The sequence below is a fragment of the Aedes albopictus genome, chromosome 3 (assembly GCF_035046485.1).
Source record: "Aedes albopictus strain Foshan chromosome 3, AalbF5, whole genome shotgun sequence".
Taxonomy (NCBI): Eukaryota; Metazoa; Arthropoda; class Insecta; order Diptera; family Culicidae; genus Aedes; species Aedes albopictus.
In genome coordinates, this window is record NC_085138.1 from 318508008 (window position 1) to 318652186 (window position 144179).

The following is a 144179-nucleotide window of genomic DNA, read 5'->3' on the forward strand; positions in this document are numbered from 1 at the left end:
GATGTGCGACTCAAGACTGCGCCAGTGCCCACCATGTCCAATAACTTTAACCTTCTTCATGCATGAGCTTGCGCTCACCTCGCTGACCTAGTACACGTTTAGGGGTCGTAATGACCCCAATGCACGGCTAGGGCTAAAGAGATTTGCTGACAGACAAAGTAATGATGGCAGCCGAAGGGAAGGAACACTTCGAAGATGTGTTGAATGGTAACAATGAAGGTATACGCATATGTCCGATCTACTTGAAAGGGTACACACTCACTAGAGTGCTTTTTACTTTATTGGTCGTACAAGATACTGCCACGAGTACTGTTCAGCAGGCTGACATCTCTTGAGGTGTCCTTTGTTGATCAAATGCTCATAAGGACGTAAAGAAATGAGCTTTGGAAGATGATGTCATAAGTTATGACATCATAACAATTTGCGGTTCTACATTCCACTCGAAGGAACCGGGAAGCTCCTCTGAGTCTGGATTTGATCAACATCGATCGTACAGCAGTAGAGGAAGCATTTACTTCTCTAGAGTGGGAGACAGTGAGAATAAGCTTGACTATAAATTCTACCAATATGATTGTGGGTAGAGATAGAGGCAGGCCTAGTCGTGCTAGTGCGGAAGTAGTCATTGAATTGATGTGGAAGGATGTGAGTTGAAGATTTTGTGTAGCTAGGAATACTTGTGATATGTGACAATGACGTTGAGAGATTAATGTAGAAGTTAGAATCTGTACAATTTCTAAAAATGTGGACAGGCCCATACACATCGTATGAGATTGTATGCATACAGTCAAAATTAGTTAGTTTTTAGTCGAACCCAATTAGAAAAAAGCGCTGCAAGCAGAACAAAGGTTTGCAGTGTTGCAGACAGTCCACAGGTTTGCATAACTGAAAAAAATCTAAATTTTGCAGTGACTCATTTTATAACAAAAAAAACTTGGTTGAAAATAGTTTATTTCTTTATGCTAATTATCAATCGATAACAAATTTACAAGGATACTACAGCTGGTTATCCTAGGTTGCTTTTTATGCAATATATTTTTTGTTTGATCTCCATTAACTCGTTATCTCATATGTTCATAGTTCTCTTTCACATCTTATCTGGGTTGTCTATTTAGCAAAATGCTAATAAGTACAATTTTATGCCAATTAATTGAGGCTGATGGGACGTGGATTGAAAGAATAAAATCTGTCTGCGCCTCAATTAACTAGCACAAAATTATATTTACAATTTAGTACAGGCTTTCTACTAACTTTACTTTTATACACTATATTTTCTATAAGATTCCACACATCCTTTCGATCATTCATAAAAATAGAAAAAAAAAAAACGCGCACACAGTTTCCACTGTTTAAGTCTATTGTTCGTTCCCTCCCTCGGAAAAAAACTGAAAAAAATCCTAAAATAAACAACAACAAGGAAGAAGAAGCCGGTACTTGAACCCTTCGAAACGGAAGGAAGAACCAGCTTCCCCGCCGAGCTTCACTGCTTCGTCGCGGTCACAATTATACCACCATCATACACAGTTAGGCATGGGGCGTCACCATCAACCTTACCATTTCCACTCCAACAGGGTTGTCCACATCCGCCAGCGGCGCTTTATTGTCTCTCTCTCTCTTACTCTTTAAGTTTTCACTATCAGCGCTTAACAAGACCCTACGCCAGCCAGTTGATTCGATTAATACACACACCTTTTCCGCACGATTTCGTGTTTCTCTTTTGCCTTAACCTAACTCGGCACCGCCACCGGCCACAGGTGCTCGAATGGCACCACCCGAGCCGGTGGGGACAGCGGTGGCGGAGGCCGCTTTGATCATGGTTGGCTTACCGGGAGGAAGATTAGCAGCGGATTCCTGTTGCTCTCGGAGCTGCCTTCGCCGTTTCTTGCTCCAAAGCTCGTGGCAGTCCTGCCACGTGGGCAACTGTGGTGGTGGTAGCCTGGATAAGGGGGAAAGAAAAGAAATGCAAATTAGAAACGTGATTGATAACGTCTAAGGCCTGATGTACACAGGATCAAATATTTGACAAGGAAAGAACTCAAGAAACAGCATCTGTTTGACACTGATGACAATTCAATCGAGTCAAACAAGACGTTTGAACATTGGTTTCTTTTTGCACAAATGTTTGACCCTGCGTATTTACTAAGATCTTAAGAATGCTTGCTGTTTGACTAGTTGATTCACATGATCTTTAGCAAGAGTCTACTCTGCGCGTTTACGTGTTTAAAAAAAATGGCAAGCGTAGGTATAGAGGCTCCACGAATGCCGTTTGCCCATATGATGCTTTCTCGTATCTTCCTTCTTTATTTTATAGGAGGTTCTTTCAAGTTAGGGTTTGGGTACTAGTAGTGGACCCCCTAAGCCATCAAAATTTACTTCTGCGGCTTTTAAGCTATTTTAAGGCAGTGGATTGTTCCAAAGTGGATTTTTTTAACAAGTTTCACGTCCCCTCTTTATGTTAAGACCGTCAAACATACCACATTTATAAATTATTCCAGTGAAATACGCATTTGAACATACGTATCGATGTTGCCTATAATGGACACCACCGGGGTCCATTATAGGATTATTTACAAATATCTTGGCGCCTATAGTGGACCCCCCATTTGATTTCCATGTTAGCTGTCACGCCGCCGACGGTGCCTATAGTGGACCCTCCCTAAGTGTGCGTATAGTGGACCCTTTTGAGTGTTTACATTCATTAAATACCCGCATAGACAAATACAGTTTGTCTAACATTCCAAACAGTAAATTTCTCCTTTCCGTTATTGTTAGCTTATCACAGATAGTTGTTTTTATGTTGAACAATGTGAAACCCAACGCTTTACACTATAAATAATATTTTGAGCAATGCATGCCAATTAGTAACAGTATGTTATGGTGTCTTTCCTTTGTCGAACAATACGAGTTGAAAACTAGTAAGAAATGGTAGTAACATGTGATCGCCGTATATCAAATGGTATGTGCTTCTATTAGCGCAGCACACGAACACATGTACATTTCAACATAAAATACAAGTGCTCGACAATTTGTCAAATAGTTGAGCTCATTTATATTGGTGAATAATATACACCATGCCTTCGCCCTGCGCTCGCTGTCAAAGTAAATTAAAAAAATACAACTCGGTTCCAAACGCTCGGGCCGCAGTTATTAAAAGTTGTAAGTAGAAGAACATCCACTACTTTTGCTACGCCCTGAACTCCAGCGTCCGCAAAAGGTAAGTCATCCATATCCTCAATTATCCAGAGTGTTCTTCCCGTAGAAACTTCCCAACATCTTTGCCTAACGAACCGTTCTGCTTCCATTCATTCTAGACAAAAATCACAACCCACTCCCAGGTGCTCATCATGGATTCGTTAGCGCTATTATCTCCGGATTCGTCCAAAAGATCCGGCGACTATTTCCGTCTTCTCCTTGGGTGTTACAGAAGGACTGGAGACTCTCAGCGCAATTATTGCATCACGCAAGCATTGGATGGCAGGATCCAAGGCAGGATCATAATACCATCGGAAAAAGGCACCAATCGGAAGACGAAGGAACATTGTGGGGGATGTGGTACCATTGACCACTTTGAACCATGAATGGATCATCTCGTCGTAGTCGCAACGGTATCGCCAAGATTTATTCCAAACCAGATGTCTCCGGCAGGGTTCCGCTATTACAGTGATTTTCAATTTAAAATCGTATTTTTTGCGATGTAGGTACTTATTGATTTTAGATACTACAAACTGCAAGAACAAAAACAAAAAGCTGAGTCAAATTTATTATTTAACAAGTGATTTAACTACTGACAAACATCGTTGTAAATCTCATTCTAAGTGCCACAGTATTTGTTTTATAAATATACGCATTTAATTAATCTTTTCCTTATTTTTTGAAGCCATTTACTGTTATCAAGTAACCATGCGCGTAACTAGAGCGCATTTGCTCCCCAGCTGCAAAGTCGTACACGCTGGCTGTAATGCATAAAAAGCGTGTACGACATTGAAGCTAAGGGGCAAAATGCGCTGTAGTTACGTGCATTCAAGTAACTGTTTTCGCAGGAACAAAAAAATAATGCCTCTACTATGAGTAACTATAAATCACTAGTGTGGCATACAGTCTTAGTTTTCTTCCAAATTTATGATTAAACTGTTTTCTAATCATTTGCTATGCAGTGAATTGTTTGAAAAACTGGATAGTATATTGACCATATCCTTTACTGTATTGCGAAAAAATTGTTCGAGAAAACGAGCGATTTTTTATGGTAACCAATCTTAACCGCCTATTCCACATACTGTAAATTGGCAGATTACCATTTGTCAAACTAGCAAATCTGTACATGGTATGGTTATCTTACTGTTATTTTGCACAGTCTGAGAAATAGTTCACTGACAATTGCTAATGGTTATCTACAGTATAAGAAACGTTGCGTTTACAGTTAGTGATTATGCGGGTAGTTAAAATAACCGATTGTTGCGGCCACTGAGTCATTTGTTTGCCAGGAACTAAAGTGTAGCAATGTAATTGATGTTCCCCCGGTGGAAGTTGCCTGGAAAGAGTTGATTTGGGCATTTATATTTGAGTTTTTATGAAGGGGGTCCACTATAGGCGCAGGGTCCACTACTAACACACAACCCCTATATCGATAGAGACGAGCCAGCCAAGGGCTGAAAGTCTCTTAAATAAAGACAAATCAATCAATCAATTCAAGTTATATTGATCCCAAGCACTAGTGTGCGCAGCTTTTTCTTTTTTCTTGTTCATTCTCTTTGATAAGCACAACAAAGAGCGAGATAAAAGAGGGGGCACATGCCCTTCTCTTTCTCGTGTTTGTTTACGATAGTGAGTGAGTGCGGCTTCGGAGTCAGGTTGGCTTTCTATTCCGCAGAATCATTTCTTATTCTGTGGCTTAGTTGGTTAAAGCGCCGGTCTAGCGAATACGGAGTCGTGGGTTTGAACCCCACCAGAACGTGATTTTTTTCACAAATTTCATCCCTCAATTTGGCAATTAGCAACATTTCGTGCCTTCAAATTACAAATTTTTCCAGTATGTTTCGGACATACCAGCAAATCTGGTAAAATGCCATTAAATGGGCAATATGTATCATTGTAAACGGGTTAGACCTCTATTAGACCGTATCACTGTAGCTGTGGAGATTCATTTGCAGGCGTAACCAACGTGAGCTTATCGTATTCGATTTGATTATCAAGTATTTGACGGAGCGACTTCCGGTTCTTCACAATCACAACAACCACCATAGTTATGTGGTTATGTGGTGGTTCAATTCCAGTTTTCTGGTGCTCATCTTGGGCTGCAAAACGGTGTGAGTCGATAAGGAGAGCGTCCAACATAGCTCTGGTCCTCACAAGTTCCTACCTCATGTTTCCACGGGTCAAGTGATGACAATGACCGCCAGCTAAGAGTTGTGTGCTTAGTTGGTAGTGCAGCCTGGGCACTGTTGTCCTTCTGACTTAAGCTAGATTGAGGAGGTACGACCCGTGCGTCTGTTCATCAAGGAGGTGCCCCTCAAACAGCGTCTGTTCTGGTATCCAGCGGCTGAGTAAGAAACGCTGCACCACGCCCAGCTAGATCCACTTGGTTTCGCAAGATGTGACAGGATAATCTACCACGAATTACATCCCCGCAACTTAGACATCCTGACCTTGCAGGAACTTTATTGGAATGGACAGAAAGTGTGGATAATCGGGCATCGAGCGGCTACCTTCAACCAAAGCTGGGGGAACAGGATTTATAGTGTTGGGCAAGATGCGAAAACGTGTGATCAGGTGGGAGCCGATCAACGCAAGGATGTGCATGTTGAGAGTTAAGGGTCGTTTCTTCAACTACAGCAGCATCAACGTGCACTGCCCCAACCCAGGGAGACCTGATGACGAGAAAGAAGCGTTCTACGCGCAGTTAGAGCAAACATACGATGGTTGCTCGCCGCGTGACATGAAAATCGTTGTCGGCGACATGAACGCGCAGGTAGAAAGGGACCGGTAATCTGGCGAAACAGTCTGCACGCCATATCGAATGATAACGGCTAGCGTTGCGTAAACTTTGCAGCCTCCCGTGGTATGATAGTCCGAAGCACCTTCTTCCCCCGCAAAGATATCCACAAAGCTATCTGGAGATCACCCGACCATCAAACAGAAAACCAAATCTACCACGTTCTAATCGACGGTAATTTCTTCTCGGATATAACCAATGTCCGCGCATACCGCAGTGCGAATACATATTCGGATCACTACGCTGTATGCATGCGCTCAAAACTTTCGAAGTTATTACAGTTATTATTACAGTTATTAAGTCGAACGCCGCGGCTCAACATCGAGTATACGTTACACAACTACGTAGAAGTGGCTCAGGACTAAGTGCAGCAGCTACCAGTGGCCGTACCAACGGAAGAGCAGCTTCGCGCAGCTACACTTTAAGATGGCTGGAGGGACATCCGATACGCCAAAGGTATTACCTCGGCTGCAACACTAGGCATCGCGACTCCGAATCACAGAAACGACTGGTAACGACGGCGAATGTGAACAGTTGAAAAACGAGAAGAATGCAGCATGGGCGAGAATGCTGCAACACCGTACGAGAGCGAACGAGGCACGTTACAGACCGGTGCGGAACAGGCAGAACTCAGTCTTCCGGAATAAGAAGCGCCAGCAGGAAGAACGAGATCGCGAAGCGATGGAACAGCTGTACCGCACTAAGAACACACGGAAGTTCAACGAGAAGCTGAACCGCTCGCACAGAGGCTTCGTGCCACAAGCCGACAAGTGCCGAGACAATCACGGGAATCTTCTCACGAGCGAGCGTGAGGTGGTCCGAGAGGTGGCGACAGCATTACGATGAATGCCTCAATGGCGACGTTGCAAGCACCGAAGGTGGCGCGGGAAACACTGTTGAGAGCACAACACTGGGTCATTACCAAGATTTGGGAGGAGGAAGTATTGCCGGAGGAATGGATGGAAGGTATCGTGTCTCCCATCTACAAAAAGGGCGACAAGTTGGATTGCGGAAACTATTGCGCGATCACACTACTGAGCGCTGCCTACAAAGTACTCCCTCAAACTTTATGCCGCCGTCTATCACCGATTGCAAGAGAGTTCGTGGGGCAATATCAGGCTGGATTCATGGGTGAACGCGCTACAACGGACCAGATGTAGAGCCTGCTCAGATAATAGAAAAGCTAGCACAAGTATTCCCGAAATCAGCAGCAGAAATGACAAAAAAACAACAGCCGAAGCTATTGCATCTACCGCATCAACGACGCAGAGTTCAACAGAAACGTACAGCATCGAGAGAAACGGAATGCTCGCCAGCTGAGCCCCTCGGAAACGAAGCCACCGCCGCCCAAAAGAACTAACGCTACAACGGAATACGAAAGTGATGAGAACGGAACTGAAACGATGAGCAGCATGGTTAAAAGGTCTCTAAACCAAAAAAAAGACACGCATTGTGGCAGTAAATCGAGCTTACTTTGGACTCCGCAGAACTCTACGATCGAACAAAGTTCGCCGTCATACGAAATTAACTATCTACAAAACGCTGATTAGACCGATAGTCCTCTAAGAGCACGAAGCATGGACTCTACGTGCAGAGGACCTACGCGCACTTGGAGTTTTCGAACGTAAGGTGCTGTGTACCATCCACGGTGGAATGCAGATGGAAGACGGAACTTGGAGAAGGCGAATGAACCACGAGTTGCATCAGCTGCAGCAGAAAGAATCAATAATCGTCCACACCTCGAATATCGGGAGGCTACGGTGGGCGGGTCACGTCATCAGGATGTCGGATAGCAATCCCATTAAAATGGTTCTCCAAAGTCATGCGACCGGTACAAGAAGACGTGGTGCGCAGCGAGCTAAATGGGTCGATCAAGTGGAGGACGATCTGCGGACTCTTCGCAGAGTGCGGAACTGGAGACACACAGCCGGACTGAGTAGAGTAGAGACGGCTACTACAGTACTACATATGTACAGCAGAGGCCACTCAGGCCTTAGTCTGACCGGCAAGGTAAGGTGTTTGTATCCTAATGTAGTGCAAAGAAATATAAGCCATAATATTACGCAAGTGGGAGAAGATTGGTTATCCAAGTTTTTTTTTCAGTATCACTCAATTTGCTTCAGTCAATATTGCGGAACGTCTAATATAAGGCAACGTAATAAATAGAATAGAAATATACTCACTGATCGGGCACGACGTTCTTGAGCCACGCCGAGTTGAGCGCCGCTTCGGCCGTTATCCGCTTGTCCGGATCCAACTCCAGCATTTTGTCCAAAAGTTCCAAGCAGGACGCGGGCAAGAAGACAAAATCCTCGCGGATCTTCCGTCGGTACTGCTTTTTCGCCTTCAACGTGTGGAACAGCGGCAGCTTGATTACGTTTGGCCATACGGCCGGCGTCGGTGTGCCGCATAACCGGGAAATCATTTCCAGCTGTGCGGGTTCCTGGTTGGCTTGGAAGAGTGGCTTCTTGAGGAACAGTTCCCCTAGGATGCACCCACAGCTCCACACGTCGATCGCCGGACCGTACCGTTCCTCGCCCAGGAGCAACTCCGGCGGTCGGTACCAAAGTGTGATCACTTTGTTCGTGTACGGCCGCTCCCGGTTGTCAGCATTGTATAATCGAGCTAATCCAAAATCCGCCAGTTTAACTTCACCCCTGGGAAAGAAAATTGGTTGTGCTTAGTTGATGGTTCAACAGAAAACTTCGGCACTCGCGATACTCACTTGTTGTTCATCAAAATGTTGGAACATTTGATATCCCGATGCAGGAAGTTTTTCTTGTGGCAGTAGTTCAGTCCATCGAGCAGCTGCCGCATGATGCCGGCATTGTTCTGCTCGTTAAAATCCACCATGCCCGACTCGAGCAGTCCCATCAGATCGTGATCCATATACTCGAACACCAGATAGAACGAGCCCTTGTCCTTGCGGAACTCGAGCGCGTCCTGCTTGTCGGTGACGATTTCCCGCAGGTTGACAATGTTCTTGTGGTTCAACTGTCGGAGGATTTTGATTTCGCGTACTGCCGTAATCGGGAAGCCTTCTTTTTCATGCTCCAGGCGAACCTTCTTCAGGGCCACCAGTTCGTTGGTTTCCTGATCACGAGCTTTGTACACCTGGTGAAAAGTAAAATTTGTTATTTATCATGCACTGCTACCTAGGAAATATCACAGTTCTTTACCTGACCGTACGTTCCCTCGCCGATTTGTTCGATCATATCGAACACATCGACGCACCGTTCACCCCAGTCTTTTCCGCCGGACGCCGACATGGGCCCGAGCATATTGCGTGAGTGCCTTCGGTTCAGTATCCGAGGACGGCCTTTTGGTTTCTTACTGGAACTACTGGATTTACTGCCGTATTTACCACTGCTAGAAGACTTCTTCGTCGGGGTCCCCGACAGGGACGGTGGCGAACCGATGTCATCGTCGCCACTCAGATCCTCCGACCCAGGTACCATAGGTGGCAGCGGTAAGCTGAGTAGACCCTTCTTGACCGATGACGATGGCGCCGAGGATGGTTGTTTGTGTTCGTTACTACTACGCTTACTGCTACTACTGCTGCTTCCACTCTTGTGGCGGTGTGAATGATGCGAATGATGATGATGGTGACTATTGTTGTTGCTGTTGTTGACACTTGATGATGATGTTGTGATTGCTCCCGTTGTGGTGAGGGTGGGAATGGGCATCACTTTCATTTGAGCACCGGCCACTGGGCTGATTTGTCGCGGGGGACTTGGAGTTTGAGCACTTTCCAGTTCGGCCACGTTCACCCCCGGTGGCATCGGTAGATTCGTAAGACTTTTTGGTTTACTCATTACAGCTGTGGTGGTTGGTTTTGATTCTGTTGCTACTCCTCCGGGCAGGGTCGTCGTCAACCCCGACGACAGAAACTCACTCGACTGACTGGCACTTGGATTGAGACTTTCGCTGCTTTTACTATTCAATATCACAGGTATTCGTGAGTCTGCGCTCATGCCGTCGCCCATCGAGTCCACAGTATCCGTCATTAGCGTACCCGGTGCTCGAGTTGTTGCACTGTCAGACTGATCCGGCATGGGAATGTCAGTCACAGTGACATCCTTGAGTCCGTTCGAATTCGTTACGGCAAAACCACTGCCATCGGAACTCGCTATCACACAATCATTGGACATGCTATTTTCGTTGATCAGCGTTGCGCTTCCCGCTCCTTGCTCATCCTTCTTGTCCTGCAGAATCTCCTGCAGCTTCTTCATCCGTTTGTGCTTGTCCTTGATCAATTCGGCGAAGAAGCTGGTGTCGGTAATTTTTTCCTTGATGTCGATCTTTTTCGAAGTAATATCGCGGGGAGAACGCGATCGACTGGGGCTTCTCGAATACCGTCGATTGCTCGTCGATGGTCGCCGGGGACTTCGAGAGCGATGCCTGGAACGAGCACGACTCCTACTTCGATCCGGTGAAGGGCTGTAGTAATTCTTGCGAGATCGTGACTTTGAAGGTGTTGGCGAACGCCTTCGCCGATGGCTAGATACTGGACTGGGACTCCTGGAAAAAAGGTTGCTCGAGGTTAATGGCGATTGCCGAATCATTGTATTTTGCAAAAAGATGTTTAGCATAATGGACGTTTTACATTACACGTTAATGAATAATCATCATTCCATTGGGGTTATTTTTTGGACAATCGACCCACCAATAGGACGAAATCAGTAAAGTACTAGATTTGTATTTTTAATGAGCTAAATTGTTGTATGATGAGAAAGCAAATTCTCCGTTTCTGCAATGAAATGGTGCAAACTGTGTGGGTAATATGATTTCTTGACTAATTTGATGCTGTTTGAGCAAAAATTTAGGTAATTGTGTTGGGTTTTTTTATTTCTTGCCACTTCAACAACACAGTTTCCCATAGTTTTGCCCATTGTTTCCCATCAGATTAGTCAAGAAATCGTAATACCCACGCTGTTTCATTGCAGAAATAGATAATAATTATTGTTCATCTCACCATACAAAAATCCAGCTCACTACTTTCAATCTACTACATCTTCACTGATTGCGTCCTATTATGCTACTATTTCATGATGGAATAAGATACAGCTTTGAATTTTCCTGCCTTTTCCTACCCGGGTAGAGGTGAATGGCAAACCAAAAACAAAGGAATAACAAATTTTATTGTCATAACTTATTTTGTCATTCATGAGTTCTTCATGAAGAGCTTAAAACAACATGTGAATTGCATAATATGATATCATAAAAAAATATGCCATTCGCTTGTCATTTATCAAATTTGGAAGAATAACTACTGAATGTCTTATTTTGCTATCATAACAAATTTTGCAATTGGTGAGATATTGTTGACCTCTTACGAGTTTGATGACCCATCGCAGTTTCGCACTTGTCAAGAACAACATAATGACAAAATTTGAATTTTAGTTATTCTAATGGTAACTTTTAATAGTTGCCAGGCGAATAACTAATTTTGATATTGTTCTGTTTTCAATAACTCAATAATGGTATATTTTGCAATTCTCAATCTTAATTTTTTTTGTTCTTGGTTTGCCATTGTAATGTCAAAATTTGACATTCTTCGGTTATTTCGTAGAACAATGTCAGTTATTATTTTTGCCCTTTTGTCACTTATTTCAAACAAACCAATGGCAAATTTTACCATTCAGTAATTCTTTTTGAATGGTAAAATTTGCAATTGTTTTGTAATTCTTTTCTGCCCGGGTAGTTTTCATCAGTGTTGGTATAAACTCAAATTCTCAAATCTCATGGTTGAGTTGTTTCACGCGCGATTCTTGACTCGCCAAACTCACCGCCGAAAAAATCATGCATGAGTTGACTCATGATTTCACTCATTCCTTTATTTCTTGGTGTTCTTAATGTTTACATCGAAGTTTTTAGGATTGTATGATAGAACAAAAGCAAATCTAGCGTACAACAACATTTAATGTCGTTCAAATTGATTTCGATTCGCTTTACAAGCGAACGAGATTTCGGCGCTTGACTCGTGAGTGCGAGATTTTGCATGAAATTCTCGCGCGTGAGAAAACGATTCAGAATCGCGTGCGAGTTTGCTCACGCAAGAGCGGTTCATGAGTGTGCTTTGAGTATGAGTTTACCAACACTGGTTTTCATTAATAAAAATGTGCTAAAATCGATTTTCAGCGTCCTCAGCGAAGAAGTCTTTTATTGGTAGGTTTAGTCAAGTGTATGGATGCCAAACCCCCATTATTGCCAAACATCTCTTTCCCAGTTAGTAGTTCGAATATACTGCTACAAACCTTGAAAACCTCCTCGGAGGTGGAGGATCACCCCTTCGGTCATGCAGGTCCCATTCCGGTTCCCGAGGCCTGTACCGCTTATCCTTCCGGTAGTAGTCCTTCTCCGGGGGTGATCGATCCCTCCGTCGTTTCGATGGCGGCGGAGTATAAGGCTTGTGTCGACCATCTGTGTTCAAAGGATAAGACGTTTACACCGAACGCTCCAACAAGCAACTTCCATCTTCAACTTACTTGGACTTGGACTGTTCCGCAGGTCTCGGCTGGAACCCTTCCTGGAGCTGGGCGAGGGAGTACGTCGATACCGGTTACCACGCGGCGTAGGGCTGTCATTGATCATGACCGGACTGGCATGCTGCAGCTGCTGAGATGGCGCCGTTTGTAGTTGCTGTGGCCTTTTTGAACCGACCGGAGGTGTGTGAGGTGACGATGTGGACTGGTACAGCTTCCGAGACGATGGTGGCCCTCGGGGACTCCGACCACGGGAAGAGTCTGGGTACGGGCTGTTGAGTGACCGGCTGGATGGCCGAATTGGGGGTGTAGCTGATGATGAAAAAAGACACGGATTACGATTTAACAGGTATACAATATAGTGAATAATTTAACTAATTATTAGGAAAAAGTAGATCAAATATCGAGCAGAAAAAAAAATATTCGTAAAAAAAAACGTCCATAAATTATATAATGTAAAACTTTGCCATTTAGAAGCCGCCCATCCCCCCATGTCACACTTTTTGGACGAAATTTCTAAAATGATTGTATGGATAGGCAAATCTCACTTTGCTGAAACTCTCCTTCTCTCTCAATGCGTGATGTAAATAGTGGACGTTCTCTAATGTACATTATTATATGGACTTATCTGTGCATATGAATATAACATGAATATCATCATCCCACCCAACCTATTTCTCATAAAATAATCATTTTAATTCTAACTTAAATTATCCTACAATGGTTCCCCCGGGGTCAACTATTGGGTAGATCGTATTCTTTAACCATGTTACATTCGAACCATACAAATGCACACACCCCACGTTGGGCGCCAATGTAACGAATAAAATTGTGCGGAACACTACAAATGCATTGTGCTCACGATGAGTACCACAATTTGGACAACTTCTAACAGAACCCTACAAATGCGCATTTATGTTTTTCCGTATCGGGCCCCACGTCTGGGAACTTAGACACGAAAAACAAAATGGAACATTACAAATGCACTAACCACAAACATGCAACACATAACATAAATTGTGCCCAGTCATCCATATGGATAACGAAGTCCGAATCCAGGATGACGAGGTTTCATTATTGTTCTTGGTCCATCAGTCAATCCTGTGATCGTATTTCTTCTGACGGATTGCCTTTTTGTTTGCAACTTCATTTGCTTACATAGCTTGTGTTTGGTCTAGGAATTTCTAATCCTAAGGGGGGCATTCCGATTTGGGCAACAACACAAGACCGTCTACAATTCGATGTCCGTGTTAGGGGACGGCTTGCGTGTTTTGTACTGGATCGCTCCTGAAATGTTTGAAGTGCTACAAATGCACATTAACATTCAGGGACAGATGTACAAACCTTAGTATAACATACAAAATAAACTGACAAAATGTTCACAACAATTTACAAAAGTAACACATGTTAAATCGATGGTAATAGTGAACCCTCTTAGATTTAACCAATAGTGTTCCCCCAGAGTCTGGGCCCAGACTTGTTTACATTTACAAATTTGTTCAATACATTGTAGGGTGGGCGGGGCAAGATGGGTCACCTAAGGATGAATCATCATAACTTTGTAAATACAAATAATTTTATGTAGTTTGTATTCATCTTCTACTCTTCAATACATTAGTAACCTATGCTAAAAGTCGATAAAAAAATAATAAAATACAAAACAAGATTTTTAAATTACAAACAAGATAAAAAGATAATAAAATACAAACAAGAGAAAATAACGAGCAGTTTTTGAAAAAGACCGATTTTGGGCTTTGAAAAAAGTGCGGGGCAAGATGGGTCACTATTTAAGTAGTTTACATTTTCTCAACGAAAAAACGGAAATATGTACCATTTTTTTCTGTGTTCATATATGCTCCTTACCCACACTGAATAAACAAAAGCTACTAGTAAGCGTTCAATTATTTTTTTTGGAAAATAAAAAAGTTAACCGCTTTAGTGTTTTTTAGTTGATTTTAAAATCGATGTTTTCACAAACAAATTGTCATAAATTTATGTTACAATTTTAAACGCTCATTCCGTTTGGTTGGAGTGAGTTATGAGATAGTCTTGTAATAAAGAATAAATCACTTTAGAATGCTCTAAAAATACACTCAAAAGTGACCCATCTTATCCCGCGGACGTTTATATGGAGATTATATGGAATGTATCGCATAAGAGCACCGCCACGGGAGTCCTCATCGCTATCCCTATTATACCACTCCTTTTCGGGTGCTATTTTAGGATAGCACCCCACCTTCCCACCAGTGGTTTCTATTTTGGGATTAGGGACTTCAAAAACATATTGATTTTCCACCGTGCGTTGCTAAAAGCGGTCCTTACTTTTTATTGGACGTAGTACAAATTAAAACAAATTAAATATGTCCAAACTTTTGATGAATCCTGCATAAAGTGACAAAAGGGTCACAGACAAGCACACGTAACACTTCTAACATTTCGTCACAAACAAGCAGACGTCTCCGGTCTCCCTCTAGTCATCTCTTATCGTTTTATTTTTTAAAGAATATTTAAACCAAATATTCTGTAGTTTGCAAATTGTTCGCAGACGGCGCTCACATAATTTTTGCTGCCGCTTGACGTTCGCTCACTACCGGCACCTACTGAGCGTTTTGTGAAATAGCGTGTTTGGCATTGGGGATTATGTTCACATGACGATGATTTTAATAGCAATTTCTTTCAAGTGTTACGTTTGCTATTCAAAATCATAGTCGCCGAAACATGTTCACCCAATCTAGAAGGATTGAGTTTGGCCAATAGAGTGGCCAATCATAAACTAGGTGACAATTGTGAGCGCATGTAAAATTTGAACAAAAACGCTGCGAACGCCACAGATGGGCAATTGGCCAACTATTAAATTTTTAAATAAACGTGAATCGGTGTACGTGGGAATTATTAGTGCTGCGTCTGTTTGTTTGTGATAGGGTTCTGGAAAACATCTAGTCACGTAAGACAAAGTACATCAATATTCACCTCTTGCTCTATTTATCCACTGCTGTTCATTTTCCACACCACTACTCAGCTCACTTCACCGCAAAATGTAAATAAAGAAAGTGACGTCACACAAACCATCGGAATAGCAACTCAGTGCAAGATTTGAGTGGGTCCCCAAATGTGGAAACCCATCGCTAATCCCATGTCGCGTCCTTATTTTTCATTCCCGTTTAGATACCACCGGTGTGAACATGGGTCCCTATTCAGGGCCCGGAAATAGGGATAGGGACCCAGATAGGGACGCCCGTGGCGATGCTCTAAGAAAAATGGCTAAAAACCATTTTATTTTTAATTTCCAATAATAGTGAATAATTTGTCAATAAATACCCTTAACTTCTGTATATTCATTGTGGTCACCCAACAAAATTATTAGCATAATCAAAACATAAGTAATGCGCTCGAAAATGTCACTGACCCATCTTGCTCCGCCCCACCTTATTATCGCTTATTCCAGCTTAATCCCACCATTTGGAATGACATACTGTCTAGGAACATAAACCATCGTTTCCCGGTGACTGGTAGAAACAGATTTGAGCAGGAAGTTTAGGGAAAATTTAAAGGGGTCCACTATTGGCTAAAATACCCAATTTTGATTATCAGTTGAAACATCATCAAACTAAGACTTCGTCAGGAACTCGTTGGAGTTTTCGTAGACAAACTACACCAAATGGTATAAACTAGTGATCCCGTTTATAAATCGTGCGAATAGAATCATGCTTGAACAGCCACATGCAACTATGTGATGTCAAGTGATGAGTTCAATGTTTGTTTGAGATTCTCCAAGAACTCCCTTGAATAAAGGTAATGGTATCTACAAGCGTAATAAGTCTGGAACGTCCTGGATGCCTTCTGAAAGCGTCCCAAACACGTTATGACGTCTCTGGAATCCTCCTGAAGATAAGCAGTGATCCAAAATGTATTGTCAAAAAAAGTAAACTTCTCAAAACCCCCTGAAACTCCAACGGATACCCTGTAACGCACTTGAGACCATCCAAAACCCCCGAAAACTCATTAATTTCAGTGGGTTGGCTTTTTTCGGTGACGTAATAAAAGCAGCGTAATGTGCGTTACGCATTTTTGCCTACTTTTCTTCAGCCCTCTTCAAACGCCTAAAACATTATGCAATTCAGTGTCATAATTTCAATTTTATACAACTCATTTGAGTATCATGATGGCCAACTTTTTTGCACTGGTTCATCATGCAACTGAAATTAGCTTATATAGAAAAATAGTTGTATGATGTTCATTATGCAACTCATTTGAATTGCATTATGAACATTATGCAACTCAAATTAGTTGTGTAATGAAAAAAAAATATTGCATACAATTTTATATGGAACTCGTTGCGAAACTCGATTGTTTCAGCACTCTTCGTATTTATCCAACGAGGCTTGCAGACTCATGCTGAAAAAAAAAACAACTTTTTGCAACTCGTTACATAAATAACTATTATTGAAACAATTGAAATTTTCTTAGTCAAATGAATGTGACCATCAGATTGATCTGTCACAAATATACTTAACTAATTTTCCCAGACCTCCCAATTAACCTTACACCCAAAGGGAATGACATATGATCAGCAGTTAGACGCGGTTAACGACGGTTAGCAACGGATAAATGCCGATTTTACCAAAGGAAGTATCCTTCCCTCTGATTACACCATAGTCCAGTATCTCTCTGAATCTTCCGAAAACCCGCCGAAATCCACTTGGATCTTCTGTAACGCACCTGCGACTTGCGAAAGCGCTGATGTAACGCCTCTTAAATCCGCTGAAATTCCTCTGAATCTTTCTGAAATCCCACGTACCTCCGTAACGCACCTAAGACCCTGCAAACCCGGAAAACTCTTACTTCCTGTAAAGCACCTGAGATCCTTCGATACCATAAAAAACGCCTCTGAAATCAGGTGCGAAAATTCAAACGCAGTGAATCAAAATTCAACCATCGCGCAACAATAATGACAATGTCGCAACCTGTATTTGTTGCGACAAACAAACCCATGCGACATAAGTTTGTCCCAACTTGAAAATAATGAGATTAACATCGTACACCACGAGTTTAGAGATTTTTAAGCCTTGCATTGCGATTTTCGAACGGTAACTTCGAGTCGGTAAACACTGCAACTCTGGTGAAGCTCTATCATCAAACAGATTCGACTTTGGGTTAGCAATAATTGATGATTCACGAGTTGAAAAATACGCAACAAATTCAGCTTCCGTTTTGTCTGCAACAACAAATTTCGAGATCATGTCATTATCTGTTACCAGTAGGGATAAAGAGTAATCGTCGCACCTTCTTTGTTGCTTGTTTTGTGCCTCTTTTGTCTGACAATTCTCTTCACTGTTCAAACGCGATTATCTCGAAATGGCGTTTTTATAAAGTGCTGCTACGGTGATCACGATATCTTTAAAAAAAAGTAGTTGAACGATTTCCATTTGTTTTAAATCTCGAGGTACTGAGCATAGTTGATTGAAGAAAAGACTTTGTTTAAACTTTTTACACTAAAAACATCGACTTTTTTGTTCAACATGGATTATAAACGTGGAAAATTTTTCATTCAGTTCAGTATCTTAAGATTTAAAATACACACAATTAAAAAAAAAGTTTGCAAATCGGTCAACTATATATTTGAATTATTTGGAGGCGTGTGCTGAGCAACCTCTGGGTAACATTGTAGCTGCCAATATGATCATCAGATATATTTCCTTCTTTTAATCGTAGGCTATTCTTCTAGTTTTACCATTAAGGGGTTAGTTGGCGTTGAAACCGAGAATATTTTTGCAAGAGATTTTTCCTTCTTTGAATCATAGGTTGTTCTTCTGAGTTATACTGTTATAGGAAACAGTGGCATGATCACTTAAGTTCACTACATCTTTTTCGACCAAACGGCGTTCAGCCAAACAGCGTTCGGCCAAATGATCCGGAATCCATTTCAAGATATCGTGATCACCGTAACTACACATTTTATAAACACTATTCCGAGAAAATCGCGTTTAAAATTTCGCGCTTTTCCTTGTCCCTATGGAGGGTGCGCGCTACAATGAGCTGTAACTTTGGTACTAGTGCTCCAATCTTTAATGAATTTGGAATGTGTATTGCCTACCTAGCATACCTTCAGATGATGCAATGAAAAAAAAGTTCGATTGTTTTATCCCGCAAGGTATATAACCCCAAGTTCTACCAATAATCAACATACAACAGCTAGGATCATTTGAAACTTGCGCACAAATTTTACTTGCAGACCTTCATTAACGATCAGAGATAAAGAAAAAGAATACATGTAAATTGTTTGAATTCATTGATATAATTACATTCTATTTCTTGGTACTTCGCATTCAGTTCACTCTGGCAGAACAAAAACATTAGAATATGGTTTACAGGGGTCTTCAGTTAGCCTAGTGGTTAAGGCTATGGTTCGCCAATCCGGAGACGGCGGGTTCGATTCCCGTTCCGGTCAGGAAAATTTTCTCGACTCCCTGGGCATAGTGTATCATTGCGCTTGCCACACAATGTACAAATTCATGCAATGGCAGGCAAAGAAAAGCCCTTCAATTAGTAACTGTGGAAGTGCTCTTTGAACACTAAGTTGAAGAGAGGCAAGCCAAGTGCCAATGCGAACGTCGAGCCATAAAGAAGAAGAAGATGGTTTACAGTTCAGTGTGACTTAATGTGTTCTTTGTTTCAGCTGAATCTAGTTTGATTGAGAAAATGGATCTCGATCTTTCGTCGTCTATCAAGTTGAAATCGATGGGATAGCGAACCACTTGTGCAGTGCCGATATTTTGGGCACTCTTCGCTATAACTCAGTCAATTCTAAACCAATTGACTTGAAATTTTGTACACGGCTAGATATTATACGTACCGTGGGATGCCCCAATTTCGCGCGGGTCCAAATTTCGCTCACTGATCATATTTAGACATCATAATCATAAAAACAATGGTGCAATTGTCCCAATTTCACTTTAACTATACTATCTACAGTAAAATATGGACAATGCAACGATTAGTTCTATGATTATGTTCTCTAAATATTATCAGTGAGCGAAATTTGGACCCGCGCGAAATTAGGGCACCCCACGGTATCTCATCGCGTTCCAAAAATTGTGTCAATTGATTCAGAATTGGCTAAGTTATAGCAGTTATATGCCAAAATAGGACCCCTGCCGAGATGGTTCCACTTCCCTATCACTCACAATCCTTTATATGAATCAGAGAGGATGCGTATAGTATGGTATTTAGCACGGAGGTCTCAAAATGAACTGTGAAAGGGGAAAGCCCTCCAAGCTCTGCCTTTCCCACTTCCACACAAGATTTTTTTCCATAAACTGTACATGTGCAGGCACATAGCAAGAGTGATCATGCCAAATGAAGTCCTTGCCTGTCTTGAGATGCGAAAGTGGTGTAATTTATGTACTATAGACTGTTTCAGAAATTATAAATACACTAACGTTTGACTGCCATTTTAATTTGAGCCCAATATCCAAAAAAGTTTCTTCTAGCTCTTTTAGTAAACATTCTAAATTCGTGTTACAACAAGAGAGCTCTATGTACATACACTGGCCTAGTAACTGGACACTGCCCGAGCGGGTATCACTTGAAAAATATTGGCCATATTCAGATATCACAGATATCACTGTCGTTTCTGTAATACGGAACGTGAAACCTCGGAACATCTGCTTTGCAGTTGTGGTGCTTTATACACGCGCAGGCAAAGATTTCTAAATAGTGGTTGCTTGCAACCCAGTGAGATCTGGTCTGCAGAACCTGGGAAGGTCTTGGAGTTTATTAATTCCATTGCACCTGACTGGGAGACGACACGTCGTGGCAGTAGCTGATTACTTGACACATGGTAATTAGCTGGCTAGATGCGAATATCAAAACGGGACATGCCACAAAAGTTCAGCCTATTGGACGCAGTGGCTTAATTTAACCAACAGGAAGGAAAAAATAACATTCTAACGTAGCAAATAATACCAACTTTGTTGATGTTTCTTATAAAATTTAAAAAATCGGGCTCTGTAAACTAGATGATTGAAATTTGAAGTTGCACAAAGTGATACAAAATCTAGCATAATAGAAAAGAAAAACATGCACAATGAAAGAAACTACATCGATAAGAAAAGATATTTCTCGATTGGTTAAAGTAATCTTCATTGGTATATTTGTTCAAGAACCACCATTACGGGCCTTAACACCGCTAGCCATGATGGTCTTCTATAGCGGAAGGTCCGAAAGAGCTTGAAACTATTGAAAAATCATCATGTCTACAGGTCGTAAGCCCTGATAAAGAGTGGAACGTTTTGATGGCTGTGATCCCTGACCATCATGTCAAAAACCCAGGGATACTCAAGTGACCATACTGTTAGGGTGCAGGGGTTGCATGTGTGAGGCGCATATATTGACAGGCATTGCTATGGACCGTTAGGGCTGAATAGGGTCGGGGAATGGATCTACTATTGCTGAATTATATTGAAAAAGTCGTGATTCAGCAGTGGTGGCACCGCTTTCCGCTTTTGTTCGGCCTTGGTGGTTTGTGTGGGGTGGTGCGTGTCGGTGTGTGTGTGCTTTGTGCGTGCGGTGCATACGGCTTCAGCAGGGTGGTTACTTGGGTAGTGTGGGATAATTGGGTTTGGGACTGGAGGGGGTCGTCGTTGATAAGGCCGACACCATTGAGTGCTCATTGTTGGCGGTTGTGTTGGTGACGATTTCTTCAGCTTTATAATCTCATTTATACCACGCACTACCACGCACAAACTTTGGGAAGAGGGACTGCTTTGTAATGCAAGAGAGGGATTTAAACTCTGCGTTACGGGTTGGGTGAGGTCATGCAGATAGAAGCAACCCAGGTGACCGTGCGGCTCAAGTCGTAATGGATGCAAGAGTGCAGTGTGTGTGTGTGTGTGGGGTGCGCTATCCTGTGGGTGCAGTTGAGTCCGGGTTGGAGTGGAAAGAGGCCCTTCTCTACCCTAGATCGGTTTCGGTTATACGGGCGGGGTAGTGTTTGTCTTATTTGTGACGTGTTGTGCGTGATTTGCGGCCCGAGCTGCGTGGTTACTTGGGAAGTATTGTGCTCTGCAATCTAGATTTTGGTTTTAAGGTGAAGCTTTGGCTGGGCGGTGCCTCGGATTTGTTGGGCGCTGGTCGTGAGAGCCGGAGGCAGTTTGTGCTGGAGGGTTTGCTCGATTGGTTATTCACTGGTGGTGGCCAGTCGATCGACTGTTCGCGCAGCCTGTCATTTGGTTCTTGGGGTTTGTGCTCTCGAGATTCGGGGCGTTGCTTCATTGTATCTTCGCTTTAATACTAATATTCCTTGTTTGATTAACTGACTATTATGTACAGGCGATTAAGTCATTCTATTTCATAGATTGCCAGATTTAAGAGTAATGGTTCAATAGGGTGTTAGCAATCAGAGTGGATTAGAACGAGTTGGCGCCTACAATACACCAACACTAACACACATACACCAATACTTACACGCACACATGCACCTTCAACTAGCTGTAAAAGACCAGTGGGCGGGACAATGGTGCCTACCCAACAGTTGTAGGTGGGGTGTTTGGCTTAGCTACATGACTTGGTCCGGCAAGCCCATAAACATCAATTGGTAGACGTATTGCCTAGTGAAAAGACAACGCAGATGGGCGAAAGCCAGGGGATGCGTTGATAATAGCAGAATAGCAGAATAGCAGAAGAACCACCATTACGGGCCTTCCCAATGCAAAAAAAATGTTTCAAATTTCTCAACAGCACAGGTAACAACAAACGTTAGATTAGAAGCTTTGTGCAATTGCAAATTTGGAGAATGAAGAAAATTGTTACATAACCCAACTGTTCTTCAAAATATCATGACAATTTGAAGAAAATACAAAAATGTGGATCACAATATGAATGTTGTATCCTGAATGAAGTTAGTAGCAATCATCAGAACAGTTCATTTTCATTTGAGACAATTATGCGTAGAATGGCGTATTGCATAAGTATACAAGGTGTTAGGTTCCTGAGTGCAAACTTTTTAAAGGGTGATACAGGACCATAAGTGGTGAAAAAATCGTTCTACGCATATGGTCAAATCTCAACCGTTACGTAGTTTTTGAGCTCCCCATGTTTTTGACTCTCATTGCCTTAACTGGCTATAACTTTAAAATGGTCAAACTTATCGCAGTTTTTTTTACCCTTATTCGAAAGATTATTGAATTTTCTATCAAATTTGATCAAATCTTTGAACCGATTGGTTTAGTTAAATAACTCAGTTTTCTCTAGAGCAAATAGCTTAAAAGTTTTGTGTTTTAATTTGTTTTTGTCAATTGTCTTTGAAAAATGCGTGATAATTTAAAATTCTTTCTTTGGCAAAGTTGTGGCCCCTGTTTCACTCTACAATTCGTTCTTTGACATCAAACTTCTATCTCTTATCGTTTTCTTGCAATTTCGATTTAAACATCCACAGTAAAACCGCTCAGCACTAAAATGTGTAAGCCCTACTCATAAGTGCATAATTTCCAGACCACACAAAAATGTGTTGCAGTTACACATTTTCAAAAACAGCTCGTATACTCGTCTAGATGCGAAATGTCGATATTTTTTTTGTTTTCCAAGGTCACTAGTAAACCTAGCTAGATTTCTGTACAAAATTTTTTGCGAATTTAACGATTTTGCGGACACATGAGCTGATTTTGTGAATGTGCAAGGGTTACACATTTTTGGTGTAGTCTGGAAATTATGCACTTTTGTGCTGAGCGGTGTTAGCGTGTCGCATTTCAGATCAGAAATTTGCAATCTTCATGGTAAGCACTTTTTTGCGCACTGTGCCACACATTTAAATCAAAATTTCAAGAAAACGATAAGAGTTAGAAGTTTGGCGTCAAAGAACGAATTGTAAAGTGGAACAGGGGCCACAACTTTGCCAAAGAAAGAATTTTAATTTATTACGCATGTTTCAAAGATAATAGACATAAACAAATAAAAACACACTATTTTTAGCTATTTTGTTCTAGAAAACTTAGTGATTTAACTAAACCAATCGATTCAAAGATGCCATTTGATAGAAAATTTAATAATCTTTCGAATAAGAGTGAAAAAACTGCGATAAGTTTGACCATTTTAAAGTTATAGCCAGTTAAGGCAATAAGAGTCAAAAACATGGGGAGTTCAATAACTACGTAACGGTTGAGATTTGACCATATGCGTAGAACTTTTTTTTTACCATTCATGGTCCTCTATCACCCTTTAAAAAGTTTGCACTCATGAACCTAACACCCTGTATACACAATACACATATATTGACATGCATCACTCTATATAAATCATTGATGTTGAATTTTTAAGTGGGAAGTAGCACGTTTTCTCCTTTTTCTTGGCGTAACATTCCTACTGGGGAAAGCCTATTTTTCAGCTTAGTGTTCTATGAGCACTTCCACAATGCTGCATGCCCACGCCTTTACAGCTATGTCTATTGGAGTGGGGAAGTTACGCTACTGTTATTGAATTACGATTATTCCGGTTATCCCAATTCAACAATAGAGGCGCCACCATTTCAATTCTATTCTAACAGCTTATATCTTGGCTGATATAGCGTAAAATATGTCAACATATGGATTTTATATATGAAATATGTGCATCTTCAACAACGTCGTGACTTGAGGTGTAAGAACAGAAAGTTAAACCAGATAAAGTTTTAATGAAAACAACGATAAAAACCTTTTACCCACCCCTGTATTCCAACTAAAGTTTAAAATAGAAATTACAACGCAAACCATCATAACTCACCTGGCGAGAGTGGCGTTAGGCTTTCCTCATTCCGAACCGGTGTGTAGGTTTTCTCGTAGTCGGGGGTGCCCTGAAGAGGTGGCGTAAGCGATTCCATATATTCGAGCAACGAATTCTCACTTTCCGATATGGTCTCTATGCTTGATATCGACTTGGCGCGTTTCTTCTTCCGTTTCTTCGACTTCTTGTTCTTCTTATGTTTCTTGTCTTTTTTGCTCTTCTTTCGCTTGCGACCTACGGTTTCTTCCTCTTCTTCTTCCTCTTCTTCCACGATTTCATATTCTTCTTCCTCTTCGACGAACTCTTCGTCCATCATCATACCGCCCTCCGGTTCCGGTTCTTCCGTTGGCGAAGCCGGAGTTTCAAGATGAAGCTGGAGCTTGGAGGCCTGTTTCATAGAGGAAGTATCGGATGATATTGAGTTTTTACGTTTCGATCGGCAAGAATGCGAATGTGGCGATTGGCTAACAGGCGACGTGGCAGTGATGCTGACCCTTCGCCCACCCTCGTCCGTCACAGTAACGGAACCGGTAGGAGTGCCTCCTTGCGATATGAGTTCGGCCAAAGAAGGAATCGGCACGATCATCGTCGTGCTGGATACTTCGACGCGGTTTTCATTTGTTACGTTCGCCGGCGGAGGCGCTGCGGATGTTGCTGCCGCTGCCGGTGCCGACGAGGACGAAGATGAACTAGGAAATGGCAACGAAGCCGCACCTATCGTCATCAGGCGGTCGTGCTGAATTTGAGTAGAATTTTTACTGTACAATTGAACTGTCGTCGCAGCGTTTTTTTCGTTGCTACTGATCGTCCTACTAAAATTGCTGCTAGACTCATTTCCGGCCACGCCGGCGAAGGGTGAGACACTGCCGTCGGTTTCAATCTCACCCGCTTCCGGTGCAGAGAAATCATCCGAACTTACATCCGAATACTCGACCACGCCTCCCTCCTTGGAGCGGCCGTCGCCGCCTCCGTTCCCGGTGGCACTGCTCCGGCCACTTTCTTCGCCACTTTTACGATGAACTTTGCTGTGCCGTTCGTCTGATGAGGACTGGTCTTCGTCGCTGGACGCGTGTCGCCTCTTTTTAGATTTTTTGCTCTTTTTTGAACGTTTCTTCGCATGTTTCGATCGCTTTGGACTGCGCTCACGATCTCGATCGCGTTCCCGTTCCCGATCACGATCCATGCTGGTTTGCCACTTCTTCTCTCTTCCCTGATCAACTCAATTCAATAATGAAAAAAAAAAAACAAAGACTAGTTCCGTTGATTGTGAGCCGTTTCCTCCTAAATCGGAGACCGAACTTGCTCAATGCGACTTGTTACAAGAAAATGCAATGCGTCTTCTACTACAATCTTCTCTTGTTCGGTAATGTTGCACTAAACTACTTTGGTAATTAGATTACACTTCGTTGAAATTCATTCAAGCTACTGCACTCTGAGTGATTAGTTACTGAATATTTAATATCAGTAAACTTTTCGTCGGTACTATGCTACGCATAGGTCGAGGCTGTGTGGCGGTGTGTGTGTGTATATTTAAGCCTCCCTCTTCTATTGGTTATCACTTGTCACTAGTGGTGGATATTTGTGAACTTCCTAGTTGGCGTAGTGATGTGCAATTTGTACTAGGTATTTGGTGTTTGCTTTTACATCACTGACTGGGTTAGCCACATACGATACGGATTCCGCTAGTATATCCACTTTCTGCAATTAAGCCAAAAGAAGGAAAAACACTGTAGTACGGTTTTACGGATGAAAATGATGTATTGAATATTACTGATAGTGTTTCATGATGTGCTGATGATAGATGTTTTCGGAAGCTAAATGCTAATGTGTAAAAGTAAAATGTATTATACATTGGTTATATACATTGGTATAGTATGTATATTCAGTAGTGTGTGACCTTCTCCTGAAAAAGATGTCTTAAAATATTAGTTTCACAGTTCACCATATATTAGAAATACTTTCTAAAAGTTTACATGCAAAATTTTATCTATTTTTTGTCAGCATGCCATTACAATATACACAATGGTAATATACACTACCCATAAAAAAGTAGTAGTATTGGGACACTCGTACTGTATATTGCAGTACCTCAAAAGTTTGGCACCTAAAATGTAACTACTGTGACATCACCTAATTCCAATCACTTCTTCCGTTCGCTCATTTTTTTTTGTATGGTGTAAACATAATTAGGAACAGAAACAAAGGGAATGGAATTAGGTAATATAACGGTATCTCAAATACAAAACAGATATGACCTATTCAGGGGTTTTCAGATCTTGCACCGCGGTGCATTTGGTGCACCGCGAAGCCTTGCCAAGTGCACCACCAAACTTTTGAGAAAACTGTATTATCTTTGTTTGTGAAATTTAAAACTAATTCTTTAAAAATTCGAAAGAAGACCAGTTATCTCTCCAGTTTGATCTAAGGGATCGTCCATAAATGACATAGCTTTTTGGGGGGTGTTTGTGATTTTGTGACAAAGTGTGACACGTGATACGTGATATGCTACGTAGCATTCTACTAAGCTTATTGAAAAAAAAAATAAATAAAATAATAAAATTTTTACTTACATTAAGTATCATTATCTAGTAAATCGAAAAAAAAATATTGCTTGATCTATTTTTTTCCATCACATTAATGTAAATACAAATAACGGACATGAATACCGGCTTCCTTTCATAAGACATACAGCTATCGGGCGCAACAACTGTATCTGAACAAATGGTTTTTAAATCCTGCGTAAAGAATAATGAATAATGAAAGAATAATGTCTATGAAAATCAATTTCGCTCAAATGCTTCTCACGACCAATAGTTGGCTGCTTGCTATAGGGCACTGCACGCCGCTTAGGTTGCAAAGGAAAAATTTTCAGTTTTTGGCATTACGGCATTATTCCAGGGGTTCCTTATATGGTTTCTGCAGGACTTCCTCGAAGACTTCCTCCAACAATTTCTCAAGGAGCTCCTCTAGCAGCTTTGTAAGGAATTTCTCATGGTGTTCTTTATAAGTTTCCCCATTTTCATAGGAATTACTACTGGGAATCCCAGGCTTCTGAAAACATCCCAAAAGGATTTGGAGGAATCTCAAAAGGTATCCCTCAAAGAACTTCCAGAAGAATTTCAGAAGAAACGCCTGGAGGAATCTTGAAAGGAAATTCCAAAAGAAATACCGTAAGGAGTTCCTGTAGCATTTCTAGATGACACTTTTAGAGAAATCTTGAATAAACTCCTCTCAGAAGGGTCTATTTGTAAAGTCTCAGAAAGAAACTTCTGGATAAATCCTGGTTCAATTTCTGAAGAAAACACGGAAGAAATTATTGAAGGAGGCCCGGAACAAATTTCTGAAGGAATCCCGAAAATAACTTATGTGGAATCCCGGAATATATCCAGATAATATTCCTAGTGAAATCTAAGAAAGAAAATCCTGGAGGAATTCCAGAAAGAGTGAATGGAGGAATGCCGTAAAAAGTTCCTGGAGGAGTCCTGGAAAAAAACCTGGATAAATCCTAGAAGCAAGGCCTCGAGGAATCCCAGAAGATGCTCCCACAAGAATCCAGGAAGGAATTCCTGAAGGAATCCGAAACAGAACTGGAGGAATCCCAGAAGCAACTCCTGGGGGAGGGGGAGTGGATTTGAAAGAATGCCGAAGGGGTTTCCTGCAGAGATCTCGGAACGAATATTTGAATTCCTGGAGGAAACCATGAAGGAATTCCTGGAGAAATCCCGAAAGAGACTTCTTTAGGAAACCCAGAAAGATGTTCTGATGGAATCCTCAAATAAATTCCGTTTAAAATCCCCGAAAAGATGTCCGATGAAACTGCTGGTGGAACAGAGGAGAAGAAAACCTTGAAAAAACTTTCGAAGGAAACCGTAGAAAAAGTTTTAGAAAAACCTTAGAAAAAAAAACTAGCGAAGAAATCTCAGAAGAAACTTTTAGTGGGAACTAAGAAGGAACTCCGGACGGAGTTCTTGGAGAGATCTCTGAAGGTACCCATGAAGGTAAACAAATAGAAAGGAATTCTCAAAAATGGGAATCCCAAAAGAAACTCCTTGAAAATTTCCAGAATGAACTGCTGAGAAAATTTTAGGTGAAACACCTTCAGGGTCCTTCAAATGTCGTGGTGAGTTTTATTCAAATGAAGCCAAATCGTTATTCTTAGCAAATTTATAAGTGAGCAAACTAATATCTTCGAAAGAGCTCCTAGGCTAATATGGTATTGAACTGTATTGGGAGCATTAACTTCCTGTTCTTCGGCAGAACGATGGGTGGTTTTTTGAGTCAGTAGCTTTAATGATAAACTCCTCTGGTTGCGCATATGGTTTTGAGTTGGCGATCTGAACCTGGCAGTCGGCAATGTATTTTTGCCTTTCTCGTACACCAAGGTGTACCGAAAGGCTATATGTTCACTCCAAAAACGAAAATTTGATAGAGCCCCCGGAGGGGTCAAGTGTTATATACCAATCGACTCAGCTCGACGAGTTGAGATGATGTCTGTGTGTATGTATGTGTGTGTGTATGTGTGTATGTATGTGTGTATGTGTGTGTGTATGTGTACAAAAAGGTCACCTCATTTTTAGATAGTAAATATGAACCGATTTTAACGACCGATGGTTTATTCGATGGGGTAAATTGCCCCATTGTTTCCTATTGAAAATGGTTCAGATCGGTCCAGCCGTTCCGGAGTTATGGCCATTTAGGTGTTCCGGACCGGTACCCCAGGAAGGGGCCAGATATGAAAATGCAACAAACCCATGCATGCGACCCATCAAACCACGGCATTTTCGATTATCTGATGAACGGGAAGTAGGAAAATAGTTTCTGACTATATCTGAACCGGTAGTGTTCCAGAACCGGTTCCGGGTGTCCCGCCGGAAGTGGCCAAATAAGAAAGTGAACATAACCAATGCATGCGACACGTCAAATAGCGGCTTTTTCGATAACCAGTTGAATGGTAAGCAGGAAAATAGTTTCAGACCATGTTTAAACCGGTAGTGTTCCGGAACCGGTTCCGAATGTCCTGCTGGAAGTGGCCAATTAAAAAAGTGTACCAAACCTAGGCATGCGACACATCAAAAAGCGGCTTTTTCGATAACAAGACGAACCGTAAGCAGGAAAATAGTTTCAGACTATATCTGAACCGGTTGTGTTCCGGAACCGGTTCCGGATGGCCTGCTGGAAGTGGCCAATTAAAAAAGTGTACCAAACCCAGGCATGCGACATATCAAAGAGCGGCTTTTTCGATAACCAGATGAACGGTAAGCAGGAAAAAAGTTTCAGACCATGTTTGAATCGGTAGTGTTTCGGAACCGGTTCCGGATGTCCTGCTGCAAGTGGCTAATTAAAAAAGTGTACCAAACCCAGGCATGCGACACAAAAAAGAGCGGCTTTTTCGATAACCAGATGAACGGTAAGCAGGAAAATAGTTTCAGACTATATCTGAACCGGCTGTGTTCCGGAACCAGTTCCAGCTGTCCCGCTGGAAGTGGTCAATTAAAAAAGTGAACCAAAAACATGCATGCGACACATCAACATCACGGTTTATTTAGATAACCAGATGAACGGTAAGCAAGAAAATAGTTGTAGACCATATCTGAACTAATAGTATTCCGGAACCGGTTCCGGATGTACTGCCGGAAGTGGCCAATTAAAAAAGTGAACCAAACCCAGGCATGTGAAACATCGAAGAGCGGTTTTTTCGATAACCAGATGAACGGTAAGCAGGAAAATAGTTTCATACCGTATCTAAACCGGTTGTGTCCCGGAACCGGTTCCAGGTGTCCCGTCGGAAGTGACCAAAAACTAAACCAAACCCATGCATGCGAAACATCAAATCATCAAAAATGTTTGTTAACCAGGTAAACGGGCAGCAAGAAAATAATCTGTGACCACACTTAAGATTACCGGAAGTGTTGCAGAATCAGGATTGGATCCATTGCTGGAATTACGCAGGTGAACAAAATCGATGCAAGCGATTAATATGTGTAAAAGAACAAAAATTTAAGCGATCTTGTCAAATTACACCATTTTAGATTCCTGAGGATCAACGTTGTATGGAAAAATTTAAATATTATAGCACCAATCCCCTTTTGCGTCTAAAATTACTGCGAACAATTTTGATGCAACTGGTTGAGCCCACGCGCTCTGTAACACGGTTGAAATTTGAATGGGCTTTAATATGGGAAATTTCGCTTGCTTGCACTTTTTTTTGTCAAATTTTACATGAATAGTTATAAGATTCATGTAAATGATAATAAAATATAGGCTAAAGTGCGCAGAAAAAAAAAATGCCGAAACGTCTTGATAATGATCGGCATCCAGTGCTAGTGAAGGTGGTCAAGCAGTCAACTGAGAGATTTGATATTTTTCAGCTCGGCCTATACGTTTAACATAGCGTCGGAATATGAGCCATCAATAAGTTTCCAAATTCAATTATGACTTTGATAAAATTCTGCTTTTCTGAATAAGGCTGACACAAATTTCGATTTTCTCTTAAGTCCAGAGGGGTCCCCTTGGAAATTTTGGTCGGAATTCAACGTTTTGAAGAAGGGCACAAATAAATAAACCAATATTTTTTTCAATTTTAAAGCGAAATTAGAGTCTTCCAGAAGTTTTTTTTTATCAAAACCGATGAGTTAAGCGGTTTTGCTAATTTTTCAAGAGTTTTATTAAATAAATACATTTATTATTAATCAACTCCGCCCCCCATTGACGAGTCAACGAGCACTGTGACAAAAGAAGAAAATTAGATTTATTCCGTTATAGAGTAGGATGCAGGAACACTTCGGCTTATGGCCGGAAAAAATGTTGAGTTCATATTCGACGAGAAAGGCACTATCACCACTAGGTGGATTAATCTGGGTTTTTCTTTCTATATTAACGCGATTTTTAGTCCTAGGTTATTTAGTTCATCTCGGGACCCACGCTTTACTTCTCCTCCGAAGGAAGAACTCACATTTTGCGAGTTTGTCAGGAGTGGGAATCGATCCCAGGTACTCGGCGTGATAGTCACGTGCTTTAATCATCACACCAGACCAGCTCCACAGTCGATAATATTTTCCAGCTGTTGTTTTTTTTTTCATTTAATATTCGTCAAACATACAAGTTAAAATTGAAATCAAAACTAAGTTTCGAGTGTTTTCGTTACTTGCTTTTTGGAATGACAATTTTGTTTTAGCTTGATAAACAACCATCAAGCTACGTCATTTATAGAGGGGGTATCCAAATTTGTGACGAAATGCTACGAGGGGTATTAAAAATCACTTTAAAAAAGCTACATCATTTATGGACGCCCCCTAAGAAGATATCTGCAAATGACCTCGCAAGTTGTTTAACAAAAATCAGACCGAGAATTTGCTTATTATTTTTGAAAGAATCGTCCAAGGCTCGACGACTCTATGAGACCAGTGCTGCTGTGAATCACATATCTGTCCCATTTGCATAGGAAATCCAGCAAAGATGGGACTAATATGCGATTCACGGCAGAGTGTGACTGTTATGCGGTTACATTTGTGAATTTTTGATAATGAGACAAAACGACTTGGTATTTATTTCATATTTCGTAGAACAAACATGTCAAGTTCATTTGGGTGACTGAAAGTACAGGTCGGACTCGATTATCCGGAGACTCGATTATCCGGAATTCGATTATCCGGAATTTTAGACTCGATTATCCGGAGTATTTTTATTACGATATTTTTTTTTTTATTTCAATGATAAAATTTGACATAGTATTATAACATAGTGCTGACACGATTTTGGAAGCCCCCGATTCCGTTTTCCTCCGATTTTGTCGGCTTTTTGACCCGATTATGTTAGCCTCTTTTAACGATAAAATTAATATGTTTAACACTCAGCATCAACATTTTACATTGACAGTGTATCTCAAATTCAGTTGATAATTTTTGACGTCATATACAAATTACGTAACAAAAAAGTCTCGCGTTTTATTTGAAAAGGGCCAAACAATTTCATATATGTATCTTCTCAGCGAGAAAACGCTAAATGTTGCATTTGTTTTCAAAATATGCCGTGAATCATCCAGGAAATTTTCAAAGAATGATTGCTGGCATTTCTTCAGATAGTGTTTCTGGGATTTCTCCAAATTTTCCTTCAAGGGAAAACCTTTCAGAGATTTATTTCCTTTTGCTTGGTATTCCTCCAAGAATTCCTCATGAGACTCCTTTGGTAATTTCTGCTGAGATTCCTCAAGCAATCCCTGCTGGAATTCCGCCAGATATTTCCTTAGGAGATTTTACGAAAAAAAATCCGGGTATTTCTTGATGGGATTCCATCAGCATTCTGGAATTCTTCCACGGATTATTGTAGTTGTACTTAAAATACCCACAGGTGGATCTACGGTTTTTTCTAGGAATTATATATGGGATTCTCATGGGGATTTCTCCAGGTGTTTCTTAAAGTTTCCTCCGGAATTTTCTGTTGATATTCCACCAGAAGTGCATGCAGAAGTCATGCAGAAATTTCTCCTACGATTCTTTCGGGAATTCCTCCGGATATTTTTCTTCATTATTTTCTACAGGATTTTTTTCATGGATTTCTTCAGAAATTCTTCCGGATATTCCTCAAAATTCTTTTAGAGATTTCTCCAGGAAGTTTCAAGTTAGGCATGTCCACTTTTTCAAAAATGTTCACTCCCATTTTTTTGATTAGCATCCAAAAAGAAGTAACTGGTCAAAACTTCAGCCAAATCCATTGAAATTAAGAGGCCCAAAGCATGATTGCCTCCGAAAAGTTAGTTTTTATGACACTTTAGGCTTTGACGAATTATTATAATTTTCGCTCAACTTATACATCATTGATGCCAAAGAAGCAAATAACCAGCAAAAGCAGTTGGATGTCTGTCAAAATATAGGAGTGGACTTGAGAATCAGGGAAATTTTTTTTAATAAGACAGGCCTTCTACCTATATTCCTTCAGGAGTTTGATCAAAATGTGTTTTGGGTTGGCATCACTGCTCCCAGTATCGTGTGTATTATAGACACACGGAAAAGGCTGTTTATAGATTAGAACACTCTGGAAATTAACGCTGAATTCATCATACAACAGCCCCATTCACTTCAAAAGTTTTTTTTTTCTCGTCCCTCAACATTTTCTCAAATTTTTACAAATCACACCCCTTTTCCTCAACCATACCTTGTTTAAGGTACATCCATTAAGTACGTTACGTCAAAATGGGAAATTTTTATACGGATTTTTCCGTGATGTACTTAATGGATGGCCCCTGTTTTGTATCACGAACCCATAACCCTTTTTTTAATTCAAAATTGACAAAAAAGTGCCCCGATCTTATCAACCTAAAACACTATTATGATCTACTGAACACAGCATACTAAGGGAATGTCTATAAATTACGTCACAGCGGGGTGGGCGGGAAGATGCAGCAAATTGTGATGACCCATTAAATCTGCAAAAACCAGGCCCCTGACACGGCCTATATCAATGCATTGGAATCATGGTAGACAGGATGTCCTGGGCGCTAATAAATAGCGCCCACTGTCAAATGCGAAAACATCAACAATTTTTTGTTTAACGTTTATTTTGGTTTATTGATCAGTTTTTGGAATAATTTCTTCCACCTGTTATGATCACAAAACACTTCAAACTCGCTTTAATATTAATGTACGGTAAGAGGAGCATGCGATTAGTTGAATAATGCAACCCAACAAACACGCATTGTGAATGTGGTTTCGTGTGTGGCTCACAACATCAAACAAAAGCTGCGTTTGTTGATTACACGCTCGTTTCAATTTGCACGAAAATTAGTATAAGGCAGTTAGATGCTCGGTTAGATGTTGGCTACGATATATTTCATTGATGCCAGGGGCCTGGCAAAAACTACTAAGTGTGACTACTGAAGGCAGCAAAAAAGTATTTTTTGACGTAATTTATGGACGATCCCTTATTCGAATTTCTTGCTACGTCACTGCTTTATGAAAATAAAATAACAAAAACATATATATTCATACGTTTTTGAATTTTGATTTATTTTTATATGTGATTCGATTATCCGGAAAATTCGATTATCCGGAGTGAAATAAAAATCGATACTCCGGATAATCGAGTCCGACCTGTACTGATAATTTCTATATGATCCCCGGTATAAGCTATTTTACGAGACTTTCTACCGGTGGGCCGCTCATTGTTATTGTTTATATTTGATGTTTTTGTTTTTGCGAAAAGTAGCATAACATGTGGTGAGCGCCAATCAGATTTTTGCTGACAGAGATGTTTCGGTTTCTAATGTGGCATGTATCAATCCCCCGAGCTGCATGATGTCACTAGCAGATGAAAAAACATCCCCACGGTCTACGGATACGAATTATAGTGGGCGGATTGACGCATTTTTGCAGATAAATTAACCCCGTTTATTGGATGGGCCTGTATTACATGTTATGCTAGCGAAAATGTAAATAAATGGGCCCACCGGTTGGACTTCAAAACTGGTAAACATTGAAAAACAGCTGATTTGAAACGTCTCATAAAATGCCTTATTAACTCAATATTGACAAAAACTGCGAACGTTACAAAATTACATATTTTAATATGCAGTTATGGGCAGTTTAGGTAATGAACCATTTTGTTTACCTGGTGTTCCGGGAATGGGGTCAAAATCCCCACTTAAGTAGTACAGACCTTGGATTGCTTGACATAGGCAATCGCCCAACCTTCATGATATCTGCGAGAGACGAAGTGTTAGACATAAAGTTTTGCTCTAGCAGAATTCTGGAGCAACATTTGAAAAGGACCCAAGAGGGCTTGTGTCTTTTTTTTGCGAAAACGCTCCGTAGGGCCTAACAGCAGCCCGCCCACGCAAATAAACACCGTTATCCGAAAGATCGATGTTTGCTCTATCTGACAACGGTCTTAGTTTATGTGAATAAGCTGATGGGGGCTCAGGAACGACGTGTGAAGTAATTGTTTACCAATGCTTGTATGTCCTTTTCAAATGTTGCTTCAGAGTTAGTCACGCATTGATCAATTGGCATAAAGAATCTTGATCTGACATCGCTACATCTTTTTTCTACATGTTGTTTCGCAAAATCTGCATCTCACGAATCTCCGATCAACTAACTGGGATCTCTTTACTGATTTGTTTGTGACTAAATTGCATGACAGATACTCACTATCCATTGACACTCCAAGTGACAGATGATGTCGTTGATACTACAACGTATTTCACCATTGAAGCTTTTGACGAAGCTTGTCCTCTGCGGTCTGTGAATATGTACCACAGTGGGAACCCCTTTGGGGGAACTCTGATCCAGCCAAGCACAGGAAAAAATGTGCAGATCTGTTACAGACGACGTTCGGCTAGTTCGGGGGCTTTCAGGTCGGCTCGCAAGGCCTACAAAAAAGCTCTCCGGTCTGCTCAACAATCCGGCAGGTAAAATCTTTGTTACACATGTTTCCAGTACGTGTGAAGTCAGGCGGTTAATCAAAATCCTTGCAAAATCTAAGGATTTTCGAGTGAACAAACTTCGTATGCCAAATGGGGATTTCATTTTCTCTCATGAGAAAGTTCGGGAATGCTTATTTAGCACATCCTTCTTTGGATGTGTGGATATTACAACTTCGGATGAACCTGACGTCTTTTCTTGAAGTTATTTATGATCTGACTTTGGCGCGGAGTATTGTAGCGTAGCTATAGAATCCATTGAGAGGGCACTAAACAGCTTTGTTCTTTTCAAATCTTCTGGGGCAGATGGATTTGTCCTATTTTGCATAAGAAATAATTAGATAAGTTCAAACATGTCTGGAAAAACTACTTGTTTGCAGTTCTGCTACAGAGTATATTCCCAAATCTTATCAGGATATTACTGTATGGTTTATTCCGAAAGTAGGGCGTGCGTCGTATGAAGAAGCCAAGAGTTTGGTTTTGCCGACGACTACCTAGCATTGTTACTCGGTATGTGCATCAGCACACTTTTCGAACTGATGCAAAACGTTCTTCAGGTAGTTGAGGGTTGGTGTCGCCAATATGGCCTTTCGGTATATCCGAGTAAAACATCTATTGTTCTTTTCACGGAAAAGCGAAACCGTAATGATGTTCGAACTTTACGTCTCTTTGATTCTGAAATCAATGTAACTGAATAGGTAAAGTACGTTGGAGTCATTCTTGATTCCAAGCTTTCCTGGACATCTCATGTTTGAGTTCAGAATCATGAAAGCTTGTATGGCCTTCGGGCAATGCCGACGAACCTTTGGTACAACTTGAGGGCTAAAACCCAAGTATATCAAATGGATTTATACAACTACTGTTGTTCGTCCAATATGGGCCTATCGGGCCTATGGATGTATTGTGTGGTGGCCAAAGGGCGAAATGAGAACGGTCCAATCAAAGTTAGGCCATCTCCGAAGGATGTGCTTAATGACGATGTCTGGAGCGTTCTCTTCAACTCCCACGGCAGCGCTCGAAGTTCTCTGTGACGTTTCCCCACTACACATTCATCTCAAACAAGAAGCACTTTCTTGCACTTATCGCCTATTGGTACTCGGTTTACTAGAGGCAACTCCTGTGAACCGCAGTTCAACACACACCTCGTTGTTTCCACTTTTGGTGAATTGGGACAAAGTTGTACTTGCTTCAAGTGATCTTACAATTGCTTGTAATTTTTCATATAGGACCTTTATCCACGAAATTCTCTTCCCGGGAAGAGTGGACATCTGGTTATCTGGAGAGAAGTATTTCAGACGGCATCATATGTTACACTGATGGCTCCCTTCTCGAAGGTCGAGCAGTTGCTGGTGTCTATTCTCGTGAGCCAAGGCTACATCAGCCTTACTCACTTGGCAGACATGGCACCGTTCTTCAGGTCCAAATTATTGCTCTATCGTTGGAATACAATCAGTACTTCAGCAACACATAATGGGCAAAGTCATATTCTTTTGTTAAGATAGCCAAGTTGCTAATAAAGCATAAGCATTTGCTTCGACCATCTTTAGATCAAAGTTATTTATCGCTTGTCGAACTCAAATCGACGAGCTGAATTCAACGAACTCTGTTCACCTTGTATGGGTACCTGGTCATTCTTCCATCGCTGGAAATGAAATGGCTGATAAGTTAGCCCGCACTGGAGCATCACATGACTTCATTGATTGTTAGCCAGCTATTCCGGTATCGTAGCTTTGGTTAAAACTTCAGATTGACTGGGGCTGCCTTTTTCAAATTGGCGTATGATACAATCGATCGAGAACAGCTATGGCAGTTTATACACGAATACGGATTCCCGGATAAACTGGTACGATTGATCAAGGCGACGATGGATCGAGTGATGTGCGTAGTTCGAGTATCAGGGACACTCTCGAGTCTCTTCGAATCTCGGAGAGGGTTACGGCAAGGTGATGGTCTTTCGTGCTTGCTGTTCAACATTGCTTCGAGGGTGTAATTAGGAGAGCGGGGATAAACACGAGTGGAACGATTTTCACGAAGTCCGTTCAGCTGCTTGGTTTCGCCGATGATATTGATATTATTGCTCGTAAATTTGAGACGATGGCGGAAACGTACATCCGACTAAAGAGTGAAGCCAGACGAATCGGATTAGTCATTAATGTGTCGAAGACAAAGTACATGATGGCAAAGGGCTTCAGGGAGGAATCTCCGCGCCCGCCACCCCGAATTCATATCGACGGTGATGAAATCGAGGCGGTTGAAGAATTCGTGTACTTGGGCTCACTGGTGACCGCCGACGACACCAGCAGAGAAATTCAGAGGCGCATTGTGGCAGGAAATCGTGCTTACTTTGGACTCCGCAGAACTCTACGATCGAATGAAGTTCGCCGTAACACGAAGTTAACTATCTACAAAACGCTGATTAGACCGGTAGTCCTCTATGGGCACGAAACATGGACCCTACGTGCAGAGGACCAACGCGCCCTTGGAGTTTTCGAACGGAAGGTGTTGCGTACCATCTACGGCGGAGTTCAGATGGAAGACGGGACTTGGAGAAGGCGAATGAACCACGAGCTGCATCAGCTGCTGAGAGAACCAACCATCGTCCATACCGCGAAAATCGGGAGGCTACGGTGGGCGGGTCACGTCATCAGGATGTCGGATAGCAACCCGACTAAAATGGTTCTCGAGAGTCATCCGACCGGTACAAGAAGACGTGGAGCGCAGCGAGCTAGGTGGGTCGACCAAGTGGAGGACGATCTGCGGACCCTACGCAAAGTGCGCAACTGGAGACAAACAGCCATGGACCGAGTGGAATGGAGGCGGCTACTATGTACAGCAGAGGCCACCCCAGCCTTAGCCTGATCGGTAAGGTAAGTAAGTTCAGATTGACACATGGGCTAAACAAAATTGTATTGTACTGAGCCATCTCCAGGAGTGGCGAAGTTTCTAACAAATCTGTTCAAGCAGAGTTGCGGCACGCTGATCAAAGCATGAACTGCGAATCCGATTTTGGAGCTTCATATCATTTGATGTGCAACTGTACAGTTTTTGCGTTGCCGAGTACTCAGTAAACACGTCTTATTGAACTTGATCATATAATTCAGCGTGGTTGGAAAAGATTTGAGGAAAATTTCACTCTTTTCAGAGCGCTGTTTGAACCCATCGTGGTATACTTAAGCGTCAGTGCCCTGCGCTAGGGTGGCAATTCTACTTCCCTACCTATCCTTTTCGCCATCCAAGCTTTTAATCCTTTCCCCCTCCCTTAGGTAGAAAAGTCAATCACTTTTAGGTTGTTTTTTGAATGGAAAGTAATTAAACAACAACATTATTCTTGTAAAAAGCATGATCTTTTTTCGGTGACAATCATAATTTTTGTGATTTTAATTTCTCGGCGTTTTCGTGGTTTTCCCTGTTTTCCTGGTTCACCGATAACCCTGTCAAATAACTATGTACGCTATCAATAATTTCCCAGACAGTGATCAACTTCGTGGGTTTCAAAACTGTTGATCCAGAATTGCCAGATAGTTGCATCAGAATTCTTAGATACCTAATGTAAACACTGATTACTGATGTTAATATTCTTTGCTTCAGGACTAAATAAACATTGTGCAACACATTGAGCTCCACCAATGATCAAAATGTTATCAACTCTTAAGATGTTGCCCATTCGTATTTAGTTTTATGGATAGAATATAGATCCAGATACCAGAGGAAACACGTACGTTTACGAATGATGTTGCGGAAGATCGTAGAAATTATGCTAAATCTAATGCGAGTCTAGAATCTTGCATTACGGGGTATCTAACATTGAAAGTGTGAACGGACAAACAATTATTAAGAAATCTCTACTGTGTTGTTGGTAAAGCAGCCACTATCATAAGCATCCTAACCTCAAAAGTAGAACTAGACTTTCAAAATTACGACTTTAAAATTCATGTTCCTGAAGAATCACTATCGCAACATAAAATAGCCAAAACTCCCTATCTAAGCAACCGCTTATCACTAAACATTCGCAAAAATCTCCCGTTTGCCATCGAGTGATGATAAATACTGCGATCGACCAGGAACAGAATAGAGGAGATGTCAACTTTAGAAGTCACGTAAACAATCTGAACAGGGCTGAGCACTAGCACTAGGTACGTAATAACCCATCACCAATCACAAGCTTCGTACAAGCATAAACTGTCCACTGAATCTATAAAGATATGAAAATTTACTGGATCCTAAGCGATGAAAACACCGTGACTACCACCCATCGCAGATAACACCAAAACACAAAACCTGCGACTCAAGTGTTATTTTTCCCGACACCCACTAATTTCATGAAACTTATCCAACTACCGAAACAAGCCTTAACCTAGTGCACTTGGAAGCACTTACCTCCTTCGCGGAACCGATTTTGCCGGAACATTTGTTGCCCCTAGTGACGTTCCTCTTTAGTACCCGCAAACTGACACACACTCGCAGAGGCGCTATGCCTCCCCCCGAAACAACGACGCAAAGCTGCGATGCGTTCCACTTTCCGGATCACTCACTGTTCTTCACTAGCGCGCACTGTCCCCGTCTGTATTCACTGTTTTCCTCCCTCTACGGTCACTGCGAAGTTCCAATCACACCAGTTCCGGCACACACGGGTTAGTTCCTTCGCCTGTTCCTGCGAGGCCACCGATTTCACGTAACAAACACCACCACTACCGATTCCTTCGTCGAAATGTGTCTTCCAGTCGACCGACCGACGACGGTGTGCTCCCGTGATGGGGCCCTCTCGCTCTCGACTCGTCGAACCACAACCTCGCGAAACTCTTCCTACTCGACTCGGGCAGCAGCAGCAGCAAGGAAAATTTCCACTCTTCTTCCTCGCGTTCGCAGTTCAATCCGGATTTTAACCGCTCGAACGGGCCACTAACCGGCCAAATTTACATTCAAACCAAAGCTCGCGACTGGCGCTATGCATTCGGGCATATTTCATTCGTTCCGGAACGAGAAAAGTTAGCAAAAAATTCATCAGAAATTTTCGGCAGACAAATTTTTCTTCGTTCTGCACGCAGCAGTGAACGACACGGAGAAGAAGACGATTATGAACAGTCTGCTCGCTCGTTCGTCGCAAAGTCGCGATGGAGCGTTCCCGTTCAAGGCTGCAATGCAGTGCGAGTGAGCGAGATGGGCAATCCCCGGAGATCAATATGGCGCTGGCACAACGACTGACGACGGTTCGTTTCTTCGTCAAAAAGGCTCGCAAACGAGGCCGAAACGCGGGTGACAGAACAACGCGATGACAACCACAAAACGAAATGCGCAGGGGTGTGCGCAGGTTTAGGTAAGAAATTTGAACGTCACAAAACGTCATCGTACATACGGGGGGTTATTCACTGAAGAGCGTACACGGAAAACCAAAAACCGTTATGTGAGTTTGATCGCATCAAAACAGTCTTCCCAAACGAACACCGAACTCTCTGAGTACAGTAGACGTTCGGTCGGTGCAAACCAGGCCCCCGACACGGCCTATATCAATGCATTGGAATCATGGTAGACAGGATGTCCTGGGCGCTAATAAATAGCGCCCACTGTCAAATGCGAAAACATCAACAATTTTTTGTTTAACGTTTATTTTGGTTTGTTGATCAGTTTTTGGAATCATTTTTTCCACCGCTTATGATCACAAAACACTTCAAACTTGCTTTAATATTAATGTACGGTAAGAGGAGCATGCGATTAGTTGAATAAAGCAACCCAACAAACACGCATTCTGAAAGTTATTTCGTGTGTGGCTCACAACATCAAACAAAAGCTGCGTTTGTTGATTACACGCTCGTTTCAATTTGCACGAATATGAGTATAAGGCAGTTAGATGTTGGCTACGATCAATTTCATTGATGCCAGGGGCCTGGTGCAAACGGTTTAACTGCAATGCTTTTTAACTGCAAGTCCGGTAAGTGCAACAAATTTGCAGTTATCGCACCGCTATCTGTCAAAACGGTGCGCCAAGTTAGCCCAAATGAACGGTCAGATGAATTTTGCGTTCATTTAACGTCAATTGATGGGTTGTTGACGCCTGTCTGACGTTGCAGTTATCGAATTTTGTTCGCTAAGTGAAACGTAAACATGTTGCAGTTATCGAACGTCTACTGTACTGCTGTATTTAAACTTCGACTGTACTCGCATAATCGCAAACCATACATGGGACATTTCCCTTATCGTTTTCGAAGATAAGCAACTTCATCTGCACGACTCTAGTTATCATACGTTTTAATTATTGCTAATTGGCTTCTTAAACGGTGTTGAGATAATTCGATATTCAGAAACTGCATGTCAAACTGAGCCGAAATCCAAATTTTCATGAGTTTTGGAGCCCGGGAACCTATTTATAAATCAATTTGAAGTTTGTATGGGAGCGATTTGTCGAATCACCCCTCATTGCAGTTTGTACTGGGTGGAGCTGTCAAACAGTTGCCCAGCTGTCAAGAGGTGATTTCAAAAAATCTCTTTGAAATTGATTTTAGGTACCAAAATAAGGTTCTAAAAATCTGAAAAAAATCATAGTGGCTCAGAAAAAGGTGCTCTTTCGTATAAAATCATAAAATCAATAAATGTTTCATAATTTAAAAACCCAATTGGCTTCTTTAGTGGTGTTGAGATACTTCCATATTCTAAATCTGCATGCCAAACTGAGCCGAAATCCAAGGGGTTGGAAACTCTGACACCTTGTGTTAAACACCCGTTTCACACACCAAAAACACCTTTTGACACACTTCGACACCTTTCAGATGTGCTACCATTATATTTTTTTATTTTTCTGGCATCATTGGCCTGCCGATGTTTTTGTTTTGTTGATTTAAATTCGCAGTCGCAGTGCAGAACACAAAAGTGCTCGCAATAATCTGTGCGCGTTCGAAGAAATACGTTCGTCTGCCTCCCAATCACATGGGATCGGGACAAATTATTGTCGTTGGATTGCTCGGAACCGGGAAGAGGCAGCACAGAAGACCGGATGAGTTTACACTGGAGAGCTTCGACCCGCCCAGCTTAAAAGATTCGATACAGCTGGTAGACGAAATCCTGTGTCAACACCATCATGGACCGGATGACGAAACTCGACTACTCTGCCGCCGCCGCAGCCCAAGACCAAAATGAAGGAGGCCGACTGCCAGACGTTTAACACCGGTGACCAAGATTTTCAAGGAGCAGCAAGTGAGGAAGCCGGAAAAGGTCTTGACCAGCCGAGCGTAGCAATCAGGTTGGAACGAGGATCCTGGTGCAACAGCGGAATTCCATGAGGGCCTGCCAGGGTCAACCACCGGTGGGTAACCGGTACGGAAGTGGTGGTGGTATGGGTGCTGACAACGGTGGACAATCGGCGGCGCTTCAGTCGTTGCCCGTCGTACAGCCGGACGGCTTGATCGAAGTTGACCGATACATATGTCGTTTTCGTTTTTGCGGTGTAGCTACACCGGTGCAGCACTTTTGCACCGAAAATGTTCGTTTTTGATTTTCGTGCTGCACCGGTGTAGCACTTTTTCTGCACCGCTCATGATAGTGCAGCACTCAAAAAATCGGGAGTGTAGCAGGTGTACACCGCGTCCACCAATCAGCGTTTGCAAAGTTGTCAATATTTTGGTTTTTATACACGCACACCAATGCAACTACACCAAAAACGTTCGTTTTTTCAGCGAAAAGTGTAACACGAAACGGTGTAGCATCGCCACAAAAACGAAATCGACAATACAGAGTCACGTTCACCAGCGCCGTGATCATCAGTTTCATAGTGGCCATGATTTCCGTGTGACGGATCGTCCGAAGCGATTGAGTCCACCGGAACTGTTTGACCAACGTATGTGTGAAGTCACAAAAGTTCATTTTGAGCTGTTTCCAGACATGATCAGCCAAGTGATCAGCAGCTTCTCTTGGAGCAGCAAGTGAAAACGCCGGAACACGATCAACCACCGAGTAAGCGGTACAGAAGTGGTGGTGGAAGGGATGCTGATAACGGTGGACAATCGCGCCCGGATACGCATCAGTTTACTACCGAAAGCAACAGCGAGGAATGTAAATTGTAGTCGTATTGAGAAAGTATTCTTTTCTGTTTTTGGACGGGTTTTTACTTTCAATTCGAGTTTTAGTTTAACGTTAATAGTGAGTTAGATTTTGTGATTTAATACGAGCACTATTCACACTTACAATCAGAAAAAAATGGAACTAATATGCCAACAATAAATTGTATTGAAAGTAAAGTAAACAGTGTATTAAAAGTGAAGTACGAAAGTCTAATCCGCCCTTGTGCTGAAAAATCATGTAAATGATGTAATGTGGATTCAAGAAAGCTATGCTTCAATTTATATTTCGCATTGAAATCGGCAAAGTTAAAAGTTCTTGCTTCTGGTGTAAATTCCCCACTAAAAACTCCTTCATAAACCAGCAATGATCCCTCCCAAGACGTCGGATTGATTAGATTCTATCTTGCTCTGAACGAAACTAGCGCTTCTTCGAGAGCTGACTTCCGAAAAACCAATATTTTTATTTTAATAATAATTCAATCTTGTTATAATTACAATTCCTTTTATGCAATTCCACCTTCCACCTTCATCCATGTTTCCCTTCAGCTCGGTGTGCTTGATCGTTAGCGCGGCACTTCAGTCGTTGCCGGTGGTACAGCTGGACGGCTTGATCGAAGTTGACCGAAGCATGCAGTCACGTTCACCATCGCTGTGATCAGTTTCATAGTGGCCATGATTGCCGTGTGACGGATCGTTCAAAGTGATTGAGTGCACCGGAACTGTTTGACCAACGTCTGTGTGAAGTCACAAAAGAGATCTTGAGCTGTTTCCTTGGTTGATCTCGTCAAACTACTCAGACTCGGACATCGTCCGGATGCTCACTGTTGCAGCTCTGTGGTAATTTGGCCTATTAGAACTAGTTCATCAGCGTAGTCAATACCGATTGGGATTCGAATCCTTTCAGGATGTATTTCTCGATCCAGCCGTCCACGAATGTGGTGATAGCCGACTTCGAGTATCTCCGAATAAAATACATTTTTTTCTCATCCGTTGCACTTTCCAATCCGTCACCACCACTAGCAGATGAGCGCGAACACATTTCTTGGAGTTTTGAACTTCTTGTTCAACTGCTGCTGCTGCATCGTAACGCGTTCCGAGTCCGAATATGAATTTACCGTTCCGACGTAGTCTGGATCGTACCGATTGTTATCGCTTTTCACCCGGGCCACGATTGATTCCTTCAGATTCCTTCCACTATCATCAAAACAAACAACTGATGAGGAGACAGGAGAATCTCGAAAAGTGTTGCCAGTAAATTGAAAAAGAATGACGTGTATCACATGAGCTGTCAAAAACGTCATTGAACTGCTCATGCACCGAGAAACACATAAAAACACCCAAAAACACCCGATCAGCACACTTCAGCACATTCCAGGGTGTCAGAGTTTCCAACCCCTTGCCGAAATCCAAATTTTCATCAATTTTGGTGCCCGGGAACCTATTTAAAAATCAATTTGAAATTTGTATGGGAGCGATTTGTCGAATCACCCCTCGTCGCATTTTGTACTGGGTGGAGCTGTCAAACAGTTACCCAGCTGTCAAAATGTGATTTCAAAAAATTTCTTTGAAATTGGTTTTAGGTACCAGAATAAAGTTCTAAAAATCTGAAAAAAATCAAAGTGGCTCCGAAAAAGGTGCTCTTTCATATAAAATCAAAAAAAAATCGATACATTATTCTTAATATAAAAACCCAATTGAGAGAAAACTTTCCGTTTTACGGTAGAACGAAAAGCTACCGGAGCTGTCAGACCTGAGACGAGACTCGCGAAGACGGTCTTCTTTTTCTCCACTTTGTTATTTTTTTCTTCTTCCTATCTGTGTTGACATTATGTTTTGGGCTGGTGGTTCAAACACGTACGTGACCGCATCAGCTCACATGCAGTGTGACTGAATCCCATTCACGCACAAAATCATGTTGAGGTGAAATTTTGCATCGCCAACAATCGCCAAGCAATGTTATCATTGGAATATTTTGTTTCCAATTTTTGACAGTGCAGGAGAAGAAAATGCTGCTCGGAGTGAATTTTGGCTTCAGAATTTATCTCGGAAAGCAATACTTTCCTCGTTTTAGGTAACGTAATCAAACGGGCTACAACTGACAGCTCAGTTGGGCTGCACTTGACGTTGCTTTTTTCCTCTTCGCGAGTCTCGTCTCAGTGTCAGACTACTGATTTTCACTGAGGTATCATCGATCTACCTTAGCAAGCCCTAGCGATGCCTTGGATAGCCTTGGATACGACGCCGATGATCATTGTTTGTTGTTGGTTTTCAGTTCGATTCACCTTGCAAACATGCTTTGATTTGGCCTTCAGTTTCAATGATAGGATGATTTTCAAGCCTTGGTCTTGGTCGTCGGTGTCAACGGAAGTTCGGAAGGTGTCCACGGAAGGTCGTCGTTCCGGACAGGATTCCGGACACGGTTCCGGAGGATGCTGCCAACCTAGCCAAACCACCAGATTCTTTGCAGCGCTGCGGGGATGTCTCACAACACTATACGAGGAAGGAGGAGAACGGTAAAAGGATTGATTCCGGATTGTCCATGTATACCTGTTGTACCCAAAATTCCCCTGTCGGTTCCAGCGCAAAACACCTTGATTCTGAAATAAATCCAGAGTGATGTTTTTTTTTTCATTCCGTGGATTGTAGGAGGCATACTGGCGTGATTCCGTTCCTTTCCTCATGGTGGTTCAACCAGGCATTTTGGTCTTCGCTTTCTGGTTGAATTGATGCTGGAAATAATCGAAAACTTTGAACAAACCCGATCGATACATATATGTATAAGATATTGAAATTACCTGCTAGAAAATGGAGATCAGGTTGAGAAAATTGTGCACAACTGCTCTCAGTTTCTCCTTGTGGCCATTCTGTTTACCAAAGATCACAAAGATAAAATTTATGTGTGGACTGTTATAATTTTTAACTATCCACCTATCCGCGAGCGGTAATGGCGGCGGCGGGCATATCCAACCGGTTCGGATTTTGACGTTTCTTGGGGGAAAGTCAAAACAGTTTCATTCTCCTCCTCACCCCCTCACCCATCGTTCGGTGGCGCCAACCGATTGCGATCCCCAAGAAACGTCAAAATTCGAATCGGTTATTTGTGCCCGCCGCCGCCATTACCGCTCGCGGATAAGTGGATAGGACGATAATTATTTTTATGTTTGACCAAACATGAAAAGCATTGATATAGTTTTAAGATTTATGTTTGCAAATCTAACAATTTTCCTCGAATGGTCTTATAAAAGGTATGTCTGGTGGTCCTATAAATTTTAACCTTGCATTTTTATCGTTGTACATTCCGAGATAGTTCATAGTTGTTGAACTATGGATTCGACACACAATCTGAATTGATTTTTTCTTTGGATTTTTTTTGTTCAAACTTGTTTTGATTTAACAGCTGATGGGCCGACGCAAGAGCTGTCAAAATAAATTGTGGCGTCGCGATTTTAATCAGTATAGAGGTAATCACGTTCAAATGTATGCGTGCCTTTTTTTGTAGATGTAGTTGTGAAACTGCGAGGAAAATATTTGCACTCTTGCCCCGGACGTTAGTTTTACCATTATTTACCATTATTGGGTAATATTTGCATATGCAATCTGAATAGCCGTTCAATCGGCGTGCACTTTTGTGTGAGGAAAAATTTGCCCTAGTGTTCGTGTGTTGGAGTGTCACTTATCCAGCACTTATCTCTACTGGACGATTTTTGTCATTTTATTCGATTTTTCCGGATACTTCGGATTTTGCCATTTTGATGAGAGAGAAAGCAGAAAATCGACAAAAAACAGACCAAAACTTGTAAAATTGAGAAAAACCGATAAAATCGATTTCAAATCAAATGTAATGAAAACTGTTGCGAATAATTAAATAAAATTACGTCTTATCGTATGACAATTGAGCCAAATCGATTAGTGTCGACCCCCTCGTGTAATCTATCCGTCGTTATCCGTTTCCATCCGTATCCAACCTTTCGACGGTTTGTGAGCGCTCACGAAATTTTCATCGTGAACCCATGGTCACTGCATGAAATTCTCTCCTTCTCTTTCACTCTTAACGAAATTTTGAAAACAACGAGGCCAAAAAACGTCAAACTCCCATACAAAATAAAAAAAAGCAGTGCCCTACCCGGATAAAAACTAACCATAGGGTGTTTGGTGAAAACCATTCCTGCACCATACCGTGTACCAGCTACAATAATGTATATTGTAATGAAATGGTTCACTAAAAGCTTCGCACATTGTAGCTACTATACATTTACATTCGATTTTTATGTAACAATATATTATACTGTTTTTCTTACGTTTGAACCATTCACTTTTCCGTGCATTATTAATTATTTATTCAGTTTCAGATTTTTTCCGTGCTTTGTTTTGTTGATGTTTGTCAAGGAGAATACATTTTACTAAGGTGGCGCAGATAAACATTGCAAACCACTGGTTGTCTCTTCCATTCTTCTGGTGTTCTTATGGAACTGAAATAGTGACGTCACTATTTTAGTTGCATAAGAACACCAGAAGAGTGGAAGAGACAACCAGTGGTTTGCAATGTTTATCTGCGCCACCTTATGTCGTTTTCGTTTTTGCGGTGTAGCTACACCGGTGCAGCACTTTTGCACCGAAAATGTTCGTTTTTGATTTTCGTGCTGCACCGGTGTAGCACTTTTTCTGCACCGCTCATGATAGTGCAGCACTCAAAAAATCGGGAGTGTAGCAGGTGTACACCGCGTCCACCAATCAGCGTTTGCAAAGTTGTCAATATTTTGGTTTTTATACACGCACACCAATGCAACTACACCAAAAACGTTCGTTTTTTCAGCGAAAAGTGTAACACGAAACGGTGTAGCATCGCCACAAAAACGAAATCGACATAAGAATCAAAGGAACAGTACTTAACGCAGGCCCCTGACACGGCCTATATCAATGCATTGGAATCATGGTAGACAGGATGTCCTGGGCGCTAATCAATAGCGCCCACTGTCAAATGCAAAAAACATCAACAATTTTTTGTTTAACGTTTATTTTGGTTTGTTGATCAGTTTTTGGAATCATTTTTTCCACCGCTTATGATCACAAAACACTTCAAACTCGCTTTAATAATCATGTACGGTAAGAGGAGCATGCGATTAGTTGAATAAAGCAGCCCAACAAACACGCATTGTGAAAGTGATTTCGTGTGTGGCTCACAACATCAAACAAAAGCTGCGTTTGTTGATTACACGCTCGTTTCAATTTGCACAAATATGAGTATAAGGCAGTTAGATGTTGGCTACGATAAATTTCATTGATGCCAGGGGCCTGACTTAACGCGATATTTTTTTACTTACGGATATTCCCCTAACAAGCCCAGGTTAATCATCATCATTAATTTAAAGTCAATAAAATGTTTATGACGTTCACACGCTGGTGACCCTATCCGTTTCCAATTAGAAAAATGTCATTTTCCGATTCAAATCCAACGACGCTTTCTGTTTATCAATAAAATCGCTTCACTCTGCTGCCTCGGTTGGCTTTCCGAAACAGTATTTTCGATGTGAAATAAAGTGTAATTTTAATATAACTCACCTGGAAAAAGTGCTCAGCAAAGTTTGGTTCAGTGGTGCATCATTGAACCAATGTGGACATATCGGAAAAAAACCCCGTCGGAAACATTGAGCTGAGTGAGTAACGATCCATCCCCAAGGATGGACTTCGGCGATCGGATTGAGGTTAGTGCGGTTGTTTATGTTTCGTTGCGCGGATCGGGAGGAACCCGACTCGAAATAGTGATCTGATTGGTACTATTGTAAAATTTTAGGATTACGAAGTGTATGAAATACTGGGCAAGGGGGGATTTGCCAGTGTGTACCGAGCAAAATGCCTTGGAACCGGGAACTTTGTGGCGATCAAAATGGTAAGTGCTCAGGGTGTTCTTGGCGCTCGTTCCGGTTCGGCGATCACCGTACGATGAAGAGCATTCAAGGGTGAGACAATTTTGCTTAATTTAGATTTTGTTTTAGATCGACAAAAAATTGATGCAATCTTCTGGAATGGCCAACCGGGTTCGACAGGAGGTGAGCATTCATTCCCAGCTGAAGCATCCGTCAATCCTGGAGTTGTACACATTCTTCGAGGATGCCAACTACGTCTATCTGGTACTGGAGCTAGCTGAGAACGGTGAACTGCAGCGGTATCTCCGGGAAACAAAGAAGACGTTCAACGAGTACGAAGCTGCCTCGGTGCTGAAGCAGGTGGTAGATGGACTGCTGTATCTTCACTCGCATCACATCCTACATAGGGATATGTCCCTCGCCAATCTGTTGCTCACCAAGCAGATGACCGTCAAGATATCGGATTTTGGGCTGGCGACGCAGTTGACACGACCGGATGAAAAACACATGACACTCTGTGGGACCCCAAACTACATCTCACCGGAGGTGGCTTCCCGTGCGTCGCATGGTCTTCCGGCCGATGTCTGGGGTCTCGGCTGTATGTTGTACACTTTCCTGGTAGGGAAGCCTCCTTTCGATACCGAAGGAGTGAAGTCCACCCTGACGAAGGTCGTGATGTCCAACTACACCATTCCATCGTACATTTCGGCGGAGGCGCGGGATTTGATTGACCAACTTCTGAAGAAGAATCCGGCAGAACGAATCAAGCTGGATCAGGTATTGCAGCATCCCTTTATGCAAAAGGCGACCGGCTTCAGCTATCGGGCCGGAGGTACGCTTGCTTCCAGCGATAGTGGTGTCGTCACAATGTCCAGCAACGGAAGCTCCAATCGTTCAAACATTCCTTCCGGCTACGGCCATGATCGGTTTCAACCGGCACCCATCGGCCATCAAATACCTCTGCGATATCAACCGATCAGCGAGCACGAGTATGACTTCCAGGAGAGCATTCTGCCACCACAGCGACCGAAATCCGCTTCGCACAACAAACCAACGTCGGATTTCTTCTCCGGCGTGAGCAACGATCGTCGAATGATGGCCCCGCCTTCTCGAGCTATCCAGCATCACCTGAACCAGATATCCCTTCTACAACAGTTCAACAGTTTAGAACTGATGGAAAAATACAACATCAACAAAGCGGACATTGCCAGTGTGGGGCGATCGGCATCCGAGGGTAGCTCTGGAATGCTTCTGCAGGAACAACATCAAAGGCACCAGCAGCAGCAACACCATGCTATTTCATTGCTAAATTCCAAGCCCAAATCGGCTTCTATCTCGATGCTTTATCAGATACCGGGTAGTGGGGAGCCTTCGTCGTTCGGCGAAAAGGAAAACTACATTCACCATAAGCGGGATGAACGGGAAACGCCTTTGAATCTCGGGGATTATGTAAGTTACCGCAGCTTATCTTTAAGAAATAGGAGAGTTTCCATCGGAATGTTACTTTTTGCAGGATTTCATTGACCACTGTCAACCTAAGGGCAAAGACTATGCATCGCGCAGTGCCACACCGAAACGTAGAAGCCCCGCTAAGTCGCCCAGAAAGCGCCTAGACGTTCCACCTCTCAACACAGCCCGGTTGCTTCCCAATCGGCACAAGACCAAGAATGCCATTCTCAGCATCCGATCCAGTGGGGAAGTTGTGTTGGAGTTCATCAAGTTTAAAACCCGCTACAAAGAGGACCGGGTGGTGGACGTTTGTCGAATATCGTCCGATGGTTTGCGATTCGTGCTGTACCATCCGGATGGGGGCAAAGGTGTCCCCATAGAGGACGAACCGCCTGACGTGCCTCCGGGCGGAGCCGACAGTATCTTCAGCTACGAGAATCTGCCGGAGAAGCACTGGAAAAAGTATCAGTACGCGGCGCGGTTTGTGCAGATGGTGAAGGCCAAGACTCCCAAGATCACGTACTACAGCGAGAAGGCCAAGTGCCAGCTGATGGAGACGCTGGAAGATTACGAAGCGAGTTTCTATAGTGGTAAGTTGCCACTCGATCAATATTGTCGGTACCACCCGTTTTTTTAATCTCGCTTCTCTTTGCTAGGAACCAAAATTGTGAAATCACCCCAGGACGGCGTCAAAATAGTGGATTCCAACGGCATCACCATAAGGACCACTGCTAATTTGAGTTCCTCGCAGAACGCAGAGTATCAGCATTTTCAGCAAACCATGGAACACTGTCTGAACATCGAGCGAGCCCTTTCTGCCATCCAAACTGGGAAAACCTTTCCGCTCATCATCGGTCGACGACCTGCACACGCCCCTCCTCCATCGTCCAGCTCCTCTTCTTCCTCAACCAAAGAAAACCAAATCTATTCTAACATCTCCTCTCCCAACACCCCTCACACGCCCCATCAGATGCCATCGTTTGCCATGTCCACCGGGTCCCACACCTCGGCTGGCAATCCACTAAGCCGTCGCCCTATTCCCTCCTCCAAACCCGTACCTCCCAACTTTTCCAACGTGGCCACGAAAAAGTGCACCATCCCGGGCATCGGAACGGCCGTCCAGCTGTCGCAGGGCGTCGTCCAGGTCCAGTTCCTCGACGGAGCCACCCTTTCGCTGATCCCAATCGAGCAGGGCGGTGGCGTGACGTTTTCCCCCGCCATTGGAAGCCCACTGCAGCACTACTCCACCCAGGACGATGCGCTGCTGCCGGCGACCCTGCGGGACAAAATCGGCCAAATGCCGGCGATCTTGCGCGAACTAAACACCGCTCCGGTGCCGTCGATTCCGTTCAACTTTGTCGAGGGCTCTTCGCCGCGGACACCATTGACGAGGTTTATGCGATGAAGGCGGAGGAAGCCTCGATAGCGGAAACAATGCTTTTGTTAAAGTTCAAATCAACAAAATTCGTTTTAAGCCAAACTCTCTACTAATTGTATTTGTAGGTGGTATTACGATAGCTCAGAGATTTTATCGACAGTGAAATCACGTTCTATGGACAGTAGGAAACTTGCACTATTTTCTAGTTCAACTGTACTGAAGTAATTTATTATATATTTTTTTAACTGAATAAATTTTAATCAAATAAAATTGAAGACACTTTTTAGTGCAAATGTGGTAATATTACCGTATTATTTAGTCGTAGCCTATCTCAGGTGTTTTTGCACTGGGCAGACAACACACAAGATTTCTACATCTAGATGTAATACAGTAAATCTATGTGAATCACATGGCGACCGTGACTGTGAATCTTGGTATCACGTAGCATCCTATGATTTTGTTTGCAGCCAACATCAATCAGGTTTAGACGTGTGCGCCGAATATTCGGCGTAAAATCGGCGTGCATCGGCGTGGGGCTTCTCAAACAATTATGAACAAAGTAAACTACTTTCTAATGATTGGATTGCAACAAATGGACATCTGGCTATGTGTTGCTGCAGACATTTTTTGGTTTTGATGATAGTAGCCTTTCTGAGAAGGGATACGCCGATCGGCGTGCGGTTTTCACGCCGCCGCCGCCGCCGTTTGCCACGCCGATACGCCGATGCTTCCTGGATCGGCTTCAAACAACATTACCATAAACTTTTTCCACCAGTGCATGGGTATAACCCCCCTTTACCTATCCCCGTTTAATAAATATAGTATTTTTGATTCTTGTTGGCTTGGGGAGCCGCACGCCGATTCACGCCGATTTTTCATCGGCGCGGCGCGGCGCGGCGGCGCACACCTCTAATCAGGTTATCTCCATTTACAGTAATTTCGCGTTTCCCAAATATTGGTACTACATGCTTGGATCTCTGCTGTGAGCAAATCAGGGATCGTAGCAGACTGTGCGCGCGAGTTGCTGCGTTTTCAGTTTTCTTTGGTCTGGAAACGGCCCTGTTGCGACTTCGTAAGAGACTCGTGGAGACTGCAGCAGCGGCGGAACCGGCGAAGTCTACCCAGACGGTTAGATCATGATAAAGCATTCGCAGAAACAGGTAAGGCAGCCTTTAGGTGAGGAGCTATCTGGCGGTGCCCGCAAGGCTAGGAAAATACTAACCCCGAAGGTCGTAATGCCCGCAAGTCGGACCCCAGCCAGGGGTCCCGGAAAGCTGCTAAGAGTGGGCCTGAAGAGGCTGACCCGTTCTGGATGGAAGGGAACAGGGGGTGGCGACCGTTGTTGGGCCTTCAGCAACCACAGGGTAAGGTGAACCAATGCACAGTGGCCGAAAACCGGACAAAACCTCAAAAATCGACTTCAATTTTTTATTTTTCTAATATTTTTCTCCCAATATAGATACTTCAACTAAGAAAATCCCAAATTTTGAGTCATTTGGTCAAAAATTGAGTCTTGAAGATTTTTTCAAAGTTGAGGTTTTGTGTGGTACTTTGCTATAGCATAGTGTTTATTGTCTTTATTTTATGAGCTTTTTTCATGAGCTCGTTGTAAAACTTAAGAATATTTGGATAATGTGACAATATTATTGGTGCTTTTGGGTATGAATAATCATACCATTTCAGGGTTTGTTTGCAATCCAATCACAAAATTATTATGTTTTTACAACATGCAAAAATTTTGTCTTTTATAAAATTTCGGAGAAAAACTTCGTAGCAAAGAGATCCAGAACATGTTTAGGAAACATCAGAAAACGACGTCGTACCCCGAATCTAACGTACAATTTTGTCTAGTTTTTGGCTATATAGGTCACTGTTTGCGCATTTGCGAGAAGAGGAGTAATGACTAAGAATTATAAGGCCTTTTTTTACATAGATGATACCTATATCCCGCATTATTAAAGACCACCAAATACAAGTAACTTTTTGATCCCTAAAAATAAAATAAAGGCAAAAAAGAATCGTGAAAAACATATAACAATAACTACAAACCGTTGCTCATTAGTTTTCTTAAACGGATCGTTTTTTCGATTCATCTTAATCGTTACACGGCGTTTTTTCGATTCATCTTAATCGTTTCACGGCTGTTCCGGCTCGAAAGAAGTTGATCATCAATATTAATTTCTATTCCCGATCAGCCTAGATTGCCGTGTAGTGTCGGTAGCAGTTCCTTCAACTGGCTAAGAATAACACTACGGACCGTCTGTTCCGGTGGTAAAAGTCCACCAAACAAGCTTAGGGGTCGCTGGTGTTAAGCGTACCGTGCCTAGGAATGAATGGTTAGGGGGGTCTAATAAAAACCTAGCCGCTAACGGTGCCTGTGGAGTACCAGGGCACCCTCCACAGTATTTTTGCCCTTACTGTGTTAAACGGAGCAATGACGAAGTGGACCTAATTTGTCTCCGGGATAATCGGCTACTTTTCTCAAGTCTCAATTCCGAGGCTTAACAAAAGTGGGTAAATGTATATTTTCATGACTGGAATCAAGTTTGTACAGGTAAACCTTCATCACGCAAAAGGTGCTTCTGCTGTGTTGAGTCGAAGGTTTAAAAAAGAAGGACTGGAAGTGGCGCTTATTCAAGAGCCATGGTCCAATAAACGAAAGATTCTTGGTGTTCTGACACAAAATAGTAAACTATTTTATGATGAGCAACAAGATTCTCCCAGAACTGCTGTCGTAGTACGTAAAACGTTAAAATGTTATCCTATTACAGAGTTTATCAGAAGGGACATTGTTGCGGTTATGGTAGAGGTACCAACCACTAGGGGTAAAACTGAGATCGCTGTGGCTTCAGCTTACTTTCCTGGTGATGTTCCTGAGGTACCTCCTCCTGAGATCGCATCATTTGTTCAATTCTGTAAAGAAAACAACAAATCGTTCATCATTGGCTGTGATGCCAATGCGCATCACACGGTTTGGGGTAGTACGGATATTAACAGTCGAGGTGAGTCACTATTAGAGTATCTGTCTTCGAACAATATAGACATTTGTAATAATGGTGATAAACCTACTTTCTTAAATGCAATCAGACAAGAGGTCTTGGATCTAACACTGTGCAACGCTGCAATCTTTGACAAGATCACAAACTGGCACGTGTCAGATGAGATTTCTCTATCTGATCATAAACACATAATCTTCAATTGGAGCGGTGGAAATTATTCTAGAACTGCATTTAGAAATCCCAGGAAGACAAACTGGGATCAATATGTAGAATTGTTGAATTCGCATTCATTTACAATGGGGGAAACTATCGATTCAACCCAAAAGTTGGAATCATTTTCTCAAAGAGTAAATGAATGTATCATCATTTCCTTTAACAGCAGTTGTCCCACCATAAATCGTCTTCTACTAGAGACGTGCCATGGTGGAACTTTAAACTGGATCGCCTAAGAAAATTTTCTCGTAAAATGTTCAACAGAGCGAAACAAACGGGAGATTGGACTCAGTATAGGAAAACCCTGACTGAGTACAACAACGAAATACGAAAATCTAAAAGAAAATCTTGGGTGCTGACATGTGAAAACATAAAAAGTACTCCTGTAGTTGCTAGACTACAAAAAACGCTTTCAAAAGATCATGCAAATGAATTGGGAAATCTGAAGCGTGACGATGGAGCTTTTATCAAAACTCCTCGTGAAACTTTGGATTTAATGATGGAAACCCATTTTCCAGGTTCGGTTCTAAGTGTGGATTCCAATGATACTATATCTCTGGAAGGTGATGGATGTCCTAGTATAAACTCAACGGAGTCAAATAGTACAGTAAACACAGCCTCAGATTTAGCAGATGAAATCTTCACGAAGGCCAGAGTGGAAAATGCGATAAGATCTTTTCAGCCTTTTAAATCTGCTGGAGTTGATGGTATATTTCTAGCACTGATTCAAAACGGAGAAGCGGTGTTGGTTCCATCACTAATTGAGATGTTCAAGGCTAGTTTAAGATTGAATTACATTCCATCAAAATGGAGACTTGTAAAAGTTATCGTTATACCGAAAATGGGGAAACGAGACAAAACGCATCCGAAAGCATATAGACCAATTAGTCTTTCTTCAGTTTTGTTGAAGACTATGGAAAAGGTTTTGAAGGATTTTATCTATTCTTCTTACATAAAAGAGCATCCCCTGTCTGACTTCCAGTTTGCTTATCAATCTGGTAAGTCAACGGTTACGGCACTTCACTCGCTAGTAACAAAGGTGGAAAAAACGTTTTCAGCAAAAGAAATAGCTCTATGCGCCTTTTTAGATATAGAAGGAGCATTTGATAATGCCTCCTATTCATCTATGAAGCGTGCCATGGAGAATAAAAACTTCGACCAATGTATCATACATTGGATTCATACTGTGCTTGCAAAAAGAGAAATCACCTCTGAGCTGGGAAGTTCTTCTATAACAGTAGGGGAGACTGAGGAGACTTGATCCCTGGGGAGACTTGTTCCCCCCATATTTTCTCGCAATCAAAAACAGTTTTCTTCCAGTATATTTTTTCCAAAACGACATCTGGACAGACGACAATGTTTTGGCTACAATTGATTTTAATTATGTATTGCATTATTTTTTAATGGCTGATGGTTTGTTTTCAGTCTTTCAGAAATCTTTTAGGCGATTCCGAAAAATCTCAATAACTTTGTGAAAATTGAACCAAATCGTGTCAAAATTATACGGCACATAGTATAAATAAAGTACAATCAAACGTATTTATTCAAATAAGGCTGTTATGTAAATATTTCAATTAATGTACCTTAGTGTATACAACAGTGACATGGGGAGACTTGATCCCTCGAGGATTACACACACATTATACATGTGAAAAATAAAATTCAATTTGGAAGCCTCTATTTACTTGGAATTCTAGTATATTCAATGATAAAACGTGTCAGATAATTATTATTTTAGTACAAACCATGAAAAGGGGGATCAAGTCTCCCCATTTTCAAGATACGGCATATCCTTAACAATTTAAGGTAATCTTATAATTTCAAATACACCGTATGCATCAAAATTGCAAGAAAACTTAAAAAGAAAATGAATAGGAAGCTTCTGGAGTTATTTTCCCTTTAAATTAATCATGTGCTCAAAAGGGGATCAATTTTGACCCATTTTTGAAAAATACATCATAAGACATGCCTCCATAAAAACACAGTTTTGAAAACTTTAACAATAATTTAAAGTCCTTCTGTTTTGTATAAACTTGCAATAGATGTTAACCTTCTATTCTGTACGAAAAATTGATCTAGTCTTGTGTTTTTTCTTAAAGTTACAGGTAAATTAAGAAAAAGGGATCAAGTCTCCCCAGTCTCCCCTAAGGGCAACAAAGGGTTGCCCTCAAGGAGGAGTCCTCTCACCACTAATGTGGTCCTTAGTTGTAGACGATCTTCTAAGAAGCTTGAAGGAAAGAGGTTTCGAAGTTGTGGGCTTTGCAGACGATATAGTCATAATAGTGAGAGGAAAGTATGACGAAACTGTTTCGGAGAGAATGCAAAGGGCCCTAAACTATACACATTCATGGTGTATTAAGGAGGGCCTTAGCATCAACCCGTCAAAAGTCGTAATTGTCCCTTTCACTAGGAGAAGGAAGATCAACCTAAAAGCTTTTCGGCTTGGAGGGATACAAATTCATCCTAGTGATCGAGTCAAATACTTAGGTTTGATTCTGGATGCCAAACTGAACTGGAATGCTCAAATTGAGTCCGTGATCGGTAAGGCAACAAGTGCGTTCTGGTTATGCTCCAAAACTATTGGCAGGAAGTGGGGCTTGAAACCAAAAATGATAATGTGGATTTATACTGCCATAATCCGCCCAAAAGTGACGTATGCTTCGTTTGTTTAGTGGCCAAAAACAAAAGAGGCTACCACGCAATCAAAGCTTGCGAAAATCCAACGTCTTGCGTCCATTGCTGTTACAGGAGCGATGCGTAGCACTCCATCAAAAGCTTTAGATGCGATTCTCAATCTGCTACCTTTGCACGAGTACGTGCAATTAGAAGCAGAAAAGGAATTGCTGCGACTTAAACGAATTGAAAAGTTTATGCCAGGTGATCTTGTAGGTCACCTGAGCATTTCACAATACTTCCAAAATAGGCCAGTAATGAAAATGATTAAAGACTGGATGAAACTTGTGGAGAACCATGATGTTCCTTACAAGTTGCACGAAACAACTCGTGCAGATTGGGAAGTCGGAGGTCCCACTGTTCGTCAAGGATCAATCAAATTCTATACAGATGGCTCAAAAGTTGGAATAAAAACGGGAGCAGGAATCTACGGCCCTCTTAATACAAATTTCAGTGGCGATAGGACACTATCCTACGGTGTTTCAAGCAAAGATTCTTGCTATTTTGAAATGCGCAAATATCTGCCTTGAGAGAAAATACAGATATGCAAATATTTGTATTTTCTCAGATAGTCAAGCTGCACTAAAAGCATTGTGCGCTTACAAATGTACTTCAAAGCTTGTCTGGGAATGCATTCTTTCACTGCGCAGGCTGTGCCAAGGGAATTCAGTAAACTTATACTGGGTTCCAGGTCACTGTGGCATTGAAGGAAATGAAATGGCAGACGAGCTTGCTAAAAGTGGTTCCAATTTACAGTTTGCTGGCCCATAACCATTCTGTGGTATATCAAACTGTACAATCAAAATGGACCTGAAACGCTGGGCTGAGCAGAGGGTGATATCCAATTGGATGGACGTCAAAAATTGCAATCAGTCAAAACGATTTATAACACCAAATGCTTATAAAACCAAAAAGCTCTTAGAGCTCAACAAGAGAGCTCTATGTACATACACTGGCCTAGTAACTGGACACTGTCCGAGCAGGTATCACTTGAAAAATATTGGCCAGATTCAGAGTGATATCTGTCGTTTCTGTAATACGGAACGTGAAACCTCGGAACATCTGCTTTGCAGTTGTGGTGCTTTATACATGCGCAGGCAAAGATTTCTAAATAGTGGTTGCTTGCAACCCAGTGAGATCTGGTCTGCAGAACCTGGGAAGGTCTTGGGGTTTATTAATTCCATTGCACCTGACTGGGAGACGACGCGTCGTGGCAGAAGCTGATTACTTGACACATGGTAATTAGCTGGCTAGATGCGAATATCAAAACGGGACATGCCACAAAAGTTCAACTTATTGGACGCAGTGGCTTAAATTCCCCAACAGGGGAGGAAAAAAAAAAGAAGTGCTCAAACGGGTTGAAAGCCATCTCTTCACGAACTTCTATCGTAGTTTCAATATATAGTGACACACATTCGACATCTGCGTGCTTCTTTTCTACACGCACATCGCTACAGTTTAAAGCAGTAGTCATCTATCTATATATATAAAAATGAATTTCTGTCTGTCTGTCTGTCTGTCTGTCTGTCTGTCGGTCTGTCTGTCTGACCGCTATGGATTCAGAAACTACTGGACGGATCGGTGTGAAATTTTGTATGTGGGTATTTATGGGGCCGGGGAAGGTTCTTAGCTTGGTGCGGGACCTCTCCGGTTTTTGGAACGGGGGGCTCCCATACAGATGACTTCGCCGGGGACGTCCCTATGGAGCTGCATGTCAAAAAACACAGTAGGCAGGCAGTACGACGTTTGCCGGGACAGCTAGTAAAATATAAAAGGAATTCACTAAACGGCGTAAAACGCTACGCGAAATATTCATCCACGTAAACGTCGCGATTACCAAGGCAATCTCTGATTGTTTTTCTCATTTTTTTGTTTTCTAAAATTTAAGTTTTATTGTATGTTATTCATGCGTTTTCTTAGAACACATTTCAATTGAACGACACACAGAGTGATATCGATTTTGAAAATATTTGCTGGAGCTCAACTGTTCATCAATAAGATTACCGATCTCTAATGATCGTTTATCAACAACTTCCTTCAATATTGCGAATATGTATTGCAAATTCTTTATAATTATAAGGTTATTTTGGTTGCTTCGATAAGTGATAACAGAGACCAATGTACATTACAAACTAAACTCGGACGAGCATATATGAAATCGTTGAAAAGAGATTAAAAAAAGCAGTTTAAATTTTACGCAGTTCACTATATGAGACTATCTGACCCCATTTTGAATGTTAATTCACCTCCGTGTATCCACCGTAAAACGTCACGTGGTCTATAGAGGGTCTCTGAGAATAGACCACGTCTTGTCAGTCAACATTGCCCAGGTAACCAGTAAGCACTGTATTTAGCATTAACTCAGCACTATATTCGCCTTTACAGCTGGTCATTTAATGCCACTCAGCCGTATATGCGCCTTTAATCCCGAGCAGAAGGGCATACCTTACAAATACCATGCGAAGAGCAACATGTGCTCTAATATCTAAAATTGTTATTGCTGCGTTGTTCTATGAAATGTTATGAGAACATCACTATAACAGTTGGAGGTATTTGAGCAGGGTTTGGTATTGATGTAGTATTTGTTGGTTTAAACCAACTGCTAATTAGCAGTGGAAACAGCCGAAGAACAAGAAGTCATCGAACAAATAAAACATTTAATAACAAGAAATGTTATTAGTTTGTTATTCAATAACTTTGGGATAACAAATACAGCACTTGAAATTTTAGGTATGCATTCATTATTGAAATAACAAGACTTGTTATTTTCTAGGTGTTATTTATACAGAATTTTGGTATTCGTTTTTGTTATTTTGCCTCTTATTACCACCTAATGAAGGGCATATCAAGGTATTTAAGATAAATACCATGATATGTTATTCTCTTGTTATTTTCTTCTGCTCGGGATGCTACTTAAATGCAGGCTTTGGCCCAATATACGGCTGTTTAAATGCTAGACCTTCAGGAACTTCATAAAGAACTGTCAAAATAGTAACACCAGACTGTAACGCCTCATATGAGACAAACCAAAATAGTAAATTCACCCCTCTTACTTCCGCCTTACCACTCGTTCGGTCATTCTACACTCTCATTCTTTGCGGCATATTTTCTGGTTGGTGTTTTTTTTTGCTGATTTCTACTCTGACTGCGACTCGATCTCAATACCCTGCGATTGATCATTTGTTGGAAGGAGCTGCTGCGCGCTACAGGATAGGCTGAAAATGAAACTGTGAAGTGCGCTAATTTTTTTTTCTATTTTAAGTTATTTAGTGATTGGGTTTCATACCTGACCAGGTGGCATTACTTCGCTTCGGATTTTTGTTCGATGTTGAACGAGCAATTTGGGAATGGATGCAGAATCATGTAAAATCATCTTTTTCCTATGCCATGTTTAGGTTTGCATGAGTAATTGTTGTACTACATAAAGTAACCTCACCAGACGTCGATAATGGTTTACGTTGACGCAACAATGAGACACAAATAGTATGAACGAAATGAATTGTTCAAACATAGCAAACATAGCAGCAACACATAACTTCTCTGGCAATTTTGTGGCTTTAAAATGGCATTTGGGATGCTTGAAAACCAAAACATATTGTGCATTTGAAATGCTACATAACAGCTAAAGATTTTTGAACTGCATTTTGTATGCTACTTAAAGGCGTCTAAGCTGTCTAGGACAGCAAGCAGATGAAAAGCAAATATAAGACTAATGTACTGCTTATTCGAATGCTTATTGGTTACCTGGGTGTTTGTATCTGAATTGATCCATTGAAAGAAAACAAAGGTAATCGAATTTTCTAATGATTTATGTAGTTTTAAAGATTTTGGACCACCCTAACAGCAAAAAATACACAATTATAGGTAATTTCAATGTCAGTACATGATATAGGAACCCTCAAATCAAAAGGATTATCAAAATCTACGTTCAAAAAACGCATCTTATTAGCTTTATTATCGATAGCTTTTTACATACCTCCCATAACACAGCGTAACAAAAATTAACTTTTTGCCTGTCTCAAGAGCAAACTTATGTGTCTCCGAAGGATTTCGGGCCGCTGAATCCGAATCCGGGCTCAGATTTGCTCTAACACGTCACAATTTTGAGCTATACCCCAATTTGTAGGGCAAAATATGCGATTTTGGGCTTTTTTGACTGCAAACCGTTAAGCTTGGAAATATTATTTTTAACCAATCAAAAGGTTAATTGGTCAATTAACATCTAAATTAACGACTCATGCAAAATATTTCGTTTTACCATATCGAATTTGATAGATTTTAGCGATTTATGTTAGGTACGATATTTCCCATACAAGTCATCCTCCAAAAGTTGCATGCAAGTTTTCATACTAACATAAAATGCTTAAATCTATCAAATTTGATTAGGTGAAATGAAATATTTTGCATGAGTCGTTAATTTAAGTGTTAATTGATTAATTAACCTTTTGATTGCTTAAAAATAATATTTCCAAGCTTAATGGTTTGCAGTCAAAAAAGCCCAAAATCGCATATTTTGCTTTACAAATTGGTGTATAGCTCAAAATTGTGACGTGTTAGAGCAAATCTGTGCCCGGATTCGTATTCAGCGGCCCGAAATCCTTCGGAGACACATAAGTTTGCTCTTGAGACAAAAAAATGTTGCGCTGTGTAATCAGCAGATTTTAAAATTTTGGACCACCCTAATATAGTAAAATCTATATGAGTTCCGTATCACAAATAGGTTTAGGGCACTGAAATCATCATAACCTGTGAATTTAAGCCATTTCGGTTAACATTTGAAGTTTTGTCCGACCTTTGTATGGAGGCCCGCCACTGTACAATGGGAGGACTTCCCTTGGACGAAAGTCGAGCGGAATGGGAAGAAGAAAAACCGCAGGTCGAGGGGAACAGGAACGCTAAACCAAGAAGGCGTAAAAGAGTAGGTGCCAAGCACGAGGAAGGCAACGCGCTCGTCATCAAGACCGAACAGTCTAAAGTACTCGAACGCCTTGAAGGCGATGCGAAGCAACACCAAGCTCGTGGATCTGGGATCCGACGTGCGCAGTACTAGACGTACTTGTACTTGTACGGGTGAGATGATCCTAGAGCTGAAGCGCGGCAAAGAACGCAAGGGCGCCGCCTACAAAAGTCTGGCGGAAGCGGTCCTTGGCGAAGGGGTATAGGTGAGTGCTTTTACAGCGGAGGCGACTCTGAAGGACCTAGACGAGACCGCCGAAGCGAAAGAGTTATTACGAAAAAATAATGAAGCTCTACAAATGCATATTAAACTATATAGCATATTGTAGTGGAACCTGACAAATGCGTAATAAATTAGGACATCACATTTGGACATACAACACATAACATAAATTGTGCCCTGTTACTTTAATGGGTAACAATTTCCGATATCAGGATGACGAGGTTTCATTAATGTTGTTGGTCCATCAGTCAATCCTGTAATCGTATTTTCTCTGGCAGGTTGCCTTTTGTTCGCAGCATTAGTTGCTTTCATAGCTTGAGTTTTGTCTAGGAATTTCAAATCCTAAGGGGGCATCCCGATTCGGGTTTCATCACTAGAGTTCTTTAACTTGAAGTCTGTACCAGGGAGAGGTTTACATCTCCAGTACTTAATCGCTGCCCAAAATTTCCTAAATGTTGACAATCGAAATATAACATTTAACACAAAAATAAAACTTGTAATACAACCACACCCAACGGAAAAGAAATTTTTGTGGATAAAACTGTACTTAAATTGTATAGAAACTTATATAAAAGGTATCTTTAACATAAAACTTACATCCAACTTCAACAAAGACTCTTCTGTCCTGGTAGAAGATTTCGAAGTTGGTTCGGCTAGACCTATTGCAATACACCAGGCACACAACAAAACTGTACGTCGGCTACAATTCCAGATCGAACAGAATAGTCCATTATTGGATTTTCAATCTTGGCGGCACTAGTACAAAACTCAAACAAAAACTTCAATTCGATCCATTATTTGATTATCGATCTTGGATTAACTAAATAAACACAAAACAGAATAACTGGAATCTTGCTTCACAACGTAGCTGCGCAGATTAGGCAAAGCTTTCCATTTTCGTACTCTGTCACGATCGCGACGAAAAATCGTATACATCTAAACACAAGCCCAACCAAATACTATTGCTATATGTACACTATTTACAATGCCCGCGTGGTTGGGCGCCATAACATGGACACCTACAAAAGCCGTGCCGACGTTGGGCGCCACGAAAAAATAATGAAGCACTACAAATGCACATTAAAATAAAAAAATATTATAGTGGAACTGTTGAGAACCACTGGATTGTCTCTCATGCTCTCGCCGATCTGCGTGCTCGCCGATAGCATTTCGTTATGCCTCGGTCGATGCACAATCGCAGAGATTAGAATAGAAGAATTGTAGCCTCCGTGTAGTAACGTGTCGTCTTTGTAATGTAGTATTTTAAAGTAAATAAAGTTTATGTTTTAATCTGTTATTCGCTACGCCTGGGTGTTTGAATAGACTGTTATGTCTCCCGGCCACCCCGAACTCCAGGACGTAACAGTGGCGACGAGAAATCCGTGCGTGCAGTGAGGACCCGCGACACGTTAAGTTTTCCGCGGAGGAGAAGATGGGCGACGGCGACACGATGGACATCGGGCGGAGTGATGAAGCACAGCGCCAGCATTCGGCTTCAATGGCTGGACAGGATCTGCACCAGCGTCAGGTGGATCAGTGGCAACACTCGCCGGTTCAAGGAGCAGTTTACCGGAACCGAAATGCTCCATTCCCATCAGTGCCCGTGGAAATGCATCCTCAGCAGCACCAGTACATCAAACAACCCTCGCATCAAACCCCAGCTGGAGTCAATGAATGCCCCATTGACTCGCTAGCATATGATGGGCAGTCAGCGGTGCAAGCACCACCGCCGCCATCGTCGTCAGGCCGGTTTCCACTCGATCGAGAAGAATACCTCGATGAGCAGTTTCGGCAGATGCGAGAGGCCAGCGAGAAATACTACAGCAGTATGAATCGGCTGATGGAGCTCCAGTACCAGGTTTTTGCGGAGCGAATGAAAACAGTCAACCAACAAATGCAGTTGATGTTTTCACTATGTTGGGCTACTAGAGTATCACAGCCAACATACGAGTCTTCCCCGGTCAGCACACAACAAGAGGGAGCACAACACAAGGCTTCGTATCCAAATGATGTCGACACTACGGCGGCGGAAATAAATGAAGAGCAACCGCGGCAGCCACGAGTGGATCAGCTGATTGTTTCCGTGCCGATGTTTCGTTGTGATGATCAACAGCAGAAGAAGCAAGAAATAAAAAGTTCTATTGTCGTACCTGCATCACCCGACGGCAGTAGAGAAGGTTTCGAACACGCTCAGCAGAAAAAGTGTGCAGCAGAGGTGTTCAAGTCGTGCAATGTCGGATCACTTCGGAAAGTAGACATTGTTTCCGATAAGCACCCACCGATCAGCGTTAAATCGGATCCGATGTTCGTACAGCATTTTGTGGATCGATATGGGCATCGGTTGGATTTAGCACGTGGACGTGCTATAGTATACAGTGACGTCTTCGAGTGGATGATATACCAAGGTGGAATTATGATGAAGCTCCGGTCGCCCGTACATCAGTCATCGTCAACCTGATCACCGGCAACGCTAGTAACAATGTCCACCATCATCGCTCTTCCTGCGCCAGAAGACCGCTGTAATGGTTTACCGCCAAATTAATTAGAGGGAGAGATGTTGAGAACCACTGGATTGTCTCTCATGCTCTCGCCGATCTGCGTGCTCGCCGATAGCATTTCGTTATGCCTCAGTCGATGCACAATCGCAGAGATTAGAATAGAAGAATTGTAGCCTCCGTGTAGTAACGTGTCGTCTTTGTAATGTAGTATTTTAAAGTAAATAAAGTTTATGTTTTAATCTGTTATTCGCTACGCCTGGGAGTTTGAATAGACTGTTATGTCTCCCGGCCACCCCGAACTCCAGGACGTAACAGGAACCTTACAAATGTGTAATAAATTATGGCATCACATTTGGACATACAACACATACCATAAATTGTGCCCTGTTACCCTAATGGGCAACAATTTCCGATATCAGGATGACGAGGTTTTATTAATGTTGTTGGTCCATCAGTCAATCCTGTAATCGTATTTTCTCTGGCAGCATTAGTTGCTTTCATAGCTTGAGTTTTGTCTACACGAAAAAAAAAAACAGATTACCTAAAAAATACGTTAAAAGAACGCAAAAATAAATAAACCGCTTGAATTTTTTACCCAGCAGTGGGTTGTTTCCTCGCTCTCCCGCTCACAATGTTGTCAAAAACAAAGGGAGAAGCAGCTACCTAGCCGATAATGTCCGTGCGAGAAGCCAAATTTGGTTTTTTTTTTTGCCGTTTACCCAAAAGTGGGTTTATTTCAACCCACTAGGGTACTTCGAAAGTCAACGCTAGGTAGAAAGAACTTTGCGATGGGTTGCAATTTTCTGCCGGGCGGGATCAAACGGAAACTACCCTCTCAGAGCTTTTCCGCGGTATAGCCAAATTTGGGTTCTCGTACGGAAGAGCCGATATGAGTGAAAAAAAAAACCTATACAGTCAGGTTTTTTTTTACGCGGGGGATACATACCGCGTAAAAAAAAACCGCGTAAAAATAAACCGCGTTAATTCAAAAATCCGCGTAAAAATAAACCGCGTTAATTCAAAAATCCGCGTAAAAAAAAACCGCGTTAATTCAAAAATCCGCGTAAATGAAAACCGCGTTAATTCAAAAATCCGCGTAAATGAAAACCACTTTTAACTCAATAATTTCCTTCTTGATTTTATATTAAAAAATGAACTCAACGAATTATTTTAAGACAACATTTTAAGATTTTTGCCTGTCACTCAAAATTTCTACAAGTTACACAAACTGCCAAGCTATTGTTTAAAGGCTTAAAGCTTTTACCATCATTGATGACGTCAAACCCGACATCAACCTATCATTCACCTATTTTTATTTTGGCCACCAAACCCAACATGGACCCAATACTTGGTCGATGTTGGTCCAACAGTGGCTCAACATTCGATAAAAATTGACCCAACTTTGACCCGACATTCGATATTTTTTCAGTCTGGCGGAATTTTGCATGGTTTTCTCGTGTATCGTGCCCAGCTACTCATTCGAATGACAATGTATTCAATTGATAAGGATTCGCTTCTCATTTGATAGGTGCTCTGATTGAATGAAATGGTTTTGAACATGAATATGTAGAAGAAAAATGTTTAAAAAGAATTGTAGGTTAATGTTCAAATGAATGAGATGAAGTTTTGCAACACTGGGTTAAACCGGTTCGTTGTTAAGACTCCATCTCACAGTTGACGCATAAGTGTCAAACTACAGGCAGTAAATCATGTTCACTTAACCTTCAGTAACTCGCGCGGTTGCCCACCACCGTCAGCACCACGCTAATGCTGAACACGAAAAGCGAGATTATTTCAACGTGTTGTACAAAATACAACAGCGAGATTGCTCGTGGGTTGATAGTTAAAGGTCACAAAGCATTCTTGGAAAATTTTGGGATATTCCAGGTAATCCTAAGTGTTCTGGTGCTCAGTTTTTAAAGTCTATGGCTATGACAGTAGTTTCGCAAGCTAAAAATAGTAACTATACATACCTAGACAGGGTTTAAATCAATAATTATTCCAAAATAGTTTTAAAATATTTCAAATCAGCCAATTGAACAGCCAGAAATGGACATAATAGACATAATTATCTGATAGATAGATAGATACAATAATAGATATAATAATAATCTCTGGACATAATAGATTACAAATCGTAGATTTGTACAATGAAAAAAGTTCATGTAATCTCAAGAACGGTTTGATGTCCTTAGACATCTCAACAGATCTGATGCTGTCTATTAAACTTTGAGATGTTCAGTAAGTCATGAAAGGTTACAAGTCGTAGCTTTGTATTATGAATGAAGTTACCGGTACACCCGTAGACTTTAGGATCTAAACTCCAGAATAGTTTGGATGACCTAGGATATCCCGACTGATCTGAAACTATCTATTGAACTTTCAAAAGACTTACTGGGCTTAATAGATTACAAATCGTTGCTTTGCATAATGCAAGAAGCTACCGCTGCAAGACTTACTGGATATAATAGATAACAAGTCGTTGCTTTGTATAATGCAAGAAGTTACCGTTACAGACGTAGATTTTAAGATCTAAACTCAAGAACAGTTTGGATGTCCTTGGATGTCCAGAAAATTACTCTGCATCATATTCTACCTTTTTAATGCTGTTAAACACCAAAACTACAGAAATATGTAGAAAAACTCTACAATAATAATGCTTGGAAAAATTCCGGCTTAAAATTAAAAATCCACGTAAATGAAAACCGCGTTAATTCAAAAATCCGCGTAAAAATAAACCGCGTTAATTCAAAAATCCGCGTAAAAATAAACCGCGTTAATTCAAAAATCCGCGTAAAAAAAAACCGCGTTAATTCAAAAATCCGCGTAAAAAAAACCTCGTAAATGAAAACCGCGTAAAAAAAAACCGCGTAAAAAAAACCTGACTGTATTTGGGTTGGTTTCTGGTTCCGTGTAGGAATTTCAAATCCTAAGGGGGCATCCCGATTCGGGGTTCATCACTAGAGTTCTATAACTTGAAGTCTGTGCCAGGGAAAGGTTTACATCTCCAGTACTTAATCACTGCCCAAAATGGTCTGAATGTTGGCAATCGAAATAGGATTACGGGCCTCTATTCTGCCAGAGCCTTATAAATGTGCATTAATACTAGGGGAATACTTACAAATTAAAATACAACATTTAACACAAAAATAAAACTTGCAGTTTATATTGAGGGTGCGATGTACTTTCTTGGTGGTTTCGGATAGACTGAGGGTTTAGCGGCCATGGAATGTTGTTGAGCTTCTACTTTTGTTCTAGAAGACGCCATAATCAATTAGAATAGAAGTACCTATTAAAGATACATATAACATGACAACTTTCAGTATGCAATCTACGAATTACTACGTGGGGGACCGCCCCCCTCCTTTAGATCCGGCCCTGGTTCTAGAAGACGGTCCCACACAACGTGGACCTCCTTGCTCAGGTGACTGTTGAGCAGATTATCCTTGCATAGTTAATTTTTTTTAGTTTTTGCCTGATGACGTCGATTAACCGCTCCTAACCCCGAGCAGACATTAAGGCTTGCAAAAGCAACCCTCCCTTCCCTTTCAGTCTACAACAAAAGGATACATCGGGGTTGGTTACCCGATCTTCCCTAAAGTTGCCCACAACCCGGTCGATACTACGGGGAGGTAGGGATAGGAGTTACTGGGAAGAGACTGGTGACCTCCGTGGGGCCTGTATTACACGTCACCCATCCTTTACCGTAACATGAGGCTATTAAACCTCATAATAAAAGCAATAGGATAGCGCCCAGGATAGTAATTTCCTATGTATTACAACATGAGCACCGTGATACTTGAAACTACTACATGGCGACCGTCACCAAATATATTTTTTTTAATTAATTTCTTTTTATTCGTGAATTTTAACTTAAGCTAATTCTTCACACATGCGTGACCAAATAAATAGACACCAAAATATGATGATTCAACGATAGCTATTTATCTCTAAAACAAAACGGCAAAACCACTATGAGAATGATGGTGAATGAGCATATGAAATTTCTTCCAATTCTACAACATAAACATAACAGCCCGTTTGAGTTTTCGTTTCACTGGAACCAAAAGGCTCCAAATCCTTAAAGGGATACTCAGTGTTTTATTTTGTTGCAATACGTTTTGCCTCGCAAATACAATATGGACAAAAATCTATCCTATATCAAACGGTTTTCCATTGCTGCGTTCCAACGCGTGCTTAGCTTCCTTTCTTAGTTATATATATATATTACTTTCTCAATGTTTTGAAACTTAGTTAAGTTTAGTGAATAAGGTTTTTTTTTAGTACAGTATGCATCGATGAAACCGATACGATGTATGAGATTGTAGCGATGAAGCGATAGATAGGGATTCAGCGGAAGAAAGCGAACTTCTAAGTCCAAAAAGCTTGGCATTTGATTTTGAGGGTAGAATAAGTAAGGAAAAGCGATGAGAAAAAGTTAACGACTAACAGTGACACAATAATTCAACGAAGAACGATTCATACGCGATAATGAATGAGTTATTAGGAATGACAAATTAAGAATTATGATTTATCTAATGAATACTGATTGGATATTTGTGTCGATTAGTTGGGTAGTGATGATACGTTTGAGTCAGATTGACGAATACAAATGGATTACGAACGATAAATGCGATTATAGAATGTAATGAGTGATAATGACTTTTATGATTGTGTATGCTGTTGATGGATTGTTCACATTTACGATTCAGTTAAATGTCTAAAATTACGTACACAAAAGTTTTTCGGAAACCGGCTCTACGATCTTGAGCCCAATAAGATTGCTCTAACTAACATTACATACTTCCATTCTCTATTTCACGTACTAACATGAACCGCCCAACTGAACAGTTTCCGCCAATTCGTAAAATACTCGTCAATTTCGCCGATTTCTGGGTCAAGGGAGGTGAGAAGCTACTACGTGATGGATTTCTATATCATAAAATACGCTCTCTATGTTAGTTCTTTTCTCGGATGATCAAACTACAAAAATAGAATCCTTAGTTCGTTTGTTCGTTATCTGCTACTATACTGCGGTTTCTACGATATCACACGGTGTGTCAGAGAGGTCGGGCAATTTTCAGAGGCTGTAGCTATGGGTTTCGTGGTCATTTGTGTATAGAGAAGATATGTTTTCAGTTCAGTTCTACTAACATATTATCGAAAAATATTGAAATTGTGCATGGTTAAGAGACGAATTTTGCACCAAAATATCCGGGTAGAGGCAAAGAACAAACCAAGGACAAAAATAATAACAAATTTTGTCATCATATCTCATCTTATCATTGTTATGTTTTATTTATGAATAACATTAAATAACTCGCTAAGAACTAAAAATGTTATCATTGCAAAATTAGTTATTTCTGAGTTATTATTGAATAACAATAAATAACTGAATAATAACAAAATATGCAATCATAGCAAAATAAGTTCTTCTGAGCATCCTAAGTAAAATAACATCCCAATGGCATATTTTGGAATCATAACTTGTTTTGTTATTGATGAGTTATTTAGTATTTGTTTTATTTTGAGTAGAATATTGATGAAGATCGAATTTTGTTATTGGTTAAATTAGTTATTATTGAGTTAGTTATTATTTTTGTTCTTTTAGCTCTTATTCCCAACAAACCAATAACAAATTTTGCCATTCAGCTATTCATTTCTAATGGCAAAATTTGATCTTCGTTAGTTATTTTCTTCTTCCCGGGTACCTCAAGGATGACAGTACCCTTGCAGAATACAATTAATGTTTGCGAAGACCGCAAGACCCTTCGTGTCTTTATCACTAAGCTTTTTCTTCTGGAATTTTTAGGTCGTCCGAACTGTTCTGGAAAATGGATCCTGGATTCTAATTCTAGATAAACCAAGTGTTTTTTTTTTTTTATAAAAGCGAGAAGACTTTGAGATACAGAAATATCTACAAAGCTTCTATCAGAAACGTGTCTGGCAAGGATCATTCCTATAGTTATCTTTGTTAACCCGGGAGCGGTCGTGTCGTCTACTGATTACACGCACCATGAAAAAAGCACGCTTGTGGTATACAGTGTGAGCGTAGTGTTGCTGAGGGTGGCCAAAGACACGACTGCTCGACAAGACTTTCAACCCTGCCCTCCATCTCGGGACCAACGATTTCACTTCCCTTCCAAAGAAAGAAAGTATTTGGATCTGCTAAAACGACAGGATTTTTGCAGGACAAGACCTTTCAAATGATGTTTAAATGGATTCTGAAAGAGAACTGTCAATCATAAAGGAAGAGGTGATGCGAAATGCGTCTTTAGTGAGTCTCCTATTGAGGCTGTGTTCTGTTATTCAGGAGACAAGAGAGTGGTAATGAACAAATATTCGGTTTTATTGTCACCCTTGTGTCGTGTCTATCTTCTCTTCTATTCGAATGTCAGCCTTTGTGTTTACTGTTGTTTGTGCTGTGTTACTGTTACTGATTGTGTTCTGTAGTATTTTAGGGTATTTCATTTTAACTGTTATACCTTCTAATGGTTGTTCCAAGAGTACCTATATTGAGCAGGCCCAGTCTAGAGAATTGGAATGTGTTTGCGATGACTTATGAATGAAAGCTACAATTGTACATACGCCACGGACGGATAAACTTACGCAGGTTGGACAGCGTTAACTCATTGTCGCAAAATTTTGCATTAGAAAAAAAGCGATCCGAAAACAACCTAAATCTAGAAAGTATAAAGACTTACCAACGACGACGGCAAAATAATAAACAGATAAGATCAACTAACGCTCCAGACTTTACGCGTGGATAATTACGTAAACTTAAACGTAAGCTGCTCGTACAGCACCGCCAAATGACGACGGCCATCATCAGGTGCTGTGCTCAATATAAATCTCCTGGGCCGTATCCTAGAACCGATCCTTGGAGGACGCCGTGTACTCCATCTCGGTCAGATTCTGAATCTCCTGCAGCTCCTGGAACTTCTCGTGATCCCGGATGTGCGCATAGTTGGCCGCCAGGCACATCAGGTAGTGCACCAAGCTCAGAATGATCAGTAGACAGCTGACCGTGGCCAGGATGAACATGATCTCGCACTTCTCGACGCCATCCTTGCAGAAGGCCTTCACCTTGCTCTGTTCGCAGATGTTCATGTCTTCCTGCTTGACGCCCGCCGGGAACATGAAATCTACAATAACAAAAATGTTCAATACACGGAGCTATTCCAGGAAATTCTCGGAGATACTTACAAAATTGCGTCAAATCGATGCAGTTCCGGTGCGACTGCACGTTCGGATTCTCGCACATGTTCCAGAAGACCGTAAACATGAACGTTACAATGCTCAAAAAGCACAAGATCACGATCCACACGATCTTCAGCACGTAGGTAATGCCCATAAACACCGCACACGAGATGCGTCCACCCACGCGGGAACCCCACGCCCGGTAGACCTTGTACCGGGTGGCACCCGTGGCCAGAAATCCGACAAACAGAATCATCAGTCCGAGGGCTGCCATCGAGGCACCGATCACCACAAAGATCATTTGAACTGCTTCAATCCTATTTGAGGAAAAAAAATTTCAATTCACCGAAATGTTCTTCGCCTGGTCGACAGGCTTCACTTACCACAACAGTCGCAGATGAAAGACCTGGTCGAGCATGATGATCGCCAGTGAGGTACCGCGGTACATCGTTCCGCAGAAGATGGCCACCCCGATAAGGCACATGACCGTCGCTATCAGCGTAGCGTACGGTATCCGGGTCAGGCATGATTTGCAGCAGTCTCCTGAGGGGAGAGATTGTCGATCAATGATATGTTTCAAGATTTTTTCTTTAATTTTTGATATGTGAAACAGAAAGTTGCTCTATGGCTGAACGGTGATCTTAAAGCGTAATCATGGAAACATTTAAAAGTGCACTTAAAATTAATGAAATTGTTTGCAATTGGTGTAACAAATTATCCATGTAATAAGTAAAGAAAAACATTGGAATGTGTATGATACGAGACTTGTGCTAGGAGATCCTGAAATCATGAGGTGGTCTCGAATGCCGGTAACGCAAGACCCGTTTCAGAACTCGAATCTGCGTCCCTACGCGGATTACCTACGAAAGGCTAAATCTCGAGAGTTTGAAATTATCATGAGGCTTAGTGATTCAATTAGATGTAACTATTCTTCAAACGGCGTTAAACCAAAAGCAGTCGTGCTCGAGACAACTGCTCAACAATGCACCTGGGGCTTTCCTGGAACACTCCTGGAACGTCCATCAAACCCCTTGAAAATCGCTGGAACGCTTCTGGAACACCCCAGGAACCCACTGAACCTATCTGAAAAAACAATGAAAAACAATGAAAACCACAGGAACTCTCTTGAAACTCCCTGTGATCCCCTGGAACACACGCGAAACATGGAGCCCCCTGAAACACTCTGTAGCATCCTGTAACGCCCCTGAAACCCCGTGAAAACTCTTGGAACGCCCCTGAAATCTCCTGAAACGCCCCTGATTAAGGGGCAAATTAAAATCAGTGCATGTTAGATGCTTTCATAGCCATTCCGCTTCTTTGAAGGAAACACGACCCTAACAACGGACTAGCATACAAAGCCCAATGGCACAGCCGAAAGCGAAAACTTACCCTGACAGCTGTAGCAGGAATCGAACCCATGCTTCCCAGCACGATTCCACTAAGTGTTTGATGGCATTATTCAAGGTAATTTGAAAAACAAAACACTAACAGTTTAGGTTATGCCAGTGTTCAACAATTGGATACTTTTGGATAGTTGCTGGCTCACTTAAACTGTTACAACACGAAGTTTCTTCAAAAACCTTTTCAAAACGAAATGTTGTTGAAAAGAGGAAAGATAGAGCTACTATTCACAGTTATAAAAAGTTGATCCGCCGGCCATATTCATTTCAGCCGCCATCTTGAATTCATTGGAGAAAAAACTTTATTTTTCACTGTGTTCTCCATGCGCGTTAACAACGTGGAACAGCATCAAAGTTTACGCTTGCATGTATCACGGTAGGAGCAAATTTGGGAAAATCCGAGGTCCGTTTCCGTTTTTGACTGTTGCGGACATTGGTTGTGACACTTTTCAATTTTTTTTTGAAAAGACTTAGTTTAAACTATCAATTTTTCATTGGTTGATTCAAAACTTTAAATTGGTATCTGTAAACATTATGGAACAACACTGTATTGATACAAACAGCTGGTGCCTGACCCAGAGCGCAAAAGTAACATGATTTGCAAAATTGCAGGAAACTTAATTAACATTGAAGGATTCGTCATTAACATAATCGTCATGATTGAAAATTTGAAAGCAGTTTTTTTCGCTCAAAACATGAATGTTTGCATTGAAAAAGTATTCACTGTACTCCATTCTGCACCCGCAATACTGTGAATAAATTTTCACTGCGGAAATGTCAGCTTTGAACGAGAAAACTGCTTTCAAATTTTCAATGATGACGATTAAATGGTCAATGATCATTTTCATAGCAAAAACAATCCTAATGACGAAAAATCATGAAGAATGAGCTGCCGCACGGTATGTTCTGGAGTAAAAATGCAAGTGTCCTCTACTACATGTTCCGTCAGGGCACTCCGGGAGTGATCAAAACGGTCAATGATCATTTTTACAGCTTCTTCTTCTTCTTCTTGGCGTAACGTCCTCACTGGGACAAAGCCTGCTTCTCAGCTTAGTGTTCAATGAGCACTTCCACAGTTTTTAACTGAGATCATCCTCTGCCAATGACCATTTTGCATGTGTATTCGTGTGGCAGGCACGAAGATACTCTATGCCCAAGGAAGTCAAGGAAATTTCCTTTACGAAAAGATCCTGGACCGACCGGGAATCGAACCCGTCACCCTCAGCATGGTCATGCTGAATACCCGTGCGTTTACCGCCTCGGCTATATGGGCCCTCATTTTTACAGCTATTGACGGAAAATCATGAATAATGAGCTGCCGCACGGTATGTTTTAGAGTAAAAATGAAAATGTCCCCTGGCATCGGTTCCCCCGGAGGCATTCCAGGGGACCCAGAATCATCCAGAAGGACTCCAGGTGTTCAGAAAATGTACTAATACAATCAGCTCTGATGAAGTTTCAGTTATTGCCAATATTTTAAAGTTGTTCCATAGAGAAAAAAAATAGTTCTGATAGAAATACCCCAAATGCCATAACGTTGATATCCGGAACCATCCGGGTTTTAGACTTCGTGTCCCATTTTATCAAAACTTTAATAAAAACGAAATATTGTCTCAAAATTTCATTAGGATTGGATAAAAATCAACAGAGTTATGAATTTTTCATGTTGAAAATTTGTTGTGAAAATGATCTTGGCCTTTAGGGTGTTGACGAATCCGTCAACCTTAAACAAAAAAGTGCTGTGATTTTTTTTCTCTAAACAATGAAGATGGCAACTGGATTCAATGTAAGCTCATCTAGCTTTGTTGTTGCCTAATGTTTTGTTACATTCGCAGGGCTGGTAGCGAACAAGTGGCAGAATAATAATGACTTTATTGACCAAAATTATCAAAAAAGTGACCAAATAGTGACTAAATAGTGTCCTCAAAATTATTGAAAAATTGAACTTACATGCTGAATATTGGATGAATTAACGTATTCCCAAGAAAGCCAATATATAATTCTAAGCTAACTTTTAAAGTTTAAGCTGAAGAATACTTAAATGTTTGCTTTTGTTCTTGAGCTACATTCATCGCCTAATTATACTGTCATGTTATCAACAGTTATTTTTGTGACTACATATTTTAATGGTGTGGCCCGCCTACTGATTTTGAAATGAATTAGAATATGATAAGTTTCATATTAACAATAAGAAATGTTACCATACATTATTATTTGTATGAGAATGAATATTAACTACACAGCAAAAAAAAATTTTTGAATATTACATCGAAATCGCTGCAACCAGGTCGTTACATCGATTGATTAATATTACACAGCTCGATGTACTCGACGGTTTTCAATGTAAAAAGCAGATTCGATGTAATTTGCGCGATGTAATAAATTAGATGTACACGTATATGATGTTATTGAAGCGATGTAAAATTGAATCGATTTGAAACGCTCTTCAATGGCAGATTAAATTATATTTTCATCCTTTTTCGCTCCTTGCTGAAGAAAACACAAATGATACCTTAATTCCGAACGGAAAAGGATAAAACATAATTTAACCAGCCATTGAAGAGAAGACTAAAAATAATGGATAAACTAAGTTTGCACCAGAATTTATTTATTAACTTATTTTCTTCTGACTTTACATCCCAACTGTCACATAACCTGCACACTATCTTGCGGGTCTATGAGCACTTCATAATCACGAGGCCTTATTTTCTAACTATTTTTAATTTTATGGCTGGTACAGGCATGCAGACGCCCAAAGAGGTCAAAATTATTTATATTACGAAAGGATCTGGAACTGACCATTAGGCGAACTCATGCGTGTTTACCGCATTGGCTATATGTATACGGATCGTCGAGCTTATTAGCTAAATAACGGTTTTCCGACGACGGCAGAGCGAATGCAGCTCAAAGACGTATTGCATTATCATCCTGAAACATACAAAAAAAAGTATAAGTAACTATTAATAGAAAACCTGATAGAAAATTATTATTTTATGCGGACATTCTTGGCGCATTGAACAACAAGTGTCTAAGAAGTTTTTTTTTTCTTTTTTTCAGAGAAGATTTCTTGCCAGAATTACGGCAGAAATTTCCTAGGAATTCCTCCAAGGAGTGAAAGAAATAAATATTCCATAAGAGAAAATTCTCAAGAACGTCCATTTTTCTCTGCGAGCTCCGACTGCAGGAGTGATACATATCAGAATTTTTTTCAAGAGCTCTTCAACGTGGTATTCAAAAACATCTTTCTTTTTGAACTTCATCAGTTCGGGGATAGTCAAGTTATGAGCGTTTTCAAGGAATTTGATCCTAAGATACATCATAGTTTGATTTTCTTTCTTTAAAGACTCCTCGAGGAGCTTTTTTGGATTCCTCTAGTTGTTTCTTTTGGGATTCTTTCATAGTGTTTTTTTTACTGAGGTGCCTTCAGAAGATTCTGCTGGGATTCTTACAGAAGTTTATGTATTCCCAAATCAAGATTTTGGGATTTATAAAATCCAGATTCCAGGATCTTTTCAGGAAATGGATCGCTCCAGGATTTCCTTCCGGAACTCCTTCAGGAATTCCCTCCAGGACTCCTCCAGATATGTCCTCCGGGATTGCTCAAGCATTTCCCTCATGGATTCCTTTGGGAATTTCTGCGGAAATTCTTTTTTCGGATTTATACAAGAATTCTCCATGACTTCATTTCATCCAGGTATTCTTCGCGAATTCCTTCAGAAGTAATTGTGAAATTTCTCAAAGTGTTTCTTCGGCAATCTCTGCAGAAGTTCCTTCGAAATCCCTCCAGGAGTTATTTCGAAATTTCTACCAGGAGTTCTTTCATACTCCAATATTCTTCCATAAATCCAGCAGTTGTTTAGGAATTCCTTCGGGAGTTTCTTCAGATATTCCTTCGTGAGCTCTTTGGGGAATCATCCAGGAGTTCTACAAGAATTCCTTCAGGAGTTCCTTCGAAAATTGCTGCAGAAGTTCGCAATGCGTCCAGGAGTTCCTCCAGGAATTCTTCGATCATTCCTCCTGAAGTTCTTTGGGAACTCCTCTAGAAGTTCTACGAAAATCTTTTAAGGAGTTTGTTCGGAAATATATCCAGGAGTTTTATAGGAAATTCTTATAAGATTTTTTTCAAGAATTCCTTCAAGAGTTCCTTAGGAATTTCTTCAAGTGTTTCTTTGGAAATTCCTCCAGGAGTTCTTTGGGAAACATTCCTCACGAGTTCTAAGGAAATTCATCCAAGAGTTCTTAATGAATCTCACCAGGAATTCTACAAGAATTTCTTCAGTTTTTTTTTCATTTCTTGGGGAGTTCTTTAGCAATTCAGCTAGGAGTTCCATCAGGAGTTCAACGGAAGCTACTTAAGGAATTTTTTGTGAATCGCTCCAGGAGTTGCTTCAGGAATTTCTCTAGGAGTTCTTGGGGAATTCGTCCAGGATTTCTTGGGAAATTCCTCCAGGAATTGTTTCGGCAGTCACCCCATAAACTCCTTTGAAATTCCTTCTAAAATTCCTTCGAAAATTCTGCCAGAGTTCTTCGGAAATTCTTCCAGGAGTTCTTCGGAAATTTCTCCAGAAGTTCTTTGGCAATTTTTCTAGGAGTTCAACGAAAATCTCTTTAGGAGTTTCTTCGGGAATTCCTCGAGGAGTTTCTTAGGAAATTCTTACAGAAATGTCTTCAAAAACTCCTTCAGGAGTTTCTTAGCAATTCTTTCAGAAGTTTCTATGGATATTGCTGTAGAAGTTATTTGGGAAATCCTTCAGGAGTTCTGCGGGAATCTCCTCTGGATTTCTTTCAAGAACCCCTTCAGGAGTTTCTTTGAAAATTTCTCGTGGAGTTCTTTAGCAATTGGCTTCTTTAACTGTGTTGAGATAATTCAATATTCTGAATCTGCATGTCAAACTGAGCCGAAATCCAAATTTTCATGAATTTTGGTGCCCGGGAACCTAGTTAAAAATCAATTTGAAGTTTGAATGGGAGCGATTTGATGAATCATCCCTCGCCGGATTTTGTACTAGGCGGAGCTGTCAAACAGTTGCCCAGCTGTCGAAAGGTGTTTTGAAAAAACCTCTTTGAAATTTATTTTGGGTATCAAAATAAAGTTCTAAAAATCCGAAAAAAAATCATAGTGGCTCAGAAAGAGGTGCTCTATCGTTTAAAAATATTATATCATTAAATTTTTCTCAATTTAAAAACCCAATTCCTCTAGGAGTTCCTTCATGACTTCTATGGAAATTACTCCAGGAGTTCTTCGTGAATCTTTCACGCAGTAGCTTCGTGAGTTCGTCTAGGAATTCTTGAGGAATTTCTCCAAAAGTTCTTCGGGAATTCTTTTAGGAGTTATTTTTCGTGAAATTCCCCTAGAGATTTTCTGGAATTCTTTTAGAAGTTCTAGGGAAATTCCTGCAGAATTATTTCAGGTGTTCCTACATGAACTCTACGGGAATTTCTCCAAGAGTTCCCTCGAGAATTATTCTAGGAGTTCTTTCAGGAATTCTTTATTCGGGGAAACGTTCATATGAGTTCCTTCTGAAAATCCTTCAGGACTTCTACAGGAAATTCCCTAATGATTTCTTCCAGAAGTTCTTCAATGAGTGCCTCGGTAATTCCTTAAAAAAAGTTCCTTTGGGGATTCCCCAAGAAATTCCTTCGTTCCCTAAAAAACTATTGAAGAAATTCCTCTAGAGCTTCTGAAACAATTTTCCAAAGAACTTATGGAGGGATTTCCAAAGAATTGCTGATGGAATTCTTGGTGGATCTCCTGAAACAATTTCCGAAAAAACTCCTAGAGGTATTCTCGAAGCAGCAACTTGATGAATTCCCGAACAAACTCCTGGAGGAATGCCCTAAAGAACATCTGGAGGAATTACTGAAAAAACTTCCGAAGGAATCTTTGGCGGAATTCCCTAACAAATTTCATTCAGGATTTCATTCGAAAACTCCTCCAGGAGTTCCTACGGGAATTCCTACGGAAGTTCCTTCAGGAATTCCTCCAGGATATCCGCCGAGAATTCAGCTAGGAATTCTTTAGAAATTCCTCCAGAAAATCTTTAGAATTTCTTTCAGCAGCTCTAAAGGGATTTCTTAAGGAGTTTTTTGGGGAAATTCCTCTGGGAGTTGCTTTGAACATTCTTTCATAAGTATCTTCGGGAATTACTCAGGATTCTATCAGGGATTCCTTCTGGATTCCTCCAAAAAATCTTTGTAGCCTGGAAACGAAGAAACCATTATAGAACTCTTGGGAGAATGTTCGAAGAAACTCATATGAACATATTCCCGAAGAAACTTCTAAAAAAATCTCAAAAGAACTCCTAGAAAAATTCCACAATGAACACTTGGAGGAATTTTAAAAAATCTTTTGGAGGAATTTTTATAATGACTTCTGAAGGAATTTCCATAGAACCCCTAGGGTAATTCCGGAAAGGCTCCAGGAGAAATTCACGAAAAAACTCCTGGAGAGATTCCCGAAGAGCTCCTGGATGATTTTCCGTAGAACTCCTCAAAAGAATTTTTCAAAGAACTCCAAGAGGAATATCCGAAGAAATTCTCGGAGAAGTTTCTAAAAAACTGCTGGAGAAATTTTCGAAGAAACTTCTAGAACAATTTCCAAAGAACCTTCTGGAGAAATACATGAAAAAGCTCCTAAAACAATTTTCGTGCAACTCCTGGGAGAATTTTCGAAGAATTTCTAGAGGAATTCCCAAAGATTTCCTGGAGGAATTCTCGAAAGAACTCCTGGAGGCATTTCGAAGCAACATCTATACAGAGCAAACTCTACCGAGAGAACTCCTTGAGAAATTTCACAAATGGCTTTCGACGGGATCCCCGAAAAATACTTGAACGAATTCATGAAGAACTCTTGCATAAATCCGAGAAGAAACTCCGGAACGAATTCCCAAAGAAACTGCTGGAAAAATTTCCAAAAGAACTCCTAATCTAATAACTACAGAAACTGCTGGAGTGACTCCGAAGTTACTTTTGGTGAAATTTCCGTAGATTTTCTGGAGGAATTCCGAAGACCTCCTAGACGAATTCCTGAAGTAAATGCCGAAGGATCTCCGGTAGGAACACCTATATGATTTCTCAAAAAAACTCCAGGGGGTAAACCCGTATGAACTCCTGAAGGGATTCCATAAGAAACACTTGAAGGGATCCCTGGAAGAAGTTCTGGAGAAATCCCCGACCGAAGTTCTTGAGGAACTTCCAAAAGAACTCCCGAAGGAAATCCCAAAGGAACTCTTGTGGAATTCCCAAAAGAACTCCTGGAGAAATTCCCGAAAAACTCCTGGAGAAATATCCGAAGAAACTCCTGAAGGAATATGTAGTATCAGAAAAACTCCTAGAGGAATTCTATGAGAAATTCTTGGGAGAATTTGCGAAAAAACTTCTGAGAAGGAATTTTCGTAGAACTCTTGGAGGAATCCCCAAAGAACTTCCGAAGAAATTCCCGTGAACTCCTGGATGAATTCTTAAAGGAACTGGAGGAATTCCGAAGGAATTCCTGGACAGATTCCTCATTGACTTCTGAAGGAATTGCCAAGAAAACAGGATAATTCATGAAGAACCTATGCATAAATTTGAGATGAAACTCCGAGAAAGATTCCCAAAGGAACTGTTGGAAGAAATCCCAAAGGAACCCATGGACAAATATCTGATGGAACCCCTGCAGTAGTTCCCGAAGTAAATTCTCAAAAAAAAAAACTTTTGAAGGAATTTACGCAGACCTCCTGGAAGCATTCACGACGAGCTGTTTGAAGAATTCCCGCTAGGTCTGCTGGAGGTATTTCCGAAAGAACACCTAGAAGAGAACCCGATAGAACTCCTGGAGGAATTAAAAAAAAAAAACTCCTGAATGGAATTTCCTGGAGGAATTCCAGTAGAACTTTTAGAAGAAATCCGGAAGAACTGTAGGAGAAATTATCGAAGTAACTCGTGGAGGCATCCCCAAAAAGACTAGAGGATTTCCCAAAAGAAAATCTAGAGGGAATTCTCGAAGCAACTCCTGGATCCTGGAAAAATTCTCAAAGGTAATCAAAGGCATTTCCGAATGAAGTCATGTAGGTATTCCCAAATGAAATTCTGGAAGAATTCCCAAAAGCAGTTTTGAAGGAATTCACGGAAAAAGTTCTGGAGGAATGTCCAAAGAAAAATCTAGATAAATTTCCGAAGAAATTCTTGGAGCAATTTACGAAAGAACTCGGAGGAATTCCTGGAGGGATTCTCGAATATACTTCTGGAGAGATTCACGAAGAATAGTTGGACAATTTCCGTAAACACTTGAAGGAACTCATTCTTTCGGATGAGTTTTCGAAGAAACTCCTCAAAGAATTCTTGTAAAATTCCTTGAGGAATTCCCGAAAGAACTCCTGTGAGATTCTTGAAAAACCACTTGAAGAATTTCTAAAGAAACTTCCTGACGGAATTCTCAAAAAAGCATAAAGGAATCATCCGGAGAAATTCTTGAATTCTCGAAAAACTCCTGGCACATTTTCAAAGGAACTCCAGGAGGAATTTCAAAGGAACTTCTGCAGGGATTGCCGAAAGAATTTCTGTAGCACTTCTCCAATGACTTTTAAAAAAATACTCCTAAAGGAACTCTCGAAGGATCTCCTGAACGAATTTTCAAGGAACTCCTGGAGGAATTTACGTAGTAGTCCTGAAGGAATTCTTGCCAAATAAATTTCTGGAGGAATTTTCGAAAAATCTTCTGAAGGAATTATTGTATAACTCCTGGATAGATTTCCAAGGAACTCCTGGATGATTTTCCGTAGAACTTCTGGGTGATTTCCCAAAAAAAAAATCAGAAGGATATCCGAAGAAACTCCCAAAGGAATTGCTAAAGAACTAATGAAGGAGTTCTCGAAGAAATTTGTGGAAGAATTTCTGAAGAAACTTCTGGATAAATTCCTGAAGAAACTCCTGAAAGAATATTCGTAAAACTCTTGGAAGAGAAGAATTCTCGAAAGTGGTCCTGGGAGGAATTTCGAAGGAACTTCTGGTGGGATTGCCGAAGGAACTCCTAGAAAAATTTCACAATGACTTCTGAAAGGATTCCCGTTAAGAACCTGGAGAAATGCACGAAGAAAGCTCTGAAGGAATTTTCCAAGAGAAATTTGAAGGGATTCACGAAGAAATTCCAGGAGGGATCTGGAAGAATTCTCAAAGGTATTCAAAGGAACTTCCGAATGAAGTCATGTAGGAATTCCCGAATGAAGTTCTGGAGGAATTACCAAAGGAAGTTTTGGAGGAATTCATAAAGTTCTGGAGAAATGTCAAAATAAAAAAATCTGGAGGAATTCCCAAAGGAACTCCTGGAGCAATTCATGAAAGAACTCGAGAGAAACTCTCGAAGGAATTCCACGAGGAATTCACGAAGTAATTCCTGGAGGGTTCCCGTATGAACTCCTGTAAAACTTTTGAAGGATTCCTGGAGGATTTTTCAAAGGAAGTTCTGTAGTCATTCGCGAAGAAATTCCTGGAGGGATGCTCTAAGAAACTTCTAGAGATTCACGAAGAATTATTGAGGAAACCCCCAAGAACTCCTGGAAGAATTCCCGAAGGAACTCCTGGAGTGATTCACGAAGGACTATTGGAGCAATGTCAGTAGAACACTAGAATTCTCTAAGCACTTCTAGAGGAATTCCCAAACATTTCCTGAAGGAATTCTCGGAGGTAATCCTGGAAGGATTCCTAAGGAACTTCTGGTGGGATTGCCGAAGGAACTCCTAGAGAAATTTTACAATGACTTCTGAAGAAATTTCCGAAAAATACCGGGAGGAATCCATGAAGAAAGTTCTGAAGGTATTTTCTAAGGAAAATCTGGAAGAATTCCCGGAAATTCCGGGAGGGATCCCCGAAAGAAACTTCTGGAAGAATTCTCATAGGAAATTAAAGGAATTTCCGAATGGAGCCATGTAGGTTCCCGTAGGAACTCCTGTAGAAACTATCGAAGGATCTCCTAAAGGAACTTCCAAAGTAACTCCTGGAGTGATTCACGAAGCACTGTTGGAGCAATTTCCGTAGAACACTTGAAGGAACTCCTCCCGGAGGAATTTTCGAAAAACTCCTGAAGGGCTTCTTGTTAAACTTCTGGAGGAAATTCCGAAAGAACTTCTGTGAGGTTCTCGAAAAACCCCTTGAAGAATTTCCAAAGAAACTCCTGACGGAATTCCCAAAAAAAGCTGCTGGATGGATTTTTGTAGAACTCCTAGAGGAATCATCCGGAGAAATTCTTGAATTCTCGAAAAACTCCTGGGGAAATTTTCAAAGGAACTTCAGCAGGTGTTTCAAACGAACTTCTGCTGGGATTACCGAAAGAATTTTGTAGCATTTCTCCAATGACTTCTGAAAAGAAAAACTCCTGAAGGAATTCCCGAAGGATCTCCTGAACGAATTTCTGATAGAACTCCTGGAGGAATTCCCAAAAGAACTCTTGTAGCAGTTCCTTAAGAAACTCTCTTAAGAATTTTCGCATCCAATTCAACATCATATACGACTTGGGAAGGAACTCTTAGGAAAATTGCCGAATACATTTCTTGAGGAATTTTCGAAAAAAACTTCTGAATTCTTGCATAACTCCTGGGTAGATTTCCTAGGAACTCCTGGGTGATTTTCCGTAGAACCAAAGAAATATCTAAAGAACTAATGGAGGAATTTTCGAAGTAATTTTTTAAAGAATTTCTAAAGAAACTTCTGGAGGAATTCCTGAAGAAAGGAATTCTCGAGGAACTTCTAGAGTAATCTCCATTTCTTGGAGGAATTCTCGAATGTGATCCTGGAGGGATTTTGAAGAAAATCCTGAGAGAATTGCCGAAGAAACTCCTACAAGAATTTCCGAAAATACTTCTGAAGCAATTTCCAAAGAAACTCCCAAATAAATTTTCTTCGAACTGCTGGAGGAACTGCTGCAGAACTTCTGAAAGATATTCCGAAGAACTCTTGGAGAAATTATAGAAGGAACTTCTGGAAGAATTCACGAAGGAGCATCTGAAGCAGTTCTCGTAAAAATTCGTCCAGGAATTCCCGAAGCAACTCCTCGAGGATTTCCCAAAGGAACCCCATGAGGTATTCCGGAATGAACTCCTGGAGGGATTCCCCAAGTAACTCCTGGAGGGATCTCAGAAAAACTGCTGGAGGGATCTCTGAAGGGAGTTCTGGAAGAATTCCCAAAGCAACTCATGGTGGAATTCCCAAAGGAACTCTCATAGGAATTCCCGAAGAACTCCTGAAGAAATGTTCAAAGAAATTCCTGAAGGAATTTCCTAAAAACTCTTAGAGGAATTCTCGAAAAACTTGCTGGAAGAATTTCCAGAGCAACTCCTGATGGAATTTTCGTAGAACTCCCGTAGATCAATCCCCAAAGAACTTCTGCAGAAATTCACATAGAACTCCTGAAAGAATTCTCGAAGGAACTCCTGGAGGAATACCCAAAGGAAATTCTGGAGTTATTGTCGATAGAACTTCTGGAGGGATTCACGAAAAACTCTTAGAGGGATTCCGGAAGGAACTACCAAAAAAACTCCTGAAGCATTTCCCGAAGAAACTCTTGAAAGCATTCCCGAATCAACGAAGTAGGAAACTACTGGAGGAATTCTCCAAGAAGCTTCTGAATAAATTCTCAAATAAACTGCTGGAAGAATATTCGAAGAACTACTGGTGCAATTACCGTAGAAAAACTCTTGGGAAAACCTGGAGGAATGCCCTAAAACTCCTGAAGGAATTCCAAGAGCTTTTGGAGGAATTTCTGAAGGAACTCCTGGAGAAATTTCTGAAGAACTTCTGGTGGAACTGAAAGAGCTTTTGCTTTCCACACAATCTATTATAATTCATGAAATAGCAGGCGAAGAACGATCCTAACCATGAGAATTCTTTAAAGAACCCTTTTAAGTTAAAGAGACTGGGAAGTTCCAGTGGAAACGCAGTGAGTACTTGCGTGCTTCGTAGTCATAAAAAGATGCGAAAACTCTAACGAATACATAATAATCGTAATAATTAAATAGCAGAAGAAAAATAAAACATGTTTATACGATTTTTACCCCTCCTCGCAATAATACCTGTTTTGCCATCGGTGTCAAAATCTACTCTCCGCTGAATCGATGTATATCCGGCATTAGGGGTTACTATTCAGCGCAGAAAATCTGCCCACCTCCGTCAGATTGGGGATGGGATTCTCGAAGAAACGGCTGTGATGGTTACTACCGAAAAGCAGCATATGCGACATCGAAGATCCGTCAGAGAATCCCGTCCAGATGTAGCAGTTTCTATAATAAGTTTGCAGTTATAGACGAATAATCCGGTTAGAAAAGATGCTCCTGTCCTGGAATCTCAGTTGCAGCAGATTGCAAAACCTACAGATCACTTTTCTAGCTGAGATTATCTTGCCATCTTTCGTTCAAATTCAGTTCAAATGCCTATTGGGGGATACTTCCTCTCATCCGCTTCTCTTCCAGTGATCAGTGACAAGGCTCGAACCGACCTGCCGCAGGCAACTTCGATGTTACAACCGGCGGTATCTCCGCCGGGAATCAGGTTCTCCGGCTTTCCATGCTATTTAGCTACACACAGCGATGCGACACAATGTTGAAGATGAATCATTCGAGTCCACATAATCGAATATTTCGGGCAGCAGTAGACACACCTGTTAAATAATAACATAATTTTGTTATTTATGTAAGTTTAAAACATCTTTCAACAGAACTTTGAACTAGAAAAGCTTACCAAAGATTAGCAAAACTTCGACTCGGCCGGTTGACTGCCATTTTGAGCGAGCTATATCAAAACAAGACTGGAAGTGTTGCTAGACTTAATTTTGTACCAAAACAATTTTGATATGACATCGTTTCGTGTAATTTTAAACACAATCAGCGCAACCAATTGGTTGCAGCTGTTTGTGTGTAATATTCACACCCTCTTGATGCGAATATTACACAGATTCAGTGTAAAGGAGATTGGTTGATCTGTTTCTGTGTAATATAAAGACCGATGTGATATAGCATCAAACTTGTGTAATTTTGTATATGGAAATCACGCTTACATCTGAGAATCGGTGCGTCGGCATCAATTACATCGATGCATATTACATTATTTTTTTCTGTGTACTCTGTATATGTACGTATATACAGGGTGTTAGGTTCGTGAGTGCAAACATTTGAAAGGGTGATAGAGGACCATAAATGGTGAAAGAATTGTTGTACGCATATGGTCAAATCTCAACCGTTACGTAGTTATTGAACTTTCCATGTTTTTGATTACTATAGCCTTAACTGGCTATAACTTTAAAATAGCATCACTGGTTTGTACTTGACTCGAGTCAAGTACAAAAACACTGAAGACGACCTTACAGTTGAGATCGAAATACGTAAAGGATGCAAATTCTTAGTGGAATTCAAAGGAACAGTACTTAACACGATTATCTTTTGTTTACAGATATTCCCCTAACAAGCCCAGGTACATCATCATCATCGGATTTGTTAAAGAATGTTTAGCATGACCCGATATTTCGATAAATATATATCAAAATCCGGGCAAAAAATCAAAATAAAATTTGTATCAGCCTTATCTTAGTATTTGAATCCCAGAGTCAAGCAAAACTCCGCTACATAGATACTCACATTTCTTATCCAAGGTGTACGGCGGATTTTTATTTCAAAATCGATAGATTTCGACCTTTTTACAGCTTATTACTGCAGGAGTAGCTTCTTATGAAATTTGACTAATTTCTGCCAGTTGTGAGAAGACAACTTTATCATTGCATCTCAAGTAACAATGAAGGTTTATTCATGTTTTATTCTGGTTTTATACGAGCATGTGAAAAAGCTAGATGTTCTAAATCAGTTTTATGTGCTAGTTTTTTACTTTGCACTTTTGGCGTTCCATAAAACTATCATATAACGTCTGCTATAAACATCTTCAGTTGAAGACTTGCAAGCAAGGATGGGATCATTCATTTGCAATCATTTACATTCACTTGCTGTTAACTCGCTTCAGTAACATCGCAGCAAAAATCAATGTATGGAACACTTTTTCATTTTTGTTTTACCTGAAACTTTGTAGAAGAATATATTAGCGTAGAATCAATAGTTAAGTCAACAGAAGGCAGCAAATGCAACTCTCCACGGCGTGAATGTAATTTACATTTACCGCGTGGAGAGTTGCCTTCACAGCTCGCTCACGACTTTGGTATGCGTGTGCGACCCCAATGTTATTCGGCAAACTTTCAGATAAAACTACAAGGTTTAATTCATCCATACATTGTTTTTCGATAGCATGCTTCTGAACTGAGATAATAGCAAGTGAATGTAACTCTTTGCAAATGAATGGTCCCATCTCTGCTTGCAAGTAGTCATGAATTGGTTTTATCACTTATTATATACCATTTCAATAAAACTTGCATTTGCGGTTGTTGTCGGAGATCTTTTTTTGTAAACAAATACACACAACTGTGAGGCAATGCATAAAACCAACAAAAGATTTCGTGGTCGTAACATAGACCAAAAAATGCTGTGATAAAACCGCTAGTTCTATCATGAGCTCAGTTATGACCACCTCAGGAGGGTTAGCCCTATTGGAGGAAACATCAAGAACACAGAGTTTTATCAGAAAAATATGTCGCCTAGTAGGGATAATTTATGTAAATACAGAAAAATCATTACTCAATATTATGATTTCACGTACAGCTTGAGATCAAACTTAACGATTCAATACGTTTCCGTCATGCTTATTTTCAGGAAAATTACATAATGTCTTTGAAACTCCGCTATGTTGAAACCCCGTTTTATGCACTCAATTCAACCGAGTAAATTAAATCCCAAGTAAAAATTTTAATTTTATCGAAGTTTTTTAGCAATTCAAAAACTTTAAACATAAAACCATTGATGCCAACTTCAAAGTGCTCTCGAGTTCTTATATACCTCCATAAGCTTTATTATAGCATGATCAATTCATGAAATATTTATAGTTGTTTTTATCAAGAGAAAACAATCTCCGTTCGTATGCGGGTTTTAAGTTTTCTTCAAGTTTATTTTGAAAATCGCGCATAAAACAACTTGATTCACTAAGGCATTTAATATTATAATAAGTTTTAGGACGTTTTTGAAGTTATTTTCAACACATAACATCAACAAACTTTATTAAAAAATTATGCTTCGTTTATTCAAGTACAATTCGTCTGAGTTATTCTCCTTTAAAAACTTCTTTAAGCTTTCAATTCTTGAGCTAGAGCCACTACTCTGGAACAAAAAACTAAGAGGGATGATAAAATAACGAACTATCTTATTAACTCAAATATTAAATTATGCAACAAATTGACTGTAAACAGCTTATGCAAATATAAACACTCAAACATTGTTGCTCACTGTTAATTTAGCCGTTTTGGTGCTTAAAAGTAATCATATCGACGAAATTTTCATTTTGTAGCCAATCAAGAATGCGAGTAGCTTGCTGCTGCCGTCCAACCTTCATCCAGTTTCTCACACAGGTCACAGAAACTTGAATCGAAAATGAAATGGGTACTTATTGTGACTCTTCTCATGCTCATGCTAAATAGTGTAATTTTAGTAAGTTGCACTTAATTATTTAATGCAAAAATGCACAAAATCATAATAGAATAGCAGAATGTACGCGAAATGTACAGAAACAGCTTTCTAGCTCCAAAAAGGTAAACACACAATTTTTAAAGACTGTTACTCTTGAATAAAACGAATAAGTTTCATTTAAGACGAACAAATCTGCCTTAAGGACAGACTTGTTAGAATCCCAAAATGGCCTTCTTAATGGCCGACTTTGGCACCTACTCACGATTTCGAGAGCACAAATCTCTCCGTAAACAAAACCAGCGCACCTGATCTTCTTATTTTAAGCTTATTACAAGTGAGCAAGAACAGAATAATTAAATGCACTGTTGTTTAAAACTTGCTTCTTGAGATTTGTGCGTCTGAATTTCTGATGCACTGTTGATGCGGGATTTCAAGACGTTTGTCCTTAAAATCATCACTAGTAAAAACAATCTTCAATAAGTGCTGTAGATTTCATGCAATGCAACTTGGTTCCATCATTGTTTTGAGGTGGTTTGGTTTAAAGGTAATAACAATAGATGGCGGCCGCATGAGTTTTGTTCGCTTGTAACGGCAACCATGTTTAGAAAGAATTGAAAAAGTGGCGTAGCCTTTTGTTTTTATGGGAAATTTATGTCTTCGTATATTAATGATTGATATTATTTTTAAGGCGCTTTGTTATTTTCATATGTTTTTGGTGGCATATCAACGAAAAAGTGGATCTGTCAGGCAATTTAAATGCTTTAGCCGTTTTAATTTGATGAAAATTAATTCGCAGTTCAATTAACATTTCATAGTGCTTATGTATAAGATTTTATTTATTATGCACTATTAGCACTATTATCATGCCTCAAGCTATTCTTGTTAAAGTTTTTTGAAGTTCTTATAATAAAAAATCAGTGCAAGCACATAAATACAACTAGTTTCAAAGCAGTCTTCAAAAGCAGCTTTGGAGACCTCCTGAAGAGTGGGCCAGATTAGTCTTATGAATATTTTATGCCTATTTTATCTCGGATTTGCAGAACAAAGAGCTTTATTGCTATGTTTTATTATTCTATCTTAGAAATTACTTCAGGATTGCCACAAAAGTATATTTGTTACTTGGGAAGTTTTCAACTGAAGATGTTTATAGCAGAAGTTATATGATAGTTTTATGGAACGCCAAAAGTGCAAAGTAAAAAACTACCACATAAAACTGATTTAGAACAACTAGCTTTTTCACATGCTCGTATAAAACCAGGATAAAACATGAATAAACCTTCAAGGCATGCTTATTGTTACTAGGGATATTCACGTTAGGCTCTTGTAAATCACTTTTTATCTCAGAAAACAAATAAAATCATGCTATTAAAATGAGTTTCGTGCCAAAATATATGTATTGAGCAAGATATTCGACTTCAAACATCAAAGTGATCCGTAACTGTGTGTGATCGATAACTGTGTATGGACGTATTTTTTGATTCAGTTTTAGTGTATGGATCTTTTGTTTCTAAGACCCTGATCTATTATTCTATGGGTGAGCTAGTTAAATCTTCGACATTTTTTTTTTCTATTTGGGACATCATATTTAACCCTTTATAAGGCCGAGAAAACCAGGCACGGAATCTACTCGTTCTACATTGGAATATAAAGTACATGTGATGTAATGAACAAAAACGATTTTATTTTCAAAAAATTAAATGGTCGATTTTGTATGAAAAAAATGGTCTAAATTTCAACTTTTTGTCAACAAAGTTTAAAATGTTGTTATTTTGTGATGCGTTTATCAATCATGCTGATTTTTTTATAAGTTATTGCCCCAATATTCATGAGCTACATGTGTGGATTTGAACTCGATTGGTCAATAATTTATGGTCAATAATATGGCAATTTTAGTACATGCCCATTTATAATAGTACATTTTTTCAAAAGTCTGAGTTCCTAAAACTAATGAAGCAATCAAGTTGAAATATTGTCCACAAGTATAAGGAACATGGGCCTTTCATTCCCCATAATTTGATTTTCAATTCGCTCACCACAACAGAAGTTCGAGCAAAAAAACCTTTATACACCCAAAAATGGCAGTTTTTGGACAGAAATTTTGTTCTAAAAAAGCCCATTCATATTTGTTATGGCTAAAAAAAAATCATGAGTGTTCACAAAGGCCTAATGTATCCATCAGTTAAAACAGAAGTTGTAAAAATTTTCTAAACGAACAGAAAAAAATATGTCTATTAGGTGGCAATATAGTTGCCACTGCCTTATAAAGGGTTAACCTCTGTTTCAAGAAGAAACATTTGAAATTCAAGAATTTCGTCAAATAGCGCTATTTACATACTGTCAAAAAGAAGTGCAATGTTTCACTGTGATAGATTTTCACTCAACAGTAACTGTTGATCCGAAACGCTATGGGCTACGATTCCAAACTCAATGTGATGTTTCAAACTACTTTGGACAATACGAAATTGATCATGAACACAGATGATTTGAGTTGTTTACACCTTTGTGATGATTGGTATGGGATCAATTATACATCCATACCTCTTAACACGATGGCTAAGACTGAATGAGGAAAAACTCTCACTGACCATGTTATGAAACGCATGAGAAGAGAAGATGGACATGGACAACAATTAATTACAGATATGTATGTATACATGTGTCTACATAGAGAGATGAATGTAATTCAAGTATTGCATCGATTGCACCGCTGCAAAGCATGTGAACATTAGAGTGGGTCATCGTTTATATGGAAAAATGAAAAATTCAATGGTATCCTATCAGATCAACGCTTTTTTGATCCCATTTCAGGATCCAAATAAGTGTGCAAAATTTGGGCACGATCGATTATGTCTACGTTTTGCGCATCGCGTTTGAAGTTTGTATGGGGTTTTACATGGGAAAACACACTTTTTTGCATTTTCCTCATAACAAGCTCGAATTTTCATAAAACCGTGTAACCGATAAAGTGAAAACATAGCCTAGGGTGTCCTGAACAACTTTGTCGAAGACCGCGAAGTGATCTGATGCTTATGAAAAAAGTTATAGCGTTGGCATTGCTTGGCGAAACAGCATGATTTTGTTGCTATTATTATTCCTTTACATGTTAAAACATAAACACATGCATGCGATTCGTTGGTTATAACTATTTTCTCAAGCATCGGATAGCTTTGCGATCTTCAACAAAGTTTTTCAGAACATTCTAGGCTATCATTTTACAGTATCGGTTAAAAAGTTTCAGACAAACTTTTTCAACTTATGACAAAAATGCAAAAAAGTATGTTTTCCCATACAAAATCCCATACAAATTTCAATTGCAATGCGCAAAGTGTAGACGCAACCAATCGTGCTCAAATTTTGCACAGATACTCAGGACCCAGAACGGAACCAAAAAAGCTTTGATCTGAGAAAACGTTTCCGATGACCCACACTAGTGAACATGTGCTCATCCAGTGCAATCCCGGGATCATAATACACTGTGGACTGGATGATGGTGTGCGAAAAAAAAGCATTTAAATAAAATGCACTCTGTTGGTGCATTCTCCAAAATGACAAATATGTGCGATCGATATTTTGAAACCTGCGGGCGCTTTCTCGGAAATAGCGTGACTAATGCATTAGGCCTCAAAACGTATAACACAAACAACACAGATGTACAGTTAGCTACGCTTCGTATTTTTTTTTCTGTTATCTACGGGCCAAACATGAATGCAAACCTTTCGACCGCCGTCCGTGTATGGTGTTATCTGAGTACCGATCCACTGATAAGTTCGACCGATTGGTAAGGCTCCGTCTGCTTAAGGCCCTCTGCTGTGGTTGAGGCGCTTGGCCAATGTCATTTCCGTTGTTCGCGTTGTTCAGGGTATTGTAGGCCCGGGTTAGGGTCCCATCGTCGTCAAAGTTGGTCTCCAGCAGAAAGTCGTCCCGAATCTGCTGGGAAGGCACTCGATTTCGCGATCCCATCGTTACGATGTCGTAGTAGAACCGATTACTACCACCCGAAGCACCAGTACTAGCAGCAGCAGCAGCAGCGCCAGATGCAGCCTGTTGCTTCCTCGATAAGTGTTCACTCACTGTTCGCACTATGTTCGTCGTCGTGTCGTTTGGGAGTTGGTTTCATTCAACAGATACGATACGGGTTATGATTGGAACGCTCTAAATGTGAGCCTTTGGTGATGATATATTTTTTTAGAAACTTCGTCAAATTCAAATGTCTATCGATGTCATGCCGATACTACTGGTAAATGCATCATAAAGACAATATTCACTATGATTATAAAACCAACAAAAGTTTTTTTTTTTTTGAAATGGAAACATTCTTGACTTTTCTGGGTATAGATGTTATTGTTATCATTCCTACCACACAATACATGACTGCAAAATGGTCAATTGAGAATTGGTTCTTCGAAAAAGGACTGATAGAACCACTTACAGGGGATGGCCAAAATGTTTGGGATAGGCAACTTTTTTTTCTCTCACAAAAAAGTTTAACATGCTATAACTTTTCAAAGAGCGCATCAAAAAATCTCAAATTTTGACTGATTGTCAACCTACTATATGTGCATCATTGGTACAAATTTGGGCTCGATTGATTGATATTCCGCAAAGTTAGAACCGTTCGGGTAAAACACTATTTTTTAGACAACTCATTTTTGAGCTGTCATATCTCGGAAACCAGTGAACGGAATAGAATGAAATTTTGAACGTACACTAACAATATGTAAATGCTTCACAAACTATTAAAACATTGTTACTTTTCAAACGTTGAAAAAAGTTATCATGAACTGACACTTTTTGGATTTTTCTCGAAAATATGTAATTTTTTTACATCAATGTCAATGAATTTTCATGTTGATATCCAAAGATTTTCCACTTCTGTTCTCAAATAATCTCTAATCAGATATATTAGAGCCTATTTAGTTTGAAGGAAGAACACATTTAATAATTTTTGTGTGGTATTGTAAATTAGACTTTTTTCCTCTATATGGGTAAAAATTTCAACCCGGTATAACTTAATTCGCCGTGAAAAAATATTACATTTTATAACGTCGTATTAAGTATCAATATATTGTTGATAAACGTTAAAAAATTCATTCAATTTGGTTCACTGGTTTCCGAGATATGACAGTTCAGAAACTAGTTGTCTAAAAAATAGTGTTTTACCCGAACGCCTCGAACTTCGCGAAAAAATAATCAATCGAGCCTAAATTTGTACCAATGATGCACATATAATAGGGTGATAAACAGTCAAAATTTGAGATTTTTTGATGCACTCTATGAAAAGTTACATCATGTTGATTTTTTTTTGTGGGAGAAAAAAAGTTGCCTATCCCAAACATTTTGGCCATCCCCTGTAATTCTAAAAATGTGGCCGACAGGGTGTCCGGATACACAACACCCATTTAAAGCACGGTGTAGAAACAAGCAAAAAGTTTGCCATGACGGTTAATGTCTGGAGAACATCCCCAAATGCGGTAGTATAGTTCATCCGATCATATTGGGATCAATCGAGGAAAACCGCAATACATAATATATCATATACCATTATTTGAAAAATATAAAACGAGCTCACCAATGAGTATCTATCTTGATATCTATCCTTGTGTCGAATGTTCTTAGGTGGCCGAATCCAGAAGAATACTAATCACGTTATCAGAAAACCCACCAAATACGCTATACATGTTCGCTAATGTGTTCAACTTTGGAGCGTACCAGCCATCTCCAGTGTCGCGTTTTTATTCAAGTTCGTCATCGTCGTCGTTGTCGTGGTCACCTACAAGATACAGTTCGTGCACGTGAGACAGTGGTTTTCGTGTGATTAATACCACTCGCTGCATCCAATCCACCATACTCAGGTAGATGGATCGACATAGTATCTATGAATGCTTAACGGACGAACGGAAGTAATAATGAACAACCACAGAGTAGCACGAGAAAGCGTATCATAATAGGTATCATCCTACGATCAACGCGTGCGAGCTACGTACTAACGTGGGATGTTGCGCTAAGCGTAGGCATCGCAGTGCCCAGGAGGCCTAAGTTTTAACCTAGATTCGGAGATTTATAATTATTTTCACTGTCTCTTTTGGGATTTCTTTTGTTTTTGTGTGCGGTTGGTATGCATCTTGGTGGGATGAGACAGTCGACAGTGTTTTGCTTTTCGTGCAAAGGTACCCGAGTAGGAGAAAATAGCTGTGCAATACCAAATTCAGGTATTCAAAATTCAATATCTACAACCTAAATAAGGTATTGAAGAGCCCTGTATAAGAGGTAAAATACCTAAAATAATAACTTGGAAGCTTCTCACGAATGTCGGGTGAATAATAACTCCAGGTCTTGCAATACCTGAATAATAATCGACGAATTTACCATACAAATAGGGGCCTGTCCATAAACTACGTAGACCCGAAGGGGGGAAGGGGGGGTTCTGGCCAAAGTCTGCGGTCCATACAGATTTAGACAATTTTGTATGGACGAAAGTCTATGGTGGGGGAGGAGGGGAGGGGGCTCTGAGATGACCAAAATTAAGTATATACGTAGTGTATGAGCAGCGCCTAGTGATATTTCAATTATTGAATACAGTTATGTTCCGATTTTATCACGCCCTCCGCGCGTCAGTCCTTCATTTTTCATTAATTTACTGTTACATTTGAAAGCAAGTGTTTCCTCTTTTCTTCAAGATGAATGCTGAAGGTGCGTTTTGCAACTTTAAAAATATTGGAACTGAGAATAGGTTTTGAGGAATATTTAAAAGCATTTTTGAAAAGGGGCGTGATAAAATCGGAACAATACTGTAATATCTCAAGCCGTCCTTAATACCTAACCAATAACTAAGTGAAGTATTTTCGGTCGGTGACGCAATACCTGCACAATAACAAAATAAGCTATTTACAATATCTCGATTACTTGTTTTGGTATGATACCTGACTTTGGTATGGTGTAGTAATGTGGCAGTTACTCGTTCCTACTTGGGTATGCTGCCAGTAGACGCGTATATGACTCATGTGATATTTGCGCAATTTTTAGATCTAAAACAGTTTTTTAGATAGGCAAATAATTGTGTAAATAGGCGAAACTGTGTAACGCCGAATTCTCAGACTTGAATAAGCGTACACTCAGCCAAATAACCCTAAGATTTACATAACGTCCAACTTATGAAACGGCCTGTATACAATTCATAATGATTCAAATGAATTTCGTAAGGTCGCTCTATGACGTAGAATTGTCTGACACAGCTTGGCTTTTATTTATATTTAGCGACATGGTATTCCCAAGCGTCGGTAGTCGTGTGGATAAAACACGGGCTCGGTGATTCCGACGTTCATGGAACGAATCCAGTCTGCATCATTTTAAGATTTTTTTGTTCATTTCATAAGTGTATGTTATGAAATTTGTCATAGCAAGCACGATCTATTTTCATAAGGTTTTCCTCTGGCATCCATAACTTTTAGTTATAGCAAAAATTCATAAGGTATTTCGATAAATTTCATTAGTTTTTTTCGCTGAGTGTAGTAAGTGAGCATATTTTGCAAGATATTTTGGCCGATTTTTGACATCATGTCCCCTTTTATCATATTTAGTTTTCATGTTTGTGGGGTGTCATTGGGGTAAATATTTTACCTGTTGACTTTGTGAATAAATGAATAATTTCCCATACCTAATACACGTTTCGTAGCAAAATTAGGAACACCCTCTCTTCCCCTAAGTTAATACGTCATTTATGGATGCTCCATAATTAATCAGTGAAAATTAAAAGACGCATAAAACTGAACCGATCAAACAACATCGATCGGACAACAAACGGAATCGCAAATCGACCACGTTCTGATTGATTGACGGCACTTTTCCGACATTATCGACGTCAGCACCTACCGTGGCGCTAATATCGACTCTGATCACTACCTGGTGATGGTTAAACTGCGCCCAAAACTCTCCGTTATTAACAATGTACTATACCGGCGGCCGCCCCGGTACGATCTAGAGCGACTGAAGCAACCGGATGTCGCCACCGCATACGCGCAGAATCTCGAGGCAGCGTTGCCGGACGAGGATGTGCTCGATGTGGCCCCTCTAGAGGACTGCTGGAGTACAGTCAAAGCAGCCATCAACAACGCAGCCGAGAGCACTAAAAGCGCTGCCTGGAAGAAGCGGAGTGCGAGGAAAAGGAACTGCTGTGCCGTTAACAAGAAATACGTAAGTTCTACCAGAAGCTAAACGCATCCCGCAAAGGCTACGTGCCGCAAGCTGAAATCTGCAGGGATAAGGACGGGAGCCTCCTGATGGACAAACGTGAGGTGATTGAAAGGTGGAAGCAGCACTTCAACGAACATCTGAATGGTGCAAAGAGAATGTAGGCACGGGAGATCAAGGCAGAGGAGGAAATGGCTATGTTGGTGCATCAGAGGACAGTAACGAAACAACTCCCACGCTGACGAAAGTTAAATATGCCATCCACCAGCTCAAAAACAACAAAGCGGCTGGATAGGACGGTATCGCAGCAGAACTCATCAAGATGGGCCCGGAAAAGTTGGCCACCTGTTTGCATCAGTTAGTAGTGAAGATCTGGGAAACCGAACAGCTACCGGAGGAGTGGAAGGAAGGGCAATTTGTCCCATCCACAAGAAAGGCGACAAGTTGTGTGACCTTTCGAGCGATCACCATTTTGAATGCCGCCTACAAAGTGCTATCCCAGATCATCTTCCGTCGTCTTTCATCTAAAGTTAATGAGTTCGTGGGAAGTAATCAAGCCAGTTTCATCGACGGCCGGTCGACAACGGACCAGATCTTCATCGTACAGCAAATCCTCCAGAAATGCCGTGAATACCAGGTCCCAACCAGGTCCCGACTTCAAGGCGGCATACGCAGTATGGACCTCGCAGGTCCATGGAGAATCATGGACGAAAACGGCTTTCTTGGGAAGCTGACTAGACTGATTGAAACAACTTTGGACGATGTGCAAAACTGCGTAAGGGTTTCGGGTGAACTATTCAGTTCATTCGAATCTCGCCGGGGACTGCGACAAGGTGACGGACTCTCAGGCCTACTCTTCAACATCGCAGCTTCTGAAATGAACTGTAGAGGTGATTGAAGTTAGATATGTCGGAATTACATTTTCAGCACTTGATAAACTAGTGATATCGTCTAGTCTTTGTTTTGTTGCAGCATTGGCCTATATCTGTCCAGAATTGGCGAAAATTGAGAAAAAATAGTAGTTATACGGAAGAGCAATGCACGTTATACCGAAATGTATTTTTCGTGGAAATTCATGTTTCTCACTATTGGTTTTGTGAAATTCACCGAAACCATTTTATGTGGTTAATTCCACGTTGAATACATACATATTTAATAGCATACAAATATTGAATTTGTTTCTGCTTTGATGTAACGTACAGACAATTTGTGTGTACGTTATATCGAAGAGTTCCTGTATTCAGTGCCGGATTTACAAATGTGGGGTCACAGTTTTGTTGGGGCCTCCTTTTCTGGATCATATATTGTTGCTTCTGCTTCAATAGAATAAAAAACAAAGTCAAGAACAATGTTTAAATAATTTTTAAAACATACTTACCAAAAATCGATTGAGGGTCTCAGCTAAATTTTGCTGAATTTTGCCGAGCTGAAGGTTTCAGTAAACATTTAGCTGAAATTCAGCAAAATTTTGCTGTCAGTAAACTCTGCTGATCACCAGTAACGTTTTGCTGAAATTCAGCAAACTTTGCCGAAAGTTCAGCAAAAAATTTTGCGCACAACAGCAGACTACTGGAGAACATCAAACCATCAAGTGGTAAGGGACCGTACACAAATTACGTCACGCTTTTAGAGGGGAGGGGGAGTTTTGCAGAACCAACAAACAAAATATACAAATATACAATATACAATACAACAAGTGTGACATAGGGGGGAGAGGGGGGGTTGAAAAAGGTCGATTTTTGCATGACATAATTTGTGTATCACCCCTAACTACTGCAAACTAGCAGCAAACGGAGGATGTATGAAGATTACTGCGACGGGCTCATCTGTAGTGCAACCTTCCTGCAACGGCGATGAGATTTCTGTCAATGATGTGCAGTTACTATACTGCCGTGAATCGCATATCAGTCCCATCTTTGCTGGATTTCCTATGCAAATGGGACAGATATGCGATTCACGGCAGTATACCGGATCGGATCTGTCTACGAATATACCGTCATCTTCAACAACAATGGATGGAAGGTGATTGACCAGGACGGCGAAGTGATCGCTACTGGAGGCCATCGAAACGATCTCTTCAAACTCGGCAGCAAAGTAAATCAACCACTCTAGCATGTTCATCAGATGGAAACTTGGAGGACTGGCACCACCGGATGGAACACCTAAACGACAACGGTGAGTGCACCCTGGCCAATGGACTAGTCACTAGTGTCAGGTGTCAACATTGTTGGAGGCAGCATGGTTGAGGCTGATTGCAAGGTATGTCCAATGGCAGGGTTGCCAGTGAATTTCAGATTTTGATTTCCCGGTTTTTTTTTTCCGAAATTTTCAATTTTTTCCCGGTTTTACTTGTTTGTTTACTTGTGTTAAATAAAATAATCCCTATCGGTTCAGGAGCTGTTCCAGGATAAATTTCAGAACTAACATATGTTTGAATTTTTAATTAAACTCCTGGGTGAACTTCAAGAGATTCTTTTGGATAAAATTCAGAAATAATCTCTTAAGATTATGACATTTTTTTTGCAATGCCAATGAAACATAGGTTTCTGTAAAAACTGTACATGTACATTTTTGCAACTGTAAAGTACTTTCACATTTCTTCTCATTTTTAGTTTGAACGTCAAAACATCATTTCCACTAGAATTGATACAGTATGCCTGATACTTGTGTTAAAATTTTGAAGATGTTTCATATCAACTTAATATAAACAACATGTTCAGATTCAGCCATTTTTGGCACACAGGCTTCTCTGAAAAATATTCAAACTTTTGATGGAAAGCAATTATATTACAGAAATTCTTGCATGAATCGCCCAAGAAACCGTTTTTCTTCGCAGTACGCAGTTGCGAAGGAATGACAATTCAAATGGCTGTCACTGTGGAATTTTTATTCCAGGAATTGGTCTAAAACTTTCTTGAGCGATTCCTTTTGAACACGAAACTGGCCTTATTGCTGAATTCCTTTGAGCAATCGTTAATTCCTTTTAACAATTTTACATTTGTTTTTTTTTTTTCAGGAGCCTATAGGCTTTATTGTTTTGTGTTCGTCTCTCATGTTCCATATAATAACATGATTTATTTTAGCAACTTTTGCCAAAAAAACTGCTTAGAATTACGTTTGGCCAAGTAAAAATACTGATTCTAGGTTTCAGTTTAGTTGTACATAACTGTTGTTAAAATTTAGCCAACGACAACGTCCTATTTACTCCATTTAGTCTGTCTTTCATTAATTCCTTGTTGCTGTTGTTAAAATACATTTCCCACCATTTCAATTTGATGTAGCAAGTGAAAAGAAACATGTGAGTGCCCTTGTTAGTTTTTGTAGCATTATTGTATTTTGGTGACATCGACACAAGACTAATTCAGAGGAAGATTGCCCTTTACTAAAGTTTACTGAAACTCTTTACATTATTACGCAGGAATTATAAATTATTGTTTCTTCTTGATTTGCTGAAAACTAAGAATAAAAACAGTTATAACTTTTAAAATGACTTAACAGATCGACTTCAGCAACCAATATTATGATTTTAAAATTCTCAACATCTAAATATAACGCAAGTCGTATTTTCAATAAAATATATCAAAATATTGCAACTTCTGTTAAACCAGCAACAAGCTTGGCATTTCAGATTATTTTCATGGATGATAAAAAAGTGATTAATAATTAGAAATAATAGAGCAGTATGGAATTATTCCTGGAAATGCAAAATTTTCCCGGTGGCAATCTGAATTCCCGAATATTTCCCGGTTTTTTTCCCGGTGATTCCGAATTCCCGGCTTTTTCCCGGTTCTTCCGGTTCGCTGGCCACCCTGCAATGGGCAAGCACAGTCGAAATCCATTTTCCAAACAAGGATCTCGCGCGGAAGAAGTGCTTGACGTGGTCCATTCTGCCATTTACGTGTAGCGTGCTAGATGCATGTTGCACATGGACCAAGTATGGAAAGGATTCTGGTTGGATGCCGTGTACCTATTGAATCGCTCTCCAACAAAAGGTCATGCCGTCACCCCGGATGTTCGGATTTTCGAAACTCGTGTCATGGTCTTCATTCCAAAACAAAAACGCAATAAGTGGGACGCAAAATTCGAAGAAAACGTTTTGACGGGCTTCGATGGGGAGGCCAAGGGGTACAGGCTGTACCATCAGTCGGGAGTTGAACTTTATCAATGAAGGTGAGATTGTCCCAGCATCGTCAAGTCCGACCAGAAAAAATATTCTCGTGAAGCATGAAGAGGTGATTGGGATACCCCGAATGAAGTCCAGGACGAAGTACCAAGCCAGCGTTGGAACCTCCGATGATAACGACGCGACTTTGAGTGAAGTTGGTGATAATACCTTGATCAACTTGATCTCCGTGCTCCCAGGTGTCGAGGCACAGCGGTCGAGAACACATACTTTTAGGCAAGAACAAAGAGTTTGTAGTTTCAACGAAAGGTCTTCCCAGTTCCCTACCTCCTCAGAAACCAGCGTGAATCCAACGAGGATACAACATCCGTAAGTGATGCAACTGATGCCATCCGATCTTTGGAGAGCCGGGGTCAATTCAGTAAGGTCCACCTCTGAGCTGCAAAACGGTGAGTCGATAAGGAGAGCGTCCAATATAGCTCTGGTCCTCACAAGTTCCTACCTCATGCTTCCACGGGTCAATCGATGACAAAGACCGCCAGCTAAGAGTTGTGTGCTTAGCTGGTAGTGCAGCCTGGGCACTGTTGTCCTTCTGACATCAGCTAGATTGAGGAGGTACGATCCGAGTGTCTGTTCACCAAGGAGGTGCGGCTCAAACAGCGTCTGTTCTGGCATCCTGCGGCTGAGTAAGAAACGCTGCACCACGCCCAGCTAGATCCAAGGTGGTAGCCCCATCAGCGTGGTCGTCCCAGTGTTGGTTGGGACGTTAAACAGAACTGGCACGATGGCCCTCCGGCGAGACAGGAGTGTTGGCGTAGGCCCAATAAGCCACCCGTAAAAATCCCCATTGCGAATAACATAGGAGAAAATACGACTCGATACAATCGGCAAAGACCCACGCGACGAAATAAGGACTACGATTGGAAACTTGGAACATGGAATTGCAAGTCACTAGGTTTCGCAGGATGTGACAGGATAATTTACGACGAACTACATCCCCGCAACTTCGACATCGTGGCGTTGCAGGAACTTTGTTGGACTGGACAGAAAGTGTGGAAAAGCGGGCATCGTGCGGCTACCTTCTACCAAAGCTGTGGCACCACCAATGAACTGGGAACAGGATTTGTAGTGTTGGGAAAGATGCGACAACGTGTGATCGGGTGGCAGCCGATCAACGCAAGGATGTGCATGTTGAGAGTTAAGGGCCGTTTCTTCAACTACAGCATCATCAACGTCCACTGTCCACACGAAGGGAGACCTGATGACGAGAAAGAAGCGTTCTACGCGCAGTTAGAGCAAACATACGATGGTTGCTCGTCGCGTGACGTGAAAATCGTTGTCGGCGACATGAACGCGCAGGTAGGAAGGGAGGAAATGTACAGACCGGTAATCGGGCGAAACAGCCTGCACGCCGTATCGAATGATAACGGGCAGCGATGCGTAAACTTTGCAGCCTCCCGTGGTATGGTAGTCCGAAGCACCTTCTTCCCCCGCAAAGATATCCACAAAGCCACCTGGAGATCACCCGACCAACAAACAGAAAACCGAATCGACCACGTTCCAATCGACGGTAAATTCTTCTCAGATATAACCAACGTCCGCACATACCGCAGTGCGAATATAGATTCGGATCACTACTTAGTCGCTGTATGCATGCGCTCAAAACTTTCGACAGTTATCACCACGAGTCGAAGTCGAACGCCGCGGCTCAACATCGAGCAACTTCGTAACGTAGAAGTGGCTCAAGACTACGCGCAGCAGTTAGCAGTGGCCCTACCAACGGAAGAGCAGCTTGGCGCAGCTACACTTGAAGATGGCTGGAGGGACATCCGATCCGCCATAGGTAGTACCTCGGCTACAGCACTAGGCTTCGCGACTCCGAATCACAGAAACGACTGGTACGACGGCGAATGTGAACAGTTGAAAAACGAGAAGAATGCAGCATGGGCGAGAATGCTGCAACACCGTACGAGAGCGAATGAGGCACGTTACAAACAGGCGCGGAACAGGCAGAACTCAGTCTTCCGGATGAAGAAGCGCCAGCAGGAAGAACGAGATCGCGAAGCGATGGAAGAGCTGTACCGCGCTAAGGACACACGAAAGTTCTACGAGAAGCTGAACCGCTCGCGCAGAGGCTTTGTGCCACAAGCCGACATGTGCCGAGATAATCACGGAAATATTCTCACGAGCGAGCGTGAGGTGGTCGAGAGGTGGCGGCAGCATTACGATGAGCACCTCAATGGCGACGTTGCAAGTACCGAAGGTGGCGTGGTAACAGATCTAGGAGTATGTGCACAGGACGAAAGACTTCCGGCCCCTGACCTTCAAGAGATTGAGGAGGAGGTTGGCCGGTTGAAAAACAACAAGGCCGCTGGAGCAGATCAACTACCAAGCGAGCTTCTAAAATACGGTGGAGAAGCACTGGTGAGAGCACTACACTGGGTCATTACCAAGATTTGGGAGGAGGAAGTATTACCGGAGGAATGGATGGAAGGTATTGTGTGTCCCTTAGCTTAGCTTAGCTTAGCTTAGCTTAGACTGACTGCACACATCTATGGTTGCTATTCCGTGATTGACCCGAACCAATGACAGTTGCACAATGAATCAACTGAATAATTGACTGGGAGTGGTCAACATTCTCACTGTGCACGCTTCAGAGACTCTCTTCAACGGTACAATAACGGCGCCGGCCACGTCCTTGCAGTCAGGTTGGAAGAGGGAAGGAATATTAGTAACAACCTTTGTTAAGTGAAGGACCGCGTTTACCGCTGCGACTCCACCAAAGGTTGCAGGAAGGAGTGTTTGTTAGTAGGAAAGGTATCGTTGGGTCTGGATTCACTTTGATAAGCAATATGACCTTCGTGTTATGCTGGTTGCCGCGCTATTGTTTGCTTCACGCGGAAAGCAAACAATCGACCGTGGTCGCTTAATATTTACTGCAAACGACGCGACAAAATATGCAATGTAACACGCTATTATTCGCTTCACTCGGAAAGCAAACAATCGATCACCCACGTCAGTTGGTCACTTAATATTTCAAATCGAACTGCGGAAGCTACTCGCCAAATATTTAACTGCAAATGACCCGACCGAATATGCAAGCTGACGCACTATTGCTCACTTCATATGAGAAGCAAACAACTGATCACCCACGGCAGGTGATCCTTCAGTGTTGCTACAAAAGACGCGACACAACATAAAAAACTGACTAACTCTTGATCAATTCCATCAATTCACACGGGGAGAAAACCAGCGATCACCCACGTCGGATGAATGCTATATGTTTACTTATCAAAAACAACAAAAACCTACGAGTGACGAACTATACAAATTCAATGAAAACTGTTTCAAAAGTAAACATGCACTAATTAAATAACTAGATGCAAGTTATCACCTGCGCTAAAAAAATCCGAAGGCAGAAAAAAAATCGAAGCACCGGAAGCGAAACGCGCGCGATTCTCTGAGTTCGGCTTTTCTATTTTCGTCGAAAAAAAAAATTAGCGTACTCGGTTAACAAAATAAAGTGTAATAGTGTATAGCACAAGTTGAAACCTTTCTTGGGTCGAGTGTGGAGTTTCGGTATCAAGAGCTTTCGTATGATAACCTAACTGATTCTAGATTTCTCCAGTGGATGGGGAAGGTATTGTGTGTCCCATCTACAAAAAGGGCGACAAGTTGGATTGCGGGAACTACCGCGCGATCACACTACTGAGCGCTGCCTACAAGATACTCTCTCAAATTTTATGCCGCCGTCTATCACCGATTGCAAGAGAGTTCGTGGGGCAATATCAGGCTGGATTTATGGGTGAACGCGCTACAACGGACCAGATGTTCGCCATCCGCCAGGTGTTGCAGAAATGCCGCGAATATAACGTGCCCACACATCACTTGTTCATCGATATCAAATCGGCGTATGATACAATCGATCGAGAACAGCTATGGCAGATTATGCACGAATACGGATTCCCGGATAAACTGATACGGTTGATCAAGGCGACGATGGATCGAGTGATGTGCGTAGTTCGAGTATCAGGGACACTCTCGAGTCCCTTCGAATCTCGCAGAGGGTTACGGCAAGGTGATGGTCTTTCGTGCTTGCTGTTCAACATTGCTTTGGAGGGTGTAATAAGAAGAGCGGGGATAAACACGAGTGGGACGATTTTCACGAAGTCCGTTCAGCTGCTTGGTTTCGCCGATGATATTGATATTATTGCTCGTAAATTTGAGACGATGGCGGAAACGTACATCCGACTAAAGAGTGAAGCCAGGCGAATCGGATTAGTCATTAATGTGTCGAAGACAAAGTACATGATGGCAAAGGGCTCTAGGGAGGAATCACCGCGCCCGCCACCCCGAATTCATATCGACGGTGATGAAATCGAGGCGGTTGAAGAATTCGTGTACTGGTGACCGACGACAACGACACCAGCAGAGAAATTCAGAGGCGCATTGTGGCAGGAAATCGTGCTTACTTTGGACTCCGCAGAACTCTACGATCGAACAGAGTTCGCCGTAACACGAAGTTAACCATCTACAAAACGCTGATTAGACCGGTCGTCCTCTATGGGGACGAAACATGGACCCTACGTGCAGAGGACCAACGCGCCCTTGGAGTTTTCGAACGGAAGGTGTTGCGTACCATCTACGGCGGAGTGCAGATGGAAGACGGCACTTGGAGAAGGCGAATGAACCACGAGCTGCATCAGCTGCTAAGAGAACCAACCATCGTCCATACCGCGAAAATCGGGAGGCTACGGTGGGCGGGTAACGTCATCAGGATGTCGGATAGCAACCCGACTAAAATGGTTCTCGAGAGTCATCCGACCGGTACAAGAAGACGTGGAGCGCAGCGAGCTAGGTGGGTCGACCAAGTGGAGGACGATCTGCGGACCCTACGCAGAGTGCGGAACTGGAGACAAACAGCCATGGACCGAGTGGAATGGAGGCGGCTACTATGTACAGCAGAGGCCACCCCGGCCTTAGCCTGACCGGTAAGGTAAGTACCTCTGAGGGCAGGATTTAAGCAACCACTGAAGATTCGTACACGCATCAGAATGCAATGGCGCGTGACGACTCCGAATGGTGGAAGACAGTATTTAATACATGATGAACACCAAGCGGTCATGGACAACAGCACGTGGGCCCTAACAACCCTTCAGGAAATGGGTATTCAAGACCAAGTATAACGCTGCTGGGAATATCGACCGCTACAAGGCACGACTAGCCATCAAGGACTACTCACAGCGAAAGGGGACAGACTATGACGAAACCTACTCGCCAGTGGTTCGTCACAGTTCACTTCGCTACCTTTTTGCACTTGCTGCCAAGCACAATCTTCTAGTCGACCAGACGGACGCCGTCACCGCTTTTCTCCAAGGCGACCTGGACTAGGATATATATACATACATATACTGAAACCCCCGTGTTTCAAGCAATCTGGAAAGCAGCCAACTGAATAGGAGGTCCGAAGTACTATTCTAAGCCAGCAGCTACACGTTGACTGGGTGACAACGACCCATGTAAAGTTCTAACAGCTACCGTAAAACTTCGACAATAATCCCCCTAAATATCTCCTCCTTTTTCAATTCAATTCAATTCTACATTTATTTCTACCTTAACAAATACAGTTAGTGATTTACATTCAACAATTGAGATATGGAACTCCTTGCAGCAATGACATAGAACATATACTTATTCGAAGACAACTAATCAACAACTAACAAAAATTCGACGAAAAAGGAAAAAATTGAAAAAAAAACTTTAAATTAGCATAGGAAAAATTGATACAGAAGAAAATCTTAATTCTAATATCACGGCCAGCTCTTGTAAAAGGGGATTAGCAGATGAGGCGCAGCTCTGCAAAAATTTAGAATATCTCCTCCTTAACCCTTTCCTTCCCACGACTTTGAACGACTGTATCTACATATGCCAAAAAAGCGTTTCCGTAAAAAGTTCTTAAACAAAAGTTATTGCAATTCGGCTATTTTTTTCTAAATCAATCAAAAACATTTTGGTTTGTAAATCAATAGATTCTTGATTGTTTATCAATAGTTCAACTATTAAAACAAGTAGTTAGTAGTTGGGTTTATTTTATGAGGTTACAACCATATTCTGAAAATTATTGCATTGTGCTCTAGAGCAATCATGCGAAGTAGAGGGTTAACTAAAAATCTTGATATTCTTCTAAGAAAAATCTTCAAAAGATCTCAGGAAAATCCAGTAGAAGTACTTTGCTCTACTAATTTATCTTACTACATATTATTACACGATTATCACTAGAGAAGAGACACAATTTCTGCAGTAATGTTTAATTAACCGCATTCATCGGCCCCTTACCTCGTCTGTGTGTCTTCAATGCTAGACCTAAAAGCAATTGCCGACCTCAAGAAGGGTGATACTACATAGTTTGTTGTAATGATATGCAGTCAGTTTCTCCCGCATACAATGATCTTCAGGAGTTCACACTATCTACCGAACCGACTAAACCCTATCCACTAACTCGATGCTCACTACCACACCCGCAATCGAATGACTGCAAATTCCAATGTTTTGCTTCTTGTGTTTCCATTAAAACCGTTTCAATTCAGCACTCCCAACCATTATCATCATGTCGTCGACGTCTATTTTGTATGAATGAAACTTCCTCCACAAAACCCACCCACCTGCCTGCAAAATTAAAACCCATTCATACAGTGGGTGGTGAGACGACACGGAACCCCACCTTATTTTTTTGATTGCCCACCCAAGGGGGCGAGACAGGGGACTATGCCCTTCAATGACGATTGGAACCCCACAATGTCCCCTTTCGATCCGAGCGCGATTTCTTATCACCAATCACCATCACTTTCCCCTCCCAAATTGATAACGAAAACTCTTATCGGTACGTACCCATTTCGGTTTCGGATTCGTTGTTTATCGAAGCTGGACGATTCGTATCCCCGTCCTGTCGTCCGTCGGTCGCACTTCAGTGGCTCTTTAAACGCCTTTCGGTCCACAACACAACACCGTGCGTTCGCGGACGCTTTTGTTCGTCGCGTACAAACACTGATGAAGACTGCCAGCGTCTACAACTCCTGTACGAGGGGGAGGAGCAACCTGCAGCCAATGGGTTTTCAATTCCGAAATAATTCACAAAAGCGCACTTGAAACCGACGGAATTTACTTCTGAGTGAAATAACTGAACACAAACAGCGGGTTGGTGGTAGATTTTTTTACAAATGCATTGATAAAACAACGGAAATTAGGAAATTTTCACCATAAACAAACGAATTAATGCACTCGCCATTTACGCTGTCACTTTGAGATAAATGATGCTGTCAGTGAACAAACGCACACAGCAAAAATTGTTTTTGTTTAATGACAAGTGCGGGTTTTTAGTACAAAGAGTAGGATTTCGATGCCGCACGGAGATGAAAGGCGAAACTTGAACTTATTTCCGGAATAATTCGCGAATAGGGCTTAACTGACAAAGCAATAACATTGCGAAAACAACAACCGAATTTTGCTGATACAATTTCAATTCCTATTTAAAAGTAATTCAGATTAATTTAACATGAACAAGCTTAAATGCCACAATTCTGACACATTTTCTTGATTTACTAATAAATCAATACGAATTTGTTAATTTTTGCACTAAAAATTGCATTTATTTTATACCGCATTTAGTTCACTACTGGACTGCGAACTGCGACATTATAAGTGCGAAAACGTAAATAAAAGTGCGCGATTGCATCAAAGGGAACGTTCAGAAATTACGTCCAACATTTGGGGGAGGGGGGGGTCTAGAAAAGTGTGACAGTACGTGTATTGGGTATAGGAAAATTGCGTGACAGAGGGGGGAGGGGGGGTCTACAAATCCCGAAAAACGATGGACGTAATTTTTGAATCTTCCCAAATCAGGTTAATGTCTTCGGCGCACTATTTCTTCAATCTATAGAGAACAAGTGCTCTGAAGACACCGAGTTGATTTGATGCAATCGCGCACTTTTATTAGCGTTTTCGCACTCGTGAAAACTAGTGCGATAGTCCAGTGGTGAACTAAATGCGCTATATTACGCCCAAATCGATGCCCGATAATGTTAAATCAGGCCAAACATTTCAATAGGTCCTATCTGCATTTGAGAGGTTCTCTTTGTTTACTTTCTCTTTCAATTATTGCATTGTAATGGTACACTTTTCAACTATTTTTGCAGTACAAATCAAAAGACGATTGTTTTGACCATCGTTCAATGCAAGAAGGCAATCAAAATACAAATATGTAAACAGCTGAGATATTAACGAAAGAGAGAGAAACCAAAGAGAGCCTCTCTTCTGCAGATTGGACCTTTAGACATGTTTGGCCTGAAATACGCCCAATACTATGCGCCTTGAATCGATATCATTTTCAGAATCGCCTTTTACTATTCGCCTTGTTTTTAATTTTGACAGGATTTCGCCGTTTGCTTTCGCCGTGTTTATGTTTTGATTTCAGATTCGCCTTTCACTATCGCCGTGTTTACGTTGTGATTTCAGTTTCGCCTTTTACTTTCGTAAACAAAACAACACGTGCCCACATAGAATGTATTGGGATCTGCCGTAGATCGGATAATTGAATTAGAACAACTGTTCGGTTCAAAGGTTGGGAACTAACAGGGGGTGGGAAACTCGGCACACTTGATTTTGTGCCAAACGTGCCGGTGATGTGCCGAAGTGTGCCGGCGTGCTGTCAGTTATGCTGTCAGTTGATTTAGTACATTTTATGTATCTGGCAACCTTTATCTTGTTTTGATTTTGCTTTGATGTGTTCCTGATTCTTCGTAATCATAACCAAAAAATTCGCTGATTCGGCAGTGGTCTGTGAAGTTTATTTTAAGAAAACTTTGCAGAACTGAGTAATTTGCAGTCGATGCCGGGGTCGATGGCCAAATCTATTCTAGAATGCACTAGCACAAAACTTTGACTAGAACGCCAAACTTTAGATCCTCATTACTTGTCTTTGCCCTTATCATGCATTCTATCCAAAATTCTATGCAACACTCCATCGCAGATCTGTTATTTCAAAGGATTTACAACTTCGTTTTTTAGGTTACAAAACATTCGATATCTTCGGAATGCCTTTGAAACGGTCTGAACCCCCGTCATGCTTGAAATTCAGTTAGATCTGGAATCCTGCCTAGAATTAGATTGCAATTGCAACAGCCGGAACAGTTGCATTTTTAATCAGTGTTGATACAAGTTGTCTTCGTTATTTTACTTCTTCTCAGGTTTCTTCTCCAGCAAAAAAAACACAAAAAAGTGTTGCCAGTTTGATGACAGCTAGCTCCATTAATGTGCCGGTGAGTGTGCCGAAAGTGTGCCGGGCACTTTGTGCCGAGTTTCCCACCCCCTGGGAACTAACTAACTGAATCATTTTATTGTATGTCAAAGTACAATAAATATCATGGCCTTCTTGTTCACCAAGCGCCTACTCTCCAACACTCCTCCTCGATTGGTGAACTCCTACTGCTTCTCGGAATCTTGCCAGCTTTTGTGGTGCCAGCGGCTTGGTGAGCATATCCGCTACCATTTGATCGGTAGGACAGTAGCGAACATCGATTAGGTTTTCTTCGTGTAGCTTGCGGACAAAATGGTATTTTGTATCCACATGCTTTGAGCGGTTGTTGATCTTCGTTAACTTCAGTTGCTTGATGCACGATTGGTTATCCCCTGGGTCGGAACATCAACGGAGAAATCTTGAAGCATCCGGACGATCCACGTGAGTTCCTGGCAGCACTCGGCAAGTGCCACAAATTCTGCTTCGGTACATACGTGTTCCTGTTCGGTGGAGGTCCGATATTCTGGGGATCGCGCAAGCAAACCTGCGTTGCGCTTAGCAGTACAGTCATGACTCGCTGGTTGGGGGCTTAATAGTTGGGTGACTTTTTAGTTGGGACCCCGTTAGTTGAGTTGTCAGCCAACTACACTCAGAATAAATAACACATTAAATTTAAAAGTTCTGCACTTAGATTGTGACCAATTGCTTTTGCACTTGAAAAATGTGTGCAGCGCTATCAAATTTTTGTCGATTCAATCATGATAGAATTTATGTGCGTCCCTTTTGGTTTTTAATCGTTCAGCGCATAGTTTACATTGGAAAGAATAATAAAGCTATTTACACGTGGGATTGACTTTAAAATAGAAATAAATGCCAAATTTCTAATAATCAGTGATCGCGTTGGTTTTATTTGTTAAACAAATCAATCCTAAAGCTATTACAGTCATGACTCGCTGGTTGGGGGCTTAATAGTTGGGTGACTTTTTAGTTGGGACCCCGTTAGTTGAGTTGTCAGCCAACTAAAAAGCACCTGGATGTCATAATTCAATGTCAAACTGAAAATGACAACCAATCTGTAATTCCGAGGGGCGAGCTAATGAGTTTTTGGTTGCTTTAACTTTACTGATAATCGAGAAAAAAATTCTATTTCATATTTCTTAAAAAAAAGAATATGTACAATTACTTCGAAACAAATGCAAAACATCGGCAATCTTTATTTTGTCGATCATTGAAACTGTTTTGTGCTTGCTTTTGGTCCGGGTAGTTTCATAAACATCTATATTTTCACTTCACCGACTGAAAATGGGTGAAAATAATTATTTCTCGCATTGGCCATATATGTATCTTGCAAAACGTATAAGTTTTGCTCTAAATGTAAAACAAATTGAAAATGTTTCCTTTTTACTTCCAACCTAAACATGATTTAAAAAAACAATGCGCACGCCCCTTGTGCTGCTGTCACTTCACCCAACTAGCGAATCGAATTCGTTGGTTGGGTGGAGGTTGTGGCTCAACGAGCGGGTTCCGACTGTATTGGGGAAGAGCATAAAGTGCCTCGTCGTGCGCTCCGCCAGTTCCTTCAGCGGTTGGGATAATCGCCTCGTGATCCACTATGGGGCCGTCTCAGTGGCCGGATGGTTGTGTATTGGCATGACGGAACTTGCGTTGGCGATCACCAGGAATGAAGTCACAGACTGTAATCCGGTCATGCAATCCGTTCCAGTCCTAACTTCAGATGGATTTTCGAGAATAACTCAGTTTTTCTTTCATTGTGGTTCTGATGCGATGGATTCCAATTCTGAAAAATAAATAAACCGGTGTTTTAATCACTTAACAATTTATTGAACGCAATTTGTTATAATTACCTCCGAAAACTTTCAATTGTCCGATTATTAAATTAACAACACGTTTTCGAGCAAAACATTCACGCGCCATTGTGTTTTCTTATGGTCATTCTATCTTTTAAATTTTATGTGCGCAAGATTGTGTGTTATGCTGCTACACTTGAAATGTATTTCAGTGATAATAAAAATCATTTATCTTACTTATAGATTTTATTACTTGCACATAAACGGGCGATTCTCTCTCTCGCCGGCAATCTATGTGGTTAGCGCACATATAATCTATCAGTCAATTAATTTGAGTGTAAAAAGCACCTGGATGTCATAATTCAATGTCAAACTGAAAATGACAACCAATCTGTAATTCCGAGGGGCGAGCTAATGAGTTTTTGGTTGCTTTAACTTTACTGATAATCGAGAAAAAAATTCTATTTCATATTTCTTAAAAAAAAGAATATGTACAATTACTTCGAAACAAATGCAAAACATCGGCAATCTTTATTTTGTCGATCATTGAAACTGTTTTGTGCTTGCTTTTGGTCCGGGTAGTTTCATAAACATCTATATTTTCACTTCACCGACTGAAAATGGGTGAAAATAATTATTTCTCGCATTGGCCATATATGTATCTTGCAAAACGTATAAGTTTTGCTCTAAATGTAAAACAAATTGAAAATGTTTCCTTTTTACTTCCAACCTAAACATGATTTAAAAAAACAATGCGCACGCCCCTTGTGCTGCTGTCACTTCACCCAACTAGCGAATCGAATTCGTTGGTTGGGTGGAGGTTGTGGCTCAACGAGCGGGTTCCGACTGTACCGAAGCAGAATTTGTGGCACTTGCCGAGTGCTGCCAGGAACTCACGTGGATCGTCCGGATGCTTCAAGATTTCTCCGTTGATGTTCCGACCCAGGGGATAACCAATCGTGCATCAAGCAACTGAAGTTAACGAAGATCAACAACCGCTCAAAGCATGTGGATACAAAATACCATTTTGTCCGCAAGCTACACGAAGAAAACCTAATCGATGTTCGCTACTGTCCTACCGATCAAACGGTAGCGGATATGCTCACCAAGCCGCTGGCACCACAAAAGCTGGCAAGATTCCGAGAAGCAGTAGGAGTTCACCAATCGAGGAGGAGTGTTGGAGAGTAGGCGCTTGGTGAACAAGAAGGCCATGATATTTATTGTACTTTGACATACAATAAAATGATTCAGTTAGTTAGTTCCCAGGGGGTGGGAAACTCGGCACAAAGTGCCCGGCACACTTTCGGCACACTCACCGGCACATTAATGGAGCTAGCTGTCATCAAACTGGCAACACTTTTTTGTGTTTTTTTTGCTGGAGAAGAAACCTGAGAAGAAGTAAAATAACGAAGACAACTTGTATCAACACTGATTAAAAATGCAACTGTTCCGGCTGTTGCAATTGCAATCTAATTCTAGGCAGGATTCCAGATCTAACTGAATTTCAAGCATGACGGGGGTTCAGACCGTTTCAAAGGCATTCCGAAGATATCGAATGTTTTGTAACCTAAAAAACGAAGTTGTAAATCCTTTGAAATAACAGATCTGCGATGGAGTGTTGCATAGAATTTTGGATAGAATGCATGATAAGGGCAAAGACAAGTAATGAGGATCTAAAGTTTGGCGTTCTAGTCAAAGTTTTGTGCTAGTGCATTCTAGAATAGATTTGGCCATCGACCCCGGCATCGACTGCAAATTACTCAGTTCTGCAAAGTTTTCTTAAAATAAACTTCACAGACCACTGCCGAATCAGCGAATTTTTTGGTTATGATTACGAAGAATCAGGAACACATCAAAGCAAAATCAAAACAAGATAAAGGTTGCCAGATACATAAAATGTACTAAATCAACTGACAGCATAACTGACAGCACGCCGGCACACTTCGGCACATCACCGGCACGTTTGGCACAAAATCAAGTGTGCCGAGTTTCCCACCCCCTGGGTTGCACCACAGACGAATCTTCGTCGGTGGTTGCACAACATGCTTATACTTGTTTGAAACATTCACAATCTCTTTAATTTTAGATTCTAAATAACACAGGCAACTGCTATCTAATGCTGCTCGATACCGAATTACGAGTGACCGAAACACACACCCACATCAAACATTGTCTCATCGGTCCCGAATGTACGGTCAAGGAATATCGCTACCGACGATTCAACGGACGCTGCACGACATCCATCCTGGCCGATCGCTCTGAGGCTCCACCGGCTATCCCATGAAACGTATGCTTCCTCCGGCGTACAACAACAGAGTCTCTTCTTCTCGTATATTGGATGGTTTCTGACAAAGACCATCGTAAATTGTTGATGATGCAACCTAAGATTAGAAACTAGGTTTTACTCATAGATTAATTAAAATAGTTTCGCCTTACCTTGAATCCAGGTGCAAATACGCGTCTGTTACAAATGCTTACAATTTCAAAGTGGGCTTCGGCAGCAGGTTCGGATGGTAATGACGGAAAAGAAACAAGCTACAGTTTTAGTTTTTACGAACCAATATGGTCAGGGGGTGGGAAACTCGGCACAAAGTGCCCGGCACACTTTCGGCACACTCACCGGCACATTAATGGAGCTAGCTGTCATCAAACTGGCAACACTTTTTTGTGTTTTTTTTGCTGGAGAAGAAACCTGAGAAGAAGTAAAATAACGAAGACAACTTGTATCAACACTGATTAAAAATGCAACTGTTCCGGCTGTTGCAATTGCAATCTAATTCTAGGCAGGATTCCAGATCTAACTGAATTTCAAGCATGACGGGGGTTCAGACCGTTTCAAAGGCATTCCGAAGATATCGAATGTTTTGTAACCTAAAAAACGAAGTTGTAAATCCTTTGAAATAACAGATCTGCGATGGAGTGTTGCATAGAATTTTGGATAGAATGCATGATAAGGGCAAAGACAAGTAATGAGGATCTAAAGTTTGGCGTTCTAGTCAAAGTTTTGTGCTAGTGCATTCTAGAATAGATTTGGCCATCGACCCCGGCATCGACTGCAAATTACTCAGTTCTGCAAAGTTTTCTTAAAATAAACTTCACAGACCACTGCCGAATCAGCGAATTTTTTGGTTATGATTACGAAGAATCAGGAACACATCAAAGCAAAATCAAAACAAGATAAAGGTTGCCAGATACATAAAATGTACTAAATCAACTGACAGCATAACTGACAGCACGCCGGCACACTTCGGCACATCACCGGCACGTTTGGCACAAAATCAAGTGTGCCGAGTTTCCCACCCCCTGCAATATGGTAGTTGTTTTTTCTCTAAACAACACATTGGTTTGGTTTTACTGCCAAATTAGTTGAATCGAACTAATATTCTGCTTTGTTACTGAAGTCTAAACAACTCGAGCTTTAGTAATATTAAACGGATGATTTGGGTTAGAATAACAAATCCTTCGTTTAGAACAACCGGTAATGTTTGTTGTTATGCAGTAACTTTTGATAGTAGAAACAACAAACCAGCTTGTTTATCTGAAACCGTAATTTCTGGTTTGATGCAACAAAAGTTTAGTTCGGAACTACTAATTATTTGGCGTAAAATCTCGCGTAAAATTCAACAAACCGGTTTGTTGTTTCAAACTACACTGATTTTTCTCCGTGTTCTACTTCACAGGTTGAATCATACATGCTTGAATCGGAATCCGCTGGCGTAGCCAGGAATTTACTCATTTTTTGAGCTGTTCCAGTTTAGCTCAGTTTTGTGTGAATCTTACTCATTTTAGAGTAACATTTTCTTAGCGTGTGAGATAATTCTCTTCATCGACTTTTTCTTCTGTAAATAATTCTAGATTGAGTTTTAATTAGGGCGAAAGTAACATGAGAGAGTTCTCTTCATCGACTCTCTCTTCTGCAAATTAAAGTGAGAAGATGCAAATTCAATCGAACTTTTTTACACTTAGACGCTAGATTGCATCGCAACCTAGCGATTTATGATCAAAAAGTGCAACCATACTTGCATCTTGTCACTTTAATTTGAAGAAGAGAGAGTCGATGAAGAGAACTCTCTCATGTTGTTTTCGCCCTTATTTAAACTCAATCTAGAAATGCCCTTTTGAAATGCTATCTACTGATGTCCTGATATTTGCACACGGCAGTGTTTTTTTGTACTAAAAACTAGAATCGTATGTCGTGACGGTGACAAAACGAACTGTCAAAACAAAAAAATCTTGTACTTTTATTTTGGTTTGTTGGTTTCGCAGTGATACGCAATCATGTCGCAAATTTCGTCAAATTTGTTCAAAAATACCCTGCAAAATGGGAAATTAAGTTGCATAAAGGTAAGTTTGACGTGCATTACACTTTACTCAATCACGTTTTCTACTAATAGGTCAGCATCGAAGCGTTAAATGGCCTTGCAAAAATTCCACTAAATTTTGATTATGAAATATCTGTACCCTCTCGTTATCACCACCAGAACCCCATCCAGTGCAAGCACACGGCCGTCGCCGCCAATCCGTTGGAGAAGATCCGCGAACGGCTGGAGAGTGGGCCCAGTTTTCAGGATTTCGTACAGAACCCATCGTACAACCGGGATGATTGGGCCGCCTACGAGGGTAAGCTGCGTCGGGAGAAGGGCGAAAATGATCGACTTCGGTTGCCACCGTGGCTGAAGACGAAAATTCCGATGGGAAAGAACTTCAGTCGCATCAAGGACCAGTTGCGGGAGCTCAAGCTGGCCACCGTGTGCGAAGAGGCCAAGTGTCCCAATATTGGCGAATGCTGGGGCGGAGGAGAGCATGGAACGCAAACCGCAACCATCATGGTGAGTTTGAGCATAACACGCTACTGTTGATAAGGGGAAGCATTTGTAAACAGTTTCGATTTCACTTCGGGTTATCAGCTTTTGAACTGAGTCAGTGGTGCCCGAATGAATTTAGACTTTTGAAAAGCAATCGCTATATCTATTATAAGTGTATTATACACTTCATAATATGAAAATTATAATCTTTTATTTTATCTTCAGCTAATGGGTGACACCTGCACTCGTGGTTGCCGTTTCTGTAGCGTGAAAACAGCACGGGCTCCACCGCCCTTGGATCCTGCGGAACCAACAAACACGGCCTCGGCTATCGCCTCCTGGGGATTGGACTACATCGTCCTAACATCGGTGGATCGTGACGATTTGCCCGACGGAGGATCGAATCACATTGCGGCCACCATTCGGGAAATCAAGAAGCAAAATCCTCGGATCTTTGTGGAATGCTTGGCTCCGGATTTCCGCGGAGACATGGAGTGCGTTAAGACGGTTGCCCTGTCCGGGTTGGATGTCTATGCGCATAATATCGAAACGGTTGAAGCTTTGACGCCATTCGTGAGGGATCGTCGGGCGCACTATAGGCAGAGTTTGAAGGTTCTGGAAAGCATCAAGGAAATCAATCCGAACATGATTACGAAGACCTCCATTATGCTGGGTTTGGGTGAGACGGATGAACAAATTGAACAGACTCTGAAAGGTAGGGATGAAACATGCACCCACTCAACAGAAATGAATCAAAATGTTTCCTTTTTATAAACCCATCAATTCATCTCACCCCCACAAACAGATCTTCGTTCCGTCGGGGTGGATTGCCTCACTTTGGGACAGTACATGCAGCCCACCAAGCGGCACCTGAAGGTAATCGAATACGTTACGCCGGAAAAGTTCAAACACTGGGAGACACGTGGCAACGAGCTGGGATTCCTGTACACCGCCAGCGGTCCGTTGGTGCGCAGTTCCTACAAGGCGGGTGAATTTTTCATCACAAGCATTCTCAAGAACCGAGCCGAGGAAGCCGAGAGACGCAAAAAGGCCGCGGGGGCAGCGGCGGTGAGCGTGAAGGGTGCACAACCGCAGTAACAGGTATGAGTTGTAGGCGGGATGTCATGTTGAATGATGAAGGTTAGGGATGATGTCGAACAGAAAAGAAAAATATGCATGCACACGTGAAACAGTGAACGCTTTTTAAATATAAGTCCTTCGCGGAAAAGATTCAACCAAAATATAGAAATGTTGCTTCTAAAGTCGTGCCCGTAGTGGCATTAGATCTGTTTTTTTTTCATATTTGTTGAAAAGCTAGAACTTTTTAAAGTAGGAAAATAACTATGAAATTATGTATATAAATATATTTAATAAAATCAAAGGCCTCATTACACTTCGATTTCATTTCATATCACAATACTGAATAGCCAGCTTTTTCTTTTTTCTTACTCACTTGTTTTGGAACACGAAAAGCAGAAGGACGGAAAACGGTACGCTTGCTTTTTATGAAGGCATTTATTTGGGAATATCGCATAGGACTTCTCAATAAATAATTTTAAGATCTTTTATGCAATTCAGAATCGTAATTTCTATTTTATATAACTCATTTTGTTATCATAATGGCTAATTTTTCTGAACTGATTCATAATGCAACTGAAATGAGTTGCGTAATGAAAAATAACGGCATAATGATATTATGAACATTATGCAACTCAAATGAGTTGTGTAATGAAAAAAAAATGCATAACATTTTGTACGGAATTCATTGCAAAACTCGATTTTTTCAGAACTTTTCGTATTTATCGAACTCGGCCATCCTCGTTGGATAAATGTGACTCGAGCTGAAAAAATCATGTTTTTGCAACTCGTTATATAATTATTATGCAATTCAGTATCTTAATTTCAATTTTATATAACTCATTTTAGTATCATAATGGCCAGTTTTTACGCACTGATTCATTATGCAATTGAAATGAGTTGCATTATGAAAATTAGTTGCATAATGTTCATTATGCAACTCATTTGAGTTGCATTATGTACATTATGCAACCCAAATGTATGATAAATGTACGACTCGTGCCGAAAACATCAACTTTTTGCAACTCGTTACATAAATAACTAGTGATACAACAGACATGGATTTCTTCAGATTTTCAATCCAAGGATTCCTGCAGAAACTCTTCCAGGAATTCGATAAGAAAGCTCTCCTGAGATTCCCTAAGGAATTCCTTATGGGATTGCTTCCGGGCTCCTTTTGTGATTTTTTCAGGAACAGCTTCAGGATTTTAAAAAAACCTCCATGAATTCTTCTTGGGATTCAGGAATTCCTCCAGAAACTCCTCCAGGAACTGTTCAGAGATTCATTTAGGAATTCCTCTTGAAATTTTCTTTCAGAGGAATTTCAGCGATTCCTTCAGTACTTCCTCCTGAGATTTTCTATAAACTCTTTCTGGAATTTACTCAGGAATTGCTCCTTGGATTTCTTCAGAAATTTTTCCAGGGATTCCTCCTGAAAGTGCTCCAATGATTCTTCCAGAAAATCCTCCAGGAATTCCTCCAGAGATTTCTCTAGGGATTCCCCATCGAGTTTATGCAGGGATTCCTCAAGGAATTCCTGTAGAGATTTGTCCTCCAGGGATTCCTTCATAAATTCTCCCAGGAATGTTTTCCGGAGTTTTCCAAGAATTCCTCCTGAGATTCCTGTATGCATTCCTCATGAGCAGGAACACGCTTTTATTTAGAACACTCTTTTGCTAGTTTTCATCTCGAAAGAATGCAATCACGAAACGATGTATGGACGAGTTTTGCCTTGTGGTTTTGTCTAAAAGTTTGTCGAATAGAGTACAGGTCGCATACGCATACCAAAGTCGTGACCGAGCTGTGAAAGAGACGCCACGAGATGAGGGATGGTCCATAAATTACGTCACGCTTTGAGGGGGAGGGGGAATTTGTCTAAAATTCCTCCAAGGATTCTTGTCAACCATTCAAGCAGAAATTCTTCCAATCAATCCTCCAGGAACTCCTCAAGGAATTTCATCAAGCAATTCCTCCCAGACGTTCCTAAGAAAATCTTCTTAGAATTTCCTTAATTTTTTTTTCAAAATATTCTTCAAAATTTCCCTAATGATTCTTACAAAATTCCTCTAAGAAATTCTATAGGAATTAATTAATTCATTCTTTTTTCTTTCAGAGATTAAAGTTCCATAGGAATAACTTCAAGGTTTCTATTAAGATTTTCTATGAAATTCTTCCAAAGATTCATTTAGCGATATTATCAAGGGATCAGGCAGAATTTTTTCATGAAACTTTTATTATTTAACCCTAGTAGGATGTTGAGGACAATATGACTCAGACAGGCACGCTGAACGTGCACTGTACGTCATCGTGGTTCGAAAAACTTGACATCTTAGGAGGGGTTATTAATTACTTCAAAATTTTATCAAGTATTGTTTCCAAGCAAAACGGTGAGTCGATAAGGAGAGCGTCCAATATAGCTCTGGTCCTCACAAGTTCCTACCTCATGCTTCCACGGGTCAAGCGATGACAAAGACCGCCAGCTAAGAGTTGTGTGCTTAGCTGGTAGTGCAGCCTGGGCACTGTTGTCCTTCTGACTTCAGCTAGATTGAGGAGGTACGATCCGAGTGTCTGTTCACCAAGGAGGTGCGGCTCAAACAGCGTCTGTTCTGGCATCCTGCGGCTGAGTAAGAAACGCTGCACCACGCCCAGCTAGATCCAAGGTGGTAGCCCCATCAGCGTGGTCGTCCCAGTGTTGGTTGGGACGTTAAACAGAACTGGCACGATGGCCCTCCGGCGAGACAGGAGTGTTGGCGTAGGCCCAATAAGCCACCCGTAAAAATCCCCATTGCGAATAACATAGGAGAAAATACGACTCGATACAATCGGCAAAGACCCACGCGACGAAATAAGGACTACGATTGGAAACTTGGAACATGGAATTGCAAGTCACTTGGTTTGTGTGTGGATGTGACAGGATAATCTACGACGAACTACATCCCCGCAACTTCGACATCGTGGCGTTGCAGGAACTTTGTTGGACTGGACAGAAAGTGTGGAAAAGCGGGCATCGAGCGGCTACCTTCTACCAAAGCTGTGGCACCACCAATGAACTGGGAACAGGATTTATAGTGTTGGGCAAGATGCGGCAACGTGTGATCGGGTGGCAGCCGATCAACGCAAGGATGTGCATGTTGAGAGTTAAGGGCCGTTTCTTCAACTACAGCATCATCAACGTCCACTGCCCACACGAAGGGAGACCCGATGACGAGAAGGAAGCGTTCTACGCGCAGTTAGAGCAAACATACGATGGTTGCTCGCCGCGTGACGTGAAAATCGTTGTCGGCGACATGAACGCGCAGGTAGGAAGGGAGGAAATGTACAGACCGGTAATCGGGCGAAACAGCCTGCACGCCGTATCGAATGATAACGGCCAGCGATGCGTAAACTTTGCAGCCTCCCGTGGTATGGTAGTCCGAAGCACCTTCTTCCCCCGCAAAGATATCCACAAAGCCACCTGGAGATCACCCGACCACCAAACAGAAAACCAAATCGACCACGTTCTAATCGACGGTAAATTCTTCTCGGATATAACCAACGTCCGCACATACCGCAGTGCGAATATAGATTCGGATCACTACTTAGTCGCTGTATGCATGCGCTCAAAACTTTCGACAGTTATCACCACGCGTCGAAGTCGAACGCCGCGGCTCAACATCGAGCAACTTCGTAACGTAGAAGTGGCTCAAGACTACGCGCAGCAGTTAGCAGTGGCCCTACCAACGGAAGAGCAGCTTGGCGCAGCTACACTTGAAGATGGCTGGAGGGACATCCGATCCGCCATAGGTAGTACCTCGGCTACAGCACTAGGCTTCGCGACTCCGAATCACAGAAACGACTGGTACGACGGCGAATGTGAACGAGAAGAATGCAGTATGGGCGAGAATGCTGCAACACCGTACGAGAGCGAATGAGGCACGTTACAAACAGGCGCGGAACAGGCAGAACTCAGTCTTCCGGATGAAGAAGCGCCAGCAGGAAGAACGAGATCGCGAAGCGATGGAAGAGCTGTACCGCGCTGAGGACACACGAAAGTTGTACGAGAAGCTGAATCGCTCGCGCAGAGGCTTTGTGCCACAAGCCGACATGTGCCGAGATAATCACGGAAATATTCTCACGAGCGAGCGTGAGGTGGTCGAGAGGTGGCGGCAGCATTACGATGAGCACCTCAATGACGACGTTGCAAGTACCGAAGGTGGCGTGGTAACAGATCTAGGAGTATGTGCACAGGACGAAAGACTTCCGGCCCCTGACCTTCAAGAGATTGAGGAGGAGGTTGGCCGGTTGAAAAACAACAAAGCCGCTGGAGCAGATCAACTACCAAGCGAGCTTCTAAAATACGGTGGAGAAGCACTGGTGAGAGCACTACACTGGGTCATTACCAAGATTTGGGAGGAGGAAGTATTACCGGAGGAATGGATGGAAGGTATCGTGTGTCCCATCTACAAAAAGGGCGACAAGTTGGATTGCGGAAGCTACCGCGCGATCACACTACTGAGCGCTGCCTACAAGATACTCTCCCAAATTTTATGCCGCCGTCTATCACCGATTGCAAGAGAGTTCGTGGGGCAATATCAGGCTGGATTCATGGGTGAACGCGCTACAACGGACCAGATGTTCGCCATCCGCCAGGTGTTGCAGAAATGCCGCGAATACAACGTGCCCACACATCACTTGTTCATCGATTTCAAATCGGCGTATGATACAATCGATCGAGAACAGCTATGGCAGATTATGCACGAATACGGATTCCCGGATAAACTGATACGGTTGATCAAGGCGACGATGGATCGAGTGATGTGCGTAGTTCGAGTATCAGGGACACTCTCGAGTCCCTTCGAATCTCGTAGAGGGTTACGGCAAGGTGATGGTCTTTCGTGCTTGCTGTTCAACATTGCTTTGGAGGGTGTAATAAGAAGAGCGGGGATAAACACGAGTGGGACGATTTTCACGAAGTCCGTTCAGCTGCTTGGTTTCGCCCAGAGAAAATAGGTAGAGAAGCGAAGAGTGAACAGCCGCCAGAACGGCAACACTTTTTCTGTTTTGATTTCATCGCTCGGATGCTGGCAACTGCGGCAAAGCAGATTAATCCACCCATCGAAGGTAGTGCCTATCTCGCATACCGCATTTGAAAACTATTTATACTGTTGTTTTATTAACTAGACATTATCAAACTGATGTTCCAAAATGGATCAATTTTCATTATTTCAAGAAATCAATGTTGTTTGCACTGTCATCCATGATATTTGGAAACTTTGGTGAAAATATGTTTGAAACGAATGCAATACTTATCTTTACTTATGCGGCAATCGTCAAGGTTTGTTGATTTTGTTCGATAGGATACCAGTTTGACGGTTCGATAAGGTATTTTTGGCTTCACACTATTCGCTTCTCTACCTATTTTCTCTGGTTTCGCCGATGATATTGATATTATTGTGCGTTTAGCACTAAATTGATTTCCGAAAAAACTTCATCGACTTCCGCCGCCTTTCCTATGCGTTAAACATAACGTCGGAAGTAGTGCGCTGTATAGAAAACCAGATTTACTGTACAGCGCACTACTTCCGACGTTATGTTTAACGCATAGGAAAGGCAGCGGAAGTCGATGAAGTTTTTTCGGAAATCAATTTAGTGCTAAACGCACAATATTGCTCGTAAATTTGAGACGATGGCGGAAACGTACATCCGCCTAAAGAGGGAAGCCAGGCGAATGGGATTAGTCATTAATGTCTCTCTCTCTCTCTCTTCTTGGCGTAACGTCCTCACTGGGACAAAGCCTGCTTCTCAGCTTAGTGTTCTATGAGCACTTCCACAGTTATTAACTGAGAGCTTCCTCTGCCAATGACCATTTTGCATGTTTATATCGTGTGGCAGGCACGAAGATACTCTATGCCCAAGGAAGTCAAGGAAATTTCCTTTACGAAAAGATCCTGGACCGACCGGGAATCGAACCCGTCACCCTCAGCATGGTCATGCTGAATACCCGTGCGTTTACCGCCTCGGCTATATGGGCCCTAGTCATTAATGTGTCGAAGACAAAGTACATGATGGCAAAGGGCTCCAGGGAAGAATCACCGCGCCCGCCACCCCGAATTGAAATCGAGGCAGTTGAAGAATTCGTGTACTTGGGCTCACTGGTGACCGACGACAACGACACCAGCAGAGAAATTCAGAGGCGCATTGTGGCAGGAAATCGTGCCTACTTTGGACTCCGCAGAACTCTACGATCGAATAAAGTTCGCCGTAACACGAAGTTAACCATCTACAAAACGTTGATTAGACCGGTCGTCCTCTATGGGCACGAAACATGGACCCTACGTGCAGAGGACCAACGCGCCCTTGGAGTTTTCGAACGGAAGGTGTTGCGTACCATCTACGGCGGAGTGCAGATGGAAGACGGGACTTGGAGAAGGCGAATGAACCACGAGCTGCATCAGCTGCTAGGAGAACCAACCATCGTCCATACCGCGAAAATCGGGAGGCTACGGTGGGCGGGTCACGTCATCAGGATGTCGGATAGCAACCCGACTAAAATGGTTCTCGAGAGTCATCCGACCGGTACAAGAAGACGTGGAGCGCAGCGAGCTAGGTGGGTCGACCAAGTGGAGGACGATCTGCGGACCCTACGCAGAGTGCGGAACTGGAGACAAACAACCATGGACCGAGTGGAATGGAGGCGGCTACTATGTACAGCAGAGGCCACCCCGGCCTTAGCCTGACCGGTAAGGTAAGTAATGTTTCCAAGCATTCCTTTCAAGCAGTTTCCGAACATTCAAGGCTCAAAAACTCCTCCGGGAATTCCACAAAGTAGTCACACCGTTTTTTTCAAGTATTCCTTCAGGATGGCTCAAAAAAAAAAAAATGAATGTAAGAAAATACGTCAAGAGTACTTTAACAGATTTACAGAGGGAGACATTCTTGAACGAATATTTGGAGAAATATTGAGAATTTTAAAGATAATTAGACTACTGTGCAAATAGTTTTTACACAGTGAATATTTGCACACCTGCGCTACCTCACGGTTACCCCAGTAACAATGTTTTTTTCTCATTATTACTTGGGCAAGTAACCATGCTGTTGTCACAATAGATCAAAAAACTGGTCGCAGTGATGGAAATACCCGACACGGAATAAAAAAAAAAACATGCTGTTGAAGCTGTACGTATTGCATATATAAAGCACATGTATTAACAATACTACATTAACCATTAAAGTTGAATTAAAGTGGAAAATGGGGCCACTATTGCTGACTTACGATTAAACTGGTATAATCGTAATTCAACAATAGTGGCGTCTGGCGTCCCACTTTAATTCAACTTTAATGGTTTATATAGAGTAATGCATGCATTATTTATGCAATACGTACAGCTTTAACAGTGTGGTTACTTGGGTAACATTGAAAAAAATTCTAAAACTATTATTGAAGTAATTGTGAAAGAATTCTTAAATAAATCGCTAACAGAATCTTTGGATAAACTCTCAAAGAAATCCGTGGAAGAATTCCTAACGGAATGTTGAAGAAATTCTTGATAAAAATCTGCCGATATCCTTGTATGAATTTCTATATAAATTAATGGAGAAATTCCTAAAGAACTTCTATTTAGGAGGAATTTGCTTGAGGAACCATCGAAAAACTACTATAAAAAAGACACTACACCGTCTTCAGCTAGAGGCTGCACAGACTGAACATTACATACACGAGACAACGGACAACACACATAACACCCAGTGGCCCAATGGCGAATTTTCCGTTTGACGAAAAGTTTTCGCCGACTGGAGCGGGAATCGAACCCGAATTCCGAGGCTTACGAAACGCCTAGACGACTGACGCCGCTAACCGCACGGCCACGAAGCCCACTCTAAAGGAATAATGCTTGAAAAAATTTAAAGTGACGTCTAGTAAGAATTAAAAATCCTGTTACCATTCCGGTGGTTTACCCTATATAGCCAAGCAAAGTGATGAGAGTGAATGGCAAATACCACTCACCATACTACTGTTCAGGATGAGTAGTATCGTCCTGTTCGTGAATTTATAGCATAATAAAAGTATCGATTTTATGTTGATTTTCTTGATGATTAACCTGGGCTTGTTAGGGGAATATCTGTAAATAAAAAGAAAATCGGGTTAAGTACGGTTCCTTTGAATTCCACTAAGAATTTGCATCCTTTGACAGATACGTATTTCGACCTCAACTACCGTACCTTACCCGATTTTCTTTTGATTTTCTTGTTTATTTTTTGGTAACATAATCATAAATACTCCAATAAGAATTTCTATGTTTAGCTCATTAATAAGTTTGAAATAATCTAATATAACTCCGTATGCGAACGGTCATTTTGAATGGCAGGAGAATAAAATTGTTAAAACACTTACATGCATACACACTTAACACATAAGGAACTAGCGCTAACGGATGGATTCGGTATCGACGGAATTACGTTGTTAGGTAGACAAATGGGTCTGAATAGGGTAGTAGGTAGTAGGGCTTCACGTCTCGCAGTAGCATTCTTTTCCACTCAAGCGCTCGAAGAAGCAAGATCAGTTCAGAAGCCTAAAGTGATCTAAAGTGAAAATCCTAAAGTGAAGTCTATACTTTAGCAGTTTCTCAATCTGACTTGTAGAAGTTTTATCGGTGGAAAGAAGAGAGAAGAGAAGAGCTATTAGCAGGTTTTGGTGAAGATTCAGGTACGCTACCCTACTCAGGAAAGACCTACGTGCCCCTATTCTTAGACCCGACATTGCTAACAAACAGGACCCAGCAGGTGCTGACCACGTTTTGGTCTAGTTCCAAGTTCCGACAACGTGTCATATGACCGCCTGGTGCACTATAGCGATACGCAGTGGCGGGATCTTCGTCGACGGCGCTCAGGGTTGATCACATCCACCACACGTGACGAGCACGTGCCCAACCAGCCGTTCCAGCTAAGCCGGCCGGTCATCGAATCCTCCCCACACCACACAGCGTGAGTTATTCCTGATAAAAAGTGATTAAAAATAGTAGACCGAGTGCGTTGTTTTGTTCTCTGATCAGCCCCACCGCCCCCCCCCCCCCCCCCCCAAATTCGCTCGTTGACTAGCCGACCCTGGAAAAGAGGCGGGTGTAGCCCACCCTGAACGGCTTCCGTGGCTTAGACCAGAAGTCAGGGATTTGGAGTGTCAGAGCCCTTCTGGTTCGGCACTCGAAATAGTCAGGAATTGTTCGTTGGTAACAATCTTACAACAATCGAGGATTTTTTTTGGTAAAAAATTACAATTTCCAAAGGAACCTTTGAAAAAAAACCCCGCAAAAAACGTGGATGTGATTCCTATTATTTCTTTTAGATGAATTTCTGCAGGAATTCTTAAAGAAGTTTGTAAGAAGATTGAGGAAAAAAAATCTGAGCGTTTAACATAGCGCTGGTCCTCACAAGTTCCTACCTCATGCTTCCACGGGTCAAGCGATGACAAAAACCGTCAGCTAAGATGATGATTAACCTGGGCTTGTTAGGGGAATATCTGTAAATAAAAGAAAATCGGGTTAAGTACGGTTCCTTTGAATTCCACTAAGAATTTGCATCCTTTGACAGATACGTATTTCGACCTCAACTGTAAGGTCGTCTTCAGTGTCTTGTACTTGACTCGACTCCTGGAGTGTGCGGTTCAAACAGCGTCTGTTCTGGCATCCAGCGGCTGAATTTGAAATGCTCCTCCACCGGAAGCTATACCTAAGGTGGCAGCCCCACCACGGTGGATAGGGGACCTTAGGCCAACAACCTACTGTCTCTGAAACCCAAAAACCGTTACAGAAACAGAAAATGAAGGATTACGATCTGATTCAACAGCAACGACTTTATTTTATTTTATTTTATTTTATTTTATTTTATTGATGCACAAGGGGGTCATAGGGCCAAGTCTCCAATGCAAGTCCGAGAACTTGCATTGTCCATAATACACCGTTGAATTTGGGAGTAGGCATAGCAACCTCTTTAGCTCTGCGGCTTTTAAGTTTTGCGTGGCCTTAAGGATTGGGAAAGGTGGGAAATCGATGTGGTGTATTGAGCTGTAAGAGAATGTGTTGTTAGTTAAATGGTCAACGTAATTTACCTTTGGGTCGCTTGTTTTGGGGTAAGCGTTTTGAACATACATACTGGTTTTGCTGGGTTGTTCTTTCCTATTTTCGTTCGATCGTGTTGTTTTTTGTGGTAGGTAGTTGTGATTAAATTTTGGTTATGTTCTTGGAATGCTGCTTCGTCCTCATCGCCACCTCCGTCGAAATACGATAAGCCTATGTCATTTGCTGTCTGCGGTTTCTAGAAAATCGTCTTCGTAGTCCAACTTCACTATCTCCTGCTGCAATCTTCGTCGCTTTCTTAAATTAGGCTGTCATTACCAATTTCCTTCCAATTTCAACGAACATCCGTCCATATCCACCTCTTGTCTACCGCTGGATTTTCACGTGAAATAAGGTCTTCCAACTTTTTCCCGAGATTTTGTAGATTAGTGCTTTATGCATGCTTCCTTTCCTGAGACTTCGGAGCACGTCTTAGACATGGCTGAGTACAAACAATGCTCATCTCCAGCGATATTTTTTAACCAGCATCGCACCACCGTCGTACTGCATTACTTCCATTTTTCACTGCTATCCCTGCTTACTGCTATCACTCATGATACTCAGATACATGAAAATATAAAAGAAATGTTAGTAGCGCTTTTGGTGATACTTTCACGACGGCCATTCAGAATGGTTCAACGGATGCAGATGCGAAGATCATCCCTGCTGACCAGCAGCGTTCATCAAACTCAGTTGAAGATGAAACTTAAAATATACGAACACGAAGAGCAACAAATAGACGAACGCGAATATTCTAAAAAAAAAAAGAATGATCTTCCATCCGATCTTCAAGTGATCCTCACAAGCAGCATCTTTCGTTCAGGCACTTTTGAATGTCCGTATGCAACTTGTTCTCACAAGAAATCTGCCTCGACCAAGTTGGCAGAACGCGCCCATACCCCTTTCTGAACCGAAGGGCAGGGCTGATTCAACAGCAACGACTTTAAGCGCAAAACAACGGACAAGAATTGGAACTTGGAATTTATTAACCCTAACCCAGCAGGGTAAACTGGCACAACGGCTAGTCATGTCATGTCATGAGTCATGTCGTATGGAGCTTGAGATCCTAGGACTGAGCGAAGTCCGTTGGCCGAACTTAGGAGAACACAGATTGCCTTCGGGTCAAATTCTGCTATACTCGGGCCTACGAGGTGAACACGCTCCTCGCCACCGTGCAGTTGGTTTCCTCTCAGTGCTCACGCCCACGCTGCGCTCATGAAGTGGGAACCCATTAATGAGAGGATAATTGTAGCCAAATTTAGAACACGTGTTCGAAACCTTACCATGATCCAATGTTACGCGCCAACCGATGCAAGACAAAGAGAACTTTTACAGTCAATTGAATGCTGTCGTGGACAAGACTCCAAAGGTGATATCAAGATCCTCATGGACGACTTCAACGCGAAGGTTGGTTCCGACAACTCGGACTTTGAGCACGTCATAGGACGCCATGGTCTCGGAGAAACGAGCGAGAACGGAGAGCTGTTTGCAGAGTTTTGTGGCAACAATGACATGGTGATTGGGGGATCGCTCTTTCCTCATCGACCAGTGCACAAAGTGACATGGGTTTCCCTTGATTGCGTCACGGAAAATCAAATCGACCACATCTGCATCAACCGAAAATGCGGAACAAACGTAGCGCCGACATTGCGTCCGACCCTCATCTTCTGATCGGCGAGATCCGACTGCGCATTGCCAGGATCCAGCGACAGGAGGAGAAAATCTTGCACCGGTTCAACACACACCGACTGGAAGACACTGCGGTGAAAAGGTCCTTCGTCGAGGAGCTAGAGAACCGTGCTGCGGATATCTCAGAAGGTAGAAGCGTAGAAGATCAATGGACCGCCATCAAGAACGCCTTCATCGCCACCGGCGAGAATGATTTGGGTGAGCTACGCACCCGAAGAGAGCAGTGGATCACAGATGATACCTGTGTAGTATCCACGAAGAAAAAATGTCTTGAATACAAACCTTTATTATTATTTAATCTTGCAATCGTACATACATACCTTCATTACCATTACCTTGCCCTGCTGTACCTTCTGTGGTAGACTAACATTGAAAGAGAGAAACGGAAATAAATTCAGTTGATTTCTGACTGCTATCAAAGGCACACGGGTGTATCATTTATCGTAGATCCGAGCCAGACGCGACTTTACAACCTGGAGGAAGATAGCGGAGCGAAGGAACGCCAAAGCCGCCATAAAGCGAGCGAAAACACGAGTAGCCAAAGCCGTAGCCCGTCAGCGCTATTCGGCTCTCGAGAAGGAAGTGATACACTCATGTAGACGGGACAAAAGAACGTGGGCGGACTCCCTAGCCGACGAAGGCGTGAAATCTGCAAACACCGGCGATATCCGTCTCCTCTACGATGTTTCACGTCCCCCTAGTGGCACTAAGATGAATGCTACGATGCCCGTGGAAGACACGTCTGGACAGTTACTGACCGACCCGGCTGACCAGTTGAAACGCTGCTGCGAGCACTTTGGAAACCTTTTTCAAGTGTTAACTCCTCAGCATGATCCGCCAAGGGTTCGACGCATTACCGGTGTTAACACCGAAGCTCAATCAATGCAGGAGATGGAAACAGCCATCCGTAGCATGAAATCGAACAGGGCCCCAGGTCGATCGCATATCAGCTGAGATGCTCGAAGGTAACCCCGTAGTATCTGCACAGCTACTGCATCAATTATTATGCAACATATGGGAAACCGCGACATTTCCGGTCGACTGGATGCTAGGCGTTTTAGTAAAGAGTGACCTGACTGTATACGATAACACTAGTTTACAAAATAAAACGAAAGTCGTGAACTTATGTCAACGATTAACCTTCATCCAGCCAGCGTACATTTTCCACCTCCGAAAAAGCACAAAAATGGTCATAACTTTTTTGTTTTTCGATTGATTTCGATGAAATTTTCACAACTTCCCGAAAAACTCTTCTAGTTTATGATGCCGGGGACATGGGTGCCTGATCCACATGGTTCCGGAGTTATTCCGGATTGTCTTGGGGTACCAAAATTGGCCACATACTTTGCACAACATATATCTCAAGATCCCGATGAGGTAGAAGTATAGTGTCTTTGGCGAATTTGTTCGGCAGGTTAAAAGCTAACTGGCAACGGCGACTTTGGTTCGCGATTCGGCCGCTAGGCGGCGCCAGTGACAAAAACGTTCAAACCCTCATATCTCAGAAACCTGAAAAGATAGAATGATGCTCTCTTCGGCAGACTTCTTCAGCAAGCTCAGAACTATCTGATAGTAAAGTCTTTGGTTTGGGATTCATCCGCTAGATGGCGCCTTGTGTCTGGAAATTTCAAACATGTATATCTCGATACCCTAGTGAGATACAAGCATGCCGTTTTCAGCAAAGGTGTTCAGCAGGCTAAGAGCTATCTGACAGTGAAAAAAAAATGGTAAAAAATGTTCAAACTTCTATATCTCAGAATCCTGATAAGATAGAATGATGCCGTCTTCAACAAAGTTCTTCAGCTGGTAGTTGAGTCTTTGATTCGTAATTTAATCGCTTGGTATAATATTAAAATGTATAATATTTAAATACGTGTATCTCGTTGCTCTAATGAGCTAAAAGCATGGCGTTTTCTGCAAAATTGTTCGGCAGGTTGAAATCTATCCGGCAATGGTGATGCTAGGTGACACCAGCAATCAAAACATCCAAACAATTTTATCTAAAAAATCGGAAAACGTCCAGCACATTGTTCCAAAAGTTAAGAGGTAGTAAGATGTATCTGGTGTTCTTGGTTCTGATGTTATTCGATAGGTGAACAAGAATTTTCAGCATAGTTGTTCAGCAAGCTAAGGGCAGGGTAGTAGACGGTCGAGTACGGTGATACAAGAGGCAATACTTTAACACCGTCTTTGAACCTCTGTTACCCTACAATATTGCTTCTTTTGTTCCATTTTTTCTTCCGGGAATTTCTACAGGAACTCTTTCGGGATTTTTCCAGGTGTTTCTCCGGGAATTCCACCGAGAATTTCTCCAAGAATTCTACTGGGAATTCCTGAAGAACTTCCTCCAGCAATTTCTTTAGGAAATCTTCTGGGAATTCCTCTAAGAAATCCTCCAGAAATTCCTCCGGGAAATCTTCTAGGAAATCCTTCAGGAATTTCTCCGTGCATTCCTCCGGAAATTTCCCTAGGATTTCCTCTAGGACTTCCATCAGGAACTCCTTCAGGAATTCCTTCGGCTATTTCTGCAGGAATTCTTCTGCGAATTTTCCAGGAATTCCTCCAGATTTTTTTTCCAAGATTTTCTCCGGAAATTTCACTGAGAATTTCCCCAGGAATTCGTCCATGAGTGCCTCCGGGAATTCCTTCATGAAATCCCCCGGGATTTTGTTCAGGAATTCCCCTGGGATGTTCTATAGGAATTCCTCCAAGATTTTTTCTAGGAATTTCTCCGGGAATTTTTCCTGGAGTTTCTCCAGAAATACATCCGAAAGTTTTCCAAGGAAAACTTTCGGTTTAAAAAAAAAATCCCCCGGGAATTTCTCCAGGAATCTCTTCAGGAAGTTTTTCGTGATTTTTTTTTTCACAAAACCCTCTGGGAATTTTTCCCGGAGTTCCTCTAGGACTTCCTTTACGAATACTTTCGGGAATTTATCCTGTAATTCTTCCGGGAATTTCTCCAGGAATTCCTCCAGGAATTCCTGCAGGGAATCCTCCAGGAATTGTTTTGGGAATTTCTTCTGGAAATCTGCCAGAAAATCCTCCAGGAATTCTTCCAGGAGTTGTATCAGAAATTCCTCCGGGGATTCTTTTGAAATTCCTCCGGGAATTTTTAAAGGAAATCTTCGGAATTTTCTCAGGAAATCCTCTGGGAATTTCTCCAAGTATTCCTCTGAGAATCGCTCCAGAATTCCCTCCAGGAATTCCTCAGGAAATTTATCTAGGAATTCCTCCGGTAATTTCTCCAACAATTCCTCTGGAAAATTCTTCAGGGAACCCCTTTTCCTGGGAGATTCCTCGGAGAAAATTCCTGGAAGAATCTCTGAAGGATTCCCTGAGGAATCCCCGGGAGAAATACCAGAAAGAATTCCTGGAAGTTATCCCGGAAAAAGTCCTGAAGAAATTACTGAAGGAATCACCGGAGGAATTGCTGATGGGAGTCCTAGAAGAATTCCCGGAGAAATTCCTGGAAGAAGTCGTAAATAAATTCGTAGTTAAATTCCAGGAGAAATTTTGGAAGGATTTCCGCAAGATATTCCTAGTGGATTTTTTTTTTTGAAAAAAGGAATTCCCGGAGACATTTCCGGAGATATTCGTGGTGGAACTCCTAGAAAAAATCTCGGAGAAATCCAGCCAGGAGAAATTCTTGAAGGAATTCTTGAGGAAAATCCCGGAGCAATTCATGGAGTGATTCCCGGAGGAACTCATGGAGGTATTCCTGGGGAAATTCTCGGAGGAAATCCAGACGAATTCCTGGAGAAACTCCTGGAGGAATTCTTGGAAAAATTCCCAGAAGAATTACTGGGGAAATTAACGAAGGAAGTCCTTAAGTAATTTCCGCAGGAGTTCCTAATGAGGGTCCTGGAGGAAATCCTGGAAAAAAATCCGGAAGAATTCCCGGAGACATTTCCACAGGAATTCCTAGAGAAATTTCTAGAGGATTTCCTGGATAAATTCCCGGTGGAATTCCTGGAGGAATCCTAGAAGGAGTTCCTGGAAGAATCCCCAGAGAAATTCCTGGAGGATTTCCCGGCGAAACTTCTGGAGGATGTCCTAGAGGAATTCTCGGAAGATTTTTTGAAGAAATTCCTGGAGTAAATTCTTTGGGAATTCCCAGTGGAGTTCTTGGAGAAATTCTCGATGGAATTCGCGGAGAAATTCCTGGAAAAATTCCCGGAAGACTTCCTGTAGAAATTCCCGTAGACACTCCCGGAAGAAAAAACGGAGCAAAAGAACCAATATTGAGGGGTGACAAAATTTGTCTGCAGGGGGTCAAAGACAGTGTAGCGAATAACCTAGCGAATGAATCACAAATCAAAGACTCAACTTCCAGACAGTTTTAAGCTTGCTGAAGAATTTTGTTGAAGACGGCATCATTCTATTTTATCAGGATTCTGAGATATAGAAGTTTGAACATTTTTGACTCTGGCACCACCTAGCGGGTGATTCTTGAACCAAAGACGCCATTGCCAGATAGTTCTCAGCCTGATGAACAACTTTGCTGAAAACGGCATGCTTGTACCTCATTGGGGTGTCGAGATATGCGTGTTTGAAATTTTCAGACACAAGGCGCCACCTAGCGGATAAATCACGTATCAAAGACTCAACTATCAGACAATTCTGAGCTTGCTGGAGAACTTTGCCCAAGACAGCATCATTCTAACTTATCAGGTTTCTGAGATTTATTTTATTTATTTACACTAAGTCAACAGGTAATACAAGTCACCCCAATGACACTTATCTTACACTTACAGACAGACGCGGTACCTTACATAATTCACGTTTCAAACTACACTTATTTGTCTTACGTGAAGCATTAAAATCAAAAACAGAATAACATTTATTGAACACACGGGACATGCTACGAATCGGTTCGTGTTGACCGTAATTAGTCCTAGCTGAAGGAAGACGTAAAAATGAGTGTGTTCACAGATTCCGGCGGCGTGCGTTGATGTTTAGCATGCTCAAGAGTGATGGGCAGTCAATATTGCCCTGCAGGAGGTCTCCGACAAAGCATGCTTGAGCAACATTGCGCCTTGCAGCGAGAGGTTCCAAATGTATGAGTTGGCAACGGCTCTCATAACTCGGTAGGTCATGCTGATTCCTCCACCTGAGGTGGCGTAAGGCAAAACGAATAAACTTTCGCTGGATTCGCTCAATTCGCTGTACGCTGTTTTCGTAGTAGGGGGCCCAAACGACTGCCGAATATTCCAGAATAGGACGTACAATTGAGCAGTATAACGATTTCAAGCAGTAAACGTCCTTGAACTTCTTGGCAAAGCGGAAAAGGAAGCCGAGCTGCGACGATGCTTTCCCCACAACATAAGCAACGTGGTCCTTGAATGTCATTTTGGAGTCAAGGAGAATCCCCAGGTCCTTCACTGTCGATACACGATGCAAATGTACTCCTGCCAAAGCGTACTCGTAACGGAAGGTTGTTTTCTTGCGGCTAAACGAAATGACAGAGCACTTCGACACATTTAGGGACATTCGATTAACAGAACACCAACCAGCAAAAGCTTCCAGTTGTTGCTGCAAAAAAACGGCATCGCGGGGTTCCGCAATAGTGGAGTACAGCTTCAAATCGTCGGCATATGAGAGCTTCATGCAGTTGAGGATCGAATTGACATCATTCATATATAGCAGAAACAGAAATGGACCGAGGTGACTGCCTTGCGGTACGCCGGATGATACTGGAAACGGGGAAGAAACATGATCACCAACTTTCACATGCATACTACGACCGATTAAATAGGAGCGAAGCCAGATAAGGAAGCTGTTGTTCATTCCCAATTTCTCGAATTTGGCGAGTGCGATTTGGTGGTTCATTTTGTCAAAAGCGGCGGAAAGATCCGTGTAGATTGCGTCCACTTGATGACCATTTTCTATCTGTCGTATCAAATGCGAAGTGAAACACGTCAGGTTTGTGTTCGTTGAGCGTTTGGGCATGAATCCGTGCTGGTCCAGCGAAACATGATGAGAAAAACGCTGTACCAACTGCTGTAGAACTATTTTCTCCATGAGCTTAGAGATGGCACTCAAGGAAGCTATTCCCCGGTAGTTTGAAACGGTCCTCTTGCAACCTTTCTTAAAAACGGGAAAAACATATGACTGCTTCCAGCAATCCGGAAAAACGCCAGTTGACATGGAAAGATTGAACACGCAGGACATTGGAGCAGCAAGCGAGTTCATACAACGTTTGATGACTAGCGGAGGAATACCATCCGGACCGCATCCTGTGGATGATTTAAGCTCTTTACCAGCAGCAATGACCGTATCATTAGTGAAATCAAAACGCAGTGCGGCTGAAGGAAGGCTTGGGACGTTCCGGGTGGCGTTGTTTATGTCCTGCAGGTCAAGGTGTTCATCAACGAAGACACTACTGAATTGAGAGCGAAACAAATCGGCAATTGCGGCGGTAGTATCAGCTTCATGTAATCCATTAGTCATCGTAGAGGGTAATCCAGTTTCCTTCCGTTGATCGTTCACGTGTCGCCAAAAACTCTTGGGATTCGATTTGAGGTTGCTTTGTAGGCGGTCTAGGTGAGCATTGTAGAGGCGAGATGTGAGATATGAGGATTTGAACATTTTTTACCTTGGCGCCACCTAGCGGACGATTCTCGAACCAAAGGCGTCATTGCCAGATAGTTCTTAGCCTGCTGAACACCTTTGCTGAAAACGGCATGTTTGTATCTCACTAGGGTATCGAGATATACGTGCTTAAATTTTTCAGACACAAGGCGCCACCTAGCGGATAAATCCCAAACCAAAGACTTTACTATCAGATAGTTCTGAGATTGCTGAAGAACTCTGCCGAAGACAGCATCATCCTATCTTTTCAGGTTTCTGAGATATGAGGATTTGAACATTTTTGACACTGGCGCCGCCTAGCGGCCGAATCGCGAACCAAAGTCGCCGTTGCCAGTTAGTTCTTAACCTGCTGAACAAATTCGCCAAAGAAACTATACTTCTACCTCATCGGGATCTTGAGATATACGTTGCGCAAAGTATGTGGCCAATTTTGGTACCCCAAGACAATAACTCCGGAATCATGTGGACCAGGCACCCATATCCCCGGCATCATAAACTAGAAGAGTTTTTCGGGAAGTTGTGAAAATTTCATCGAAATCCATCGAAAAACAAAAAAGTTTCGTTCTTTTTTGAAGGTGGAAAATTTACGTTGGCAGGATGAAGGTTAAAATTTTTGAAGTACAATTTAGCGCTGATTCCGAAACCGCGCTTCAAAAAATTTTGAGTAGAGCAGTTTTTGAGTTTTAGATCAATACTAGCTGTACCCGGCAAACTTTGTCTTGCCTACTGCGTATTTTGACGTTTCAAGCTTCTAGCTAAGACCAAGTCCCCGGTCAAAATTTATGGGAGATCGATTTTCGAAAACTCTCAATTTTTCCATGTTTTTTTGCCTCATAAACCTTCCTTGGGTGAAAACTAACAGAACAAAACTTAGAGGACCCAAATCGGACCATCCGTTCGCAAGTTATGCGCGGTCCAACGTATGTCACTGCATTTATATATATATATATATATATATATATATATATATATATATATATATATATATATATATATATATATATATATATATATATATATATATATATATATATATATATATATAGATAGTTTGATTTTTTTTTAAATATGGAATTTATTAAAATTCAAATATCTTGCGTTTTGTTCAACCAATTTCAAATCTTTTTCCATAAATTAAAAGCTGAACACAATACCATTCGATCATCTGAATGCAGTTTTTGCGTCAGATTGATGAAATTCAAGACATTGGCGAGTTTTTGGGATGATCTCCTTAAATTTTAGCAAAATTTCCAAAAATATATGAAGAAATGTATTTTTTTCAATAAGAAAAAAAAAACAATCTAAAAATTATTTCTCAACGTTTATCTGACATATCATATGTAGGCGTGTTACAGTAAAAAAATCAGCTCGATCGGAGCATTGATTACGGAGAATGAGATGTGTGAAGTGAGCGACTCTGCTTAAAAATAGAACAAAAATCGATTTCAATCATCAGCTTACCGAGTTCAAAAATGCTGTAAACTAATGTAATTGGCGCGGTATCATGTTACTGTGCATCGTTCTCAAAGCCCTCTGCAAAGTGATCCTTAACCGGATACAGGAGAAGATAGACGCAACTCTCCGACGGCAGCAAGCAGGATTCCTTGCCGGACGATCCTGTGTGGACCATATTGTCACGCTCCGTATAATTTGTAGCCTGCAGCTCAGGGATTAAGGGGGTAAGGGATCTTCAGGGTCGTAAAGCGTGACTTTGAGTTAATTCGTTCTGTTTCTGTCAGTGTTCTCTTGAGATGGGAACAGGAGTCGTATGAAGGTGCCTATTGAGGAAACTCAGGGATGCTAGAACAGTTGAATAGTAAGAATGATGCCGGATGGGGGGGCCACAAACACAAAAGGGCTTTCACTGGACCACTAAAACGACGAGGCTTGGTGGCTTCTTCGAGCCCGGGACAACGACACAATCACAAAAGATGGTGGAAAGACTATTCAAGAAGATTCAATTCTAATATTTGGAATACCCTGTGGCTTCTATAACTACTATATACAATGGTTTATTGGTGACGTCACATACTTTACATAGAGAGGTACTTGCGCATTGTGGTGTTTGATGGTAATTGGCCATTGCATCGATGCAGATCGTTCACGAAACACTGGCCTAGGTGTTCGCCGGTAGGTTGCGTGTGTTGGTTGTAGAACGTAGGTGATATCGGGACCGGGCACTAATAACGAGCGGTATAGGGTACTGCAAGCACCTGATCTAACCTCACTTTGTCTGACAGTTCAGCGAGCTTGTTTACAAGGTGTTAAAATTTTTAACGAGCGGCGAAAATTAAATTTTCGTTTTCCGTCCCGAAACCATTATGATACGGAAATATCTATTATATTCAACTCTACTAGTACAAAATCAATCGTCTAATTACCGTTTCACTGAAATTGTATCGAAAAACAGTTTTGCCGGATCTCCGCCAGAGACTAAGTCCATGTAAACAAGCTCGCTGAACTGTCAGTGCACGGCTTCGTGACGTCATCTTGCAGTATCCTATAGGCCACCGCTGACAAAGATGGCGGCGTATAGCTTCATCCGAAGCCGGGAAGTATCGGTTTTGTCCGCCGATAGAGAAGATGGCGGCCCATAGCATTTCACCTAGTTTTCATCCGCAGACGATCGGGACAAACTAGGGACGGGTATCACGTTCGCTGTTTCGATCCTGGGCGCATATTACCGGATTTCTCAGCAAGGACGATTCGATGATAAATAAAAGAAAAAGGCCCGCTCTTTGGGCCTACCCAGCATATTAGACCCCTGTGACGTCACTAGTTTTGTTCTTTAGCACTATAGGGCACTGCACTGTTTTGATTTTGTATGGGATTTTGACGTTTCCTGGCCTTGTTGTTTACAAAATCTCAATAAGAGCGAAAGAGAGGGAGAGAATTTCGTGCAGAGCCCTATTGCTCACAATTTTAACTTAGTTCTTTACCTTTTTCTTGACGTTTTCTTTTATGTGGTGAAGGTTTTGTTTTTTCGTTTGTTTGATTGCATGATAATACAATAGCTAGAATTTAACACATTTAACATTAACCAACATTTTAACGATTTTTCTTATACACAACTCACAGTAATAATTTTCGATATTTTGATCACTATCAATTTTGTTACTCTAACGAACTATTATTTCGTACAAAACCTATTTGTTTTAAGAAAAGAAACTATGAATGATATTTCCACACAATTAGGAGGTATCACATGCTAACCTCAAATAACGGAAAACTTAACACACGCGCGCACTACGAATCGGTTCAGGATCACAGACGAAAGAGAATCTTCTACTTGGACCCCCGTCTTTTTATATCAAACGGCCACATATCTCAATCATTAGATATTATTCATTTTTACGACGCACCCTATCTAGCATTACACCTGCGCTCCATCTGTTGGCTGGTGAACAAAAGGCTTAGTAATATTTTGCCCTCTTATTGCTCAAACTGCTCGACATCTCATAGATCTCATCTGACAGTGACATTAAAGTGGAGTACCCATACACTTACACGTCTACCATGAGTGCCACAGACCCGAAGTTTAATAGGAAATATTTATCAGGGGCGTATTGAGGGGAAATCTAGGAAAGGAAATTGGGAAAATTTATAAATGTGGTGGAGCCACAAGACTACTTTGGAACCAACGGTTACAAATTCTGGAGCAAATCAATGAAAGCAAGAGTCCCTGCTGTCTGCAACCTACGGGTGCATCTGATAGGGCCTGAAGGGTAGTGATACCCTTCCTTACGGGCAGGTCAGATCGGGTTGCACGTGGGCATCAGTTCTTGATGTCCGCTCAGCAGTAGGGCGCGGGCGGGGTTGACCCTGCCCGCCTTCCGAGGACAAAGGGAGTGGCGAGGACCACTCGGGAAACTGGCTAAGCGCCAGCATGCTACCGTGATGGACTCTCCAAAGCGAGTCATCGATGTTCGTTGCTGCAGGCTACGCAGCTAACCTTGTGGGTGCGATGTGCACTAGCCCCTCTCTGAAGCAATACCTTCTTGGTGGTTCCGGAGAGACGTAGGGTTTGGCGACCATAGGAATGGTTTAGTGGGTACGAGGAGAGAGTAGTCCTGGATTTTACTTTTGTTGTAGAAGACGGCCTGTCAGACCTACACTACCCTAACCTTCTGTTAGGGTGTCTGTTGAGCAGATTATCCCCCTATGGTTTAGAAGGAAAAAAAAGAGTCTCTCAAGGTGTTTATTGATTACAAAAAAGCTTTCGACCGTCTCAATCACGGAAACATGTGGGAAGCCCTCAGGCGCAAGGGTCTCCCTGAGAAAATCATCCGCCTCAGTGAAGCACAGTACAGGGCAGTTTCGTGCAGAGTACTGCACAACGATGTTTTGTCCGATCCCAGCCGGGTCGTTGCTGGAGTGAGGCAAGGATGTATACTATCACCGCTACTGTTCCTCATCGTAATCGATGAGATCCTGGTAGGTGCGATTGACCGTGAACCAAATCGTGGATTGCTTTGGCAGCCCATTACCATGGAGCACCTAAATGACTTCGAATTGGCTGATGACGTTGCTCTCCTAGCTGAACGGCGCTCTGATATGCAGAGCAAGCTCGATGATCTTGTCAATCGCTCCTCAGCGGCAGGTCTTACCATCAACGTCAACAAGACCAAATCGTTTGATGTAAACACGGTCAACTCCTCCAGCTTTACGGTAGCTGGAAAATCAGTGGAGAATGTTGAAAGCTTCCAATATCTTTTTTTTTTTTTTTTTTTTTTTTTTTTTTTTTTTTTTTTTTTTTTTTTTTTTATACCCTCCGCTGACCCCCATACCAAAATGCTCGCACAGAGAGCAATCTGGTGATGGACACTTACTAAATTAAAATTAGAAACAAAAAAAAAAAACGCGGGACTTAGTATTACAAAGGATATAAGGTGAAATCCCAGTGGAACATAGTTCCTTTGAAGGGATTCACACTAAAAACAAATAACGATAAAAACTAACAACTAACGTTCTTTAAAATGAGTGAGACTTTATGTGGCTGACAACTATTAAACTACTGGTATTTACAATAAAAATAAAAATAAAAATGAAAATGCAGGAAAAAACTAGCAGAGCCAGAAAAACCTACATACAAATGAAAATGAAGAAGGTTGACATGATTAAAGGAGATATTCATTTACATTCCGTGTTATGTACTGCTTTAGTTTGCTTTTAAAGAATAAACTATTTTGTATTATTTTTAGATCGTTGGGAAGTGTATTGAACTTCGATGGACCGTAATTTTGAATGCGTACAAGACCCATGTTTGTCGACGCTTTGCTTCGCAACAACTCATTTGCATGCCTAGTGTGCTGTACAGCACTTCTTGCTGAAAAAACAATATTATGGTGAAAACTGCGGTTGTATAAAGTGTTATGGACGTACATGATTGTTTGGGAATCGCGCAGACCCATAATGGGTATAATTTTATGACGGGAACTAGAGTAGAGCAAAACGGTCGAATACAAGTGAGGTAGACTGAAAATTACTTTTACACATCTGTTTTGCAATGTTTGAATTTTTTTAAGTTTTGACTTGGCAGCATGTCCCCACACAATTATCAAATATTGGATTATAGAATGAATACATGCATAATAAAATCGTAGCAACGCGTCATCAGGCACGAAGGGACGAACTCTTTTCATTAAACCACACAATGATGAGATTTTGCTTGAAACTTTCTTAATATGTGCATCCCACAAAAGGCAAGAATCTAAATGCAACCCTAAGTATTTAAAAGTTGACACCTTTTCAATTTGAATATTTCTAAAGCAAGGGTCAGAGTGCTGTTGAATTTTTTTGCGTGGGGAGTGAAAAATCATGTACTTTGTTTTCAACAAGTTCAAAGAAAGACGATTTCCATTGAAATACTCCAAGAGATTTTCGAGGTCTGATTCTATGTCTTTAATTATCGACTGCGTATTGGAATGAGGGTAGAACAAGGCCGTGTCATCTGCAAAGAGCCTAGGTGTTCCGCGAAGTTTCAGATTTCCCAAGTCATTGATAAATATCAAAAATAACAAAGGGCCAATGTTGCTCCCTTGAGGAACTCCAATATCAATAGAGCATAAACTACTACGAACGCCATTAAGGACAACAAATTGTTTGCGATTTGAAAGGTAACTTTTAATCAAATCGTTGGCTATTCCTCTTATTCCATACCGATCAAGTTTATTGAGCAAAATTTCATGATTGATAGTATCAAAAGCTTTTTTTAAGTCAATGAATAAGCCTCCCACTATTTTTTTCGATCTATTTCAGAGATTAAATCATCTACAAGCTCCACAATAGCATTTGAGGTTCCACAACCTTCACGAAAGCCATATTGAAAGTTATACAAAACATTGTTTTCGGCGAAAAAAATTGAAAGCCGTTTGGTGAGAAGTTGTTCAAAAATTTTATTAAGTACTGAAAGGGTGGAGATTGGGCGATAGTTGGAAGGGTCATGCGGATCTCCAG

At 41.4% G+C, this 144179-nt stretch overlaps 4 protein-coding genes and 3 long non-coding RNA genes across 8 annotated transcripts in view; 2 read left to right on the forward strand and 5 right to left on the reverse strand.

Moving 5' to 3' along the window:
• Positions 1-931: 931 nt before the first annotated feature.
• Positions 932-40905, reverse strand: LOC109623260 (cyclin-dependent kinase 12). The gene is made up of 8 exons (XM_029856272.2): positions 40016-40905; positions 24226-25923; positions 12475-12783; positions 12244-12409; positions 9166-10507; positions 8712-9100; positions 8170-8643; positions 932-1933 (listed from the first exon to the last, which is right to left on the reverse strand). The coding sequence occupies exons 2-8, from the start codon at positions 25406-25408 to the stop codon at positions 1720-1722; spliced, it is 4077 nt and encodes a 1358-aa protein (XP_029712132.2). The 5' UTR covers positions 25409-25923; positions 40016-40905; the 3' UTR covers positions 932-1719.
• An 8122-nt stretch (positions 40906-49027) lies between these two features.
• Positions 49028-52622, forward strand: LOC134291503 (serine/threonine-protein kinase PLK4). Its single transcript, XM_062859302.1, has 5 exons — positions 49028-49388; positions 49478-49573; positions 49680-50999; positions 51064-51589; positions 51656-52622. The coding sequence occupies exons 1-5, from the start codon at positions 49365-49367 to the stop codon at positions 52402-52404; spliced, it is 2715 nt and encodes a 904-aa protein (XP_062715286.1). The 5' UTR covers positions 49028-49364; the 3' UTR covers positions 52405-52622.
• A 17357-nt stretch (positions 52623-69979) lies between these two features.
• LOC109401167 (neuronal membrane glycoprotein M6-a) lies at positions 69980-109656 on the reverse strand. 2 transcript variants are annotated; one of them, XM_019673648.4, is made up of 4 exons: positions 109262-109656; positions 73523-73682; positions 73146-73456; positions 69980-73084 (listed from the first exon to the last, which is right to left on the reverse strand). In XM_019673648.4, the coding sequence occupies exons 1-4, from the start codon at positions 109263-109265 to the stop codon at positions 72807-72809; spliced, it is 753 nt and encodes a 250-aa protein (XP_019529193.1). In that variant the 5' UTR covers positions 109266-109656; the 3' UTR covers positions 69980-72806. The 2 variants fall into 2 exon arrangements, with proteins under 2 accessions (XP_019529193.1, XP_019529192.1); XM_019673647.4 differs by lacking the exon at positions 109262-109656 and adding an exon at positions 93777-94163.
• On the reverse strand, positions 77127-93770 carry LOC134284178 (uncharacterized). The gene is made up of 2 exons (XR_009995674.1): positions 87248-93770; positions 77127-87167 (listed from the first exon to the last, which is right to left on the reverse strand). It is a non-coding gene; the product is annotated as an uncharacterized LOC134284178 (long non-coding RNA).
• A 5863-nt stretch (positions 109657-115519) lies between the features above and the next one.
• Positions 115520-116034, reverse strand: LOC115267317 (uncharacterized). The gene is made up of 2 exons (XR_003897735.2): positions 115910-116034; positions 115520-115854 (listed from the first exon to the last, which is right to left on the reverse strand). It is a non-coding gene; the product is annotated as an uncharacterized LOC115267317 (long non-coding RNA).
• A 1655-nt stretch (positions 116035-117689) lies between these two features.
• Positions 117690-119666, forward strand: LOC109401170 (lipoyl synthase, mitochondrial). Its single transcript, XM_019673650.3, has 4 exons — positions 117690-117817; positions 117955-118302; positions 118504-118993; positions 119084-119666. Exons 1-4 carry the CDS (start codon positions 117752-117754, stop codon positions 119374-119376), a joined length of 1197 nt encoding a protein of 398 aa, XP_019529195.3. The 5' UTR covers positions 117690-117751; the 3' UTR covers positions 119377-119666.
• A 9856-nt stretch (positions 119667-129522) lies between these two features.
• LOC134284183 (uncharacterized) overlaps positions 129523-144179 on the reverse strand; it is a 531430-nt gene continuing 516773 nt past the window's right edge. Inside the window, exon 2 of the long non-coding RNA XR_009995677.1 lies at positions 129523-130366. This is a non-coding gene — a long non-coding RNA (uncharacterized LOC134284183). The remainder of the gene's footprint in view (positions 130367-144179) is intronic.

Excerpts from the sequence above, each read along its gene's own strand:
- LOC109623260 (XM_029856272.2), bottom strand. The coding sequence starts at position 25,408 with ATGGATCGTGATCGGGAACGGGAACGCGATCGAGATCGTGAGCGCAGT. Across the intron at positions 12,410-12,474 it reads GCGGAACAGTCCAAGTCCAA|ATGGTCGACACAAGCCTTAT; the intron begins GTAAGTTGAAGA and ends CTTTGAACACAG. Across the intron at positions 8,644-8,711 it reads AACATTTTGATGAACAACAA|GGGTGAAGTTAAACTGGCGG; the intron begins GTGAGTATCGCG and ends TTTCTTTCCCAG.
- LOC134291503 (XM_062859302.1), top strand. The coding sequence starts at position 49,365 with ATGGACTTCGGCGATCGGATTGAG. Across the intron at positions 49,574-49,679 it reads ACTTTGTGGCGATCAAAATG|ATCGACAAAAAATTGATGCA; the intron begins GTAAGTGCTCAG and ends ATTTTGTTTTAG. Across the intron at positions 51,590-51,655 it reads CGAAGCGAGTTTCTATAGTG|GAACCAAAATTGTGAAATCA; the intron begins GTAAGTTGCCAC and ends TCTCTTTGCTAG.
- LOC109401167 (XM_019673647.4), bottom strand. The coding sequence starts at position 94,023 with ATGGGATCGCGAAATCGAGTGCCTTCCCAGCAGATTCGGGACGACTTT. Across the intron at positions 73,683-93,776 it reads ACACGGACGGCGGTCGAAAG|GAGACTGCTGCAAATCATGC; the intron begins GTTTGCATTCAT and ends CTCTCCCCTCAG. Across the intron at positions 73,457-73,522 it reads TTTCATCTGCGACTGTTGTG|GATTGAAGCAGTTCAAATGA; the intron begins GTAAGTGAAGCC and ends TTCCTCAAATAG.
- LOC109401170 (XM_019673650.3), top strand. The coding sequence starts at position 117,752 with ATGTCGCAAATTTCGTCAAATTTGTTCAAAAATACCCTGCAAAATGGG. Across the intron at positions 117,818-117,954 it reads GGAAATTAAGTTGCATAAAG|AACCCCATCCAGTGCAAGCA; the intron begins GTAAGTTTGACG and ends TATCACCACCAG. Across the intron at positions 118,303-118,503 it reads CGCAAACCGCAACCATCATG|CTAATGGGTGACACCTGCAC; the intron begins GTGAGTTTGAGC and ends TTTTATCTTCAG.